The 102,410-nt window shown below is 31.2% G+C and overlaps 4 protein-coding genes across 4 annotated transcripts; 2 read left to right on the top strand and 2 right to left on the bottom strand.

Moving 5' to 3' along the window:
- The first annotated feature begins 30,141 nt into the window (after positions 1-30,141).
- On the top strand, positions 30,142-34,484 carry LOC134709782 (uncharacterized). The gene is made up of 3 exons (XM_063569926.1): positions 30,142-30,198; positions 31,177-31,575; positions 34,112-34,484. Exons 2-3 carry the CDS (start codon positions 31,180-31,182, stop codon positions 34,301-34,303), a joined length of 588 nt encoding a protein of 195 aa, XP_063425996.1. The 5' UTR covers positions 30,142-30,198; positions 31,177-31,179; the 3' UTR covers positions 34,304-34,484.
- Positions 34,485-38,587: 4,103 nt separating this feature from the next.
- On the top strand, positions 38,588-80,087 carry LOC134712662 (probable glutamate receptor). The gene is made up of 13 exons (XM_063574410.1): positions 38,588-38,968; positions 51,090-51,218; positions 51,876-52,115; positions 53,699-53,877; positions 70,536-70,718; positions 71,559-71,654; positions 72,589-72,765; positions 73,720-73,811; positions 75,840-75,927; positions 76,630-76,957; positions 77,573-77,790; positions 78,650-78,915; positions 79,735-80,087. The coding sequence occupies exons 1-13, from the start codon at positions 38,872-38,874 to the stop codon at positions 80,009-80,011; spliced, it is 2,370 nt and encodes a 789-aa protein (XP_063430480.1). The 5' UTR covers positions 38,588-38,871; the 3' UTR covers positions 80,012-80,087.
- A 1,007-nt stretch (positions 80,088-81,094) lies between these two features.
- On the bottom strand, positions 81,095-89,438 carry LOC134712663 (monocarboxylate transporter 13-like). The gene is made up of 6 exons (XM_063574411.1): positions 89,111-89,438; positions 86,653-86,796; positions 85,159-85,407; positions 83,602-83,973; positions 82,474-82,599; positions 81,095-81,466 (listed from the first exon to the last, which is right to left on the bottom strand). Exons 1-6 carry the CDS (start codon positions 89,370-89,372, stop codon positions 81,291-81,293), a joined length of 1,329 nt encoding a protein of 442 aa, XP_063430481.1. The 5' UTR covers positions 89,373-89,438; the 3' UTR covers positions 81,095-81,290.
- Positions 89,439-93,151: 3,713 nt separating this feature from the next.
- Positions 93,152-100,996, bottom strand: LOC134709783 (monocarboxylate transporter 12-B-like). The gene is made up of 6 exons (XM_063569927.1): positions 100,849-100,996; positions 99,257-99,400; positions 97,046-97,288; positions 95,074-95,445; positions 94,302-94,427; positions 93,152-93,573 (listed from the first exon to the last, which is right to left on the bottom strand). Exons 2-6 carry the CDS (start codon positions 99,312-99,314, stop codon positions 93,344-93,346), a joined length of 1,029 nt encoding a protein of 342 aa, XP_063425997.1. The 5' UTR covers positions 99,315-99,400; positions 100,849-100,996; the 3' UTR covers positions 93,152-93,343.
- Between the last annotated feature and the right edge of the window lie 1,414 nt (positions 100,997-102,410).

Below are 102,410 nucleotides of genomic sequence, written 5' to 3' on the forward strand. Positions count from 1 at the left end.
CCTATGTTAGTGAGAGAAATAAATTGTTAGAAATATGTTTTGTTACATTGTATATTTGTTTTGGTAATTATAGATACATAATAGAATTTTGTTACTTGCATCTTTAGTGACTTCTGACTTTTTTGTATACTTGAATCTTTTGATAGGACATTTTTTCAGCAGTTTTATGTGTGATTTTGTGGTTAATATGACAGTTTATCATATATTTAGTACAAAATACAGCTATTTTGTATATCTAATAAAGGTTCTTTTTTCAAGTCTGTATCACCTACCCTGTATCGCATACCCCGTATCGCATGGCTAAACCCGTATCGCATACCCCGTATCGCATGGCTAAACCCGTATCGCATACCCCGTATCGCATGCCTTTTTTTTTTTTTTTTTTTTTTAAACTAAAGTCAGTTTTTTGGGGTTTTTTTTTGCTTAATTTTTTCTAAAAATAGGTCAATTTTTTTAATGACGTCATTGTTTGGTATGTAACGTCAGGAACATCAAGTTTTCATATTGTATGTGACGTCACGAACATCAAGTTTTTACAACAATTTTTTTGGCACACTAAATACAACTATAAAAAATACAAAACACTCCAAATTATACAATAATAAATCAAAATATATTCAAAACAACAGATTGTAAGGTAACCTAGGTGCTTCGTATAAATAATTGAGCAGTTATTTTAAAGCTTTGAAACAAGACAAAAGCAGAACTGAAGGTAACCCAGTGCTATGGATCAGAAAACAGTTCATATAATATAAAACTCTTCTGTTGAAATATATGATAAAGCGTATAATACATGGCAAAATCCGTATCACATGCCGTATCACCCTCGACCAATATCATCCCTCGGACCTAAAGGCCCTCGGGCTGATATTGATGTCTCGGGATGATACGACATATGATACGGATTTTGCCATGTATTATTCTCTATATAATAAGGTGTCATACCACCAAATTAAACCCTGATATATTCAACCTAATTTGTAAAGCTCTGGAAATATCATTACCTTAAGTCTAGTTCATGAGAACCAGGTATTTTACCTTTCTACATGCTAAATTTCATTCGATATTTAAAATCTTGTAGTGACACATGACATTCTGGAGATCATATACCACTATGAATAGCGCTCTGATTATCTGAAAACCTTTAGAAATATAAAATAAGGAGATATGGTATGATTGTTAATGATACAACTATCCAGCAGACTGAGCAGAGACCAAATAGATGTTATCTTGTAATAAGGTATTAACAGTATTAATATTATAATAATTGGAGTCCATAATAACTTCTGCACTTCCTATTGATGGTGGGTTTTATGTTTATGTATTGATTCCTATTTCTGACAACTTATAATGGGTCTGAAATTTATACTTTATATTTGCTTATAGGGATGATGATCTATAAGTACTATAACATAGGACAAAGAAGTTAAAAGTGAGGTTATTGTTTGTGTGGTCAGGTGACTTTTAATCCTTTTGAAAGCATTTCATCCCATGTGTTGATAGTGTTTGGTAAGAAAGATTAAGGCAGTGGCAAGTGTGCTGGTGTTGACAGAGAATAACAAATTTGCTATTTTCCAAGTTCTATTGATATTTTGTTATCTTCTTTGAATGGGACATTTGCAAACTGTGTTGAGGATGCAGAAATAAAAATCCCAGTGTTATGTGCAGCAATATAAAGCACACATGCTGAAGTTTATAAATTGAATTTAAATTCCTTTTTTACAGCTCTTCATAATGCTAGCAAGTTTAAAGGTTTAGTTGACTTGCTTGCTTTGTTTTTTTATGAATGTTTGCTCAAGCATTGTTATTGAGATTGACATCTCCAAACAATTTAAGTAGGTGGAGTTAAACCTGTGTATAGGTAAATTAGATTATTTAATAATGTCCATTAATTCCATGCTTTTTCTGTATTTAAATGTTTAAAACCCTGCACACAACACTTTCTATTTCAAAGGAGATAGCCCATTTTCAAAAGAATATACTGTGAGGCACACAACACTATCTATACAAAATATACACTTTCCATGTTATGTAGTGCTCAAAATATAATACAAAACACACGGAATTTATTAAAAATTTCAAGCAAAAGAAACTGCAGTTGAAATAATAGTTGTTTCATATTAAACTGAAATAATATTATGTAATACACAATATTTTACAGTATACCCATTCATCACTTTTAATCAGGGACGTATTATAAGTCCTTGTTTTAATCAAAGCAAGCAAAATTGCCACTGCCAAAGATTTAATTATTTTTTGGTATCTCACATTTGTTATGTTTTACCCAGTGTCCTGCTCTCTCTTGCCTGATATAAAACTCCACTATCTTGACTATCTGTTTCATTGACATTTCTGTAATCATTTTGATTTTCTTTAACTTTGTCCTGTCTTTTATAATTACTTTGTTCTTACCTTGAGGAAAATTGTTGTTTTTTTCTGTCCATAATTATTCACAGGATTGTTTTATTATCCTGTATAAATGTTTTAGTCTGATGTGCTAGGAGTTCTTTTTGATTGTTTGTACTTTCTAGTCTGTTTGTTTTGGTAGTTTGACTGATTATTGGTCTTTCTGATTGGCGTTTGATAAAATAATTAGGAACACAATTTGTATCCTTTTTATCTCATCTTTCTGAAGGAAATGTGAGCTTTTCCCATCACTTGGTGTCCCCTGTCGTCATCCTTCCAGTGTTAACTATTTCACCCCCCCTCTTGTATCTTAACTACAGATACTGATGTTACAAAGTTTTTGTTTGTCATATGCCCAATGTCAATCACCTCATTATCATGTTTCATTGCCTACCTGAAAACTAAAACGTTTTGACTTTTTAAGTCATGTGAATTTCTCACTAACTTTGAGTGATAGGATAAACTTATTTGGTATATGGGTTCCTTGCAATAAAATTGAGAATGGAAATGGGGAATGTGTCAAAGAGACAACAACCCGACCAAAGAAAAATACAACAGCAGAAGGTCACCAACAGGTCTTCAATGTAGCGAGAAATTTCCGCACCCGGAGGCGTCCTTCAGCTGGCCCCTAAACAAATATATACTAGGTATGTGATAATGAACGCCATACTAATTTCCAAATTGTACACAAGAAACCAAAATTAAAATAATACAAGACTAACAAAGGCCAGAGGCTCCTGACTTGGGACAGGCGCAAAAATGCGGCGGGGTTAAACATGTTTGTGAGATCTCAACCCTCCCCTATACCTCTAGCCAACATATGAAAAAAAAGAAGATGTGGTATGATACCCAAAGAGACAACTCTCCACAAGACACCAAAATGCTCTTTGGTCAGGTTTCAGGTGACCTCGACCTCATTTCATGGATCACTGATCAAGGTTAAACTCAACGAGCTTATGTCCTTTTTTCAAATCAGTAGTCAACTATATGATGTGTATGTAATGACTGTTATAGGTAAAATTGAGAATGGAAATGGGGAATGTGACAAAGCGACAACAACCAGACCATAGAGAAGATCACAGCTGAAGGCCATCAATAGGTGTTACATGTCACACTGGCAGTTTTCACCTGACCTTTACCTCGTTTTCATGGTTCATTGTTAAATGTTAAGTTTTTGTGTTTTGGTCTGTTTTTCAAGTACGTTGTTCTAAAAGCAACAGGTCAACCATATTTGGTGGGCCTTGACCTCATTTTCATGTTTCATTGGTCATTGTTATAGGACGGTTGTAAGGTGTATTTGTCTTTCTGGTAGGTTTTATCTGACCTTCACCTCAATTTCATGGTGTGTTGGTCAATGTTAAGCTTGTTTGTTTTGGTTATTTTATCAGGAGCAAATTTAAAGGTGTATATGTCAGTCTGACAGCATTTATCTGAACGAACTTAGTATCTGTGATGTTTTAAGTTAAACCTTTGTCTTTAAGACATTCAACATGCGTGCACTCTTGTTCACTATTGGATGCAAGATGAGTATGCATTTAATGTCGCCAATCCTGGCAACATACATTGTACACTTTTCATAACAGGAGTTAGTGGAAAACACTGTCTCTTTATTCGCCTATTTAGTACATATGCTATAACTGTTTATTAAACAGAATAGCTAAATATTCGAAATTTTCTCCCGTACAACAAGGTGGAATATTTAGCACCGAATTTTACAAAGCTACATAAATGACATACTGTTATTGGTACATAAATCGCAAATATATATTATAGGTCTACGTTTGGGCAGACGATTTGCAAATTCTCTTACAGACGTCGAAACAATGATGAGTACGGTTCGAATTACAGCACTAAAGTGAAATAATATATTCACTCTTATCTACCAAGAATGTTGTACTGATGGACGTCAAAGATGTGGATTTCAAAAACAGAAAATAGATTCAGCTGTATATATAACTCTGGCCTTAAACACATCTCTGACGTCAACAAAACTGTCAACATCCATGTTGATAAAAATATTTCTCTAAGATGTAAAGATAGATTTAGTATCTATTTTATTTCCTTTTTGGTCGGATAGCTCTTCAAATGTTTTAGTTCTTATACATGATACCATCATTGGCTTTAGACTATTCCGATGTGGGCGTCATTGCAGGTTAATTTAGAATGCGCTTCGGACGCATTTATAAAGTGATTTTTATTTTTTATTTTTTTTTAAATTTTCGTTGAATAATGATTAAGCAATTATAAGTGATAACCTGGATTTGGTAAACCATATTTTTTTTGCGTTTAACAATATTGAATACAACTTAATTATGATCACCTTATGGACATAATGTTCCATTCAATGTTTTTTAGTTGTGTACCTTTCAAAAATTGTTTCAATAAACTGTTGGGTTTTGTATTTTTCAATGCCAAATCATTAGTTTCTCCAAGATTATGCGGATGTGTTCTTTGCAATGTATGAAATTTAGATTCAATCAAACTTGTAACTAAATGGGAATTTTTGACAAATTACATCCTTTCATAGTTATTAAAGGTCCCAGGATTATAATTTAATACGCCAGACGCGCGTTTCGTCTACATAAGACTCACCAGTGACGCTCAGGTCAAAATAGTTATAAAGCCAAACAAGTACAAAGTTGAAGAGCATTGAGGACCCAAAATTTCAAAGAGTTGGGCCAAATACGGCTAAGGTAATCTATGCCTGGGATACGATATTCCTAAGTTTTAAAAATAAATCATAGTTTTGTAAACAGAAAATTTATAAAAATGACCATATAATTGATATTCATGCAGTGCTGACTACTGGACAGCCGCTGTTGATACCCTCGGGGACGAAACGTCCACCAGCAGTGATATCGACCCAGAGGTGTAAATAGTCAAATGTACCAGGTTTATAAGTTGATACACCAGATGCGCGTTTCGTCTACATAAGACTCACAAGTGACGCGCAGATTTAAATAGTTATTTGGATGGAGAGTTGTCTCATTGGCACTCACACCACATCTTCCTATATCTATATAAGGCCAAACAAGTACAAAGTTGCAGAGCATTGTGAACCCAAAGTTCCAAAAAGTTGTTCGAAATACGGCTAGATCTTTTTCGACCAAAGGATAAAGGTTAATAGACGTATAGACTTATATTGAGTTCCATACTAAGTCTTTCTGCCTCGTTATCAAAGCTTTCCTTACCATACCTTTGTTGTTTTCGGTCAAAGTATATACTAGTTCGCTATGCCCTTGTACCTAACACCATATATGCATTTTCTTTCTTGATTATAAAAAAAAACGTGTAAAGATCGTTCGTGTGAATTTATCTACTATTGTGCATGTCTCTTTTGACATGGGTTTCATTCTTCTGATTTTTAGTGCTGGTACTTTATACTGTCAGAATTGTTGTTGTCGTCGTAAATACATGCGGTGGGTCTTTTTTTTTTTTTTTTTGGTGTGTTTTGGCCACAGCATAAGTGCCATGTAACTGAACAGCAGCTGATGTTTGAAAGAACGAAAGAGTGATAACATGGTAAGCTAAGATAGTCTTGTTAGAGGAGTTTCAAATCTTTTTAAAATGATCAGTGATCTTTAGTTTTCAACAAGCTGCTTTTTTGTACAAATGCTTGATATGTGTGTATTGAGATCCAGTGAAAAGTCCTTAAAGAAACTGTCTTTGACAAGCATTTCATATTATAATTGACCAGGCAGCTTACTTATACCGTTATATCGGCCATGTTTGCTTCCCTATATTTGCTTACTGGGGTAAATTCAGTAAATAAATATACGTCATCAGGGACCGCCCATTTAGGGGAGAGCTTTCTGTATAGCACTGAAGTTATATGGTCTTCTGATTGGCAGATAATGTTTGTAATAAATATTTTTTGGTAGATGGATCAAAACTACCAGACACAAGTTGGTTCCTTTTTCCTTTTTCCTTTTTCGATATTCAAATTTTGAAAAATATTACAAGTCCAAACTAAATTTTTTTTTTGCTTTAAAACTTTTTTTCCTCAAAATTTTTTTTCCTCAAAATTTTTTTTCCTCAAAATTTTTTTTTCCTCAAATTTTTTTTCCTCAAAATTTTTTTTTTCTCAAATTTTTTTTTTTCCTCAAATTTTTTTTTCCTCAAATTTTTTTTCCTCAAAATTTTTTTTTTCTCAAATTTTTTTTCCTCAAAATTTTTTTCCTCAAATTTTTTTTCTCAAATTTTTTTTTTTCCTAATTTTTTGTCGTTTCCTTATTCAATTTCTTTTTCCTTATTCGATTTTTATTTCCTTTTTCATATTCATTTCCTTTTTCGGTTTCTATTCCCTGAATCGGATTCTATTTCCTTATTGGGTTTCTATTTCCTTATTCGGTTTCGATTTCCTTATTCGGTTTCTAGTTCCTTATTCGATTTTCATTTCCTTATTCGGTTTCTTTTTCCTTTTTCAATATTCATTTCCTTTTTTCGTTTCTATTTCCTTATTCGGTTTCTGTTTCCTTATTTGATTTCTTTTTCCTTATTCAATTTTCCTTTCCTTATTCGGTTTCTATTTCCTTATTGGATTTTCATTTCCTTATTCAATTTCCATTTCCTTATACGGTTTCTTTTTCCTTTTTCAATATTCATTTCCTTTTTCGGTTTCTATTTCCTTATTCAGTTTCTATTTCCTTATTCGGTTTCTATTTCCTTATTCGGTTTCTTTTTCCTTATTCGGTTTCTTTTTCCTTTTTCAATATTCATTTCCTTTTTCGGTTTCTATTTCCTTATTCAGTTTCTATTTCCTTATTCGGTTTCTATTTCCTTATTCGGTTTCTTTTTCCTTATTCGGTTTCTTTTTCCTTTTTCAATATTCATTTCCTTTTTCAGTTTCTATTTCCTTATTTAGTTTCTATTTCCTTATTGGGTTTCTATTTCCTTATTCGGTTTCGATTTCCTTATTCGGTTTCTAGTTCCTTATTCGATTTTCATTTCCTTATTCGGTTTCTTTTTCCTTTTTCAATATTCATTTCCTTTTTCGGTTTCTATTTCCTTATTCGGTTTCTATTTCCTTATTGGATTTTCATTTCCTTATTCGATTTCCATTTCCTTATTCGATTTCCATTTCCTTATTCGGTTTCTTTTTCCTTTTTCAATATTCATTTCCTTTTTCGGTTTCTATTTCCTTATTCGGTTTCTATTTCCTTATTCGATTTTCATTTCCTTATTCGATTGCTGTTTCCTTATTCGGTTTCTATTTCCTTAATCGGTTCTATTTCCTTATTCGGTTTCTATTTCCTTATTGGATTTTCATTTCCTTATTCGATTTCCATTTCCTTATTAGATTTCCATTTCCTTATTCGGTTCCTTTTTCCTATTTCGATATTCAATTTTGAAAAATATTACAAGTCCAAACTAAATTTTTTTTTGCTTCAAAATTTTTTTTCCTCAAAATTTTTTTTTCCTCAAAATTTTTTTTTCCTCAAAATTTTTTTTCCTCAAAATTTTTTTTTCCTCAAATTTTTTTTTCCTCAAATTTTTTTTTTCCTCAAAATTTTTTTCCTCAAAATTTTTTTTTTTCTCAAATTTTTTTTCCTCAAAATTTTTTTTCCTCAAATTTTTTTTCTCAAATTTTTTTTTTCCTTATTTTTTTTCGTTTCCTTATTCAATTTCTTTTTCCTTATTCGATTTTTATTTCCTTTTTCATATTCATTTCCTTTTTCGATTTCTATTCCCTGAATCGGATTCTATTTCCTTATTGGGTTTCTATTTCTTTATTCGGTTTCAATTTCCTTATTTGGTTTCTAGTTCCTTATTCGATTTTCATTTCCTTATTCGGTTTCTTTTTCCTTTTTCAATATTCATTTCCTTTTTTGTTTCTATTTCCTTATTCGGTTTCTGTTTCCTTATTTGATTTCTATTTCCTTATTCAATTTTCATTTCCTTATTCGGTTTCTAGTTCCTTATTCGATTTTCATTTCCTTATTCGGTTTCTTTTTCCTTTTTTAATATTCATTTCCTTTTTCGGTTTCTATTTCCTTATTCAGTTTCTATTTCCTTATTCGGTTTCTATTTCCTTATTCGGTTTCTTTTTCCTTATTCGGTTTCTTTTTCCTTTTTCAATATTCATTTCCTTTTTCGGTTTCTATTTCCTTATTCAGTTTCTATTTCTTTATTCAGTTTCTATTTCCTTATTCGGTTTCTTTTTCCTTATTCGGTTTCTTTTTCCTTTTTCAATATTCATTTCCTTTTTCGGTTTCTATTTCCTTATTTAGTTTCTATTTCCTTATTGGGTTTCTATTTCCTTATTTGGTTTCGATTTCCTTATTCGGTTTCTAGTTCCTTATTCGATTTGCATTTCCTTATTCGGTTTCTTTTTCCTTTTTCAATATTCATTTCCTTTTTCGGTTTCTATTTCCTTATTCGGTTTCTATTTCCTTATTGGATTTTCATTTCCATATTCGATTTCCATTTCCTTATTCGGTTTCTTTTTCCTTTTTCAATATTCATTTCCTTTTTCGGTTTCTATTTCCTTATTCGGTTTCTATTTCCTTATTCAATTTTCATTTCCTTATTCGATTGCTGTTTCCTTATTCTGTTTCTATTTCCTTATTCGGTTTCTATTTCCTTATTCGGTTTCTATTTCCTTATTGGATTTTCATTTCCTTATTGGATTTCCATTTCCTTATTTGATTTCCATTTCCTTATTCGGTTCCTTTTTCCTATTTCGATATTCAATTTTGAAAAATATTACAAGTCCAAACTAAATTTTTTTTTTGCTTCAAATTTTTTTTTCCTCAAATTTTATTTCCTCAAAATTTTTTTTTTTCTCAAATTTTTTTTCCTCAAAATTTTTTTCCTCAAATTTTTTTTCTCAAATTTTTTTTTTTCCTCATTTTTTTTCGTTTCCTTATTCAATTTCTTTTTCCTTATTCGATTTTTATTTCCTTTTTCATATTCATTTCCTTTTTCATATTCATTTCCTTTTTCGGTTTCTATTCCCTGAATCGGATTCTATTTCCTTATTGGGTTTCTATTTCCTTATTCGGTTTCGATTTCCTTATTCGGTTTCTAGTTCCTTATTCCATTTTCATTTCCTTATTCGGTTTCTTTTTCCTTTTTCAATATTCATTTCCTTTTTCGTTTCTATTTCCTTATTCGGTTTCTGTTTCCTTATTTGATTTCTATTTCCTTATTCAATTTTCATTTCCTTATTCGGTTTCTAGTTCCTTATTCGATTTTCATTTCCTTATTCGGTTTCTTTTTCCTTTTTCAATATTCATTTCCTTTTTCGGTTTCTATTTCCTTATTCAGTTTCTATTTCTTTATTCGGTTTCTATTTCCTTATTCGGTTTCTTTTTCCTTATTCGGTTTCTTTTTCCTTTTTCAATATTCATTTCCTTTTTCGATTTCTATTTCCTTATTTAGTTTCTATTTCCTTATTGGGTTTCTATTTCCTTATTCGGTTTCGATTTCCTTATTCAGTTTCTAGTTCCTTATTCGATTTGCATTTCCTTATTCGGTTTCTTTTACCTTTTTCAATATTCATTTCCTTATTCGGTTTCTATTTCCTTATTCGGGTTCTATTTCCTTATTGGATTTTCATTTCCTTATTCGATTTCCATTTCCTTATTCGATTTCCATTTCCTTATTCGGTTTCTTTTTCCTTTTTCAATATTCATTTCCTTTTTCGGTTTCTTTTTCCTTATTCGGTTTCTATTTCCTTATTCAATTTTCATTTCCTTATTCGATTGCTGTTTCCTTATTCGGTTTCTATTTCCTTATTCGGTTTCTATTTCCTTATTGGATTTTCATTTCCTTATTGGATTTCCATTTCCTTATTTGATTTCCATTTCCTTATTCGGTTCCTTTTTCCTTTTTCAATATTCATTTCCTTTTTCGGTTTCTATTTCCTTATTCAGTTTCTATTTCCTTATTCGGTTTCTATTTCCTTATTCGGTTTCTTTTTCCTTATTCGGTTTCTTTTTCCTTTTTCAATATTCATTTCCTTTTTCGGTTTCTATTTCCTTATTCAGTTTCTATTTCCTTATTCGGTTTCTATTTCCTTATTCGGTTTCTTTTTCCTTATTCGGTTTCTTTTTCCTTTTTCAATAATCATTTCCTTTTTCGGTTTCTATTTCCTTATTTAGTTTCTATTTCCTTATTGGGTTTCTATTTCCTTATTCGGTTTCGATTTCCAACAAATACTGTAAAGCTGCTTTTACTTTCAATTTCTCGTTCATTTATTCATACTTCGACTCTTTGCCAAATGCTTACATGTATTTTATGATGAGCTTTATCCTTTATTTATTGTTAAAATGAATTTCTTTAAAAACTCCTTTACATAAGACAAAAAGAATCAATGAAATAATTAACCTACCCTCGTGCTGATACTTCGTCCATTGTGCTGCAAAGTAACTTGTGCAATGAAAGGTTTACCGAACAGAACAAAAGTCTACAGAAAAAGGATGCTGCCAATTCCCCGTCACGTGACCAATACTTTTTTTCATGGGAATGTTGAACATAAAAGGGTAAAAAAAGGCTTTGATCTGTAGTATCAACCATGGGAAAATTTGACTTCAAAGAAGTTCAATAGGTACCATCAAAGATTCTTTGACTAATTTCGTGTTTGAAGTTACTACACTGTCGTTGATTGTAGATTTCATCCATGCATCAAACGAATAGCACAGGACCATGTCGTTTGCTTTGCTAAACATTTTTTATTTTATTTTTTAATGTTGCATTAAATTCACAATTCTCCTTTCCTTGCCTTCTTCTAATTTAAAATTGATGAGTTTAAAGTAAAAAAAAATTATAGTAATACAACTGACATGTAACTGAGAAGTCAGGAATTTGTGGTTCTAACCCATAATTTTATTTGAAAGTATTATCTCAAATATTTTAAGATACATTATTTAACTAATTCTCTCTTATTAAAATTTTTCAAACGCTATCAATGTGATTTAAAAATGATAGTAACGTATATATGCACCCACCCCACCCCATTTATATGTATCTGTATTGGGATACTATTATAGAGCGGTAAAATAATATAAGATAATATGAATGATCTGTTGTTTCAATTATTACTGATAGTTCATGTTTGTCCATCGGCTTTAGAATTGGGCGTTTTCAATAAAAACGTCATTTCTTGTCCAAGCTACTATTAAAAAAAATGTGTTTGATCTTTATAAGTATTTTTTGTGCAGTCAATACATTGAATAAGATAATGATTTAAATGTGTAAGCAAAGAAACATACTATTTTAGAGGGATTAATAAGATATTTGATTCCTGCATGGTTCAAAATTTCCAAGTCCTCTAGTTCAATTGATACCTTTGTATACAATATTTTACAAGTACTAATGTTAAAGTTTAATTTAACTTAAATGGGTTGTAATTTCCCCTTTTTGATAGCAGATGTTATATTTGTATATGAATGTTTTATTTAATGTTTAATCACTACAAATTCTATAAATTAAATAGATTTTGGTATTTATAAATGATTAAAAAAAAACAAATAATTAATATACGGAAATTATTAAAAAAAAAATTGGAAAGTAACAAAAATTTAATTACCAAAATTTAAAAACCTTTAATATTTATAAGAAGAAGTAGAATACAATAATTGTTAAATGGCTGCTACTAAATGTTACATACAGAGTTTATCTACCACTTTGTGACGCGCGTATTTGAAGCAAACTCTTTTGACGTCCCATCTACTACCATTAAAGGTAGATTAGAAAAGAAAGATGCTGATGTGAGGAAAATGTTCAAAAGCAAGAACAATCTGCGATTTAAAACTTTAATTATCCTTTAAATTTGATTTAGGTAATTGATTAGGACGACTACTTTAAAGTCGTTAGAGTTTTAGTATTTTTCTTTTAAAGAAACTTTCATTACGAACTATACTGGTATTATGTGACCAAAACATGTTCATTAATTTTGTTATATTCCAGGACTTATATCTTCTTTATCATTAAAGTATAGTGGGCCCCTAATTAGGAAAGTTGTTTAAAATACAATAAGATATTTCCCTTTTAAGTTATAAAAAAAATCGTTGTTTTAAAGTTTATTCATTAAAATGTACACTCTTAAATAAGTTTGAGAGAATAATCATTAACACAATGGAGCAAAATCATCTTATTTAAGGGAAGAGGGAGGGGGTAAAAAAAGGTAAATTTTAAACGAAAAAATATATTTCTTGTTATTTGGCGAAAAAAATAATAAAGTGGCGAAAAATATATTGTTTTGGCGAAAGAGGTGGCGAAAAAATAATTGATCAAGGGAAAACCCTGGTATCAAGTAGTTATGGAAATATTACAGAAATATGCAAAATAAGATGTTCATAAAACAATGACAACTTGTACAAAATATCTGTACAAATTATAATTTGTACAACATTACATCTTGTACACAACATATATATATGCAACTGGTATGATCCCTTAAATTGTCATTTCAAAGAAAACAGTAGACATTATACAGCGAGTCTTTAAATATTAAAGTAGTATAATCGTAGTTTATATATACAGATAAACGCGAAAAATAATTGTCTTTTCTAAGGTGGTAAGATAGTTGTGGATCTAAACACCATAATATGGACAACGCTCAGATTGGCTAATTTATTTCTCATTTTTGTTATCTATCATACGAGTGGTTGTACTTGTGTGCATGTTTCAAACCGGAAGTCTTATCTATGACTAAAAGTCAGTCTGATGACGGAATTGATATTCGGACTCCTTTTTTGTTGTTTTTCTCCAAAAATGAACCATAAGAATGGACGACAAATGCGACTATGCATGTCATCTTTAAAACCCAGAGGCATGATGATTAATTTATCATGGAAGGAAGAGAAGCGACACACAAAAGGAGGTCTTCTCGTTTAATAGTATAAAAATACAAATATAGTACTAAACAATACAGTATACATAGCTACAAACACAAATTAGAAACAACAGTTTTTATATATTAGTATATATATCGGAGTAAATTTGTAATTTATATATAGTAATTAGCAACCTTGTACACGTATGCTAGATAGCCAGTCAAGGTCGTTAAAAACTTCCATTTGTTGTATGCTGATTGCAAATTACTGTATATAGTAAGTAAGTAAATAGTTTATTATAGTGTCACGATCCAATATACATCATCATATACAATATAAAAAAAATCTTTAAAACAATATTAGATCCCTGCCTTTAAGACATATGAGACACTTTCATCCTTTTCAAACTAAAAAATATATACTATAATGTAAAAGAAATATTTAAATAATATATGTGAATATAAATAGTTTCTAAAATTTGGTAATTAAACTAATTGAATTTGAATAAGTATACATAAATATTTGTGTAAACTGATTAATCCATCATCCTTGAATGTGCATGGTGACATTGCACTTTTATGTTCTGTGTAAACACAAAAATGTAACAGTCTCTCATAGTTCTTTTAAGAATGACACATGCATTCTAAATTTTTTATATTACGTACTTTTATTATATTGTGTTTATACTTTCTACACGGGTGTCATTCGGTTTATCGAGAGAAATGAGCTTGAAAGAATATCTAACGGCGGTCAAGTATTGAGCGACGATCGTGAAAGTTCTGGTAACGGATCGTGAAAGACATTTAATCGAGAAGACATATGAAAGGTCAACACATATTCTAATTTAATTAATTACAGAGACAAATTTACGACAAAATAACACTGTCTGTCAAAATGGTTCAACATTATGATCAGTATGTGAGAATATCCAGTTTTAAAAGTACATAGTTATTACAAAATAACAAAAGGCAGATTGCTTCTCGACATTTCAATGACATAAAAAATGTAAACAAACATGATTTTTTTTACAAATTCGACTAGAAAACCTACTGTAATACGAATAAGGACATTCTATTTGAATTAATCAAATGGTTCTTATAGTTATTTTGTATAAACATAATCTGAAACTTGGTAAATAAAGAACTTTTTACACAAAAATAGATTTTTTGGATCGTGAAAGATCATGTACCCCATTTTTGAAGATCGTGAAAAGGATCGTGAAAGATCTGATGCTTAGAAGTCGTTCAAATTATTCTTCAATTATATCATAGATACTATGTGTTATTGGTATTGAGAAAAGCTATATAGGTCAATATCCTCAATAGGTTTAAGCTTTACAGAGTATTAATATTTTCAGAAAATGAAATGTAAAATAGTTGGATGATTGTTCAATGAAGCGTTTCACTGTCATGTGAAGTACTCACTTATCACGAGATATAGGATAACCACATTTTGTATATTGGATCCTATAACCTACATGTCCGTCGGATAGGATGCACCTGACCCCGAATTTGCCTGGATGAAAATTATTTTTTGTGGTCAAGTCCGTATCGCGGATTCGTGAAGCTTTAGGATAACTGTCTGTTTTTATGATTGTGAGGTGTACATTTTCGACTTCTGCAAGGTTTCAAACATTGAACTCATTATAATGCACCATTTGGCAATGCTCGTTTTATGTTTTCTAGCCTTTGGATAATATAAGTTACATAGTGTGCTAGTGACCTAATAAGGTATAAATGGGGTCTTTAAAGTCCATATGGGGTGAGAGCGAAGCTCGAATCCCCATATGGAATTTACTGACCCCATATATACCGTATTAGGTCACTACAAACTATGTAACTAATTTATCTTTCCGACTATCTTAACGTGTGAAATTTAGACCTATCAAAATGAGCAAGTCCTCAATACTGTTAGCATTAAGAAACTACTTCCATTGATCCTTCAAAAACAGATACCAACAATAACAACTTGTGAGGGTAAAATATGTTATATGAATTTATTTTAATCTTAATCATCAATATCTTCGTCTGTTGAAACCTTTACGATTTTTTTTCTCAGTACCGTTTTGTTTTAATAAAGGGACGTAACACCACTACTGTGTATGAAATTAGCCCCGTCTCCCTGCTACCTTATATCGAATATAAAGGGACGAAACTCCACTACTAACCGTGTATGAGATAAGCCCCGCCTCCCTAATAACATAATATCAAATATACACGGTCTCCACGAGGGCGCTTTTAACCAATCACATTCCTAGAAATGTATAGGAGGTAAGATAAATACCTGTATGCTATAGCGCCATGGTATTTAGTGTATGGTGTACATGTCTGTTTGCATGTTCCATATATGACCATGATGACGTCAATTGTATTTGAAATATTGAATGATTGTAAGATGTCTATGTCTGGCTGTCGGTCAGGGTTCATATACTTTTGACATTATGTTTCGAATTAATTGGCCAAGCATAACTTTTATATTTGTCAGTTTCTAAGGCACTGTAAGGATCGGAACACAGTGATTTAACAGTACAACATAAGAACGAACTATAAAAATCAATTGAAAAGGCTTAACTCATCAGATGGACAAAAATATATTAAGCTCATTAAGCGCATTTGACACTACTTGTAAAACCCTTGATATTATAGACGTTCCATAAAATTAACTATCATAAGTAAATCAGATGAGACATTACAGCATTTGCGCTCTGATATTCTATAGTCTGTAGTATATAGTTAAATCAATCCACATCTGCGTTGTATATACAGAACTTAAGAAAGTACTGTTGGATAAAATGTTGGTTATCGTTCAATCTCAAATTACTCATGAAAGATGCTGTTTTGCTGTAATTTTTTGTTTGAGTGATATTATTTTGGTTTAAACGTTGCATATCCATAGTATTGGCTAAATAGTGTCGGTCTTACTGCATTGCACTTGACTAATTCTCAGAGTTGAATCTTTCAAACTTATTTAGAGATGTTTTAGTTGTTGTTTTTTTTTTAACTATCGAGGTAAAATGTTGAATAGAAAAATAGCTTTAATGTTCATCCTTATCAAAATAATTACAGGCTTCAACCAGTTGCAGGTTTATCAAATGGTAAAAGAAATACTGATTAAGAAATAATTCCTTCGTGTCATGCTCTATGCTCTTTTTAACATGGGTAGGCATTATATTTGTCGATATTTTAAAATGTGGTCAAATATAATGCCTACCCATGTTAAAATGAGCATAGAGCATGACACGAAGGAATTATTTCGATTCTAATAGGACATATACAGTAATTTTATAAGTCGAAGCGTACGAAAATACCGTTAAAATGTTCAAGCTTTTTCACGTTTTTTTCCCCGAGGAGTCGCATGTATACATTTTAAAGGATAACGACGGAAATACCGTTTTAATACACAGTAAGTTCATGCGCATGTGTTAAACATATTTTTTATGCGCATTAGAAAACGGCTTTGTTTACAAAGGGTTATAAGGACGTCATATTAGAATTTTTGATATTTAGTAATAAGTCTAGTCACGCATTATCTTTCACGATCAAAATAATGCGTTGCCTGATCTTTCACGATCAAGTTTGAAGGATACTCAACAAATTCAAGGTTTTCATATACACATTTATGCTTTTGAGAGAAGAATATACCTTAATTTTACTGTACTATCAGATACACCAAAGATTAAATTTCAAATATATCACGATGAACTGAAAAATGACCGTTATTGTAACAAAAAGCGTGTTATTTGTCCTTAATTTCATAGACATGCATTGCGCCTTTTGTGTTTTTTCATAAAGTACTGCATATTTTCTCTTTCTTATTTCACAGTTATGTTGAGGAAGTTAAACCATTTTGACAGACATATTTTTTTGTTCGGATTTGTTCCGCGTTTTGAAAATTAAGCGATTTTTTCAAAGATTCTGACCTAGAATTTTCATTAAATGTATTTCACGATCCGTTACCAGAGCTTTCACGATCGTCGCTCAATATTTGACCGCCGTTAGATATTCTTTCACGATCATTTCTCTCGATAAACCGAATAACACCCGTGTTCTATGTATGTAGTGAAACTATCCTTGAATCCTTCATTTACATTATGTTTAGATTGTTTTGAACGTTTATATGACATCTAACATCCATCGTCAATCAATCAATAAACTAGTATGATTTGTGGTACGTGTTGTGAATCTCAAGCAGAATTGCTTTTGATACAGATGTACAATATATAATAATGTAAATTTTTCAGCATCAAATGCGGGCTGTTCATAGCCGTGATCTCCTAGTCGTTGGCATCGTACACAATGTAACAGTGCCAAGTTCAAATCTAGCAGTATGAATGAATCTTTTTATTGTAATTTTTCTCTCGACCAAAATATTGTTTTAAACTTAGTGATAATATATATTTCATTTTTCATATACAATTGATGATTTTGTTTCTGTATTTACATTGAAAGACGTAGTTTGACTGGCAGTGGCGGATCTAGATGGGTCAAATAAGGCGTTGCTTGGACTTTTTTGGGGAAACTGATTAATCAGACAAGTCTTCGAGAACTTTCCCATTTCCCGTGTATTTATTTTTTATGCGACAATTCTTTACTTATAATGATATTTTTTGCTGGTATTTACTGATTATAACAAACTCATGTGATTCGCTATGGCGGAGTTGACCAGTTCGCCGTAAAACGTCACTCAGTCATTTTGAAAATCAAATTTCAGTAACACATAGACTGAGGATAACAATCATGACATCTTCAAAACGAAACAGGATTGAACAAGAACGTATTGACTTGAAGTTCTATTTCACAATTCCACGAGACAGAAAGTTATACTCTATTACACTTTCTTGAAAAAAAGTTCCACAACATTATTACTTACCTACGGAAACCTGTGTAACCCCAAACGCCCCAGCCTATTTTTACTAGAAATAACACAGCTGAATGATGGTCCCCAGTCTAAATAGATTTAAAGTTTAAGGAACGAACCATTTGTTAGAGAAGGCGGTCTGAGATATTTGAAAGAAAAAAAACTGACTTGGGTTTTTGTCTATTAAAAACTAAAATTTTGACCGTATCTGGATTGAAAACAATAATCTTGTCCACTTTTTTGCTATAAGAAACGAAAGTTTCCAACAAAATTATTTAGAATTATATAAACATGATGAACAAAAAAACGGGCGTATTTTTTGGGGGCGGGGGTTTGCATGTGTGACTGGAATGTCTGTTTCGGCGAACTTATACTGCATATTAAATACTTTTTTCAAGACCGAAATGCCACCGGCTGCTGTGTGTGATCCATTTGTCAACCGTCATTCATAAACTCGCTGTCATTTTAGAATTATGTCGTAGCCTTTTGTTAATTTGGAACCCCGCATTTCCATTAAAAAAATTTGGCGAAACATATCAACCGAGCATTTGGATAAAAATTGCTTGTTTGTCTTTCTTCAATCGTGTCGGTCGTATTGTAAATTTCATTGAAGAGCCCGGCGTATATCTGGTTTACAACAAGAAATCTGTGAGGTTGTTCTAACTTAACATACAACAAACAAGAATTGTCCATGTCGAGGTCCTGCATGCTATAAAGCAGTAAATAGCTTTGGATCCATACTATTATTTTATATATACAGCATAAAAAAATGTTCAACCCTTACACTTTACAACAACTATAAAATATATATGCCCAAAATAAGGAACCGTTTAAATATGCATTCTACACAAATTTTATGTTTTTTAGCCCCCAAAAAGGTCACATTTTTTTTCGACTCGCTTCGCTCAGCCATCTTTAAAAATGTCGCCCCTTTTCTAAAATCCAGAATCCGCCCATGAAATTCAGTACATGACGTCACAAAGTATATCGGTTTTTAGATATTCTAAAAATAACCGTGCGATATGCTTTTTGCCGGTCAATATGCTTTTTGCTATCCGCCGTTTTTTCTCTACCTTCGAAAATATAGTTTAACATGTGACTATCTCTAAACGAATCAAATATGTTAAAATATACGAATTAATAATATATATATATATATATATATATAGTGTTTGTATGATATTTTATTAGATAACAAGTGTGGACACAGATGAGTGTGGATTTGTTTTTCGTTTATTTTTTGTACATAAATAAGGCCGTCAGTTTTCTCGTTTGAATTGTTCTACATTGTCATTTCGGGGCCTTTAATATCTGACTATGCGGTATGGGCTTTGCTCATTGTTGAAGGTCGTACTGTAGTTGTTTTAATTTCTGTGTCATTTTGGTCTCATTGGCAATCATACCACATCTTTTTCATATGTATTTGCTTACTATTTGTATGGATCTATGTATATTACTTTATGGTGGATCGTCAGTATCATTAGTAAAACTTTTTGTCAAAATGTCGAATTGTTTTGTTTAGTAATGAAAATGCCTGACATGATGCTTGGGGCTAGATGAGCTAGAAAGAGAACTTATGTGTTGTGGTTTTTTTCTTCAATTCTTTGATAATATTTCCTCCAAAGCTTGTCAAAGCAAAAAGGAGTTTTTACTAATGTGAAAATGATATCGTGAAAAGATCCTTTGTCAGCATGCTTCAAAGACTCATAACTGTTCTTAGAGTAATCTGGTAGAATTCAAGCATGTAAGGTGGATATTATGAGCATCTAGTTAATGTGTCTAGATATCTAAAAAGTTATAATATTCAATACAAAAATGGTAGTGCAAAATTATTCTCTTTTTATTTTTTTGGTTATAATATATGGACACAAATATAAGTGATACCATTACAGTATTTGTTGTGGTATGAAAGTGTAGTAATTAACATTTACTGTAACAATGTTAGTGAGAGCCGTGGTTTAGTGGTTAGATCATCGAACTGCTAACACAAAGCTTCCTGGTTCGATTCCCGTTCGGGATGACAATATCAGGGACTCAATTTTCTGCTCTCCCTTGACACCATTTGCGAGTATGGTCTTAAGGAAACGATGATAGTCCGTCGCAAGGGGACGATAAATGGCTGACCCGTGATAAGAGAGAGCCATATCTCTTGCACGTTAAAGACACCCTTGTAGATTTTTGAAAAAGAGTAGGCTAATGCCGCTACAAGGCAGCACTCTCACCCGCAAAGTGGAAAGGGATTAATATAAGTTGCAAAACTTGTTTCCCAATCCAAACATATGTTAATTCACACAAATTAAGAAATAAACGAATAAATGAAAAAATGTTGAACAGGTACAATGAAATATAATAGTTTTAGAAATCAATTAGGCCAGATAGGCCTAAATTTGTTCTTCTTCACATAATTGAATGACCATTTACACTCAGGTCCTAGTCTTTAGAAGGCAATACAGATGTATTAAAACAACCTAGCATAATATTGCGTGAAGGGGGAGTAGCATTGTCCGTTTTTTTTTCTTCAATTTGATCAATAGACACATAATGTTTGGTTCAAATCGAAATAAAATGCTTTTTTTTTATCTCCCTATTACATACTAGTACATTGTACATAGAATGAATACTACTTTGACAAATTCTTGTACATGAGAGTTGTATGTCAAATCTTTATTTCACAAAGAATGAATTGCACAGCAATGAACTCAGCTCAAAGCAAAGCACTTTAATGATACACTTAGACAGAGAGCTCAATCCAGTGATATACTTTGTACTACAGGTTCTTCAGGAACATCATCGACTAAAACCATATCTCACCAACATGACTTACTACATGGTTGGATCTGACAGAAATCCTGAAAAAGAAATGAATTTTATCATCGTATTTTAAGTATATATACACAGATTAAAACTTTCGCATTTGTGGCAAAAACATTCAGTATTTAGCAACTTTCAATCGCTTTATGCACAAATTAATATAGGTTGAGTGCCTCTCTTGTCGGCAATAAGAACATACCTCCACTTAGTTTTAGTCAACTGATGAAGAAACATTCAAAACTATAAAATTTTATTTAAGACTTATCAGTGTCTATTTGCCATCGCCACTGAATCAATGATATATGTACACATCTATACATGTAAGACTAACATTAAAGTATATCCGACTAAAACTGACGTTCGGTCTTTACTTCATCCCAAAAAGCTCGCTATATTTTTCCTTTTATGTCTTTTGTTCGAGCCTTTATATTGACCTCTAGATATCTTTCAATTACATCCAGTTTGGTGCGTGTTGATGTTTGATAGTTGTAAATATAAGGAAATAATAACCGAATAAGGAAATGAAAATTGAATAAGGAAAAAGAAATCAAATAAGGAAACAGAAACCGAATAAGGAAAAAGAAACTGAATAAGGAAATAGAAACCGAATAAGGAAAAAGAAACCGAATAAGGAAATGAAAATCGAATAAGGAAATGGAAATCGAATAAGGAAATAGAAACTGTATAAGGAAATGAAAAAGAACGAATAAGGAAACGAAAAAAAAATTTGAAAAACTTTTTGAGAAAAAAAATTTTGAGGATAAAAAATTTGAGGAAAAAAAAATTTTGAGGAAAAAAAATTTTGAGGAAAAAAAAAATTTGAGGAAAAAAAATTTTGAAGCAAAAAAAATTTTGTTTGGACTAGTAATATTTTTCAAAATTGAATATCGAAAGGAAAAAGGAACCGAATAAGGAAATGGAAATCGAATAAGGAAATGGAAATCAAATAAGGAAATGAAAATCCAATAAGGAAATAGAAACCGAATAAGGAAATAGAAACCGAATAAGGAAATAGAAACCGAATAAGGAAATGGAAACCGAATAAGGAAACAGCAATCGAATAAGGAAATGACAATCGAATAAGGAAATAGAAACCGAATAAGGAAATAGAAACCGAAAAAGGAAATGAATATTGAAAAAGGAAAAAGAAACCGAATAAGGAAATGGAAATCGAATAAGGAAATGGAAATTGAATAAGGAAATGAAAATCCAATAAGGAAATAGAAACCGAATAAGGAAATGAAAATTGAATAAGGAAAAGGAAATCAAATAAGAAAACAGAAACCGAATAAGGAAATAGAAACAAAAAAGGAAATGAATATTGAAAAAGGAAAAAGAAACCGAATAAGGAAATGAAAATCGAATAAGGAACTAGATAGATATAGGAAGATGTGGTGTGAGTGCCAATGAGACAACTCTCCATCCAAATAACAATTTAAAAATTAAACCATTATAGGTTAAAGTACGGCCTTCAACACGGAGCCTTGGCTCACACCGAACAACAAGCTATAAAGGGCCCCAAAATTACTAGTGTAAAACCATTCAAACGGGAAAACCAACGGTCTAATCTATATAAACAAAACGAGAAACGAGAAACACGTATATATTACATAAACAAACGACAACTACTGTACATCAGATTCCTGACTTAGGACAGGTGCAAACATTTGCAGCGGGATTAAACGTTTTAATGGGCCCAAACCTTCTCCCTTTTTCTGAAACAATAGCATAACATCACAACATATAAAAACATACGATAAAATATCAATTAGCAGACTTAACTCAATCAAAAAACGTATGATTGATTACACAAAGAACGAATAGAAACCGAATAAGGAAATCGAAACCGAATAAGGAAATAGAAACCCAATAAGGAAATAGAATCCGATTCAGGGAATAGAAACCGAAAAAGGAAATGAATATGAAAAAGGAAATGAAAATCCAATAAGGAAAAAGAAATTGAATAAGGAAACGAAAAAAAATGAGGAAAAAAAAAATTTGAGAAAAAAAATTTGAGGAAAAAAATTTTGAGGAAAAAAAATTTGAGAAAAAAAAATTTTGAGGAAAAAAAATTTAAGGAAAAAAAAATTTGAGGAAAAAAAAATTTTGAGAAAAAAAAAAATTTGAGGAAAAAAATTTGAGGAAAAAAAAATTTTGAGGAAAAAAAATTTTGAGGAAAAAAAATTTTGAAGCAAAAAAAAATTTAGTTTGGACTAGTAATATTTTTCAAAATTGAATATCGAAATAGGAAAAAGGAACCGAATAAGGAAATGGAAATCAAATAAGGAAATGGAAATCGAATAAGGAAATGAAAATCCAATAAGGAAATAGGAACCGAATAAGGAAATAGAAACCGAATAAGGAAATAGAAACCGAATAAGGAAATAGAAACCGAATAAGGAAACAGCAATCGAATAAGGAAATGAAAATCGAATAAGGAAATAGAATCCTAATAAGGAAATAGAAACCGAAAAAGGAAATGAATATTGAAAAAGGAAAAAGAAACAGAATAAGGAAATGGAAATCGAATAAGGAAATGGAAATCGAATAAGGAAATGAAAATCCAGTAAGGAAATAGAAACCGAATAAGGAAATAGAAACCGAAAAAGGAAATAGAAACCGAAAAAGGAAAAAGAAACCGAATAAGGAAATGAAAATCGAATAAGGAACTAGAAACCGAATAAGGAAATCGAAACCGAATAAGGAAATAGAAACCCAATAAGGAAATAGAAACTAAATAAGGAAATAGAAACCGAAAAAGGAAATGAATATTGAAAAAGGAAAAAGAAACCGAATAAGGAAAAAGAAACCGAATAAGGAAATAGAAACTGAATAAGGAAATAGAAACTGAATAAGGAAATAGAAACCGAAAAAGGAAATGAATATTGAAAAAGGAAAAAGAAACTGTATAAGGAAATGGAAATTGAATAAGGAAATGAAAATCCAATAAGGAAATAGAAACCGAATAAGGAAATGAAAATTGAATAAGGAAAAAGAAATCAAATAAGGAAACAGAAACCGAATAAGGAAATAGAAACGAAAAAGGAAATGAATATTGAAAAAGGAAAAAGAAACCGAATAAGGAAATGAAAATCGAATAAGGAACTAGAAACCGAATAAGGAAATCGAAACCGAATAAGGAAATAGAAACCCAATAAGGAAATAGAATCCGATTCAGGGAATAGAAACCGAAAAAGGAAATGAATATGAAAAATGAAATGAAAATCCAATAAGGAAAAAGAAATTGAATAAGGAAACGAAAAAAAATGAGGAAAAAAAAAATTTGAGGAAAAAAAATTTTGAGGAAAAAAAATTTGAGAAAAAAAAATTTTGAGGAAAAAAAATTTGAGGAAAAAAAAATTTGAGGAAAAAAAAAATTTGAGAAAAAAAAAAATTTGAGGAAAAAAATTTTGAGGAAAAAAAAATTTTGAGGAAAAAAAATTTTGAGGAAAAAAAATTTTGAAGCAAAAAAAAATTTAGTTTGGACTTGTAATATTTTTCAAAATTGAATATCGAAATAGGAAAAAGGAACCAAATAAGGAAATGGAAATCAAATAAGGAAATGGAAATCGAATAAGGAAATGAAAATCCAATAAGGAAATAGAAACCAAATAAGGAAATAGAAACCGAATAAGGAAATAGAAACCGAATAAGGAAACAGCAATCGAATAAGGAAATGAAAATCGAATAAGGAAATAGAATCCGAATAAGGAAATAGAAACCGAAAAAGGAAATGAATATTGAAAAAGGAAAAAGAAACCGAATAAGGAAATGGAAATCGAATAAGGAAATGGAAATCAAATAAGGAAATGAAAATCCAATAAGGAAATAGAAACCGAATAAGGAAATAGAAACCGAAAAAGGAAATGAATATTGAAAAAGGAAAAAGAAACCAAATAAGGAAATGAAAATCGAATAAGGAACTAGAAACCGAATAAGGAAATAGAAACCGAATAAGGAAATAGAAACCGAATAAGGAAACAGCAATCGAATAAGGAAATGAAAATCGAATAAGGAAATAGAATCCGAATAAGGAAATAGAAACCGAATAAGGAAATAGAAACCGAATAAGGAAATAGAAACTGAATAAGGAAATAGAAACCGAAAAAGGAAATGAATATTGAAAAAGGAAAAAGAAACCAAATAAGGAAAAAGAAACCGAATAAGGAAATAGAAACCGAATAAGGAAATAGAAACTGAATAAGGAAATAGAAACCGAAAAAGGAAATGAATATTGAAAAAGGAAAAAGAAACCGAATAAGGAAATGAAAATCGAATAAGGAACTAGAAACCGAATAAGGAAATGAAAATTGAATAAGGAAATAGAAATCAAATAAGGAAACAGAAACCGAATAAGGAAATAGAAACGAAAAAGGAAATGAATATTGAAAAAGGAAAAAGAAACCGAATAAGGAAATGAAAATGGAATAAGGAACTAGAAACCGAATAAGGAAATCGTAACCGAATAAGGAAATAGAAACCCAATAAGGAAATAGAAACTAAATAAGGAAATAGAAACCGAAAAAGGAAATGATTATTGAAAAAGGAAAAAGAAACCGAATAAGGAAAAAGAAACCGAATAAGGAAATAGAAACCGAATAAGGAAATAGAAACTGAATAAGGAAATAGAAACCGAAAAAGGAAATGAATATTGAAAAAGGAAAAAGAAACCGAATAAGGAAATGAAAATCGAATAAGGAACTAGAAACCGAATAAGGAAATGAAAATTGAATAAGGAAATAGAAATCAAATAAGGAAACAGAAACCGAATAAGGAAATAGAAACGAAAAAGGAAATGAATATTGAAAAAGGAAAAAGAAACCGATTAAGGAAATGAAAATCGAATAAGGAACTAGAAACCGAATAAGGAAATCGAAACCGAATAAGGAAATAGAAACCCAATAAGGAAATAGAATCCGATTCAGGGAATAGAAACCGAAAAAGGAAATGAATATGAAAAAGGAAATAAAAATCGAATAAGGAAAAAGAAATTGAATAAGGAAACGAAAAAAAATGAGGAAAAAAAAAAATTTGAGAAAAAAAATTTGAGGAAAAAAAATTTTGAGGAAAAAAAATTTGAGAAAAAAAAAATTTTGAGGAAAAAAAATTTGAGGAAAAAAAAAGTTTGAGGAAAAAAAAAATTTGAGAAAAAAAAAATTTTGAAGAAAAATATTTTGAGGAAAAAAAAATTTTGAGGAAAAAAAATTTTGAGGAAAAAAAAATTTTGAGGAAAAAAAGTTTTGAAGCAAAAAAAAATTTAGTTTGGACTTGTTATATTTTTCAAAATTGAATATCGAAATAGGAAAAAGGAACCGAATAAGGAAATGGAAATCAAATAAGGAAATGGAAATCGAAAAAGGAAATGAAAATCCAATAAGGAAATAGAAACCGAATAAGGAAATAGAAACCGAATAAGGAAATAGAAACCGAATAAGGAAACAGCAATCGAATAAGGAAATGAAAATCGAATAAGGAAATAGAATCCGAATAAGGAAATAGAAACCGAAAAAGGAAATGAATATTGAAAAAGGAAAAAGAAACCGAATAAGGAAATGGAAATCGAATAAGGAAATGGAAATCGAATAAGGAAATGAAAATCCAATAAGGAAATAGAAACCGAATAAGGAAATAGAAACCGAAAAAGGAAATGAATATTGAAAAAGGAAAAAGAAACCAAATAAGGAAATGAAAATCTAATAAGGAACTAGAAACCGAATAAGGAAATAGAAACCGAATAAGGAAATAGAAACCGAATAAGGAAACAGCAATCGAATAAGGAAACAGCAATCGAATAAGGAAATGAAAATCGAATAAGGAAATAGAATCCGAATAAGGAAATAGAAACCGAATAAGGAAATAGAAACCGAATAAGGAAATAGAAACTGAATAAGGAAATAGAAACCGAAAAAGGAAATGAATATTGAAAAAGGAAAAAGAAACCAAATAAGGAAAAAGAAACCGAATAAGGAAATAGAAACTGAATAAGGAAATAGAAACCGAAAAAGGAAATGAATATTGAAAAAGGAAAAAGAAACCGAATAAGGAAATGAAAATCGAATAAGGAAATGGAAATCGAATAAGGAAATGAAAATCCAATAAGGAAATAGAAACCGAATAAGGAAATAGAAACCGAAAAAGGAAATGAATATTGAAAAAGGAAAAAGAAACCAAATAAGGAAATGAAAATCGAATAAGGAACTAGAAACCGAATAAGGAAATGAAAATTGAATAAGGAAATAGAAATCAAATAAGGAAACAGAAACCGAATAAGGAAATAGAAACGAAAAAGGAAATGAATATTGAAAAAGGAAAAAGAAACCGAATAAGGAAATGAAAATGGAATAAGGAACTAGAAACCGAATAAGGAAATCGAAACCGAATAAGGAAATAGAAACCCAATAAGGAAATAGAAACTAAATAAGGAAATTGAAACCGAAAAAGGAAATGATTATTGAAAAAGGAAAAAGAAACCGAATAAGGAAAAAGAAACCGAATAAGGAAATAGAAACCGAATAAGGAAATAGAAACTGAATAAGGAAATAGAAACCGAAAAAGGAAATGAATATTGAAAAAGGAAAAAGAAACCGAATAAGGAAATGAAAATCGAATAAGGAACTAGAAACCGAATAAGGAAATGAAAATTGAATAAGGAAATAGAAATCAAATAAGGAAGCAGAAACCGAATAAGGAAATAGAAACGAAAAAGGAAATGAATATTGAAAAAGGAAAAAGAAACTGATTAAGGAAATGAAAATCGAATAAGGAACTAGAAACCGAATAAGGAAATCGAAACTGAATAAGGAAATAGAAACCCAATAAGGAAATAGAATCCGATTCAGGGAATAGAAACCGAAAAAGGAAATGAATATGAAAAAGGAAATAAAAATCGAATAAGGAAAAAGAAATTGAATAAGGAAACGAAAAAAAATGAGGAAAAAAAAAAATTTGAGAAAAAAAATTTGAGGAAAAAAAATTTTGAGGAAAAAAAATTTGAGAAAAAAAAAATTTTGAGGAAAAAAAATTTGAGGAAAAAAAAGTTTGAGGAAAAAAAAAATTTGAGAAAAAAAAAATTTTGAGGAAAAATATTTTGAGGAAAAAAAAATTTTGAGGAAAAAAAATTTTGAGGAAAAAAAAATTTTGAGGAAAAAAAGTTTTGAAGCAAAAAAAATTTTAGTTTGGACTTGTAATTTTTTTCAAAATTTGAATATCGAAAAAGGAAAAAGGAAAAAGTAACCAACTTGTGTCTGGTATCAAAACTAGAGTTGAAAAAAAATAAAAAATAAATGCTGAATGTACTAATTTTTTTCCCTTCAGGGTTGAAAAGTAATGGGGGTCAGTATGGGAATTCAGTGCGAATCTACATTGTTTGTAAACAAGGCCATGTGAATGCCCAAAAATGCCGCATGGCCCCATGTTTTTATTGTTGCAAAAGATAGGGCTACATTTGTACTTTCATGAATGATATATGAAAGATTTTAATTTCTAAAGGTAAATCAGGTATAAATTTATTTCCACACATAGATTAGCATTAAAGTCAATGGGAGATTTTTTACTGAATTTACCCCTATAGGAAAAAATGCACTTTTTCACTGTACTTGTCCAAGGCCACACACTAATCACAAAACTCATTTCCTGTAAATGTTAATGTAAAAGAAGGATTTTGGAACCATTTAAAGCTGTTTTTTACACAAATTTCTATCTTTAACTGCGGCTATCCAGGATGCACTCAGTGTACAGTGAGAGAAGCATGAAGTATATTATAAAAATCAGTTTTTGTGTCCAGATTGAAAGAAACAATAGAAATTACACTTGAGAGTTATGATATCAATGAAAGGGATGAATATTCTCCCCATTTACATCACATTTTACACATATTTCTTGTCATAATGTATATAATCATATGAAAAAAATGGATTACTTCCCTTTGACGGAGTGGTTTTTTTTTTAGCTGTGTTCCCTATGTTAAGTTGTAGACCAAGTGGTAAATAAGCACTTTTCTAGTATTTTAACACTGGAATAATCTGACCGCATGAAGGTATTCATTTATTTTTACATAACGCTTTGCGTTTCTTTATTTAAAGAATATACTAGACAAGTTTTCACGAATACAGGTCCTTCATCTATGAAACAAGTGTTGAAATGTTTGTAATTGGATTTTTAAGTTAAATTATTGCTTTTAAATACTCTAAATTGTAACTTCAATCTCCCAAATGTAAATTTTGGTCATACCTAATCTTATTTTTTCATATTTGGCATTTTTTTCTACTTCAGTTCTAGCTGTCTAGTTTTGGCGAAGAACCCATCCTGATGTTGGGGTAACAGGAATTTCTGCAGAGTGATTGTCAATGACATTTTGTGAAATTTACAAGTAATTAAAACACAGATTTAGTATAATGAAACATTATTGTTGTTTTATTTGGTATGAAACTGCTTAAAAAAGCCTTTGAAAAGTCTTTTTGTGGTCTTTTCATGGTATTTAACCAAAAACTTCCATATAAGGAAAAAAACTAGCTAAGAGTACACCAAGACTTTAGTTTCTAGATGTACTTGCAATACTACTCAAAGCAAACACAGAAAACAATTCATATTTATTAAACATAGTATTTTACACCATTCCTTTAAAAACAGTCAATGCCCAACTGTATATACCAAATATACATTGGCCGCAGTATGGGCTGTAGTATAAATTTTGCTCTATCTTTACAAATTTAGCATTTTTGAAGGTTGTATTGAAACTGGAACTTGAAAATTGGATACATTACATGTTTATTACAAAAAAAGATGGAAAAGAAGTAAAGAAGGTTCTTATAGGGGTAAATTCAGTAAATAAATATACGTCATCAGGGACCGCCCATTTAGGGGAGAGCTTTCTGTATAGCACTGAAGTTATATGGTCTTCTGATTGGCAGATAATGTTTGTAATAAATATTTTTTGGTAGATGGATCAAAACTAGAGTTGAAAAAAAATAAAAAATAAATGCTGAATGTACTAATTTTTTTCCCTTCAGGGTTGAAAAGTAATGGGGGTCAGTATGGGAATTCAGTGCGAATCTACATTGTTTGTAAACAAGGCCATGTGAATGCCCAAAAATGCCGCATGACCCCATGTTTTTATTGTTGCAAAAGATAGGGCTACATTTGTACTTTCATGAATGATATATGAAAGATTTTAATTTCTAAAGGTAAATCAGGTATAAATTTATTTCCACACATAGATTAGCATTAAAGTCAATGGGAGATTTTTTACTGAATTTACCCCTACTCGATAGACCATATGTGTATTACATTCTCGTTTCTTTCCCCCATTTCATATTATCTCTTAGCTAATTTTCAACAACAACAGGTACGTTATATTGACAAATGTTCTCATTTATAAATGTATCCAAACATGGATGAGTTTTATATGATATCAGCAAATAATATACTCTCCAGTAATCTGTATTTTCTTAAACAGGGAGGATCAGCAATTTAGATTTTTACAGTTTTAAAATGTTTATTTCAAACGCACCTTGAAATATTTACTCTAAATATGTCTGTGTGACACGTACAAACCTGCATATGAGATCCTTAGCCGACATATACTCTGTAACATAACCCAGATTCCTCCGAATAAACAAATAAATATATATAGACATTGATATTGTTGTGAAATAATCAAAATCAAAAATGTTTAAAGTCTTTAAAATAAATTAGATTTTAAAATATTTATAATCAGTTCATTAGCTCTTAAAATATAAGTCAGTTCACAATAAAAATGCATGGCTATAGATTAAACCGTTTTCCTACTGACAAAGTTGGATATCCCCTTCCCAGTGCTTACCTAGAGTCGCCAAGATAGCCACTGCCTTTCATGAAACATAGGCTTTAACAATGTCCCTTTATTTTTCAATATTTTAAATGTGTATACTATGTATCATAAGTTTTATCAAATGCGCTTGGCCGATATCTATACTGATGGACCAGTAGTCTTAAATGGTATTAATAGTATTTTGGATTCATAAAATTGAGAATAGAAATGGGGAATGTGTCAAAGAGACAACAACCCGAGCAAAGAGCAGACAACAGTCGAAGGTCAACAATTGGTCTTCAATGCAGCGAGAAACTCTCACAACCAGAGGTGTGCTTCAGCTGGCCCCTAAGCAAAAATGTATACTAGTTCAGTGAAAATGGACGTCATACTAACCTCCGACATATGCACAAAATGGGTTTTATGAATAATGTTAACGTAATGAAATTACGGATGTTTTAAGGTCTTACTGGTTCTAGTCGCTCAAAGCTTTGGAGAACAGATGGTTTGTCATAACTTATTTGTATGTTACAGCCAATGGAATCACAGAAATTAGACAGGGGATGCTTTGTGTGTGGTAAAGGGGAAGCTAAAAGATGTTCATCTTGTAAACAGGTTTTATATTGTTCTAAAATATGCCAAAAGGCTGACTGGAAAACTCATAAAAAGATGTGTGTTAAAACTGACCAAAACGCTAACTACAACGAGAAACATGTCCACCTACCGTTGGGAGAAACAGATAATCTTCCTCAGATACCACTCACAAGTACATTGTACGAATCTGCCACAACCAAGACCAAGAACCTGTTCCCAGGAAAGGATGTCCTCTGTTCCTTGGATACTCTCTCTCCAGCTCCTAGGTTTGATGCTGTTTTTCTGGCTTACATTGAAGGAATTCATCCTTATGTATTTCGCCATGCAATAAATATTCTGGTAATTTTATTCCTTAATATAAAAAATTAAAAAAAGATGGGTAAATGATTGCCAACGAAACAACTTTCCCAAAGAGACAAAATTACATAGAAGGTAACAAATATATATTAGATATGACATGAAGCATAAAAGACAACCACTATATAACAGACTCCTGACTTGGGATAGACATAAATCTAATCTTGTTTGCGGACAACCAATTCTCTCCTCTTCCCGGGACGTCGGTGATACAGAACAACATACGAACAACAAACTTGTAATTTTTGTCTATCTGATGAGTTAATCCTTTTTCAACTGATTTTTATAGTTCGTTCCTATTTTGTACTGTTATACCACTGTCCCAGGTTAGGGGGGGGGGGGTTGGGATCCCGCTAACATGTTTAACTCTGCCACATTATTTATGCATGTGCCTTTCCCAAGTCAGGAGCCTGTAATTCAGTGGTTGTCGTTTGTTTATGTTATACATATTTGTTTTTCGTTAATTTTTTTACATAAATAAGGCCGTTAGTTTTCTCGTTTGAATTGTTTTACATTGTCTTATCGGGGCCTTTTATAGCTGACTATGTGGTATGGGCTTTGCTTGTTGTTGAAGGCCGTACGGTGACCTATAGTTGTTAATGTTTGTGTCATTTTGGTCTTTTGTGGATAGTTGTCTCATTGGCAATCATACCACATCTTCTTTTATATCTTATAAAAATTCGTGACCTCTATGAGCATATTTGTTATCATGGAGAATAGAATCTAATTATTTACTCTGCTGTAGTTTTGAATGAGGAACTAAATTGTAAAGTGGAAGCAATTTTCAATTTGATCAGTTGTTATTTTCTATTAGTTATTTGTTTTTTGCCATTTCATTCCCTCAGTATGCATAACATTCAATTTTAATAACAAATTCATAGTTAAAGCATAAATCATATATTTTTTTCCCTTTGTATATCTGAGTTTCTTTACGTTATATTATTCTAAGATATTATTTCACGAATCTTAGCTTTTTTCACCATCAAAACAACAACACAAAACACACACTAAAAAAAATTGTAGAATTTATAGTTTGTCAAATTTATAAAAGTAAAATCTTGGACCGGCGATCAGATCTGTGTCCTATAACGTGATACCACTGAGATCAATTTTACCGTATATTTTCCCTTCAAGACTTCCTTTACTTATGTTTCGACCCCTTCATACCCAAAAAAATAAAAAATAAAAATATTTAAAAAAAAACTCAAATGCGTGCATGGCTTATGTAATGTGTCTATTATGATAAAACAATGTTTCCTTGGAGACGTTTTGATAATTCTGACGACAACACATAGGACAGTTGTTGTGAAATAGAACACAGATATAAGAGAGATACAATACAGAGATTTGTGACGTCTATGTGGCAATAGATAAAATCATCATATATACCAGGATTGATTTTATGTATTTGCACCAGACGTTTGTTTCAATATATACTGAACGGCTTTAGAAACGCAACACTCGTTTTGTTGATTTTTTTTAACAAATCTTGTTTGATTCTCTGATAACTTCTGTCCATGCTTATCATACTTCTTTCTCCTTACAAAAAATCAAAATCTGACTTACCTGTGGTTATTGAACATACAGAATTTTAAAGTCGCACGAATTTCTTAAAGCGAAATTTTGGACCCATGAAAGATTGTTTCAGGTTTTTTTGCTTTGTCAAACAGTTCCTTAAATCCTTTGCCTCACTTAATTCAGTTTAAAAATGTTGCATCCCCATTTTGCCAAGACTGAGAAATAAAAAACTGAATTATCCCTTAAAAATACTGCAAACATGAAAACATAAACGTGCTGCAACCATACTTAAGACTTCAGAAACTCGTCTTACTGTCCTTCCGACAAAGAAACAAGCAGACTAGATTTGTTTCTAGCCATCAATGAACAAATCAACGTGTAGTGACAATGAAACGTCAACAGAATTTGAATACGCAACGTCATTTGCAAGACATGTTTACGGCCGCAACGTCAACTGCTAATCAAATTGCCGAGTGTCATTGAGTACAGATTCATGCCATAAATGTTTCCCATAAACTGAATTACCAAAGAATCGACTGAAGGAAAACCTTTAAAGCCCTCAAGTTCCAACCGCATAATTGCCAAAAGCAATTAATGGGTCGAACAAATGTAAAATCAGAAGGCGTAAAACAGAACCTAAAACATTTCAGACAGTATTTGTTGACCTTTCTGACAATCATTTTGGCGTTTGTAACAGGCAGTCATCGCTTTTGACGGTGACACATTCATTCAAAAACAACACAAAAATAATCTAGTGTTGCGTTTCTAAAGCCGGTCAGTATAGAATAGAACACATCTATGAAGAAAGGGCACATATTTATGGCCGGACATATATTTGAGACTTACAAAACTACAGGTATTAGGCTTACAAACATACGCATGAAGTTTTAAAGATTTTCTTCATAATTTCAGCTGTTAAACCAGATATAATTTTAAGGTGTAATTTCTCTATCTTTTCATAGTACAGATGACATGTTTAAAACCTTACCCATTATTGTAGGATATGAATAGAAAGGAATCGTTTTTGACCTTCTACCTTGACTACGACAAACCAGAACCTTACTTCACATGGGAAGATGTCAGACCAGGAAAGTTCGTTGTTATCCAACTTCCACATCTTCATTACTTTATGGACGGTCAAGTCGGATTCAGGATAGAGGAACCTTACGAAGTCAGATTTCTGGATGGTTGAGCATTCAGTAAAACATTCATCCTAAATCGAGCATTTATTTAGGCATTTATGTGAGGCACCATCTTGGACATTTTTATTTGCTAATTCGTCCTGATCGAAGATTTGAAAACATAGATACAAAACAAAGAACAATTATCTTATATTATTTTAGACCAATAATTAAATCCTGTATTTAACTTTACTCCGTTATCAATATTTTTGTCGCCGAGGCTTAACTAGAGAAATAGTGCGAAAGGACTGATTTTTATCAGCTTTTAACCTCTTGATTGTTTCTCTTTCCAATTATATGTTCCTCCAATTAAACTCCCCTTTGATAGTATCTACTTTCGATTTCATTTTTCTGCAATTACATCTTCCTCCGATTATATGTCTTCTGCTCATATCTACTCTCGATTTTATCTCTTCCAATTATATCACCCTCTCACAATATGTCTCTCTGATTTAATCTACTATCGATTGTATTTATCTCCAGATTCATCTCCATCAGATAATACATCTCTCTGATGGAATCTACTTTCGATTCCATCTTTTTCCAGTTACATCTTCCTCTGGTCATATATACTTTTGATTGTATCCCTCTCCTAGTATATATCTTTCCAATACTTTATCCCTCTGGTTGTACCTGCTTTCGTTTGTATCTCTCTTAATTAAATCTTTCTCCAATAAAATGTCCCTCTGATGTTATCTGCTTCGATCTTTAATTCTTCTCCCTCTCCAATTATATCTCCATCTGATGATATGCCCCTTCCACTGGTTACATCTTCTTTCCAGCGTATATCTCTCTTATTAAAACAATACTCCTAAAATATGCACTGACGGTTGTATCCCTCTCCGATTGAATCTTCCACTAACAAAATGTCCCTCTGATGTCTACTTTCGATTTCATCTTTATCCGATATTTACATCCTCTGGTTAAATCTACTTTCGTTTCTATCTTTTTCCAATTACATTTTTCTTGTTATATCTACTTTCAATCGGATTTCTCTCCTAGTATATCTTTGTACGATGGTTGTATCTACTCCCAATTCTATCTCTCTTTAATTATATCTTTCTCCGATATTAACATCCTCTGGTTATATCTACTCCCAACTCTATCTCTCTCCAATTATATCTTTCTCCAATATTAATAACATCCTCTGGTTTATATCTACTTTCGATCGTATATATTTGAATTTTTCGAAAAACTAGGGATTTTCTTATCCCAGGCATAGATTACCTTAGCCGTATTTGGCACAACTTTTTTGGAATTTTGGATCCTCAATGCTCTTCAACTTCGTATTTGTTTGGTTTATAACTATTTGGATATTAGCGTCACTGATGAGTCTTATGTAGACGAAACGCGCGTCTGGCGTACTAAATTATAATCCTGGTACCTTTGATAACTATATATATCCCTCTCCAATAAATTTTCATCTGATTATACGTTCCTCTGTTTGTCTCAACTATCCTACATCAAATTGTTTTGCTCACCAACTATATCTTGTTTCTATAATACGTTCCTCTGTTTGTCTCAACTATCCTACATCAAAATGTTTTACTCACCAACTATATCTTGTTTCTATAATACGTTCCTCTGTTTGTCTCAACTATCCTACATCAAAATGTTTTACTCACCAACTATATCTTGTTTCTATAATACGTTCCTCTGTTTGTCTCAACTATCCTACATCAAAATGTTTTACTCACCAACTATATCTTGTTTCTATAATACGTTCCTCTGTTTGTCTCAACTATCCTACATCAAAATGTTTTACTCACCATTTATATCTTGTTTCTATAATACGTTCCTCTGTTTGTCTCAACTATCCTACATCAAAATGTTTTACTCACCAACTATATCTTGTTTCTATAATACGTTCCTCTGTTTGTCTCAACTATCCTACATCAAAATGTTTTACTCACCAACTATATCTTGTTTCTATAATATGTTCTTCTGATTGTCTAATTTTGATTGTATCTCTCACCGAGTAAATTTTCCTCCAATAATATGCCCCTCTAATGTATCTACTTTCGATTCTATTGCTTTCTTTAATTTAATCTTCCTAAGATAATACGTCTCTCTGGTTGTATGCTCTTTAGATTCTTAATTATATCTTCCCCCAACAATAAATCCCTCCTATGTATCTAATTTTGCTTATCTTCCTCAGATAATATATATCATTTCTTATATTTACTTTCGATTGTTTATCTCTTCAACTATATACCTTTTTTTCCATGTATATACTTCCCTGATTGTATCTTTTTTCAATTGCATCTCTCGCCGATTATATCTTCCTCCGATAATATGTTGTATAACCCACCTACCTACGTCATAAAGCTAAAGTTAAGGTGGATGGAGGTCCTAATTTAAATCCATAGGATTTTGAATAATTTGTCAAAATGTAGTTTTATTATATTAAAAAGAAGATGTGGTATGATTGCCAATGAGACAACTATCCACAAAATTATGCTTATTTTTCAAAATGTTATAAAAAGTATGGGTCAGCGGACTTGTTTTACGTTACTGGTTGTACACAATTGTCAGATTCTATATAGATTATGCATGGAAAATCCAATTTTGTGTGATAAAAGAAACTAGACCATACAATTGTATGATATGAAATACTTTATAGTTTTTATTAAGGTGGTATGGGTGTCTTTTGCTATCTTGAATTGTAAAATACAGAAAACCTAAGGTCATGATTTTCTATCAAATTGACAAAACTTGATGCAGGAAAGTATAGATTATTTTTTGATGTTTTAAAAAAAAAAAATGCCATTTTAAGGGTGGGTAACTCTAAATCAGTGCATTTTCTGAGGGAATCTTCATGAATTTTTCCTATTTTGTATTTTAGCCGGAAAAACAAACGGTGACCCTATCTTTTCTTTTGATATTCTCAAAGCATTGTATGAAACACATATTTTCCTTGAATTTGACAAGACTGTCATTTAAGTGAGAGGGTTAGCGCTATAGAACCAGGTTTAATCCACCATTTTCTACATTTGAAAATGCCTGTATCAAGTCAGGAATATGACAGTTCTTGTCCATTCGTTTTTGATGCGTTTTGTTATTTGATTTTGCCATGTGATTATGGACTTTCCGAATGGATTTTCCTCTAAGTTCAGTATTTTTGTGATTTTACTTTTTCCTAATTTATTTTACAATTCTATCATTTTGTTTAGTTTCTAATCACAAAATGGTGTTTTTCCCTGTAAAATCCCTACAAAATGAGTAATTTTGTCACGACCTGTAACTTGAGAAAATGCGCGTTGACCGATCATTTTTATTATATTATATTTTTGAACATATATCAATAGATACTACGTTTTGGCAAAGTATGGACAAATTCTATCATTTTTATGTTAGACTCCCATACCACCTTATTGTTTATTCTTTAGTTTTCTATGTTGTGTCATGTGTACTATTGATTTTCTGTTTGTCTTTTTCATTTTTAGCCATGGCGTTGTCAGTTTGTTTTAGATTTATGATTTTGACTCTCCCTTTGGTATCTTTCGCCCCTTTTTTAAAGGAGAAAATTAATACAAATTATAATACAAAGTATATACTGATGTCTTCCCCATATTGACATGCATGATTTTACCTTGCTAATATAAAAATAGGTATATTCACAACACTTTCTATTATCAAAATTACTTTTCATGAGTTATCTCCCCTTATGTTGCAAAGTTTGAAAAAATGAATCAGACAAATAAGTTGCGTTTTCATATAAAAATAAATCCGTAAATATGATAACAGAACATAAATACATATTAACATTAAAAGTCTAACACATGGAATACATACTGTATTCCAAACTTGCATATTTCACTAAAGATCTAGATCAATTGTAATCTGTTTCTACAAAAACCAAGATGGAGGTAGCGACCCAAGTCACCTTAACGTGAGACAAACAACATGGTTTGATATAAACTTCTTACGGTAAATGTCTCGTATGGTTTTAGAATTGATATATCGGTTCATAGATTGATTAGCAATTTCAGCGGATTAAATATCTAATTCGTTTGTTGCTGTGGATGCTCAATTTATTTTTATTGTGTTGCTGAGTATCCTTAATTAATCCTTTTAATGAGAGAATTATTTATTTTCAGCTCTTTCTGGTCAAGATATTCATTTTCAAAATTTTCCTATATCAATCCATATAAAATCAAATGGTCTTCCTTGATTTCAGAAGAGAAGATACAATAAAAATAAATTAGCGATGATTTTCAACACAATTATTAATTTTTAATTGCGATTGTATAATTTCTCCATCAGCCTAACTTTATCTGCAATTGATTTCCCCGTAACAAATTGTTTACCATTATCAATTGTTCAATGAAGTATGGATACTCGATAATTAAAATCCGTCGTCATAGTCAGTTAAGAGTCATTGTGTCTTAAACTGACTAACTCTATCAAATACCACATGATGATAAGAGTATTGTGACTATGTAAAACTGCACCAGGATTAACGTTCTATGGATCTGTATAAAGGCATGATAAAATGCTTTATGTAGATCTGTTTAACATCACGAGATGTGTTTTCTATGGATCAGTATAAACCCATAAGAGTGTACTTTCTGTGGATATGTATAATCACATGACAATGTTCTTTCTGTGTTTCATACTAATTCTTAATTGTGCTGCTCTTAGTGAAATGTTAGATGATCTTCATCTACAAATAGGTAAGCTCAAAATGTTATTTAGTTCTTATGTCTTTTTGATGTCATAGAATAACCAACAGATTCAAAAAAATGTTTATAAAAGATACATTTTATGCAATTTGAAAGGAATAGAAAGTTAATGAGATAATTTTGTTTTGCAATTAAAATGCAAACTGGTACACACACAATGTACTCCTTTCATGTAATGTTGTCATTTTAGTGTTATATTTAGTATTGCCATAAAAACTCGAGGTTTGGCTAGCCACAAGACCAGGCTCAACCCACCATTTTTTTTCTTGAAATGTCCTGTACAAAGTCGAAAAAATGGTAATTGTTGTCTTATAGTTCGTTTCTGAGTGTGTTGCATTGTCGTTTTTTTTTTATTGCACTTAAGGATATATTTTTCCGACTTCCAGTCTCGTTCAGTCTCGTTGAAATCTCGTTCTTGAATTATTTCCAAAACAAATGATACACGTGGAAAATATCATTGAATTTTAAAAAATATTATAATCAAACATAACTCTGTGAAAAAAATGTGTATTTACAATGAATGGTTTTTGAGTAATCCAGTTTTCAAATTTTACGACCAATCAAGTCAGTATTTTTAGCCAAAATTTTGAAAAAAATAGTTAGATATACAAAAAATGATTTTTTAAGAATCATATACATTTCATATTCTTTCGGTCTTTTCAAATTTCTTTAGATATGTATTTTTCAATCATTTATAACAAAAAAGTTGAAGTAATATGCATTTTGTTCTTAAAACTGAGAGAAATCTCAAAAATACAAAATTGACAGCATGGTAAATTTTACACAAAAATGCGTCAAAATATGATGAAACTTCCTTATATAACACCTACCTATACTTTTTTTTAAAATAAAATTTATTCAGATTGGTCTACTTTATAGAAAGTATGAAAAAAAGTTTAATTATAGAACTGTGATTTTTTTCACAATAAGAGCCCAAAATAGGTAAAAATCGATGAAAAATGGAAAAATCATTAAAGTTTGGCATTTTTAAAGAACCGTAGCAAAAAAGGAAGTGCACCACCATATGATTTTTTCTTCACCAATTATTTTGTTACAGTCTTATAAACCCAAAAATCAGGTTTAAGAAAAAAAGTTCAATTCGAGAAATCTTTGGCTCCTCAGAGGTGTACATCCTTAAGTGTATCTGTTTTTTCGTTGTTTTGCTCTTATCTTAAATGTGTTTTCCTTAGTTTTTGTTTGTAACCCGGATTTAGTTTCTTTCAATCGATTTATGACGTTCGAACAGCGGTATACTACTGTTGCCTTTTTGTTTTATATCTAACACACTATGATGCATATTGATGCCATAGCACTACACACAGCAATGTACAAAAATTAATGTGTCTGTTAATTAAACGGTAACTAGATAGAAATAATTTAAAAATAGATAAAATTAAAGATAAACAGTATAACATAAACTAGAGAATGAAGCTGCATAAAGCCCATTCAATACATAATTGGAAATCAAAATACCATTAGAAATATATCGTATACAAATATGACGTTAATCGACCCGTTATTAGATTAAAATCTCTCATTATAGCAACGCCTTTATCTTGTTATCACACATTAATCCATTAAATATGTCTTTTTGTTTAAATAATAGTTTTAATGACCATTAACAAATGTACGGTCAATGATATAATAACCATTAAAACGGCAGATTAGGGTGTCCTGAACGTCAATACTAACACATTTATTACTGTATTTTGCCTTTTTAACATATTTCCAGCGTCTCTGATGAGATTAACGTAGACCAAATGCGTGTCTGGCGTTCACAATTTAAATCATGGTATCTATGTTGAGTTTATTCACTATAAAATGCTATGCATGAGTTACTTTTCATTGTGGATCAATTATTAACGCGAAGTCTTAATTACTGCACTAACAAAGTGTGAAATCCCCTGAGTAAATTTCCGAAAAATTGCTTGTCTTAATTATGATAATTGAAAAAAATTATAGGTTAGATAAAACTTGACCAAGTTTGGTCCGACCAATTTATTGCATATTCACATCATCGACAGAACAAATGTGTCTTTCCATTTGATATAAACCAGACATTAACGTGAGTTAATATTTTAAAAAGTACTAACATGGTTTAAAAAAATGAATATTGGTTAATTTATGAAAAAGTTATGTACTATGAAATTTAGAGAGAGGGATTTGCCCCGAGCACTTAATTTCAGAGCAGAAAACCTTTTCATAGACAATCCAATTTAGCAAATTGGTCTATTGCTAGTTTATTTTGGCAGATATCACTGGTGCTTGTAGAATGGATCTTATTAATTTTTATGTTTTGTAAATATACTCACTGGTATCATAGTAAAATAATATGTGCTTCCAAAAGGCCCTTGAATCAAGAAAGGAAAAAATGGTAGTTGCTGGCCTAAGTATGTATGTTGATATAAAGCGGTGTTTTACTACATTTTATTTCTTTACATAATAAGATGACAAAACGAATTGACCACAAGTAAACTTATATAATTAAAGTAATCAAAGTGCAGTAGAATCATTACATGTTTTGATTTCCCCCCCAATTTCCCAATTAAACTTATACTCTATATGATAAATTGAAACACATAGTGTTTGTGCCCATGGATAGTTTAGCGGATAGGCATTACAAAACCACTACCAATATAATGTAAAATTATAGGATTCATGGTTTTTTTTAAATTTCAAAGTAAATACTTAAAAGATTTATCCAAATATGCATGTATGTATCTATATAAAAGTGGCACATTCCCTTCAGACATTTTTAAAGTCTTTCAATTCATAAAATATATTAATTTCCGTATGAAAGTTTAAAAAAGATCATCAGGTTGCCTTAATTTTCATTCACAAGGCTTCATAGTACTCCTTTTTCTGTTCTGTGTTAATAGTAAATTTATGGATTGTAAATTACCACAATCAGTCTATGGAAGAAGCGTATCGATAAAAACTTTTCTTATATCAATGAGCGATATTGTCTAATATTATTAATTCGTATTATTTAACAAATTTGATTCGTTTAGGCATAGTCACATGTTAAACTATATTTTCGAAGGTAGAGAGAAAAAGGCGTATAGCAAAAAGCATATTGACCGGCAAAATGCATATCGCACGGTTATTTTTAGAATATCTAAAAACCGATATACTTTGTGACGTCATGTAATGAATTTCAGGATATTGTTTAAAGTTTTGAAACACATGATATCTGTGATCAATAATTTGACGGAAAAAATCTTCAAATACATAAGACGTAAAAAAAAAAGTAAATTAAATAACAACTAATATGTTGTTTTTGTCAAGGAGACAAATTGATGTAATATTTATAAAATTCACAGTCTAGCAAACCTAAATGACGATTTTGATACAAATATGGTCGGAAATTAATAATATAACAAATATAGCCTTTGTATGAGGTCAATACCGGATATATCGACCCAAAGAAGTATATCGACCTCGGACTTCGTCCTCAGTCAATATACTTCTTTCAGGTCAATATATCCTTGTATCGACCTCATACAAAGGCTATATTTGTATAATATCAATTGTAAATACGCAGACATTCCATGCGGAAAATGTTGTTTTCGGCAACGAAAAATTATGAAAAAACTAACTTTTAAAACCTATGGTTCAAATATAAACAACAATTGAGTCTAAATATACATTCAGAAGTTAGTTAGAAGCTAAAGTTTATGTCCGTGTAAAATTTCAAGTGCTGTGTTTTTCCTATAAACATAGATAAACAATGCGATACTTTTAAAACATCAATGCGATACTTTTAAAATATCATAGCGGTGTTTTTGTTATATCGATATTAGTAATTATTAGTATTAATATTTGACTGCTTTCTCCAAATTTTGACAATTTTACCTATTATGTCTGTTTTGTTCATGCATCGTTGTAAATATGACAGAATTTGATGATACTGTCATACACGTGACAGGTTTAGCGCAATATAACCATGTTCAATCCACCATTTTCAAAATTTGAAAATGCCAGTACCGATGGGGTTTAATAAACAATGTCGTAATCAAATAGCTAAGTTTCAAAATCATTGTTCACATATATATAACATTTAGCAAATTTATAATGAACGCACCGAAATAATATATATCAGATATGCTCGTAACGCATGCATGGAAGACTTCCTTTATTGAAAACAATGAAACTAACTTTTGACAAAGATGCATCATACTGTACTAGTTCAGATTGATTCGACAAAATTTGGCCTGTGCTTTTTTTAATCTCCTTTTTGTATACAAATTAGACTGTTGGTTTTCCTGTTTGAGTGGTTCAACACTAGTACTTTTTTGGTTCCTATATAGCGTGGTGTTCGCTGAGAGTCAATGCTCCGTATTTAAGGCCCTACTTTGATCTATAATAGTTTACTTAAAACAAACTATTACTTTGATGGAAAGTTCTCTCATTCGAACTCGTGCACGGGTAAACCCCTTAAAAATAACTGCTTTCCTGTCCTTCAAAACGTCATTTGGGTGCTGAATCTTTTGTTAAATGCACACTTCTAAAGCTTTAAAGGCAACGACAGTTATGATGGTACAAGAACGATTACGTCAATAAAAATACCAAATAAACAGCACTGAACGATCTAAATGTATAAATATAGAAAACATATATATGTTCCGGACCATATGAGTATTTGGACCATACGCGTATGGTCATGACCATATGCGTATACTCATATGGTCCGACCATACGCGTATGGTCCGACCGTACGCGTATGGTCGGACCATATGAGTATAATACTCGTTTGGTTATTAACGGGCCGGACCATATGAGTATTTGGACCATATAGGTATATATATTTTTTTCAAATTACATTATAAACGTTTCAATAATACAAAAACTTTATCTAAAAAAACAGTGATGGTTTAAAACATGACAATTTTTGTAATTTTATAATAAAAAAAATACGTAAAATTTAATATTGATGCCATAGTTAGTTTTCATCGCTAGTTACATTCCTGCATTTAGGTTTGGATGACATTCACTTCCACACGGTATCATAGCTTTTTTGCATTTGCAAGAAATTTGTGCACGATCTTTTTCATTTACACATTTTGTTTGCGAGTGAAAAACAAGCCTTTTTTGCAGCTGCGTTCAGTGATACCGAGGTCTTTGGCAATTCTGATGTCTACGGTGTTTTTAAGAAGCTCTAGATCTCAAATATCGTAAAATGACTGCAATACACCATCTTCACTACACAACTTAAATAAATTAATAGTATGCTACTTTCCAGTGACTTCTTATATAACAGTTCATTAAGAAATTTTTGGAATTTAATTTTTAAGTCGACATATTGCCATTACTCGTAATAACAAATCGGTAATGACCATCGGTATAAAATGTGTTTACTTTAAATTTGACAATTAAGTAAAATTAAGTAACTATGTGAAACTTTTTATTATTATTTAGCTTTATCTTTTTATTATAATATAATGATAAAATTACCTTTATGATAGCGTATTTTGAATGAACGGTCATACCATATTATATGAAGAGTTTAGAAGTATGAAAAGTAAACTGTAACAGAGTGTTAATTACCCCGACCATACGCGTATGGTCCGACCATACGCGTATGGTCGGACCATACGCGTATGGTCGGACCATATGAGTATATACCCATATGGTCATGACCATACGCGTATGGTCCAAATACTCATATGGTCCGGAACATATACACATTTCTAACGTCAACAGACATTTACATCTTATTCATTTGTTTTCTAAACATTTGTTTTAGTATTCATTGAAGAAATGATTTTTTAACAAGCGATACGGATTGTTATTTATACGATCGATTACTAGTCAAAAACGCAAGTCAGATCTCTGTGGTAACAAAGCAATGGAATGCCCTCACGGTTATCGCGATGTAAAAGAGCGTTCAGGCGGCGAGCTGATATGTTCATAGTGATGTCGATTTACCAACGGGGAAAGTCTTTGATATTAAAAAGGAACTCTTTTCCTTCTCAATATTTTTTCTATGTTAATAATAAATACATTTTCTGTTTGACAAGATTTTTGATTTCGTTGTATCTGAAGTTGTTCAATTTATAGTCTGAGGCTACTCAGTTGGTATCTTCAAAGTTCGAAACATCAGCATTTGTATATTTTAATTTGCTTGGAATATTTGTTTTACCATTTGAATATTTATTGTTATTTGGAGCTGTCTTGGATTGGACTGTTTGAAAGAATGTTCTTTTTACGTAATGATATGTATGGTCCACAACGAAGTTGTCGGTGCCATATAGCTTTACCCTTGTTAGAAATTCCGTAATTTCGAAATTCCGTCATTCTGAAATTCCGTAATTTCGAAATTCCATCATTCCGTAACAAACCATTATACGGAGTTTTTTTTTTAAACGCCTTCATATATTGGGCTGATTTTTGTTATGTGAGTTGACCATGATGAGTTACAGATCAAATTTAAGTTTTGTTCTGCTTGGCTAATTTTTGCCGAAATAACGGGCTATGGAACTTTGATAAATTGTTGAAAATCTCAGTTATACAGACTTTTTTCCAAATGCTTTCAGATATTGGACTTTTTGTATGTGAGTTATCTATAATGATTTGCATACGAAATTTGAAATTGTTTTGCTCCGCTCATTTTGGCCAAAATTAAGGGTTTACAACTTCGAAAATTGTTGAAAATCACAGTTATACTGACTCTTTTTCTATACGCCTCTAGATTTTGAGCTGATTTTCGACATGTGAGACTACCATCATGTTTGTGTCCACATTTGTTATTGAAATTGCAGATTTTTCAACATTTTAAGACGGGACAATTCGTGTCGCTTTGACATATCTAGTTTTTGTCTGTTTCGATATTACCAATGTGGATAGGCTATAGCAGTGTGACCTCAAGAGCAGATCCAGCCGTTTCCAAAAGGGGGTTCCAAACCTAGGATAAGGGGGTGGGGTCCAACCATATGTCCCAATTCAAATGCATTGATCGGCCACTGGACCTATAATAGAATCTAATAGGTTGGTAGTCTATTTACAACCGCATTTAAATTCCCCATTGCATCATCACTTCAAACAGAATGAGTCGGTTAAACCATGTGATTGAAAACAATAGACTGAACAGGTTGTTAACACTTTCAAATATCAATAGGGTCAAGCAACATTTTTAAAATGATAAGATCGTGTAAGCGTTAATTTTGTTACAGATACGAAATTTTAGTGATATTGATCCTTAAACATTAAGCCGGTCATGAACTAAGTTTGTGAATTATGTTTGCGGTTATTTTGACATGCATTGTGATGTGTCATCGTATTAATTTTATATTAGAAAACTATAGCAGTTATATTAGAAAAGTATCGCATTCATAAATTTTTGATATTAAAAAAATATCGCTATGATATAAGACAAACATCGCATTGATATTTTAAAATATAGCAGTATCTTTGAATTATAGGCGATTTTGGCTTATCCAACAATTGAATTCATCTCAATTGCATTCCACATGATTTGCTACATGACATTCATAGAATTTGTACATCTACAAATGATAAATCGTGCATTTATGTCTCATTTATTCAACACTGATTCAATTTTCTCGTTTAAATACACCTTGCTTGGTATAACTTAAAATAATTCATGGAAATTATACAGCAGACGTATGTCTTGTTAAATGTCCGCCTGTTTTGAGAAAAGAATCATTACTTTATACCGAGAAATCTTCGTTCCTTCATAAAAATGTAAACATTCGTCTGAGATTTTCCACAAGGCAACTCGTTGATATAAGACAATATCGCTCATTGATATAAGAAAAGATTTTATCGTATCGCACCTTCCATAGACTGACAATTATAAGGTAGCGTTGTACTCTTATCATTTAAATGATAGAAAAACAACTTTTAATAGCACGATATTTAAAAAAATCAAATTGTGAAACCTTACTCTTTTGTTTATTTCATTTGTATTTTAAAGCATGTTAGAACATTGACTAAGGGTTCCGGAATTCTAAAACATTAGGTTTGAATTTTACCTACACATTTTCCAAATGTTCATATCCTTTCCCCAATTTCATGTATGTACCGATATATAACGTTTGCGTATTCTGAACTTAAAATGTTTATATAGGGTTGTTTTTTCATGTTTCATTTACAATAATTAGACAAACGAAAGTACCAATGATTTCCTTTCATTTGTTCTAATCTAATGGAAATTGTTTCAAGGGATTCCATACCTCGGTTGTTAATATTTCACACTATTAATCTACAATGAACAATCTTTCATTTAAAGCATTTTATAGTGCACGGAGAGTCATGTACAATGTAAAAAAGTAAGAAAAGAAATAAAGAGACGAAAACGTAGAAAATAAAGAAAATCTTAATCTTTCTATAAAACCAGACCCTAGATCCAATGCTGTTTAAAATTGAGAAACTATGACTCGATATATTTATGTGCTAGGCCCATTTAAAGCAAATGATTATTCTAGGAAAAATCCAGCGCATTCATAAATAAAAAAACAAGTATCGGATATATCTTTATTTTGAAAATTAATGCTTAAGTTTTATTAATTTTAAATATTTATCGTTTCCGAAAAACTCATATATCATTGACTACTACTAATGAACTGTTTTTGAATGAAGAAGTTTAAGAAACAGAAGTATCATATTTATCGGGAGCAGACAAAAATCCATTTAGAAAAAAAAATCCTTTTTGTCCTCATAAAACGATCACAATGCTATTAATTTCAACTATTTTATGAATACGCATCAGGCTTCAAATATTCACCAACGATGACGAATTATTCGCTATTTTTGGTATTAATATGGAACTTCTATACATAGTGAGACATATTTTGTTTTAATATTGAACAAATGATGTGTATTGTTGTCTTTCGTTTTTTCTAATGTACCTTGTCTATATTGTAGATTCATTTTTATTCGTTAGATACCAATTTTTTGAATTTCATGGGTACTCGTTATCACCAAATTAAATGTACAACAAGTCAGGTGTATGACAGCCGTTACCTTTTCGTTTAATGTGTTTGATTTTGCCATTAACATAGGGATTCTTCATTTAGAACTTTCCTCGGAGTTCGGTATTTTTGTTATTTTACTTTTTCAATCATGAAATTGACCAAAAAATGAAAATCTTTTGTGATCAACCTCAGCCAAATGTGACAGAAAAATTAATGACGTACGTATCATTTTTCAGCTAAAAGGTTGACATCAGGTATTAAACAATTTATATTGACCGATTTCACGTTTTTGTTCTAAATAAAAGCAATTGTAGTATACCGCTGTTCAATAGTCAACAATCGATATAACTGAAACAAATCCGAGTCAAAAACCAAACTAAAGGCAGCACATCAATTATAAGAGAGAAGAGAAAAAAAATATGCAGAACCACTGAACTGGAAAACGGACTATCTGGTAATCATTTTCGTAATATATAAATGAGTACATTTAGATGGTTTGTAGTCCATCGGGTGTTTTTTACTTGACATGTTTCTCAATCGATAGTTATGCATTATCAAGGTATCTGCCATTTTTTTCTTTAAAATTCCGATTAATTTATCAGAATTTACAATTTACCCTCTCATATTTTCTATGAATGAACATTCACAAAAGCAAGGAAAAGATCTGCAGTAATGCGTGGAAATTTCGATAATTTGCCGATCAAAATCCTTCTATGACGAACAACATAATCGTTGAGCAAGAAATTAAAAGCATTGAGCAGAATATATTTGTTCATGGTGCACATGTATTACGTACTGTCAATCTTAATAAAATACAGGATATGTCTGAAATGTTATGTGTTTCCTGAACACAAATCATATTCATGAATTTATATATAAATTTATTTTAGCTATTAATTTGGCTTCAAACTACTGAAATAGGCACCAATCTTTTCTTCCTGTTAATGACTGTTCCTGACTGCCTATTGATTATTAGATTATCTTGAATAATACACATGTTAATTCTTGTGTGTGGTGATAAGCATTGCATTGTTTGTTTAAATTGGAGTACTACGTCAATCGTGTTACACTGCAGTTTATTGATAAATATAACGGATATGTCAGCGGGAATAAAAGATGCTCTATGTTTGTCCTAAAAGCAATTTAAAGCAACAAATGCATATATCAACAGGCAACAATGTTTCCTTAATTTCCTTTATTTGGACAAATTTTAAGTATTTGCTTATTGTGTGTACAAAACTGCAAGCACTTTCAATTAATTGAAGTTTCAATCCAGAAATATAAAAGAAGGCACATATTGAGTAAAAGCCAATGGTGATGTCAACATGAAAAGATAAAAATAAACTAATCTATTTGTTATATTTTGCACTTTCTGCTTGAAGAGTGCAATGTCTGCAATTTATTGAAAAAAAACCAAATATTCAATATTATGAAGTACTAGTACCAGGATTTTTTCGATCATTCTGAATAAGTGTAAATATATGTTCTTAAAGTTCTTGAAATATTAAAAGGAGAACAACAATCATTACTTTAAGAAGATAACTTTATTAGAAGAGGGACGAAAGATACCAAAGGGACAGTCAAACTCGTAAATCTAAAACAAACTGTTAGCCTGTTGGTCCACATAAGTTTTTTTAAAATTAAAAATTAGGAAAACAACAAAAGATAAATTTAAAGTATATTGCATGCACAAAATACGCTATCAGTAGTTTCAGTATTACTTTCAGAATCTTTTAGAAATATAAGTTAGAATATTATCTTTAATCTGTTCCAATGATTCTATTATTATGAGTGCAATTTATTCTATATGTTTTCACTACACCACTCCATGATTATGCATTTGGTACCATCTAACGGTGTTTCATAACTCGGTCGTTATACCCGTGTCTATTTTGACGTTTTATATGTTTTAGAACGGAATTTATTTATGCAAAATTATTAAGTCAGGATTTCGTTACCACAATTCTTACATAGATATAAAGATTTCGTTTTTGAATTTGGGTTATACCTGTAAAAACGTATTTCAAACGGGATAGCACATCCTTATTATTAGCACATTTTTTGAAGATGTTGTTAATCGTGCCAGAAAATTAAGAAACGATCCTTGTAAGCTTATCGATCATTAAAATAAAATTTTAAGCTAAATGGTTAATATTCCACACTGTAATTATGTCTTTGTTAATAGTTCTATTGGTATTGATATTGATTTTATTATCAAGAAATTGCAGGCAAATTGAATATTACTGTTATATACATATTAACTTTCATGGATCTACACTGCATAAGTTAATGTTTTATTCTGACTGTGTATGACATCATTGTACTAAAACCAGTTTAACTCTACATAAGAAAAATGCCTGTACCAAAACAGGAATGTGACAGTTGTTATCCATTGGTTTGATGTGTTTGAGCTTTAGATTTTGCCATTTGATCAGGGACTTTCCATTTTGAATTTTCCTCGGAGTTCAGTATTTTTGTGATTGTATTTATTAATGTTTGGATATGTACTGATTGTTAATTTGGCTTTGAACTAGTTGTCAGAAACTGAGAGTACTCGCAGATCACTTAATTTATTTGTTTTGTTGGGATTTACAAGTCCCCGGCCACAGCCTCTATTTGTTTTTATATGATTTATTTCTATTCTGTATGAAAGTGCCTGTCCCAAGTCAGGAGATTGTAATGCGGTGGCTGTCGTTTGTTGCTGTGTAACATATTTGCTTTCCGTTCATTTTTTTGTACATGATTTAAGCCGTTAGTTATTTTGTTTGAATTTTGCATTTGTCATTTCAAGGTCTTATAGCTGTCTTTTCGGTATTGGTTTTCTCATTGTTGAAGGTCGTACGGTGACCTATTGTTGTTAATTTCTATGTTTTTTAATCTCTTATGTTAAGAGTTTCCTCAATGGCAATTATACTACATCTTTTTTTTATATCCATTGTTACTTTCCGCGTTTGCTTATACAGAATTTAATATAAAGTACAAAGCACTCTCAGATTGTAAGCCAAAGAATTCATTTTTGTGTCATGGATTTTCATTTTAAAATTGTAGGTTAAACTTATCAACATGAACAGGGTGATAGGTAATTATACCCTTTTAAAAGTATAAGAGCATCTGTCATATAAAGAGTATTGAATATGTGTGATATGAATTATTTATGATATCTTTAATTGTTGTAGACATGTTTGGCATTGAAGATAAACTGCACATCCAGTATGTAAAGTTGAAGCACCATGGTTCAACCTATATGATAAATGTTTCAATGCATTTTCACAAATTTAATGAAACCTTCATGTACTGTTCTGAATGTAAGTACAAATAATTTGCTGTGGGTAAAAGAGGAACGAAAGATACCATATGGACAGTCAAACTCATGGATCGAAAATAAACTGACACGCCATGGCTAAAAATAAAAAAAAAAGACAAACAGAAAAATAACAGTACACAGTAAGAAACATATCCGATATCACCTATGAAGCTGTTATTCCAAGAGGGTCAACTAACGGTGGGGTACGTAAAATACGAAGGGTTGATTTCAACTTTTACCATTTTGAACTCTGTTTAATAGCTTGATATTCGAGGCTAACATGAATTTATTTTTATAAATTAAATTGAATGCATAAATGATTGAATTTAGCTCTTAAGGAACACGTGAATTATCCAAGAAGCTGTTGTTTATTTAAGGGCCAATGTTATTTTCCATACAACAACGGATGTCATAACGGAATCGAACATAATCAACTCCAAACAAAGAAGAAAATAACCCACCAAAATAAAACTATCTATACAGGAAATATGTTTTTTTTAAACAATTTTATGTTTAATACTGGAAACAAATGTTGACTGGTGATTTAAGTTTTTATTTCAAGAAGAATTCCATAAACTTGAAGCTAACAATTCTCTAAGTGTAGAAGTATTTGTGAACCATTTATGCATCTAATGTCAGTGTTTTCTATTATTTTCAGTGAATGAAATATCTACCTCAGATACAGTTTGTCTACCGTCATCTTTAAAATGTACATTGTTAGAAACTTTCAATGAGTTTTCGATTGGGTCCATGATTTGTGGAACACAAACAAAATACGATTCGAATGTTATTACTCAAAATATCGAAACCAAAACGTTAAAAGAATCGGACATTTTACTTCAATTCATCAAGATTGTTGACTGGAAAAATTTGGTGCTCTTCTATCAGAATAAAACAGGTGAGTAAAAAACCCAATTGTAAATGAGAAAATAATATTTGTTTTGTGGTATTATAATTACGCAGATATCGATAGGTATATAACAATGGATCCTCAAAGTTTTACTGATTTACTGTTGTAATTGGTGCCGTGAAGGCATGCAATTAAGTACGGTAGTCAACTTCTTTCTATCGAATTTAATTTTTGTTTATCCTCTAAGCATTAATCAGGCCGTTGATTTCCTATTTCCAATTGTTCTCATATAATGGGTATGAGTTAAAGTTAGGAATATGAAATTTGTTTTTCATTCTGGCCGTTGGTTGAATTAATAGAGAAACTGATTTTTACAGGTTGTATGGACTTTTCCTTGTTTACAATTAACTTTGTTGGTATTTTTATTAACTAGTTTTTATTATATACTATACATTACGGATTTTGTTTTTTGTTGATTGTTGCTTAATGATGATGACCGTATGGGGACCATAAGTTGTATATGTCTTCAACTTCAATTTCATTGAATAATTTAAAAGATCTTTTAGATAGGTCTTTTATTCTTTTGTTGTTTTCGTTAATATTTACGATGTAAAAGTGCTCAACCAAGAAGTTGACATTCAATGAAAAATGATGAAATCATCCTATAGCTTTCTTTATTTTGATACGTGATTGGTGTAGAAATTAATATAAGTTATCATTGGAACTATGACATGAATAACCACAGATAACATTTGCAAACGGTTATTAAATATGTACAAAAAGGTTTAGTACATCGCTTTATATGAAAGGTGATATATATCAATCGATCACATCATATCACATATAACCGCAGGTTTATCAATAACAGAAACTGAACCATTTTTCTGCACCAGATTCGGATTTCTAAATCAATGTCTCTTTAGTGATTCTCCAGACCAAAATATTTGAATATTCAACGATTATTAGAAAAATGAAGAGCTCTGTCCCAAAAAGGACAAAAAGTATAACCAAAGACGGACAAGGAATCCGAACTTTGCTTGAGCCAGATATATTTCTTTATAAAAAATAATTTCCGAAATTTCGTATTTTTTTTAATAACACACAATCAGTATTGTCATGCCAATACCGAAGTACTGGCTACTGGGCTGGTGATACTCTTGTGTATTATCAGTCCACCAACAGAGTCGCCGACCTAGAAGTGATCAATTACATAAACAGTACCACATTTTCTACAACGAGACTTTTGCACACATGGTCTTATGTTAAAATTGAATTTGAAACTTGAAAAATATTGCACATCATATGATTCATAGACTGAACTACAGTTACCTTTCCCAATCAGAAGTAAATGATTTCTTTTCACGGTTATTTGAGGCGAATTGTCAGGGAACATATATACCTGACCTTTATGGCCATGTCATATTATTACAAAACAGCACAAACCACGAAATCACAATGCAAACCTATGTGATTCAAGCATAGCATTTTCATGACCTATCATTCTACTATTATATTAAAAGATGTTTTTTCACTGTCGTTTGAAGAAAATGGAATGATGTCGATTGAGTGTAAAATAACTTATTTTTACAACGAAGTTTAGTAAATATACTTAAAAACTTTCTTTTTTTCAGAGAAAATCACAAGTTCTCTAATAGACGACTTATCTGATATCGGTATACGTGTATCCATGGTAAATACAGATAGGATAAATGGCAGTGAGCTAAACAACTATATTATCCAATCTTTCAAAGAAACCTCGAATATGCTTGTTATTTGCTATGCAGCATGCATTCAGAGTGTTTTTCAGTTGGTAAGTTAATGACAGCTGGAATTTTTTCATTTTTTTACAATTTGCTAGGAATATTATTTCAAAGTCAAGTTCACTATATTAATACTAAATATTTTGCGCAATTTTTCTACATTTTTACTGGATGAGATTGGAAGCCGAATTGTCAGTTTCGATTAGGTCTTGTTTTATATTCAAAATATTTTCTATTTAAGAAATGACTGTAATATTATTTCTGTCTATGTGGAAATAACATAAAAAATTTGTTGCACACTGTATAACACGCGTAGCAGTTTTTTTTAACAGTGTGCACCACATTTTTTTAATGTTATTTCGAAAAGACAGAAAAAATATTACAGTCATTTCTTATAATTTAATTCTAAATTCTATTTTAAACCGTAGAAAACCATGATAAAACATTGATGACGCCACGGTCACATGACTAAATTATGTCTATAGGCTGATGAAAAAATAACGTCAGCCAATCAGAAGACGCGTTACATTCAAAATCAAATAATTTGTCTTTGAACGTAATAGTATGTAATATTTTCTTATTCACATTGAATAGTTATCAAATATTATTTACATATTTTGAGGTATCTCGTTTCAAAATAGTTCTTACCATATTTATTTAATGTTATTTAAAAGCAGTTCAAAGGACAACAATTTGAAATACCGGAATTGAAGTCCTGAAAAAAAATGAACATTCGAGTTTATATATTATTAAAATCTATGTAGGCATGAGATGAATTACATTACAATGAAATGGATTACATTATGATAACTGTGACAAAACAAGCATTATGATACAATCACAATAACATGTATTGTGGGAAGCAATACGTTACATAACAAATTACTTTACCATTATATTACACATTATATATTATAAAAGTTACTATCAAAAGAAACATAGAGACAACATAATTTACTGAAATCTTGGTAACTATTAACTTAGTATTTAAAAAATCAAAAGAAATGCCTCATCACACCAGATTCAACAGTTCAATACATGTAATAAGCTTTCGAAAGGTTTTTAAACAATATCTTGATGTACCTCCGTGGCCTAAGTCTGTATCAATTTAGATGAGATGTTTACGGCTTGGAATTCGATTAAAGATGTTCTATAAAGTTCTTAAAGTTTTGACTCTCAACTGTTGACAATGACCAATATACTCCAATTGTGAATCCCTGAATACCAGATGGTTTTACAAAATTTCCAAGCTTGATTGTTCTATTAGGTTTGGCTTTTTATGTTATTAAGCGTACATCTCTTTGTTTTTTTCAATAAAGAAATAACATAAATATTGTAAGGAACTTATTCTACCATTATGCTTTTTGATAATACGTTTTAGTTTATCTTAATGTTATGTGATTTCTTTGAAATCATAAATTCAAGTGTTAAAAGAAAGAAATTGATTGGTATACAAACTAATTATTGGTTTTTAACGAGTGTCAATTATCAATCAAGCAACTTATTTCTTTCATCTTTGAATGTCTATTACCGTCTATGTATAGGTTTGTCAATTACTGTAATGTTTTAGGGATAATGATTAGGAACTTTCCTTATTGAATTTTTCTCGGAGTTCAGTATTTTCTGACTTTACTATTTAGTAGTAAAGTTAGATGAAGAAAATCATTAGTTTTACAACAGTTCAAATTTACACTTTTTGTAAATAATCTAAAGTTTAATAATTATACATTACATGTATTACGGAAATGTAATACATTACATGGAATACTAATAACAAATAAGCATTTGTTTTGGAGGATTGCCGTTGTTGGAAAATAACTCCATTCCACAAAAAGTGGTTCATTGTGACCTTTAATTTGTCGACATCAAAGATGTTACCATTCGACTAAAAGAAGGGTAAAAGATACAAGATAAAAAATGATATCGCCTTGGCTTAAAAAGAAAAAGACAAACAGACAAATAAAATTACACAAGAAACAAAATAAATAAAGTAATACTAAGCAACACGAATAAAATCAAATACTGGAGTTAATCTCAGGTGCTTCGGAAGGGTAAGCAGATACTGCTCCACATATTGCACCCGTAGTATTGATAATGCTATATAACAAATCTGGTAAACTGTCTAATTCGGTAAGTCCCATTCGTGAAAAGGGAAGGGGATTATAGTTACAACATAAGAAACATATATAATATCATCTGTGTAACGGTAATTCTATAACGGTCAACCAACTTGTGATGGCGTCCGTAAAATTTACGAAGGGAAAATTTCAAAATCGTATAGGTTAGGAGAAATATACTCTGCATGCAAGCGCTGTTGGAATGTCACTACATAGAAATGGAAAGTTCACCATTGGGAAGCTAAAATCATCTCTTGTGTCAAAAAGGCTTTTTTTCCAACCGACCCTAAATGTTAATTTCTAGATGTAAGTCAAAATATGAGGCAGACTTTTCTGTATCTGTTGTATCATTTATCTCTGAGATACAACGTTGGTGGAAATATATATATGGTTATATACTGATTTTTGGAGTTCGTTCTAATGTTGTACTGTTACACCGCTGCCCCAGGTTAGGGTAGGGTTGGGATCCCAGAGGAAAATCAATTTGGAAAGTCCATAATCACATGGCAAAATCAAAAAACAAAACGCACCAAAAACGAATGGACAAGAACTGTCATATTCCTGACTTGGTACAGGCATTTTCAAATGTAGAAAATGGTGGATTAAACCTGGTTCTATAGCGCTAACCCTCTCACTTTAATAACAGTTGTTGTCGTTTGTCTTTGTGTAACATATTTTTGTTACATTCATTTTTGTCGAGCCTTCGACTTTAGTCGAAAAAGCGAGACTAAGCGATCCTACATTCCGTCGTCGTCGGTGTCGTCGTCGGCGGCGTCCACAAATATTCACTCTGTGGTTAAAGTTTTTGAAAATTGAATAACTTTCTTAAGCTATACTGGATGTCTACCAAACTTGGACAGAAGCTTGTTTATGATCATAAGATAGTATCCAGAAGTAAATTTTGTAAAAATAAAATTCCATTTTTTCTGTAATTTATTTATAAATGGACTTAGTTTTTTCTGCGGGGAAACATTACATTCACTCTGTGGTTAAAGTTTTTAAAATTTGAATAACTTTCTTAAACTATACTGGATTTCTACCAAACTTGGACAGAAGCTTGTTTATGATCATAAGATAGTATCCAGAGGTAAATTTTGTAAAAATAAAACTCCATTTTTTCTGTAATTTATTTATAAATGGACTTAGTTTTTCTGCGGGGAAACATTACATTCACTCTGTGGTTAAAGTTTTTAAAATTTGAATAACTTTCTTAAACTATACTGGATTTCTACCAAACTTGGACAGAAGATTGTTTATGATCACAAAATAGTATCCAGAAGTAAATTTTGTAAAAAAAATAAATCCATTTTTTCCGTATTATACTTTTAAATAGACTTAGTTTTTCTGCCAGGAAACAACACATTCACTCTGGTTAATTTTTTAAAAATTTAACTTTCTTATACTATTTTAAATTTGTACCAAACTTGGACAGAAGCTTGTTTATGATCAAAAGCTAGTATCTAGAAAGGAAATTTTGTTAATATTTTGTACCTGTGTATCTGTATTTTACTTATAAATGGACTTAGTTTTTCTTCCAGTTAACATTACATACAGTCTGCAGTTTAAAACATTTATTCGATTCATCAACTATCCTGAAATTTTTACCAAACTTGGACAGAAGCTTCTTACAATCAAAAGATAGTATCAAGTGGAATATTTTTATTGATTGTTTTCCTCATTTTTGTTGAGCCTGGGAGTTATAGCAAAAGTAGGCGAGACACTGGGTTCCGAGGAACCCTTAAGAATTTTTTGTACTTAAATTAGGCCGCTAGTTTTCTCGTTTACACTGTTTTATTCGGGTTCTTTTATTGCTGACTATGTGGTATGGGTTTTCCTCATTGTCGAAGACCGCACGGTGACCTATAGTTGTTAATGTCTGTGTCATTTGGTCTCTTGTGGAGAGTTGTCTCATTGGCAAGCTTATCACGTCTTCTGTTTTAAATAAATATACTGGGTATCGGTTCACTCTGATAAACTGTTTAAGCTTATAGATTATTTTTCTATAAAGATTTAAGAATGAGCCAATGCATTTATTCTAAACTAGAGTAAACAAATTATAGGTGGTAAGATATATTATAAAAAAAAACGCTATATGCAGAATAGAAATTTCAATTGCTTTGCCTTTTCAAGTTTGCCTGAGGCAAGAATAAAAAATTACTTCCTCTAAAATGTCAGTTTTTTTCTTAATAAGTATATATTTCATAACAGATATAGTATATACCAATCCGACATTAAAAATCCTGAAGTTTAATTTCCAAAGGGATAGTACTTTTATTAATTTTTATATTCAGATATAAATAACATGATCGACTGAGATTATCGTTAAACTTAAAGGAATCAAATACATCAGACTGTTTACTTTGATTATTAGATCGAACTTAAAATTAATCAAATATGTTGAATTTCAATGGGATAGCAAACACCCCAAGCCTTTCGATAAATTAATTTCAAGTTCTGTGCTAAAAACAATATTATATAAGCATCGATTAGTTAAAACATAACAATTAAAATATTTCCTGATATAAAAAGAACTAAACTTGTCGATAAAACGTGTAAAATAAACTAATAAGCACCTTGGATAAACATATTTGACATAGTTGTCTCATTTGCAATCATACCATCATCTTTTTTATACCTTCAACACAAGTTAACACCACATGAAATACACATATATAGTAAAGTACATTTCAACAAAAGACGCCATCACGAGTTGGTTGACCGTTATGGAATAACAGTTTCACAGATGGTATGAGATATGTTCCCTATATCGTAACTACAATACTTTTCACTTTTCACGAAGGTGACCTACCGAATTAGACAATTTACCGGATTTGTAATATAGCATTATCAACACTACGGGTGCCCTATGTGGAGCAGGATCTGGTACTAGTAGCTTAGTCATTTATTACAGCTGTGAGTGTTAAGGTTGATATAAGCGGTCATCTCAGTTCCAAATTATATGGCAAACAAGACGTATTTAATTTTAAAATTTCAAATTCCCCAACCTTAGCAGCAATATACCAAGTTCTCCTGCAAATGGGATATACATTTTCCAACTCATTCGGTTTGTTCAAAGATTTCAACTGCCTCTCATACTTTCACAACGTCACCATTGTCTGAGTAAGCATTTGATTCCAATGAACATTTCGTCTGTTTTCTACAAAAGTTCATCGTAAAGTACCAGGAACTTTTTGATAAATATTCTGTATGCAATTAACCACTATCACACGATGGTCTTGAAGTTTAATTTATTTTAGGTATTGACGTTGTTTGTCATCTTAATTGCAATTAATTGTTGCATGATTGACTTTTATTTGTCCTTGTATATTTTTAACCTTTATTGTTTAATCCATATTTGGCCATTTTGTTGTTGTTGTGACTGAGTATTTATGCATGCCGCCATTATGTCTATAATCTATGAGTTTGACTGTCCCTGCGGTATGTCCACCCCTCTTTTAAGAAAATACAAATCAGGATAACAAAACGAACAAAACGAACACCGATTAAAAAGCATTGAACTCGGAAAGAAAGAGATAACATTGAAATTGGAAATGGGGAATGTGTCAAAGAGATAATAACCCGACCAAAGACCAGACAACAGCCAGACACTGCATTCGTTGACAGAGTATGTGTCTCGCCTGACAAATTCACATATTACCATCGGGAATATTACACAGAAGGTCAATTACATATTCAGATGAGCATTATTGTATTTAAAACAATAAGACTGCTAAAATATTAATAGCAATGAAATGAAAAAAAAAAAAAAACAACAAGAAAAATGAATAGTAGAAACATTTTTGTCATTTATCTAATAATAATACAAATAAACAAATGACCCTTGAAAACAACCGTTGCGCTATGATTCAGCAATATCTTTTGTGATCCAACCTTTAACATTTAGCCTTTAGAAATTGATTTATCATCTAACATGTTGCATTGTAAAATAGCAGATGACAATCGCTCCATATCTTTATTGAAATATACAAATCGCTATAGAAGAATAATAATCATTAAAAGTTCTTTCCATCTTAATGACAGTCATAGTTCTGTTATTATAACGACTGTTGATACATAGCGTTTTGTTGTATGTTTCATTAAATTTTTAGGTTTTTGTAACGTTGGTAAAAATATTTTCTTGTACATGAATGTACAGTAAATTTACCTGTTTTGTTTTGTAGAAAGTAAACGAGGTCCTTTTCCCCAATTTTCTTTTATTTTCAAAGCCGCAGTATCAATAATATTTTAATATTTTATCATAAAAAGTCTTTATTAAGTATAGTATTCTAACCACGCAAAATGTGTTTGCTGAAGTATAAGCTTTATAAAATCTGACAATATTGCACTTGTCGTATCTTGACAAAAAATACTTTTTATTTGTTGAATAAAACACATTATGACAAAGAATTGAAAAGTTTTATTACGTGTCTCCCTATCTACATTAATGAACGATGTTACCATAACAAACTGAATAATTTCAAAATGTCATTACATATTGATTACCTGCAAGTAAAATTTTACCTTCACAAAGACCTTTATTGGAGATAACATTCTACCAATATGTGATATATCTTTCTGTGTTAGTTTATTAGTTATATAATATAGCTTTCAATGACCTCAAAGACTCCAGAAATATCTGCATGTTATGTCCAATCAATATATTTTTAACGAAAGTTTTCTCGTCGTTTATTCTCTATTTCATCGTCTAATTGAAACATTTTAACAAAACTTAAATTGCAAAAAACGCATTTAGAGTAAAAAAAATATTATGCATTATCTTCTCATGTAACACCAAGAGAGGTAGATCGACTATGCATTATGAATGAAATATCTTCTTACAGGGAAAACGGTACTATTTATTCTGCCATAGGCGACAATACTAACATTTTCTAAATTTATCAGTTTGTATAATAAAAACCTGGATAAAACAGTTATGTGTGGTGTTAGTACTTTATTACTGTATTCTAAAAATTGAAGCCAAATAGTATCATGACCAATTTCCAACGGAGCTTGTTTATGTTATCCATGCCCACCGTCATTTTGCACCAAATTTATGAAATTTTGGAAGCCTTTTCGAATAATTCTCGAGAAAATATTTCAATAGGTTTTTAAATTTATATTGTAAATTTACACAATGCAGTTATTCATTGAAAAATAAAAAAAAATATATTGTACCCTTACATCCAATCACAGCGCTCCTAAGTTGACTTCCTTCGCCTGTCTTGGGTACACAAAAGGCCTACCTAATGCTGGGAAAATGTAATACTAGATAAAAGAAATGTATTATCAAAAATTGTAAGCGAGGTATAAACCTGTAAATGTTTACGTTATAACTACATACGTTTAGTTGTTGATTTTTTGACAATTTATACTTATTTATCTCTTTTTTTTAAGATCACCTGGCCCGAAGGGCCAAGTGAGCTTTTCTCACCACTTGGCGTCCGTCGTCCTTAGTCGTCCGTCGTCGTCGTCGTCGTTAACTTTTTACATTTGAACTTCTTCTAGAGAACCACTAAATGGAATAAAACCAAACATGGCATGAATGTTCCTTATGAGGTGATGACCAAGTGTTGTTACTTTGTAGCCGATCCATCATCCAAGATGGCCACCAGCGGGGGACTTAGTTTAACATAGGACCCTATGGGAAATGCATACAAATGACTTCTTTTAGATAACCACTGAATGGAATGAAATCAAACATGGCATGAATGTTCCTAATGTGGTGCTGACCAAGTGTTGTTACTTTGTAGCTGATCCATTATCCAAGATGGCCGCCAGCGGGGGACTTAGTTTAACATAGGACCCTATGGAAAATGCATACAAATGACTTCTTTTAGAGAACCACTGAATGGAATAAAACCAAACATGGCATGAATGTTCCTTATGATGTGTTGACCAAGTGTTGTTACTTTGTAGCCGATCCATTATCCAAGATGGCCGCCAGCGGGGGACTTATTTAAACATAGGACCGTATGGGAAATGCATACAAATGAATTCTTTTAGAGAACCACTGAATGGAATAAAACCAAACATGGCATGCATGTTCCTAACGTGGTGCTGACCAAGCGTTGTTACTTTGTAGCCGATCCATTATCTAAGATGGCCGCCAGCGGGGGACTTAGTTTAACAAAGGACCCTATGGGTAATGCATACAAATGACTTCTTTTAGAGAACCACTAAATGGGATGAAACCAAACATGAGATGAATATTCCTTATGAGGTGCTGACCAAGTGTTGTTACTTTGTAGCCGATCCAACATCCTAGATGGCCGCCAGCGGGGGACTTAGTTCAACATAGGAGGACCCTAGTGGAAATGCATATAAATGACTTTTTGTTTAGAGAACCACTGAATGGAACGATACCAAACATGGCATGAATGTTCCTTATAAGATGCTGACCAAGTGTTGTTAATTTGTAGCCGATCCATCATCCAAGATGGCCGCAAGTGGGGGACTTTTGAATGAAATTAAACATAGCCTGAATGTTCCTTTCCTTATGAGGTTGTGTTGTCACTTTTAGCCAAATTTTATATTTTTTTATATAATTTCAAAATCCCAAGTAGAATCAGGTGAGCGATACAGGCTCTTGAGAGCCTCTAGTTATTGTCGCTACGAAATATTGTAACCATGCCATTGATATGAAATATTATGTTTAAAAGAGAGACGAATGATACTAATGAGGTATTACAGTCTGATTAAAATCAAACCTCTCAGCAATCCCTTTTCTGATATGTCGCGATGGCTCCCTTATATGTTTTACAAATGAAGCTTCTTTTGATGATAACTTTGCCAGTGTAGTGAAGACTACTGATGACCCTTAAGGAGAGATTGTAATCAAACAAACTGACACGTTGAAGCTGTAGTTGATATGAACATCAAAGTTGAGGATGTCAAGATAATAAGAAAGATGTCTTAATATTTGGTCGTCTTAAAACTTTATGTCAATTTAGTAAACTTGAAGTTATAGGAAAAACAACTGTTTAAACTTGCAATCGTCAAGCGGGAGCTATCAACTGTTTTCTCTTTTACACAATTTTACCCATATTAAAATAGCTTGTTAACTTATTTTTTAAAGCTACAATGTAAAAGCAAAACAAGCAAGTCCTACATAATCTGTGAGACTTGGACAGGAGCTCTGTGATCATAAGATAGCATACAGAAGTAAATATTGTAAAAACCCCATTTTTCCCCCGTATTTAACTTATAAATGCACTTAGTTTCGTATGCAAGGATACAGTTCATTCACTCTGTGGTAAAAGTTTTTAAAATTTTTATAACTTTTTTATGCTATCCTGCATTTGTACCAAACTTGGACAGAAGCTTGTTTATGATCATAAGATACCCAGAAGTATATTTTTGTTAAAAACAAATCCATTTTTTACAGTCTTTTACTTATAAGTGGACTTTTTTGCCTGGATACAATACAGTCACTCTGTGGTAAAAGATAAAAAAAAACTTTTAATAGCTTTTTTTTTTTATTCTAACCTGGATTTGTAACAAACTTGAACTGAAGCTTGTTTATGATCAAAAGCTAGTATCTAGAAGGAAATTTTGTTAAAATTTTGTACCTGTTAATCCGTATTTTACTTATTAATGGACTTTACATCCAGTCGCAGTTAAGGTGGTATGGGTGTCTTCCTCCATCTTGGATTATAAAAAAAGAGAACCAAAGGTCCAGATTTTCTATCAAGTTAGCAAAATTTTCTACAAGAATGCAGATATTTAATGTGAATTTTCATTTAAAAAAACCAATTTATTAGATTTTTTTTTTTGCAAATGTTGATTATTTATGGTTGTTTAATATTTTTTTTTTAGCATTTTAAGGGGAGGTAGCTCTAAAACAGTGCATTTTCTGCATGAAATTTTCCTATTTTGTATTTAGCCGGGAAAAAAGTACGGTGACCCTATGTTTTCTTTTGATATTCTCAAAGCATTGTCTGAAAGCTATGTTTTCCTTAAGTATTTAACAATTCTATCATTTTGTTTAGTTTCTATTCACAAAATGGTAAAAAAAATGTCATTTTGTCGCGTCCTGTAGCTTGAGAAAATGCGTGGTAACCTATTATTTTTATTATATTTTTCAACATATATCAATAGATACTACATTTTGGCAAAGTATGAACAAATTCTATCATTTCTATTTTAGACTCCCATACCACCTTAAAGTTTATAAATCATTTATTAGATTCATAAATTTTATAACTTTTTTCTACTATCCTGGTTTTTTACCAAACTTGGACAGAAGCTTCTTACAATCAAAAGATAGTATCGAGAGGAATATTTTTATTTATTGATTTTCCTCAATTTTGTTTAGCCTGCGATTAATAGCAAAGGTAGGCGAGACACTGGGTTCCGCTGGACCCTTACTATTTTTTTTATTATGAGTTGTTTTGACATTGTTTGCATTACAGGACTATCATTAGTTTTTACTATCTGAACAGTGAAATGCGAATTTGTATTACCACAAAATGCCACGAAAATTGATTTCCAACCAAAAAAATTAAACATCAATATTTAACAATTTGACTTTAAATAGATACATTATTTTCATCATAGTCATTTACTTTGTTACTACAGGTCGCTGTTTTGTAAATATAGACAATGTAATTTTCCATAGGAACTCCCTTTGTGGCTTGAACTGTTACACTTTTACTATGAAGTTTCGTGAAAAAATAACCCAGAACGGAAAGTTTATATGCCCTTCTCTTTATTCCAAGGTCAAAATATCGGACTGTGCGGCATATTTTCAACATTTAATATGCCCTGAACGTCTAAGAGTTGAAACTTATACTCAAATTCTATATAACCCTTACCTTCATTTTTGAACCTCATAAGAGTTACAATTTAGGCGCGGCTACCATGTTTTTTTATACTTGTTTCATTCCCCAGTGATGTCTCTATGAGATGAAATACATAGATCATCAATAGAAACAGTAAGTTAACAAATTAACATATCTATGAATATCATATATTTCCCCGAGAGAGGCGTGGTTTGAGAAAAAGCTGTATTTACAAAGTGAAACCTACAATAACAATGACGCCACACCCAAGCTAACTGTCAATGTAGGTTGCAAGTTTATTGAGCTTGAAAATAATCACAAATTTGATATAGTTTCCTTTGATCTTTTCTGAGAAATAGCCGATAATTAGAAAACCAACAAAATAACATCATGCTCCTGATAAGAAAAAAAAATAATGTTCTTTTAATCTCTACTCAAACTAATTAAAAGTAATTAAAAACGTTATTTTTGAAGATTTATTTAAAAGATATTTGTTGTTATGTCGAATTTTGATATTCAATCACATATGCAAATACATATTATTTTACTTTGATTATGCATTTCTTCATTTAGATAAAAAAAAAAAAAAAGAAGTTGAAAATATAAAGTGGCGACAAAAAAGAGATTCATATATTTATCTTTCCTGATTTTTATAACTATTTGATATTTTAACTAAATTAAATTCTACTTCTTTTGAAAAGCTAAGTTTCTTTGCCATTAATTCTATAAATTCGATGCAAATGAACAATGACTGAGTTGATGTAATTACAATACTTTACATTTGTTCCATACTTTGTTAATATGTTTCGGAATTACACAAGGTCAGACTGTTCCCAGACTGTTTATGACGTCAAGTACTAAATCTGTCGGATGTGAAGTAATAGATGCTTTTCGACATTTGAAAATGCCTGTACCAAGTCAGGAATATGTAAGTTCTTGTCCATTCTTCTTTGATGTGTTTTGTTATTTGATTTTGCCATGTGATTATGGACTTTCCGAATTGATTTTCCTCTAAGTTCAGTATTTTTGTGATTTTACTTTTTACAATGTGAAAACATCATTCATTTATCAGTTGTAACTGGATTTTAACTACATGTAGTTATCAATAGCTGCAGGTATTATTAGGCAAGTGTTTGTTTTTGTCTCTTGTGTTAATGTTAATGGATATAAGAAGATATATAGTTTGTTTATTTGAACTTTGAATGGAAAGTTGTATTCTGAAAAATTAAACCATACTTCTTTATCCTTATATACTTAATATATTTTCCGGAAAATGTATTACTAATAGTAATGCAGAAATCACCATCTAAATACCATACTTCACAGCCTACATTCAAAGGACGTGAAATAATTATGACACGGTGACATATGATTAATTACTTTATTGAACATTAAGACTTACACATGGATGCAATATCTTTAATTCGAAAAATTAGATTACGAAGCAGGACATTAGTCGCCAATTGAAACAACTAAATGAACACATAACCGTGTTTTAATTTCCCTTGTGTGATGTAAATAAATAAATGATTTGTTTGAAAATATATTTAAACGATCTTCGTCAGAAGCATTAACAAGGGAATTCGCAATAAAATCATTTAATTGTTTACTCTAAATTTATGTCACCACATTGGTACAATATTGACACTTAAGGTGGATCGGGACTCTTCGACTGCGCATAATTTCACGCATGGATTACAATGCACACGAAAAGTATTGGTCGTAAATTCGGTATTATTTTTTTTAAAATATTTTGATTGATTAGAAATGTTTATTCATTGTAGTTATGTCACTAAAAGAATATTTCTGTTATCATGTGTATCTGTTAAAGGCTCAAAATGACATTTCACCCATTTTCACCATTTCCCGCCAAAATTTGGGTTTTAATACAAAATATTTTTATTCCTTGTCCGTGACCTATGTTTTTTATTTGCTCATTCTTTGAAGCTATATTTGAGCTTTTTTGTATTACATTTTTGGACCAAGTGTCATATAACGTTTTTTGATATTCCGATAAAAATATGTCAACATCTCTATTTTCCCTATCATTTCATTTATAAAATGGTCCCTTTTACAAACCTGTTTAAAAGTAAAATTTTGAGCTTAAATGGTCCTTGACCCCCTAAATTTTTCGACCAATTTGATTCACTTTCTGGAAGAAATGAAATAACAAAAAATACCGCACTTCTAATAGAATCTTCGAATAGGCCCGAGCCATCTTAATGATGTTTTTAAAAATGATATTTATTTATATTGAGAAATTCATGATAACCGAATCCGATTCAATATTTTATTTGTTTCTACGAGACTTTTCTACGTTTTAGAAGGTATACTGATTTTATGTTTGCTTTTAATTACTATTTGGCTAAGTTGTAAACAGTGTTGTGTTAATGTTAAAGAAAACAATAGATAAAAAGGCGTCCTTCTTGTACATCCTTGAGTAAAAGAGAGTTTTTTATGAAGAATCTGTTCTAAAAAGGCAAGACATAACTAATATAAAAAGAAGATGTGGTATGATTGCCAATGAGACAACTATCCACAAAAGACCAAAATGACACAAACATTAACAATTAAAGGTCACCTTACGGCCTTCAACAATGAGCCAACTAAGCCAACTCATAGCGGACGAACATATACAACACCATTACTCCAAACACCTGTCCACAAATATCTATTTACAAAGGAAAGACTGAACGAAACAAACCCCACATAAATCCAGAGGCTAACAGTTTTTTAGAAGGTTAAGACGTTTATGTTCCCGTTCCTGCTACTCTTGTCTCTTCAGTTATGTGTACAATGTATAATATAGGACGAAGTTTTATATATTAAGATGATCTTTTGTTTAACTCCAACCAATTTCTTAAAAGATAAGGCATCGGTCTTAATGTAAAACGTCTAACCCAAAAACATGGTGGAGTAGAAATCCGAAAAGCTCTTCGGAACCAAAAACAGACGCTAAATGAATAAAATAAACGCTTCGTTCATTTCATTTGTCTAACACTCGTTTCCATTATAACCATCACTTACCATGAGTAACATTTTAACTCAAACATACTAAAGGCGATGATGTATGAGTAATTGATGAATAATTATCATTTTCATTATTTTGCAGAAAATAAAAAAAATACTGTTTGATGGACTTATTTGTCGAAATCACTAAGTATCGGTGTTTTTTGTTTTTATCAATAAAGTATTCTATTTATTATCCAACAATTAGCGAAAATATGATACGGCTGAATCCTGCTGCTTTCACTTTGAGATATATAATGAGAAAACATACATGATTCAAATAACAACTGTTTAAAATTCAACGTTTGTTGTATTATCCAACATTTAAAAAAATCTATAGACGTATGCTGGACACATAAGATTTTTACTGGGTAATTCAAATAACCTTTGAACTTGAGACAAATGCTTGTTAGATGTACATCCACAGTCATAATAAATATTTAGGTTAAAACTGGAAAAGTCAATTTGTTTATACTGTGTCAAAGAAGCGTGAAATGTCAACTGCTGGGAAGATAAAACTGTTCACACAAATCAAATTAAAACACAAATCGTTAGCATTTTTGTACATGTTATTTCAAGGTATTGTTGTTTTCTTTATTTTTTTTCCATATGAGATTTGAATTGAGTTTTTTCATTGTAATGATTGTCATCATTAGTTATTCGTTAAGCTACTGTGCATGAGCTGAGAATTGTCATTCAAAATTCAATAATGCATTTGTTGAACAACGTGTTTTGATGGAGATTATTTTGTTGTAAAAGGAACACTAATATAATGTTTAGGAGTTCTAAGCTGTAGATGTTCATCTAACATCCATTTTTCTCAAATTCAAATTTATTTGAATACCCCAGCAATTATAATAGCTTTGATTACAGCTTTGTGACAGTTAGAATGCCCTTAAGGCAGCTTTTTAAAATTAAATACCTAGGATCACTCATGATTGTTGCGGGCAATGGAACTTTGTGTGTCTTGCCGTCGTTTGTAATCATTGTTTTGAATATATTTCTTCGGCGTTTTTGGTGACTCTTTGATTATACGTAATGTTTGTCAATACTGCTTTCCTTCGGACAGTCAATATATATATGAATTTGTCAAAAAGTTTACAAATTTTAAGATTCATAAGTTATATGTTGTTGATACATTAATTTACATTTAATTGATATATACCAAATCAAATGATTACCGAGTTCGCTTGTGGTTTATTGAACAATCAGTTATCTTGAATAAGCATGTCTTTACGCTACACTCAAACATGTGGACAGGATGATGTAGAAGTAGGTCGAGAACCAGCTTACTAGCAAACTAGTTATGGAGAAAAAAAATGATGTTTTACGACCTACAAAGTCAAGTCGTAACGCTTATTCCGACGTTTTCGGGTATTTCCAATCTACCCCACCACTTTGAATGATGTATACCGTCAACGGAGTCGGTGACCTTATCATTATTTATACTGTCACACTGCGGAATCGTTGTTCCTAGTTTTATGAACTCATCACGAAAATGGAATTTTATGTATCAGCAACAAATAGTCTTTTCAGGAACATCTAGACATTTTAAATTGAAGATTTGATGATTTAACACAAATATCAGGTCAACATTTTAGTGATTAAGTTAATAACACAATGTTAACCAATGCACTCATATTTTTGACATTTAAACCTTTTACGTCTGTTTGTTTTGTCAACATATAGCGGTCAATATTATGAAATTCAATATGAATGTCATACAAGTGAGTGGTTTAGCTAGCAATAAAACCAGGTTTAATTCTATATTTTCTACATAGGAAAATATTTCTTCTAAGTCAGGAATATGACAGTTTTGATGTGTTTGAGCTTTTGATTTTGTCATTTGATTATGGACTTTCTGTTTAGAATTTAACTAGGGGTCCAGTATTTAGGTTATTTTACTTTTTTTGCCAATACTATGTTTTACCTATTTTGAACGAACTTAATCTGTTATGGTGCAGATAATGAAAGAGGTAGATGCAGACTTATTTTTCGAGAATTTGTGTTATGTCCCATCTACTCTTACTTAACCTTAATTCGTTATGTGTATTACTTGACATTTGGCATTTTACTTTTGTTATACTCATTTGGGCGTTTTACGACATAAATAAAGACCTTTTTCGGTATTTTTCTTCAATCTGTGTAAACGTTATTCAGCTACATTAAAAACTCTTCAATGATACACTTTGGTACGCCAGATGCTTTTTTTGCCCACATAAGACTGATTTATAGATTTTTTGTTATGAAACAAATTTCGATTTACTTTGATCGTTGAGGAATGTATTTATAGGATATTTTTCAAACGTTATCGGATCATCATATTAGTAATTCTTTTTATCTGACATTGTTTTTAGAAAAAGTGATAAAAACAATTAAATATTAAATGTTCAGTCAGGATACATCAAATAATTAATCTTATTTCTATTTAGTGAACACATGTGATATAGATAACTGTTTTAAAATGTTTTTGATTAGAAACATGCATGTTTTGCCGACATATACTATTGTACCCCATCATTTATGTAACTGAATCGCAACAAACAATAACCCAAGTAATAACAAAACAACAAAGGATCAAACTGAAATAGATCATAACTAAATTGTATCAGGCAAATAAATACGTAATTCCAAAGTATTCTTTTATGAATCTAACTGAACAATAAAAACATTTCCTCATAAATCATTATGTACATTTTTTTGTAATTAGAAGAAAATAAATTTGCAAAATCTTTCAGAACATTTGGATATCAGTACTATTAAAACTCATTCTGTATTTGGTCTTTAAACTTTTTTTTTCAGGTTAACAAAATGGATCGGACAAATCTTGACTTTGGAGCTTTGATACAAAGGGAGACAAAATGGATAGTTTTATCAATGGACCATACTAACAGTTCATTCGTCCCCTCTGTTTCTCACAATATTTCTAATATAGCAGTCATAGAAAGCAGTGATAGATTTATGCATATTTGTAATGGAAACACGGTATGGTATGCTCAACTGTTAAATATATACAAATGCTATAGATATCCTTAATCTACCGTCGGTTCAATCAAGCAATACAGCCAATATGCAAAATAACGGGGAATAAATTGCATAATGAACCTTATCTTTTTAAATGACTGGTTGTTACAGGCAATGTATGAAAAATAAATGTCATATACCACGTCAGGACAGTCGTTTCAAGTAATGTTGGCTTTTGTTTTTGTTGCACTTCAGTGTTCTTGTTGTTCCTTTGTTTCCCCTTAAAGTTGATGTGGTTTCCTTGGTTTTAGTTTGTAAACCAGATTTGTTTTCGTTTAATAGATAAATGAAGTTTAAAAACCGGTAAACTACTGTAGTCTCTATGTAGACCATCACATACATATAAAACTGTTTTAAAGCAAACAAAAATATTCCCTAAACAACAAAAATAATTTTTTTTATTAATTTTTTGCGTGGCAATAATCATTTTTATGTAGCATTTTTGGTTTTCAGAAATTTCTATAATTATGATATTAAATAAAAAAGATAGCAATCATCCCCTCGGTAAAATAAAAAAAAACCCAAGAAACGTAAATATTCTTTGATAATCACATTAACCAACTAAGTACTGGATATGTCAACAGAATAGACATCCTATTATCTGCATGCGTAAACCACCACAATGACCCAGAGTTATCAAAGTTGTGATGATAGAGTGCAGTTTTAAAAATAAATACACAGTTGAGAAAAATGTATTTGATTTTACACTGCAATTTTTCTATGGGCACAAGTAAAATTCCTAACCTATCGAAATTTATATTTTGCACATAACTTTTACATGACTTTTTATTTGGTTTGTAGATCATTTCGTCGGAAGAGCTAAAAGTAAACAAAAACTATTCAAAAGACGAACTGCAAAATGCGATGAAGGCAACAGGAATAGCATCAATTGTAAAGGTAATCATTTGATTGTCATAATCAATGTCAGCAATCGGTATCAAGGACATTGGCATTTGAAGAACCAGAATAACAATATGAAAATATATTCAAAGAAGAAGACATCATTATTTGTAAATGAACAGTATTTTATGCTACTATGAAGATATAAAATATTCTTTTTACAAGGTGTATCTAAGGTCACATTACTAATGAGACCCTGGTCTGTTCTACCATATGGTGAAGGTTTCACGATAAACAATCCATCAGATAAACATTAGGAGATATCAGATTTGAACAACAAATACATGCAATCACTTTAACAGATAATTAACAAAGGTTTCATTACTAGACAATTTCCGTATTTAAGAACGTATTTGTGTCATTGTTATTAGGTCTTAGACATAAACATATGCTTTTACGCAAATCATAATGAATTGGATAAGTCACGTGCAGTATAAAGATTGAAGGCAAAAGACAACGAAAACAGGATATAACGTTTACTACCAATTGATATATAGACCTGGTGCGAAGACAAGTCACACATCCAACAACCGAAGAACTTTCGAAAGTTTGGCTTCACAAAAATCAATGTTCAGTTACGATTATCACATATTATGCATCTCTAAGATATATATAAGTAGCCGTAATTCTCTATAATTTCTATAATATTCTGACAGTCAAATATCTTGCATACATTGATCTTGAATAAGGCAAAATTGTATAATATCGTGACAAATTATCTATAATAAGAAACAAAAATGCATGTGCAGACTCGCTAATACGACAGCTGTTTTCCATTTGGTCGCCATGGTCTTAACGGAGCATTTGATTTTTCCCATTTGTTAAATGACTTTCCGTTTTGATTTTCCTTGGAGTTCCATAATTTTATTATTTTACGTTTTAAATACTTGACCTTTGTCATTTATTTGTTTTTTTACTTGTACATTTACAGACCTATGCTGGAATGCAATCATTCAAAGTGCATACGTTAATGTACACACGAAAAGGTCGTCAGTTGGTTAATGTCCCGTTGAAAATGAATCTTAGTGAAATAAAACTTCAAGGCGAACTGTTTCCAAACACAAAGTACGGATTTAATCAAAAACAATTGTTAGTTACAACGCTGGAGGTAAGATTAAGAAATAAATGTTTGATCTAGGATAATGATCTAGGGTAATGATTAAGACAAAAAGAAAAGAGGCGATAACAGTTTATTTGTAACAAGGTCCCAAGGTCTTTTCCTAATTTACCTCCATAAGGAACGCTCTTTATCTAATAGCCATGATGTATTTGTACCGAAACTCTAACAAAAAGGACAAAAAAAAAAAGAATAGCCAACTCAAACATGTTCTGAAATATTGAGCAAAACCCATATCATATTAATAACTGTTTAAAGACAAACGTAAACGTGTTTAGACGAGAAAAACAATCTTCTGATTTATGTAAAAGCATCATACAGAAACAAATATGACTAATATCAACCATTAGCCATAGAAATTCTAAATGTGTTAAACTTTTATAGTATTAAATATAATGTAAAATGTAAAATGTAAACTATACAATACATAAATAGTAATTTGTAAAAGTAAACTTGTAGTTTGTATTTGATCACTAGGTTATTGTTCTTTGGATGTATATCTGCATCGCCCTTTTCATAATATTATCATTTACAAACGTGGATATAACTATTTCGTTAAAATAGTTTTTATTTTATGTTGTTGTAACACCGCTTTTCCGTATCAGGTGAAGGTTGAACGCTCACACATATTAACCCCGGCTTATTCTATATATGCCTTTCCAATGTAATCAGTGACTGTCGTTGGTTTATGTCTGTAATAGTTGTCCGTTTATTGTTGTAGCATAAATTATGCATTTTTCTCTTTTGAATTGTCTTATATTTTGCCATCGTTTGGCAATTTAAATGTTATTCGAACATATGATGATCTGTTATTTTCACATCTTCGTATTGAAATTGAAATTGTTTATTAATAGTATGTAATCGTTTATTAGACCACATCTCCTAACTTTCAGATTGGTAGTAAATGAAAGCAAATCCAGGATAACGTATATAGTTTTATTTCAGTGGCGACCGTTTAATGAAAAGATATCAGAAGGAAATTATACGGGATTCACAATGTTTGTATTACAGAGATTAGCACATCAGTTGAACTTCACGTACGTAATTTAAAACAAAATGAATTGGATTGATTAAATAAATTGACTAGATCATTTCTATCATGAAGAAAACACATTCATGAACCTAAGTTTGTACCACTAAAGACTTAGCACCACGAACTCGAGCAAAATAGAAAACTCTGATTTAGAATCATTTGCTCCAAAAGTATATAATTAATTGGCGGTCCGTTATAGCTGCTGCATACGTTGTTTGATAGTACCATCTCTGACAAGTATTTATGACTTTGTAATATCTAAATATTTGCACGGTCGGTTTTGCTTTATATTAACTATCTATCAGTCAAAGATTTTCCACTGAAAAGTACGGTTAGTATGCTGTTGTTATTTGTTTTTGACGTTAACCGAATTTCATTTTATTACATAAAGGGTTATGGTTAAGGATTATGTTATTTTTGTATTCGCTAAAAATCAATCAAGTCAATTGGAAAATAAAAGCTTACTGAGTGTTCGGTTATTTTATTTAGTAACTTACACATTTCAAAGCTATCACATTATTCCGTAATTTACACATTTCAAAGCTATCACATTATTTCGTAATTTACACATTTCGAAGCTTTCACATTATTCCGTAATTTACACATTTCAAAGCTTTCACACTATTCCGTAATTTACACATTAAAAAGGTATTACGTTATTTCCAATCCAACTGAAAGCCTATGAATATGACTTGAAGTGTACATTTACATTGTAATTTTCATAGAATGGACAAAATTGAGCACACAAAACAATTTGTTCAAATTTGGAGTTCATTTATATGAAACTGACTTCATACAAAAACGACTTTAAAGGAATGAAACGAAGCAAGCATTATCCTTTCCACTTTCCGACATATAGAAGTCATAGTTTGGGGATTATGTTGAACGTATCTTTCCCATCGATCTTAAAATAAAGAATAAGGGGTTTACGTTTAGTATAAAAAGAAGAGATGTTGTATGATTGCCAATTAGTCACATATTCGTCAAAGTTCAAAGAAATTTGATTTAAGAAATTATAGGCAACCAAACTGTCTTCATAAACGAGAAATAAAAAACCCATAACGTATGGTTGGCTTTATAAGTTCCCGACATGGAACATATAAAACTATTCGATTGAGAAAACTTAAAGCTTTCTTTTTAACAATGTAATCTAAGAAAAAAAATTGATAGACATAAACCAACGACAACCACGTGCACTGAACTATATGCTCCTAACTTTGGACAGGCACATAATGAATGATGCGGTGTTGTTTGTGAAGGATTAACCCTCCTTCACCCTAGACAGTGATGTAACAGTATAACATAAGACCAAATTATAAAAATCAGTTGAAAAAGGCTCAACTCATTAGATGTATAAAAAATAGAAATACATCTAAAACCCAGATTGGAAGTTGACAGGTACCTATACATCCCCAAAACAAAAAGACACAAAGTAAATATAGGAAGATGTGGTATGAGTGCCAATGAGACAATCTTCCATCCATGTCACAATTTATAAAAGTAAAATAGGTCAATGTACGGCCTTAAACACGGAGCCTTCGGTCACACCGAACAGCAAGCTATAAAGGACCCCAAAAAACCTACTAGTGTAAAATCATTCAAACGGGAAAACCAACGGTCTAATCTTTCTTAAAAAGAACGGGAAACGATAAACACTTATGAATCACATCAAAAAACGACAACTATTGAACATCAGATTCCTGACTTAACATAAGTTGCAAACAATTGCTGCGGGGTTAAACGTTTTAATGGTACCAAACCTTCTTCCTTATCTGAAACTAAGTAAAGATCTGAGAGTACTTACAGTTACTGTCAGGTAGTTCAAAGCCAACAACACTCACGTATCACATATTGGACAGAATATACGTACCCTTCAGCGGCACCTGATTTGTTCATGGTCAAATCAATTTTCAAACAGTCACGTTACAATCTCACGGTGCCACATTGACGATTCACATATTTTGAAATTTTCTTTACACGAGTAAAATCATGATATAATTATATAAATCAGGCAGCATATTTTTACAAACAGGTTTAGGATAGTTGAACCAGAAGACGGACAATGGGGAATAAAGAAAAATGGTTCCTGGACAGGAATGATCGGATTACTTGAAGACAGAGTAAGAATGCATTATCCCTCAAAAACATATTCTCAGTAATATTAAATACATTCACAGAAAGTTGTATGGTATCATTCGAGAAGAGATTCACATCTGTCATTGTCTTGAATACACGTACATAAACTAAAACACCTCTGTCAATGAAACAGTATTATGTTAAGCGCATATTTCCCTTCTTTAAAGAATGATAAAGGTATTTTTTAAATAGGTACCATCTAGCTAGCACGAGGCATCGGGTTTAACGTCCTCAAGTGCGACCAACCAAAGGTGCGTATTTGTTCATCCGTTACAGCCAAACATACATCCCACCTTAGCTATGGTTTATTGCCGAACGGGATGTTCATTTGATGACCATATTTCATGACCCAAATAGAAACTAAAGATTCGCAATCTTCGATACATGTTTAAATGGTCAATTGATTAACAAAACAATTGGCAATAGAAATAAGAAGATTTGGTATTAGTGTTAAGGTAAACAAGTATAGGTAAGAGTACAATCCTTTACACGGAGCTCTTTATCATACCGAACAGTAAGCTACAAAGGGCCCAGAAACGAGAAACACTTATAAACCAACTACAAACGGGAACTACCGGTCAACAGGTTCCTGACTTACCACAGGTCCAAGCAAATGCAGTGGGTATATAACAAATAAGAATATATGCTATCTTTCTTTTCCTTTCTATGTTAAATGTAATTTTCAGAAAGTGGACATTGTTGCCGCTCCTTTAACAGTTACGTACGATAGATCACAAGCTGTTGATTTCTTGTATCCAATCTTTTTCGACACCAACAGGATCGTGATAGGGCGACCCATAGACGACGATGATAACAAATGGAGAACTCTCATAGATATTTTTAGTGGAACTGTGCTGGCATACATTGCTGCTAGTATTATATTTGTCACCATATTTTTATGTTTTGTGGAGAAAGTTAATCCATATTATCTTTTGGAGAAAAATAAGGAAAAGAGTCGACTTAGTAAATTGTCTGATTGTTTTTGGTACAACTATGGAGCACTGTTAACTCAAGGTAGTGTGGCAATTTTAAATAGAAAAGGCCAAAATATATTAATTCATTGACAACCATTTCTTTATCAATTCGTTATTGTCTTCATTGCGAATACGAAAATGACGAAATATAAATGAAAAAAACCAAAACCATGTCAAATATCGTGTTGATCATTGTTTTGATATCCGACAGTCGACATCAAAACCTCTGAGCTTCAATCAGTCATTTATGTGTTAATATAAAAATTAGTTATCCTTCATAGTTAATTTCAAACGTGGATCCCTCATCGTTTACACTTTAAATGCGTAGATACTAAACAACTAGTGAGACAAAATGCACTTCAATTTTCTTAATAACTTTTTTTTATCAACTTTTATACCCAAATAAACATGATATTCATTAAGCATTAGTATACATTTTTATTTGTGAAACTGATATCTGTATTCAGGACAAGTAAATTGATAAAACCATAATCGAGTGAGCTTCATACCGTACACATAGAAATCAAAATTCATAAAACAAATCGGGTGGAAGGGTATGGACATAACGAATTTTAACTCAGTGCATGCATTTTCTTCTTTCCTTGCTTAAAATCTATTCCCCATGTTCAGATTTATTTTTCAATTACTTAATAAGGAGGAACTAATACACCAGATTCGCAAACGGGACGAACAGTTCTGAGTTATTGGTGGATATTTTGTATAGTTTCCATGGCTATATATAGCGGTAATTTGGTGGCGTTTCTTACAGTTGCCAAAGATGAATTACCGTTTACTTCAATGGCGGGAATGGTTCAACAAGAAAAATATAAATGGGGATTGTACGGTCATGGTGCTATGCACAGCTATTTATCTGTAAGTATTAATCAAAATGTATATGACGGAACTCATTGTTCGCATCGAAATTTTAATCGGCATACTTTATCGAATATGACTCTGCTCATAAGTACTATTTTTATCATGTTTTTTTTATTTAGCATTGTTCATATGTAAGGTACCATATTGAAATTACTTACTGTATTTTGAATTTATTGTTCAAAAGTTACCTAGCTCTCGTCTCTTTTTGAATTATGCACTTTCAAAATCAAATTTAAAAGTACGTTCCCGTAGAATACATCTTGATCATTTGACTTATCTTAAACGACAGTAAGGATCAACAGTTATGTCATACCGTGTGTATGGAGAAATTGATGTGAGCTTAGCGTTAGCCACATGACAAAGATTCTCAAAAGACATTTAAATTTTAAAACAAAGTCTCGAACAATAGATAGGTGTTAATACAGTATAACAAAGTCGTAATATTGCTACGTCTACGTAAGTTATAAATAGATAAAAGTATCAAAACCTTAAGGTAACATACATGTTACATTCTATGATATGATACTTTGGGCAGGAAAATAATGTTTGATGGATATAATTCACGTTGTTTATGACTGCACATACTCAATAAAAGTAGCTGTAACTTTGGATTCAAATTGAAAAAAAGTAGGGGACAAACACTTGTTAAGAATGCTGTATATGTAGAAAATATTGCAATTATGTTTTTAAAGATTACTTTGTAATCGACAAAATGGATATTATGTGCAGTATCATAAACTAGCGCAGATAATTTTGCGGAAGACAGCAATATATCTTGATACATTATATATAATCTTATGTTTATGTACCCTGAAATACAGTCGTTTTGTAATCATATTTTGATTTTATCATTCAGGAATCAACATTGCCAATTCATCAGGAGGTCTGGAATGGAATCGTCGGTTTCAACCACAGTGACCCAAGTGTTCTCATGTCAAATGAAGATAAACAATTCGATAAAGTTATAAGAGGGAACTACGCATACTTTGCTGTAAATTTAGTTGCACAATATTATAAAGTTAGAGGATATGACATTCTTATACTACCAGAAATTATTGCTACAATTCCTAATGCTTTTGCACTTCAAAAGAATTCTCCTTATGAAGAAATGTTTTCAAGGGAGTAAGTATTTAAATAAATCATCCATTTGTCTGGCCTTCTTGATCGACAAGATATGTTTTGAGTTTGGTGGATAAATACATTTATACAAAGTCGATATTCCGATGGGAACTTTTCGTGCACCATGACGGTGGGACTAGTTTTTGTAATTGTATCAAGCAGAAGTAAATGTAACCTTAATAAAACAAACATTTTGCAAGGTTCTTTTATTTCACTTTCAGATAGATGATGTCCTTTTACTCAATAGCCCCTTTTCACAGACTATTTGTTTAACATATAACTCAATAAACTTGAAATATAACTGAAACTAGAATGTCTACTTCATATATTGTTTGTTTTCCCTCGATATTGACACAGATGGACGACTTCAAATTTGATGCTATGATAAAACTGATGAATTTTTACTTTTAAATTGTTAATTTCCTATTTCAAGCAGTGACATATTCTTTTCTCTACCATATCATGTTTTAATTATATATCCTAGTAAATATTTATAGCTTGTGCGTGTTCAAACTCTTTGTTTAGATCTGATTACCGATGTGCGGTATATTTAAGCATTACAATATTGCTAAAATCTTTAGGTTATCTGGTCTGGTATTCTCTTAATATTTTAAAAAAACAGGTTACAGTTTTCCCAATTACTTCAAAGAACAAAATTTGTGAAATCAGTTTCGATTATCTATTACATTATCTAAAAATTCTTCTAACTTTTTTTTGTGAATTCAAATAACAAAAAATATTTCTTAAAACAGTGAAAAACAGTTTTGTTTTGAATAATGTATCACATAAACTTTATAAATTGTTAACTTTTCAATTTTGCAGGATAATGCGAATGCACGAGAATGGTTTGATAGACACTTGGCTAAAAGCTGGTTATCCACCGAGTACACAAACGAGCATCAAATTCCAAGCTAAAGTTATTGAATTTCAAGACTTACAAAGTGCCTTTTATTTGATAGGTATTGGTGTCACTTCTGGGGTTATTTCATGGATTTTAGAAAGGATCCTTCATCGAAGTCCAAAGTGTAACTTTAGAAAGACGAAAAGAAGTGTAAAACTGCATCGCATGCAATCCTTTGATCTAACAGCTATCCAATAATACTATTGTAATTTACTAAGTAATGATAACTTACAGCATTATTGATAGAATAAAAAATAACGTTATTTGTAAATAATCAATTTCCGTTTCAATCCCAGTCTCTTTATATCTATTTAAGAACAATCAGGTTTAGGACTCTACAATTGCAAACTTAATTTTCAGTGCTTCGTTGAAAATATTCATATGCTGTCATTGGGTCAATATGCGAGTTAGAATATGCAAATAAGGATATTTTGTAATATTAAACAAAATATGTATATACAAATGCTATATATATATAATATGTCTAAAAATAGCAACAATCAACATTCAATCTAATTAAGCGTGGATCAGTTTGTGAAAATAAACTCATACAGTTACTGAATTAAAATTATATAAATGTCTAAGAATATAACTAAAACACACTAATTCATACATTAAAAAAGTTCTATTAGATGTTAAATAGAAATACGCAATATTTGTTTAGCGAAATATTGCGTATTTCTATTAAACATCTAATAGAACTTTTTTAATGTATCAATTAGTGTGTTTTAGTTATATTCTTAGACATTTACAAATGCTATATATATTTAGACTCGTTTATATATATATATATATAACTCGTCTAAACATCAACCCAACAATGTTAGATCTGTAAATTTGCTTTTGCAAATTTTTGGTTCTTCCCTCGCCGGGATTCGAACCCATGCTACTGTGATATCGTGACACCAAATCGCCTGCACCGCAGCCGTCCCGCTAGACCACACGACCACCTGGGCTCTCAAAAAAGAGCTTTCGGTGGCCGTATGTTACCTTTCCACGTCAGTTTATAATCTAGCGGCGTACTACAGTACATGATATATAAGGCATGAAGATGTTTTTGTTACAGATCAGCTAAATTATCTATAGTAAAGGATCCTATATATATATATATATATACACCGAAATATGTAATTATTGTTGATCTTATCATCATCTTTGTTAATTGTAATGACAATTTGCAAAAGCACTGCTTTGTTTTGCTATTTAACTAAAATGAAAGTTGACAAAAGCATGGGCTGTATTTAAAACGTTTAATTAGTGTGTACATTAATATAAACCATATGATGGTTCATTGACATTACTGTCGTATATTTTGATATGCAGAAATAAAAGATCAGTTTCATTATTATATATAAAAAGAAAAATCTGTCATTGAAATTGCATCATAATATTTGGTTATAGCATTTGTATATATATATATAAATATATAGTTCAATAAATGGTATTGAATATGGAATAACATGAACAATTACTGCTTTTAAGTTTTATTGTAATTTTGACTAATCTGGTGTTTTGATACTTTGATCTCAATTGTTTTCTCTTCACGTTGTATAGACCCGGAAAACGGTAATAAAACTAAAGCTGTCATGATGAAAATAATGGTGCCGAAGTAATAAGGTGTATTCCCATTACCAGTTACTTCTTGTAGATACGCTGAAAAGTTGTTTTGAAGATAATAAAGATTTGTATTTTGATACAAAAATAACCATTTCATTTATAAGCAAACATAAGAGGTTTTTAAATATTTTTGATTTGAGCGTCACTGATGAGTCTTATGTAGACGAAACGCGCGTCTGGCATACTAAATTATAATCCTGGTACCTTTGATAACTAATTATACATCAAAAACCTTTCTTGTAAACTAATTTAAAATGTGCATATTTATATACAAATCGATATCGATACATCATTCGATTGACTTCGAGTATTTTGCATTTAGTAATTGATACGATGCTCGAATGATGAACATGTTGAATTTTGATCACTGTACAATTTATCAATGTGTATATGAAGTAAAAGTAATATTTAAGAAAACTTGGACAAAATTCCGATAGCTGTTGAATATTCACATATGAGATATAAAACGACGCATTTAAGTATTTGTCGTTTAAATTTCAATCAAAACGACCTTAGAAAAGCGCGCTTAAACTAATGTTTAAATCGTACCATTGGTTGTGTGCATGTTCAAACCAGGAGTGTGTGATCCGGAGAAGGTAAATGTTGACTGCTGTCTGTCAGAACTGATTTACGTTCTTTTCTTATATAAATCAATTATTTTGATTTGTGTCACCTTTTTTTGCTTGCTATCTAGTATGATGTTTCCATTGTTGAAAATATGTTTAATGATCATTTCCATACCTTTAGTATCTGGTGGTTGGTCAAACTTCATTTTTTTTTTAAATATTTTTGTCATTGAATTACATGCTTCTGACTTTGATCAGGTATTCAAAAAATGTGATTCGGTTAAACTTGTCTTTGAGACATATTTTGTTTCTTTTAATCTTAATGCATGCACAAGAAAAAGCTAAAAGTACTTTTATATTTAAGATATTATAAATTAATAGGTGGCGTAACTTTCTTTTAAAATGGAAAAAGATACTGGTATCTTTGACAAGACAATCTTATTATATAGCATGCCTTTTATTACTGCATTTAACTACCTGCTAATGGATTTCCTGCAAGTAATCCAAGACCCTGCATAACCAAAGACATACTTATTCCACGACTATAATACTGTGGTTCTGTTATGTTTTTAATTGCCAAGGCATATCCTAGATTCACACCACCTAGAAAACAAAATAAACACTACAGAAAAAATGAGATTGTGCAATCTAGAGTTTGATTGTTTATGCAAACTTTCATAAATAAAAAAGTGTTGTTCATTTATAAATTTTATTTTTGAAACGTCTGATTAAAACATGTTTTGCTATATTTTTTATAAATGATATTTGTAAGATATTTCTGTTGTTAAATTCGCATCTTACAGAATATTTGCTAGATTGTAGCAAAATAAGACTAATCGCAAAATCATTTCGGATGAAGTTTTTATTACAAAACAATTTCGAAAAGTCTGCACAAATATGCGCTTTCTGAGTGATTCAATATTTCTGACATAAATCATCGAAAACGTCTTCCCAGTTCGATATATAGATTCTAGTAGGTAAGAAAATTTTCCTTTGGGATAAATAAACTATAAACTGCCACAACATTTCTTTTTGGCGTCTTTGTTAGATTAGTTTGTTTGTTTGATTATCTGTAATATCTATTCACACAGTTTCAACTGTTGGAATACATTATCGTCACATCAAGAATATGACAGTTTGATGTGTTTGAGCTTTTGATTTTGCCATTTTATAAGACATTCCAGTTTGGATTTTCAATGAAGTATGTTTATGTTTTTGATATATTGCATCAGGGGTTCACAGTGGCTTTGAAATCACCAATTCGAAATATTCATGGACGTCATCATGGGTTGAATAACAGTCATGGTATAACTATGTTACCTTAATCCAATTGCAGAAACATGGCGTGACCGATAGAGTACTCATCATAAGCTACATGGTTGGAGCAATTTTAAATGGGGTTCATACATCTCAATCTATTATTTTGTATGGACTTTATTTTTCCATCACGTTTGAGTTTCTCTTCGATTTATGATATTTAAATAACAATTTAGTAACCTCCACTCCTTTTCTTTTTTTAATAAGACTAATGTTTTTAAACCTTTTAAAATTAACTACACGTATTCATATGAGAAAATATTTACGTTATATGTCTTAATTCCTTACCATTCAGCAAACCATTTAATAAGTTGAATAGAACAAACTGATATAATTGGTTGGAAAATGGAACAATCAGCATTGACAGACCAAATCCTGCCAGACATGCGCTCCATATTTTACATACATAGAATGAATACCTATGTGATATAATTCCAAAGATTATACGTCCTAATATGTCCATAATGCCACTTCCAATAAAGGTAAATGACACACTTGCTACACTAACTCCTCTAGAAGAAGCTGTTTCAGGTATGAAACCTACAGGTAGTAAAACACCAAGGCAATATAAAAAACTTGCAAGTACATATAATATAAAACCCGGGCTTTTACAGAACGCCATGTCCTTTTGTAGCTTCTCTGTTTTTGATGTAACATCTTCTGTCAAAATAAAATAGAAATTGTCATTTTTCTAAAATTTAACACTTCTCCAGAGAACAAACAATAACACACTGGCGTTTTTCATATCGTTGGTTTTGCCTAGCTTTACAAGCTCTTGTAAGAATGGTTGAGAACATCTGTTAATTTATTTACTGTCTCTTCTTTGCTATTAAACTAGCCTTTAAACGGTAATAAATTACAGTTTTAGAATTATGTTTATTCAAACGAAAACAAATAGGAAAAACAACACTTTCTGATTCACATTTCAGACTAAATTCATCGGTTGAAGCACCATCAAACACGACTTAACATTATCCTTCTCGTACAAAAAAAACCCGATAGATGCCTTTAGCGGCACAAGACCACTAGAATTTACTCATACTGTTATTTGTTAGAATTGTGTACGCTTAAGTTTCTTGTGTTGTGTTGTGTTGTTATTTGTTTTATTTAATTATTTCAATGAATGACATGTTTCTGGCAGTAACCACCGGGTTCTAATCAAATATTCTCATTCTTTCAAGTGATAAGATTAGTGAGTTTATATTAACATGGATTGGTAGTAAATTGTTTTATTATATAAGAGAAATATCTTGAAATATTTACTTTTTAATACATATATTCATATTTAAGTTAATGAACTTCATCATTTTACTTGAAAAATGAAGATTTATTTAATTTTAATCATGCAAAGGGCATATTTCTTGGCACCATGAAGCCATTTAAGTGGAAATCTACTTTGACATTTTGTTTTATTAACCATTATTTGATAATTTTGATATTATTTTGATTAATTTTGCTTACAAAGTTGGTTAATAAAAAATACTTCAAGAAAATTACAAAAATGTTTTTGTAAAAATAAGCATTTTTTTTATTCAAAGAAAATAATCAGAAAAAAATAATTGTGACTTTTTGTCCTGTGACTTTTTGTCCGTGACTTTTTGTCTGTGACTTTTCGTCCTGTGACTTTCTGTCCTACATTCGAAAAAATTACATATAGCAGTAAAATTTAGCAAATGTAACACAGCGTGTTCTCTAAAGGGAGAAAGAGTTGTACATTTAAAAGTTCATTTTCTTGGGCTCTTCTTTATTTCGTGCTGCTCAGATTTCAATAACGTTACGGTTTTAAAAAACCTACTAAATAAGTGCTAAGGATGTTTATCGATGTACTCCTTTTTTGTTACTTACTTAGACTGACGAATCTTTGAGGGAAAACGACTGCTCCGCATACAACAAGGTTTAACAGAATAGCGGAAAATATCATCATTGCATCGCTGAATCCATATTTTGAAAGTAGGAACTCAATCGTTGATGGGAATATAATTCGACTCAGGGAAATACCAGTGGTGGCAAGTGAAACAGCTATAGTTTTCTTTTTGTCAAAGTAAGCATCAATAGCTACTACGCCAGTAACATATGTTAATGCATTTCCCAGTCCTACAATATTGTAAATGAATATCATTAGACAATAAGAAATTTGCTTATACACCGGTAACGTATGTAATAGACATTACAAAGTTGGAAAGGCATATATCAATCCAAAAAGTGCAATGAAAAATAAATTCCATAATTATTATTGTGCCGATCCTCAGGTTATAATGTTTCAAATAAACGATTTTTTTTATAACCAATACTTTACAGAACATGACTGTTTCAACTTTTTAGCATGTCTATTTTAGAGTCACGAGTTCTAAAGTGGTATTACTCTAAGAGACTCAGCAGTAGGATCGCGCAGGCGGTTTCATAAAGGCATACAAAATATCTGGTTGATAACTAAGTGATATTCTAAGTTAAAACACAGTTAAGGTGGCTCGGGTGTCTTCCTCCATCTTGGATTTTAAATAAGCAGATATCTTTGGTCTATATATTTGATGAAATGTGCAAATTTTGAGAGTTGTATGTAAATTATGTAAAAGACTTTTGATATAAATATAGAAAATTGTGTGTTTTAACATAATTTCAGTTGTAATTTTGTAAAAACGCCTTGTTTGAGTTTGATTGGATTTCTTCAAACTTTGCCAAATAAGGGGAGATAACTCGGATAAAGTAAATTTTACAATAGAAAGTGTTATGAATTTACCTATTTCGATATGTAGCAAGAAAACAAGTTCGGTGACCCCATTTTTTCTTTTGCTTATTTGAAAGCATGTTATAAGAGCAATATTCTCACATTTTATCTTAAAGTTCTTATAGTACGTTTTCGTTATATCACACAAAATTTAATTTTCCATGAATAATCTATACAAAATCTGACAATTTTGCGCAACCTGTAGCGTGAAAAAAAGTCCGGTGACCCATACTTTTTAATACAGTTTTGAAAAAAGCATGATAAAAGCTTTATTTTGACAAGTTATCAAAAAATTCTGTCAGTTTTAATTAAGACGCCCCAGCCACCTTAAATAGTTGGTAACTGGAAAAGAAAGTGAAAGACTAAAGATTATTATCGGAAAAAATGTATGAACAAATAAACAAACATACAGTAACCTTACATTTGTCTTTTTTTTCAAATGAAAAAACCCGCAACCCACTTATGATAAACGTGTAATAATCATCCGTGTATATGACGGTGCTACAATGCTGACTTCCTTTAATTATTTTAGCATGGCAGCAATCAGACAACACTATAATCCGACATATTTTAGGACTTAAGCAGTTCGTCATTCTTATATAAAGATTTCTTACCCGATATAATGGATATAGATATAAGTAATAGGACAAAAGAGGAAGCAAAAGCTGCAATTAAACATCCAGTAAACTGTATCAATCCACCAACACAGAGGACTCGTCTGATACCAAATCTGTCTATGAGGGATACTGTGAAGAAAGCTGCAATTAAGAAAATATGTATAAAGTATAACTTTTGTTTTAAGCTAACTTCAATACATTGTTTATTCAGCAAATTGTTTTCTTAATTGTCTCTATATTGGCAGAGAATATTTTTATCGAAACTATTCCAAAATGTCAAATGTTATGATTATCATCTAGATTATTATATAAAGCGGAAACAAAAAAGACATCAAATATAGGACAATAAACAGACCAAATCAACATCAATACCCGATCGTCGCAAAAACAAGAGACAAAAAGATAAAAAAACAACAAAAACAATTAAGATATTTTCAAGATAGCCTAGCATGGTACAGTAACAGTTTGTGGTTAAATCAGTCAAACGTGGTCATGAATCTTCCCTTTTACATCTCTAACCTCTCCTACTGCCAAATTATCGGAAAGGCAATGTATCAATAATCTGATATATATATGTTAATAGTTATCAGAGGTACTAGGCTAAAAATTTAAACTAGAGGCGCGTTTCGTCAACATAAAACTCATCAGTAACGCTTAGATAAAAATAGTTACACGACCAAGCAAGTACAAAGTCGTAGAGGATTGACGATAAAGGAGCCTTTGGTGAGCTTATTATTTCTATTCAAATTAAATTACGAGAGTTGATATCAATCGATAATCAATTTTCACAAGTTTTAAACCAAATTCTTTTATGGTCAAGACTTTCATTGTGTTAAATCAAAGATTCCGCCAATCGTTGATCTAGTCTTTCACACATTGTGATGAGACTGTTATTAAAGAGAGAGGGTTAGCGCTGTAGAACCAGGTTTAATCCACCATTTTCTACATTTGAAAATGCCTGTACCAAGTCAGAAATATGACAGTTCTTGTCTATTCGTTTTTGATGCGTTTTGTTATTTGATTTTGCAATGTGATTATGGACTTTCCGTATTGATTTTGCTATGAGTTCAGTATTTTTGTGATTTTACTTTTTACACATACCAGTATGACCTCAAATGTCCTTTTTCAATGTCAAAAGTAACCATTGGACATTTTAAGAATAATTATAAGATTCCAAATGTAATAAAATTTGACAAAAAGACGATTGTCTGATGAGAATTTAGTAGAATTTAAACTTTTATGTTGCAAAATAAATTATGCAATTGTCGATTGCAAATGACGTTGTCCAATAAATATCAATTCTATTGTGTAACCTTCTTTTTGTATAAAAAATGTATTCTGCTGCAATTATTTTAGTGGTCAAACCCCAGATTATCTTGACTTAGCACCAGCAAAGTACCATTACACCGCTCTAATAATTTGTAAATAGATGGTTTAGTTTCCAGTTATTTCAGAATAAACATTTTTCGCAGCAAGTCTACCGTATCCATATACAAAACCATAGTCTACTAGCTGTCCTATATTCGATATGTGCTTTTCTTAAGGTAGATTTGTGTTTTTTCTTAATATCTCATTTTGATCAAGGGTGTATACTGGAACAAGTCGTATGAAGATTTCATAAACAAAACAGACCTCAGTTGATTAAATCATGCCGAAAAGTGGTTTTGCAGTAATTGTCGATGTTTTCAATGTCAGTTGCGCTTATCATGTCACCTGAAGTTTCTTCAAAGACTGTAACATGTTATCTATCTTCAATATCATTATCTTTCAAGACGACTGAAAATACCTGTAATTGTTCGCATACCAAAAAAGGCGGTTACAGCATTATAAATAAGTAAATGATTGCAACTGCTATTCCGGTTTACATATGCGAGACAGCGTTAGTACGTATTAGACAATTTCCAAGAAAATGAATTATGTTGCAATTTATTTTGGGTCAAACAACAGTTTCCCTGGACTGCAGTGACAATGGAATATAATTGAATAACCTTTGACATTCAGCATTGACCTATCGAATAGCCAATGGAAATGCTGTAATATTTTTTATGTTGCTGGCTAAGCCAATTAAGTTAACGCAGTTTTAGGAATCACGTATTTCCTTCACATTTCTAGAAATAGATTACAGGCTTTAATCATAATAGATTGTCGTTTATTTCACTTAGTTGTCCACTAACAGAAAAGTGCAACCTATCTTCTGCTCATTTAATGGACATGATAGCATAAAAGTTAAGAGGAGGGTGACTAAAACTTAAACACCATAAACCATGGACATGACTTGAAGGCATGAACGTTAGTATGTGTGTACTCGAAACTACAATGTAACGTTAATCAATGCTTAAGAACTAGTAATAAAAATCCCTTTATTTATGTTCATTTTCCCTCCGACTTCAAGAATGTATTCAATGATAAAATTGATATAAAGAACATTTTCCTGTATGGATTAAATACTACGAACCTCCAGTATAAGATATAGCACCATTAATTGAGCCAATAAGACTTAACATGGTCAAATCAAATCCGAACTCGTCTATCATATGCGTATATAATATCCCCATGCTAGATCTTAATGCTGTAGATAAACATAAACAAAGGCACATAGCACATGTCACAATCCATCCCCAACCTCCATCGGGTTTGATCTGATGTTTTACAATATTGTCACTTTTTTCCTTGTCGTTATTTTTTGAACTAAGTTTCAAAGATTTTTTAAACACCATTATATCACTGAAACCGGGAGGAAAACATTCAATACACTTTATATGTATACATGTACTAGTATATAAAACGGAAGGTAAGGTCAAGTCTGCTTTTACATGTATTTACTTAAAATAATTGTTATAGAAAAATATACAGATGAGGTATGATCGCCAATGAGACACTTTTCGACGTAAATCAAATAACAAATGATGTAGAAGGTAACTATATGGTCCCGTATGGTTTTCAACAATGAGTAAAACCTACACAGCATTGACCGAATTGACAAATTCAAATGTACATCAATTCAAACAAGAAAACTAACCGCAAACGAAAAACAAATATGATATACAGCAACAAACGATAACCACTAAAGTACAGGCTATTGACATGAAACCATTTAAACATGGTTACAACAAACCTATACCCCTAACTAGTAACATTATTGCTTCAGCACAAAATCAGAACAAACTATTAAAATCAGCCGAAAAGGGAGCTCATTTGATCGACACAAAGAAAATAAACAATTAACAAAAAAACATAAAGTTATAAAGTACAGATCTGAAAGTACTTGCAGTTACAATTCAAACTAGTACTCATATATCCAAGACTAAAATATCAATCAGTAAACGTCCATCTTCCAATAGATTTAGTATTTAGTATGAAAACGTAAAATGATTACATAAGATGTAGAATATGCTTTATATAGAAAACGAAAGACTTTCGCAGATACCAGTAACCTGTTTTCAAGACAGGACAAATCATAATGCGCAAAAACACTCTTATATATTCAAACAAAAATTTCACCCACATACTAGCATCCCAAACTGCTGTCATCAGATTCGATTATTGTATCAGCGATAACTACTTTTTCAGCAGCAACTTGACGGCTATTCACTTTTCTAATATATAATGCCTACCCATCTGAAACATCTGAGGTCAGTGCAAACGTTTCGTTAAGCTTACTACTATTTAAGTCTAACGAATCGTCAAATTTTTCACTAAGTTCATATAAAAAAGAAGAAGATGTGGAATGGATGTCAAGGAGATAACTTCAATCAGAGACCAAATAACTTAGATGTAAGCAACTTTGTGTAACAGTACGGCATACCAATGACAAAATCCAATACCACATTATAAGCTATAAAAGTCAACATGGACAAAAATTAAACAGTTTAAAAAAAACTAACGGCATGGTTTATGTACCAAGCAATAAACGAAATACAAACATTTTAATCATATTGTTTAGAAAAAATATATGCTAAGGATAATGATTAAAGGTCGACAAAATTCATGTACACATCAAATATTATGAGACGCTAGATCAGTAGTAAACACGACAGATACGGATTCGTTGTGTTATTAAATTTGCTGTTACAAAATGTTAAAAATTATTATGAATTAAGGAATGAATCTCCCTCATGCAATACTCTGATTCCTTTCACCGATTTGGCTATACTCTTTGAAACTTTTGAATTATAGCTCTTTTTTTTTTTATCCTCAATGCTTTTCAACTTTTTACTTATTTGGCTTAATAAATATTTTGATATTTTACACATTTTGGCCACGAGCATCACTGAAGAGACATATAATGTCGAAATGCGTATCTGGTGCAGAAAACATGGTACCGTTAATGTTATTGACAAGACTTACTAGCAATAGAGATCACCTAACAATTCTGAATACCTGAGTTCATATACCGGATTTGTTTTTCTTAATCAATTTATGGTTGTTGAACAGCGGTATACTACTGTTGCCTTTAATGACATCATGCATTTTTTTTGACACATGGTAATTTTCGGTTAATTTTTAAATCTCTCGATGCATGTAGGTGAATCAAAGAACACACTTTCCAGACCTATATCGCTGTTTTGATGTATTTTAATTATTCCAGTTTTGTCTATCATTATTGTTTTAAAAAAAAATCGTATCCTAACGTATAATTATGCATAACCTAACATTAGATATACAAATGACGAAGAATAAATTTAAAACAAGTTATCACGTTTGAACAGTGGTTAATCTACATTTGATTTCCGCAGTACGTTATATCTATACAATCACAAGTGAAATGAATGTGTGGGCAATGGTTCAACATCCTTTATGTTAATTAAAACGTTTAGTACACACTTATCAAGGTTAAACTTATAGTCATACAAAATAATAATTTATTTTAAACGTACGAAGGTTATGAGCATACAAACATTAATCTGAAATAGGTACATATATGAATAAATAATATGATAAAACGATTCTCTCGCGCTTATTATAAAATCTGTAATAAATGTTGCTGTTCATAAAAAAAAATCGGTATCACGTACGATCTCTTTGCTAATAATGCCTCATTCCTAATTTTGCTTTATTACTTTTATATAACAGTACTACGAGTTGTATAAAAACGAAGCTAAGTAGTTTATATAAACCATATAAGGTATAGTATAAAACATATAAATAAGCTCTGCTATGCTTTCAACGAATATTAATCCGTAAACAAAACAAATCAAACAAAGTATCATGAACATATAAAACATATAATTGAATAAAACTATTCCACAGCCAGATAATTCATAGGTAGCTCTGGTGAATAGTTGTCTCAATCTAAGTTTTGTATTTGTTAGTCATAAATCTAAGTGAATTTTGTTTAAACTATAAAATAATTTGGCAAAATTTATGACAGTTACTTCTTGAGATCATATGTGGCGCTACTCCTCTCCCATAAATATTTAGATATATAGTTTTCCTTTTTAAAATTTAAACTGATATATTTAGCAAAGCAATAAATAAAATGCACATGTTTTGGGTACTACCATCATAAAGTCATGCTAAATTACTATAATCTTTGAAATTGTAGCATTTTGGTTAATTTTTAAGCTGTTTTCGTCTGTATTTGAAGTGACCGTATTAGTGTTCATTCTTAATATCTAAATGTAAGTTGTATTTGATGATAATACATAACATATATAAAGGTGAGAATGAACTTGGATGCGTCCACTTTCATTTTTGACCAAAAAAAAACCATCGGAAAAGTAACATATTATGGTATATTTGATAGATGTTTCATATTCCAGCTTGATTTAGAGCGTCTGTAATGACTAAATGAGGTTAAATCTTTCACAGAAAATAATTTAATCGAACGAGGGTAGAAAAGTGTTTAAAAAGTGTCCAAAATATTTCTTGAACTTTCAGGCCAAAATGGGCTCTTATCGGACTTCTTCATTGACAAATAGAAATTTTCGGTGAAAAACGTGGGTTTTTTTATATGTTTTTGAATACATTATATATATCTGTTACAATAAAGAGAATTTGACCGTTTTGACCTTTGACAGACATTATTGACTAATAGCCAATTAAAATCTCGGAATTCCGTTACATATTACAGTATAGACGTACCAAATTAACACATTTTGATATCACTTATTCGTACCATGCATCGTTTATTATGATACGAAACACAATTTTTATATATCTCTTCATGTGAACTATGAATGATAGGCCACCACCAATAAATTAGTTATATCGTTTAATAAATCAGTGGAGATGTTTTTTTAAATGATTGGATTACATCAGATGACCTGATTGATGTCAATCGACGTATTTGGACAATCAAGTCTTGTGATGTCATAACAAACGTGTTGTGACATCGGGAAATCTTTTAGAAAATCTATAGATTAGTTTTTAAGGAAAAATGATTATTCTTGTTAAGTTATCTGTTTGGAACTCCTTTGAATTAGCGTATACTTTTTGATTTTCAGTATTTTTTAATTGAACATTGAATTTGAAAAAAAAGACTAATCTGGTTTTTTTTTCATTTTTCATTTTATTTCTTATCTCTGACTTTTATTCGGATAAAATTGAAAAAATCATTAAGAATGTATCCGAGGAATAGCAGCTATATCCAACCATTTCTTTTCGTATCAGAGCGCAAATTCCGTATACAACAGTTAAATATCAACAAATATTTTGATGGATTCGAAAGTGTTTCGGACATTATCCATCAAATGATAGGACCATTGAAAAGTTCATCTCTTTCTCTAACTGCGTAAAAGTTGGTATCGATGACTTTATGAGAATACACGCCTTTTTCGGACACAGTAATTTCTATTTCTGGTGACTTTGCCTGATTGATGTTTGAAATTGGTAGAAGCACTAATCCCGATAAAATAAAAATCAAACATCCAAAATAATATGGTATATCTCCACTTCCAGAAACGTCCTTCAGGAAAGCTGCAAAAGAATAAAATTGATTAATCTGCCGTACCAATAAAACTCATCATTGATACCAGGATTGAATTTTGTACTTCACCAGATGCGCGTTTCGTCTACAAAAGAGTCATTAGTGACGCTCATATAAAAAATAAATCAAAAGACCATATACAGAACCATGTTGAACGTAACAATAGCAGGTTATAAGATGTTTTTTTTAACATTATTAACTACTTGTTGATAAGAATTGTTAAGTAATGAGACTTGACTAAAACATTTAACTCATGAATGATAATGAATTAATTTTATCTGGAGTATGCAAAAGATTAACGTAAGACTATTGCCGAATTTGAACTACCAGATGTTAACCCTGTGTTGCTAAGTCTTTATCATTTTATGTAATGCTGTGTGTACCTTTTTGATCTTTTTGTCACTTCTATTGCTTTTGCCAGGTTATCTCGACTTATGAATTTTCAATGTCTACCTTATCTTGTCCTCCTTTTTGTAAATGCAATTTATGCAATTGCAAAAATGAAAACAGTTGAAAATAAAGTAAGAAATGGGTGGTTTGTAAAAGATTTACATTTTGTTTTACACTCGTATTAATCGGATGCTTGTTATATGGTTTTTATGTGTTTAAATTACTGTATCGTGAAATGCTGAGGAAGTATAACTCATTAGAAATATCAGATTTCTACTTTGGAACGCCAAACCTCCGTTTTTGTCTACACATTACAAATTTAACAAACCTGCGAAAGGATTCCCCACAAGAGCTCCTAATCCCTGCATTACTAATGCTATACTGATTGCTCTTCCGTAATGTTTTGGTTCGACTATGTTTCTAAGGGTTAGGTTATAACCCATATTAGCACCACCTGTAAAAAGTCGTACAATAGAAAATCTCAATTGATGTATTTAGTGAGATGGAGGAAAAGGCAAAAACTCGAACAATGCTTGAATGAATCGATATTTTGATAATATCATCCAAATAGACATACACCGCAAAATGTTCACGGTTGATATACAGTTTAGTTTGGATGATAAAACATTTTTATACGTCCAGTTGAACATTGATAAATATTGATAATTATGACAATTCAGAGACTTATAATCTGGAATCAGCTACCAAAACGTATGGCAGTGTTAAGACGACTATTATTCTTTTTTTAAATTACTAAACCGTTTTTTTTTGTGTTCGTATATATTGATTTCGAGTTCAACACAGTGAGTTTGATATTATTTCAAAACTTTCCTTTAAAAATCATTTCGACATTGTTCAGAAAAAGTCATTATTTTAAAAAGCACCGAAAAAGTACTTCAAAACTTGTTATTTACAAATTTATTGCATCGAAATAAAAAAAAGTTCACTTTTGATAGGAGATTTATATCGTAAAGACGGTTTTTCATCTGACTGATTGATGAACTATTAAGTAATACTTTTTTTTCTATCTCTCTTCCTGTTATCTATACTCTTCTAATATCAAAATACTCTCCTTAATATGAAATATTTTTCGTACTTACCATTGAAAATTCCATTTATAAGGTTGTAAACAAAAAAATGAACGAACGTTGTCGATAAAGGCACAATCAACAAAGATAATCCAAATCCAAAAAGGTAAATAATCCATAAGTATTTTATATGATGCGGTAATCTGTGGGATAGAAATCCAAACATCAGTCGTCCAATAACTTGTGTAATTCCGTTTGCAGAAAATGTTAGAGATATATCGTTTTGTGTAACTCCTTTGGACAATGCTGTCTCAGGAAGGAGTCCGTTGGGTATAAAGTTTGCTATGATATACAATAAGTTCGTCAACATGTACAAGATAAACGAAGGCTTTCTACAAAATGACATTCCCATTGAACTGTCTTCACTGACCTTTCTTTGAGATTCTGCAATAGAAGTTAGTTTTACGTAATAGCAAAATGTCAAATGTCACATGATCTATGCATTTTAACTTTTTCCAATAACAATATGAATATTTGCATTCATGATAATAGTTGAAAAAAGAGTTTCTGTTCCCCAGAAATTGCAAACAGAGTTTTAAATACGAAATGTAATTAAAAACATAACCAATGATTCTATTTGAGGGGCTATGATGGACGCTCAGTGAGATAGTCTCATAGATGGCATAGCATTTATAATAGAAAGTCTATGTTCTGCAATGTGAATACCTTAAATCTGTATACAACAAACTACATTGATGAGCACTTGAGTAATTGCATGAGAAATTTTATAAAAATATATAGCCGAATTTCTTGTAGGTCAATACCAAAAAAGAAACAAGGATGGATTTGTCATTTTCTCTAAATTGCTCTTTCGTGAATGAGGAAGCGGTATGTCAAGATTCTTCATATATCTGTTAATTCCAAGGTCGTCAGTGTGAAATCCAAAATAAAGATTTTGCATTTGTAATTACAGGATATTTTTGAGACTTGTTTTGCTGAAAAAACAACATATCTTTCACAAAGGGTGAATAATACATTTTTGAAACGATCAGAAACCCGTTTGTTCATTCCTACTGATACAAATTAAAGGCGAAACATCCGATATTCTTACAACTAAGTAGCGCTTATTTTGAACAACCACTGATTAATAGAGAAAATGATGTTTTAGATTTTGAAACTTTTGGTCCTCAATGCTCTTTAACTTTGTACTTGTTTTGGCTTTCGATTTTTTTTTCATCTGAGCGTCACTGGTTAGTTTTGTGTGGACAAAACGCACGTGTGGCGTATTAGATTTTAAACCTGGTACCTTTTGTTAGCTATTGTTCGTGTGTTTCTCTGTCCTACTTAGTATATGTTTTCCCATTTATTTGTATTGTTGTCCTGTCATATAATGTGATAATTTTAATTTTATATTCAACATTGTCATAAAAGCGGGAGGTTCGGCATGCCAGGATCAATCCACCATTTTTTCTTAAATTGTCCTGTGCCAAGTCAGGAAGATACCATTGTTATATTATAGTTCGTTGCCGTGTGTGTTGCATTTTAATGTTGTGTTTCTGTTGTGTCGTTGTTCTCCTCTTATATTTGATGCGTTTCCCTCAGGAACCCGGATTTTTTTTTCTAAATCGATTTATGAGTTTCGAACAGCGGTATACTACTGTTGCCTGTTTCTTTGTTAACGAAAAAGCCTATAGTTCGTTTCTATGTGTGTTGCATTGTCGTTTTTGTTTGGTTGCATTGCAGTGATTTTGTTGTTTCGTTATTTTCCTCTTATAATTTTTGTGTTTCCCTCGGTTTCAGTTTGTGTCCCGGATTCTCTCAATCGATTTATGAACAGTGGTGTTCAACTGTTGCTTTAAATTATCCACTGTTTTGAAGTTTGCAAACTTTAAAAAAATTTTGAGGCCATTTTTATACTACTATGAATGATATTTATTCTTAAAGATTTGTCCTTATTATCTTCTGGTCATAAGAATAAAATGAGGAAATACTATTTACTACATTTTGATAACAAGGACTTATAATGGATACGTTTATACTGTACCTTTAGATTCAAGTGGAAAAACCAAAGCCGCACATACTAAACAGTTCAGGAAAATCGCCGAATATATGAGCATGGCATCATGAAATCCGTAGTGTTCAAGAAGACGTTGACATATCGGGGCAAATATCGTTCCAGATAATGATGCTCCTGAAGTCGCCAGTGGCATCGCTATAGATTTCTTCTTATCAAAATATGTATCCACAGCAACAATAAAGGTAACATATGATAACGCTGATCCAATGCCTTTCAGAAAAGAAAAGAGGAAAGCTGAGGATTAAAAATGCTCGTCCCGTTTTGAAACATTGTTTGACAAACAGTTTTCTAAGTGTATTTATACGTTCTGGAACAAACGATAATCGTTAGTATAATTTACGTCGGTTTCAGAACTATAAACATTTCCTTGAAGTGGGAGGTTTAGCTGGCAATAGTAGGTTAAATCCACCATATACCTAATTGCTAATTGAAAATCTGTCCCGGTTGACCAGGGATTCTGCCCCACTTGAACTTCTGACGTCAAACATTCAGTAATGGTGGACAAAGTGGTCTTCACTTAAATTTTCTTTTTCCATCAAGGTCTTCATTGAATTAAGTAGGGTAAGACAGCATTATAGAAAATATATCGCTTCTTTAAAATCTATTCCTATCAAATCTTAAAACGATACCACCGCTTTTCAGACTAATGTTTTCAATGTGAAATATGTATGTGTTGCCGGATCTAAATATTACCGTCTTCAAAGATGCAACTTGCAGATGTGTTGGTTCCCAATTCATATATCAACCACGTTATCATTTGATCTGAACATTTTCAACAAACCCTTCTCTGCGAACTGTGTAAATTTAAGGAACTAAATACCGTGAGCCTTAATCTATAAATTTAATACACAACTTATAAAGACTATCAAGTTCAGTCGAAATTTATGCCAGGATATGCTTAATAAGAGAAAGAATCTTTCGATAATATTTCTGGAGGACGACGAAAAAAAACCAAACAAAAAAAAACAACATTATAAACTGTATACATTGTACGTACAAAGCATTTTTAGTGGATTTTTAAATGAGGAATGCTCAAAGCCAAAATTTTAAAAATCCATAGAATACTATATGAGTGGTAGATGATAAAAAGGAAGCACAAAAAAGCAAATAAAAAAACTGAACTGAAATTAAATAAAATGAATGTGTTTCTGGCACTTATGCTATAACAATCGAAGACCCAAATTTTGCTTGGCAAATGTGCTACATCCATGACAAATGTGCTTTTGTTTCCGGAGGTAAAACCATTAACCCTGAGCTAATGGAATTAGTAACCGACAATGCCAACACTGTAAAAGAAATATATTAAACTCCAATCTAACCAGCAAAAGGGAAAATTATAATTAGACCATAGGTCTGTTCCATTTTCATTTCCAAAATGAAAAACGGTTCTTACAAACAACATATATAGCTGGGACTGTCAAGTGATCAACGAAGCATCTTTCGAAATTAGTAACATAAACTATATCAGCAATCAAAGTCGGGCTTCAGAATTACTTTGAAACTATCTACTCTAGGGGCAAAGCAAATCGGATTGTCATATTCCTTTCGACCTGAGTTGTAAATGTTCCCTTAGAACCTCCGTCCTTTTCTTAATTTAAAATTACACTGCTTTGAAAGGAAACATCACACTTGATGAAGCGATAAGACATATATAAAACGGTAAACATTTATCAAAGACAAATTGAGATGAAAGTTTTGTTAATTATAACGAAAAGTAATTACTGTTTTGAAATTAAATAGAATGTCAGGTAATTGGCAAAACGTTTTGGTCCTTAATTCATCTTCGTACTTTATTTGTCCTTTGAACAATTTTTGATTCGAGCGTCACTGATGAGTTTTTTTTATAGAAGAAACACGCGTCTGGCGTAAATATGAAGTTTTAATCCTGGTACCTATGATGAATTTATTGTATAGATAGCAGAATTTACGGTATGGGTTTTACGAATTGGTGAAGATGGTAGGTGAATACCTTACATCCATTTTTCCGTATTTATTTGCAGCCATACCAAATCGTTTTGTTATATGATTTTGATGTCTTGTATAAAAGCTAATTCAGTTCAAAGGTAAAATTAATTTATTTTAATCTTGTAATAATTCCTGCTAGTTTTCCGTCTGATTACTTCATTTAAAGATTTTGCTAGATTTTATTACTACAGAGAATAAAACTCAGATACTTACCCAACACTACAGCCATGGAAAAAAACAAGAGAGGATACAATGATACAAATGCCGACATGAAACAGCCAAGGAATTGGAAAAGTACCCCAAAAACTAACACTGGTCTTACATCAAATCTTTCTATTAACTGCACTGCAAATACAGCTGTAAGTATAACGTACACATAATTAGAGATTATTTCTTATTCATTTTACCAAATTTAAGAATCCTTCTAAAATCTTTGCCTAATTTTTAACTATAAACCCAGGTTCCATCCTCTATTTTCTACATTTGAAAATACCTGCACCAAGTCAGGAATAAGACAGTTGTTGTCAATTCGATTGCTGTGTTTTGTCATTTGATTTTGCCATGTGATTAGGGACTTTCCGATTGAATTTTTTTCTTCGAAGTTCAGTATTTTTGAGATTTTACTTTTTAACCACATTATGCAAACAAAAAATCCCCTCCTTCTTAATAAGTTATAACTGCGAACTATATTTGAAATATTTGAAATAAATGATCACACGGCATGTTAAAAATAATTAGTCTTGAAACCATGAAAATGAGATTAAAATCAAGCAAAATCCATGCTTCAACTATGTCACTGAACACAGTGATTCAGGAAACTGTAATCGTGATCATGAGTACGGACATTATATCATATGTGTTGTAGATGCAGTCCTTATCGAACCCTAGAATTGATAACAAGGACAAACAAGCCTTATCAGATATATATATAAAGACCCTTCTGATCTTATAACAATAGCATAAGTCTTTATCAAAGCCTAGAATTGATAACGAAGCAAAACAAGCCTTATCAGTAACACATAACCACCCTTATGGTCTTATAACAATAGCATAAAGGAAATACACATTGTAATAAATCTTTAAATTGGCCATTGAGTCATAAAAATATTTCAAGGTCAAGTGACTCCAGTCAGTGAAACATATTCACCTTAAAACCATTCTATATATGGACCAACTATAACCAATCACTCTTATGATTGAGAAACTGCTAACACAGTGACATATCAAAGAATACAATCGACGCTACATAAGTTCAAATAACGTTCCAATCCAAACCATATCTGATGTCGAAACCAAAAAATTTACCCAGACATCAAACTATTTTTCGTATTCAAGTAGCAATTACGACCTTTCTTCTTTTTTCTTTTACATGAATTTAACACTTTGTTTCCATTATCAATATTCATAAACGTATCTTAAGCGCAGACCTAGTGGAAAGCAGCTTTGGAATTCTCTGAAAAAGTTTGGCTGAAAGGCATAAACAGTTATCACTTTTAATATGGATCAATATGATTGATTCCTCAGTTTATCCTTATTTGTTTTAATTGTATAACACAAACCCCAGTTAACCCTGTGGCAATAGTAATTGAACGTTTCTAATTGTATAACACAAACCTCCAGTTAAACCTATGGCAGTATTTATTGAACCAATCAAGGTCAGTAGGGTGAAATCGATACCGAGTTCCTCTACCATGTATGTATAAAATAACCCATTATTTGAGAAGAACGAACACGTCACTGATAAACCAAGAGCACTAGCAAATGCCACAAGCCAAGCCCAAGGTCCGTCCCGTACACATTTATACCTGCTGTTCTTGTTTGTAATTTGCACTTCTTGTTTAAGATCCACTGATTTTATCCAAGTCATGTTTCTTTAACGCCAGTAAAGTATCAGTTTCTGGATAATACGACCTGATCTGAAATGAATGAAGCAGTAAGGAGAAATGATTATTATGATGGAAACAGAGGTTGTCCTTTTATACGACAAAAGCAGTACAAACTGGTATTGACCATGATTAAATCATCTCTTTTATATAAGCTAATCAAACATTTGTATGACAAGATGGCTGAGACAAAGAAAGTCTGATTTTACCCGGCCACATATTAGTGTAACATTAAACCTCAGCTGAGACAAAGAAAGTTTGCTTTTATCCGGCCACATATCAGTGTAACATTGAACCTAGCAGAAGTTGTCTTTTGTACTGTTCTTGACGTTTATAGAATTTGATGATAACGACAGATCTATGATTGTCTGTTTAGTATGTCAATTTAATTCCAACGTCTGTAGTCTCTGAACTATTGAGAGCTTAGAATGTTCTGAAGACACGTGTTTATTGTTTAGTGCCGACTGTATGCCACCTGTTGATGTGTTTATTGTTTAGTGCCGACTGTATGCCACCTGTTGATGTGTTTATTGTTTAGTGCCAACTGTATGCCACCTGTTGATGTGTTTATTGTTTAGTGCCGACTGTATGCCACCTGTTGATGTGTTTATTGTTTAGTGCCGACTGTATGCCACCTGTTGATGTGTTTATTGTTTAATGTCGACTGTATGCCGCTTGCAGATGTCGTGGAATAAATAAAAGACCACCCAAAAACTGTAACAAAAATGAAATAAAAAAAAAATTCCAAAACAAACACATAAAGTGTCATTCCACATGTTTTTGAAATGATCAGTTAAGTTGAAAAAAACAAAGTTTCTCAACTCTGTTAATTTGCAATTCATTACTTAAAATTCATGACCATATCCATACATTTAATGTATAAAGTTGATGATTGTTCATGAATGTTCTTGAAGGGGTATGTATGTACTAATATAGACAAACTTGTGTGCGTGATAATCCCATATAATGACCAGGAGACGGTTTCATTTAAGTTTTATCTTGTTTTGATGATTATTTTGAGTATGTTAATGCGATGTGATTTATCGTGTAAATAAATAAACAGGATAGAGTGGATGAGCATGCACGCATTATATGCAAAACAGAAAAAAAAATCTTGATAATTGTATACACTGTGTTTGATATCTTTCTCATATCCCTATGAGAAACCTATTTTAAGGCTGTCTAATATCAAGGAGAATCGTGTAGATTTAATCTATTTTAAGACATTGATATTTTCTTTTACATACCCGCGCACTATTGCTTGTATTGCTAGCATTGTCGGAACTATCGATGACTGAAACTTGCAATAGGTACAGCAACGGTTAAGGCATTCGATACAGTTTAAGGGGAGGTTACTGTAATGAGGTTACTTTTCATGACGTCAAAAAAAAATTTTTGCGACAATCTGTGTTTTTTTTATTCACATTTGGCATAATTATGAAACAAAGTATCATTATTAAACTAAATATATATAAATATACAAC

The sequence above is a fragment of the Mytilus trossulus genome, chromosome 3 (genome assembly GCF_036588685.1).
Source record: "Mytilus trossulus isolate FHL-02 chromosome 3, PNRI_Mtr1.1.1.hap1, whole genome shotgun sequence".
NCBI lineage: Eukaryota > Metazoa > Mollusca > Bivalvia > Mytilida > Mytilidae > Mytilus > Mytilus trossulus.

What these genes read in the sequence shown, in the direction of transcription:
- LOC134709782 (XM_063569926.1), top strand. Translation starts at nt 31,180, where the DNA reads ATGGAATCACAGAAATTAGACAGGGGATGCTTTGTGTGTGGTAAAGGG. An exon ending in GCCATGCAATAAATATTCTG is followed by an intron (nt 31,576 to 34,111) that starts GTAATTTTATTC and finishes CCATTATTGTAG; the next exon opens with GATATGAATAGAAAGGAATC.
- LOC134712662 (XM_063574410.1), top strand. Translation starts at nt 38,872, where the DNA reads ATGTATAATCACATGACAATGTTCTTTCTGTGTTTCATACTAATTCTT. An exon ending in GAATAGCATCAATTGTAAAG is followed by an intron (nt 71,655 to 72,588) that starts GTAATCATTTGA and finishes GTACATTTACAG; the next exon opens with ACCTATGCTGGAATGCAATC. An exon ending in GCACATCAGTTGAACTTCAC is followed by an intron (nt 73,812 to 75,839) that starts GTACGTAATTTA and finishes TTTTACAAACAG; the next exon opens with GTTTAGGATAGTTGAACCAG.
- LOC134712663 (XM_063574411.1), bottom strand. Translation starts at nt 89,372, where the DNA reads ATGGTGTTTAAAAAATCTTTGAAACTTAGTTCAAAAAATAACGACAAG. An exon ending in ATCTATATCCATTATATCGG is followed by an intron (nt 85,408 to 86,652) that starts GTAAGAAATCTT and finishes ACAATATTGTAG; the next exon opens with GACTGGGAAATGCATTAACA. An exon ending in TGCAGGAAATCCATTAGCAG is followed by an intron (nt 81,467 to 82,473) that starts GTAGTTAAATGC and finishes ACAACTTTTCAG; the next exon opens with CGTATCTACAAGAAGTAACT.
- LOC134709783 (XM_063569927.1), bottom strand. Translation starts at nt 99,314, where the DNA reads ATGTCGGCATTTGTATCATTGTATCCTCTCTTGTTTTTTTCCATGGCT. An exon ending in TTCCATGGCTGTAGTGTTGG is followed by an intron (nt 97,289 to 99,256) that starts GTAAGTATCTGA and finishes CTTTTCTGAAAG; the next exon opens with GCATTGGATCAGCGTTATCA. An exon ending in TTTTCCACTTGAATCTAAAG is followed by an intron (nt 95,446 to 97,045) that starts GTACAGTATAAA and finishes CTTCTATTGCAG; the next exon opens with AATCTCAAAGAAAGGTCAGT.